Source organism: Meleagris gallopavo, chromosome 5 (assembly GCF_905368555.1).
Source record: "Meleagris gallopavo chromosome 5, MGAL_WU_HG_1.1, whole genome shotgun sequence".
Lineage (NCBI taxonomy): Eukaryota > Metazoa > Chordata > Aves > Galliformes > Phasianidae > Meleagris > Meleagris gallopavo.
In genome coordinates, this window is record NC_139408.1 from 51854826 (window position 1) to 51987872 (window position 133047).

The following is a 133047-nucleotide window of genomic DNA, read 5'->3' on the forward strand; positions in this document are numbered from 1 at the left end:
AGGAGGTGATGTAGAAAAGTGAGGTTGGTTTGCTTTGGTGAACACAGTGATCTGGTGAGATAACAGCGGTGGCCAGATCAGCCATATTGCTAATGAGATTCAGGGAATCCTTTGTGGAGATGAGATGAGATGAGGAACCATTATGTTTATTCTCTCATCAAAAAAACCTTACTGTACCCCACAAATAAGAGGGCAGTCTTAAGTATTTCCCTGCAACACTTTTGCCTGAGCACTTAAATCAGCCCTAAGCTTTCTGTGCCCTCCACTAGGGGCTGCACTGAAATGAGGATGTTCATGCAGCCGGTGTGGGGAAGAAGTCAGTCCTGTTTCTTGGCATTGCACATAAACATACAGTGCACAGAAATTGCATGATGAGGGCAATATTCAGAAGAGAGCTGGATCCAGCAGGAAGCAAGCTCTTCCCAGATCAGATCCATTCTTTGCCCTCCAGATATATCAGTGACACTGGGACTTTGAACCAGACCAGCTTCTAAAGGCAAGTTTAAAAGAGAGGAAAAGATTCCCTTGTAGACATGTCACAGCCTTTGCAGACAAAACCAGAGCTGCAGAACCACCAGGTACATTTTGTTATGTCAGAAATGATAGAGCTGCTCATCCTCATTCCCAGTGCATTCCTGCTCCCACTTCTCCTTAAAAGGCATCACCCACCTGGCCCAGCCATGAACATGAACTGAGCAGCCTCTCACTCACCCTTGCATAGCAACTGTGGGGCAGTGACAGATTTTAAGGGAATTGGAGGTTATCTGATACACAGTTGAGCAGCCATGTTCAAGGCTATAATTGAGCCTTGCTCTTTCTTTTCTTTGCCACAAGCCCACCTGCTGACTGCAGCTCTTTCCATCAGGTTGTCCTCTAAAAAAAAAAAAAAAGAGAAGGAAAAAAAGAAAAGAGGATTAATCTGGCAGTGAAGTTCAAATTACATAGGAGTTATTTGACAGAGTAATATCTGTGCACTGAGCTAAAGAGCCAGCCTGGGAGTAAAAATCACACAGGGCTGCTTTCCTCACATTTAAACACTAGAGGCTGGACTCAGCTGGTGACACGGTGTAACAGATGACACAGAGGGCAGATTCATATTTTTTATTCTCATTTTCAAGGGGCTTTGTCATGCAGTGATGTATGCTCCAGGCTAATGTCAATTTATCTTAAACTTCTCCCTTTGGGTGGATTTAAGGGCTAAAATCTTGCTTGTTATTCCAGCTGTAGGGAAATTGCATTGCACTGTGTCTGAAATTGAAAAATAAAATCACACTAGTGCAAGTAAATGACACCAGAATCACTGATGTAGATTATTTGCAGCTTGAGAAGTACATAAGGATGAAATCATACATCATTTATGAGCAGTTCAGTATGGTGGTGAATGCCTGAAGGAGTGTCATTGGCCATGTCTTAAAGCTGTGTTTGGTAGTATTGCTTAAATTATTCTTTCTACAGAGATAAATCATTGCTTTCTTTTCTCCATTTCCTGGTTTTCTGACCTTAGCATATCTTCATATTCTGCACTTTTGCAGCAGTCCTCATGGGTTTAGGAATGTCTGTGAATTTAGCATGAAGGCACTTTTTGAGACAGAAGCCAGCTTAGAGGTGAGGAAACCAGCTTGATTTATCAGCCTGCAGGCTACAGGTGAGGAAAAGGACCTGGGGCAGATAGCAGAGAGGGAGAAGTTGATTGAATGTGGTTGAGAATCCCAACAAAGTCCGCGAGGATCCGATCCAGCATGCTTTGCCTAATTGCTAACTGGTCTGCTGGCCACCTGCATGTGATCCTCAGCTCTGGAATCAGCACCAAGGGAATCCCTTTGCAGGAGAAAGGACCATGGAAGTATGGCCTGGGAGTCATAATTACTGTTTTATTGCCAGTTCTGGCAAACTCTGATGTCAGAGCAGCACAACCACGGGAAAATCCCCGTTGGCAGACTTTGTCTTGGGTCACTGTCTGGGTTTGGTCATCATGCTGCCACTTTGTGACTCAGTTCCCATCTGCAGAACCCCAGTAACAGAGTTCCTTCTTCCAGGCTAGATCTGAGCATCTCTGTTAATGCTCACAGGGGGTAATGAGCCTGCAATAATCGTGTCCCAGGTGCTTCCCAGGCTAGTGCTTTTAGAAGCCTTTCCATGGTGTTACCAACAAATCACTGACAAAAAGATGATGCTGGAAAAAAAGAGAATTAAAGTTTCAGGAGGAAAAACAATGGGAAGATCACATTTGATCTCCTAATTGAGGCAAAGAGGTGGAAATGAAGAGATGCTAAATGATGGTGTAGGATTGATGGGGAGGTAAAAATAGGGGCACTTTAATCACATGGTGAATTATACAGATTTGCTTTTTTTTGAAAAAGGAAGTCACTGGGACATTCTTCAAGTGTGCATAATTTAAGTTAAATACCTGAACTGGTTTGGTTTTTCTTGTAGCCAGTGCACTGGACTTCTAGATAAAATGTGTTTTGATCCATGTATCATGTTCCCCTCTGTCATTGCAGTCATTGCAGCTTGTGACAGTTTCTACTTTGCTATAGAACATGACTGCTTTGTGGTCTATGATAAATTCAGTCTTAATTGAATTTTATTGAGAGGTTTTTGCACTCATTGGCAGGTTGTTCTTACTTCAAGCTTTTCATAAATCATCCAGCTGCATCTTGAGGAGTTTTAGAAAGAAAATATATAGAATTGTACCAAATCTGATTTATCTTTTTTGCTTAAAATGTGCTTTGTCCCCGAAAATTTTTCAGGGAAAAATCTTGAGTATTTCAAAGTACAGCGTCTCTCAAAAAATCCCTCCTTTTTTGGCAGAAACTTGGTTTCGTTTTTGTTTCTTTGGAATCATGGCATGCTTTTGTTTTATTCTTCCATTTCCCCTTTCAAGTCTAGTCATGGGCTGTTATTCAAAGTCACAGATGACAGCACTCATCACCTTCTTTCTTTTCTGCCTTAGCACTGATGTCTAGTGAAAGCTAAGCTCAGTCTTTTGCTTCTTCCTAGAGAGCATGGGATAAATCGCCAGCTGGGTCTCTCTCTGCCCACTGTAAAATGAGCACAGAGGACTAGAGAGAGTAAGTAGATAACTCTCAGATGGCTGAAATTGCGTCAGAGATTTGCACCCATAGCGACCAGAAGAAAAACGAGTCAGGTGAATGGAGAATTGTAAGAAAGGAAAGAAGAAAGCACAGCTTTGGCTATCATAAAATCTATGTGACATTGAGTGACAGGTGAGGAACAAAGCGACTTGAAGTAATGAGTAAAAGGGAAAAAAAAAGGAAGAAAACAATGTTTCAAATATTTTAATTTCAGTACTATATCTGACATGGTTGGGTTTTTTTACAGTACAAATTCAGTATTTCTCATGCATTTATCTTTATCATATTGAGGTTCATTTTTACTTCTATCATTCTACTAACGTTCTATCATTCTGCAAGAGTCTGACATTTGTTGCCAAAGAAATACAACACCTGTATCCAGCAGAACAGTTTTTGTTAGCACAAATGTCTTCCTCTGCTTTTTCTGCGTCTGTTTTCCAGCTTCAGCTGTTATCGCCTGCCTTCATACACTCCAAGGCCAGATGGCTTGAGAGAAGGCATTCAGCCACCAGTCGGAGGGCACTACAGGACTTCCCCATCAATCCAGAGAAAGACAATCAGTTTTTCCCTTTCTGGTATCATTCAGACTGCTGTGTGATGGGAGGCTCAAGGGTAACTGACCGCTAATCCTTGGAGAGCTGGCAGCTCTGGGCAGTAGTCATAGCTGGAGGGAGGGACACCAAAGACTTCATGGTGAAAACGCCCTCTGATTGCAAAGGGCCAGAGTAGGTAGGGAGAGGTTACTTCTTACTTTTGGGTAGTCCCTTGGGATAGCCCAGACATCCTCCATCATGTCTGGTGGGGTCCATCAAGTGAACAAATAGCCTTTCAAGAGGAGCCTTTGTCCTCCAAGGTAACTTTAACGGGTTTTCACTGTTATATTAGTTCCCAATGGTGGGTTTCCCTATGGTTACTGTAGATCGTCAGAAAGAGTATTGTATCAAGAGTTCAACATGTAGACCCATCTTCAAGCCTGCAAGACTAAGAAATCAGACTCATAGGTACATGTGGCAAACGTGAGATGGATATGATTTAACACTGTGCCGAAGAAAAGGAAAACCTCCTATCAGCATTATGACTTGCCATCTTTCATAATGCAATGAATCTGGAAACTGGAAGATAAATAGGGAACTTGGAAACCTCTAATAGCTTTTAAAGGAGGTGGTATAGCTGCAGTCAAACAAATGTGGCCCGGTTTCAATGTTCTAATGTATTTTGTCATTTTTCTGGAAGAAAAAGAAGAAAGCAATGAAAATTAGGTTTTGTTTTCCATTGTTTGTCCCAGCTCCAGAAGTATCTGCAGAAGATTGAGTACATTGGGGTAGCCCTTGAATAAATGTGTGTTGAGAAGCTATCTCTGTGCCATACAACCAGCACCCAAGGGGGACAAAAGCTGGGCAGAGATTAAGAAGAGCATCCAGTTTGGAGTCAGGCAGTATAAGGAAATGAAAATAAAATGCAGATCTAAATGCACTTGATCAATTTGCCTCTCCTCTCACATTTGTAAATTGCTATAAGCTTGTCTGCCAGAAGGATCTCTATCTACTTCTTCTCTTTGAAATGGATAGAAAACCAAATACCAATGGACCCCTGCAAAGGATCTTATGCCATCTCTGCTGGCTTGGTAATTTCTTCTGACATACCAACAAAAGCATCTCACAACTTATCTGACTTGGTGCTAGCAGTCAGCGTTGCCATGACTCTTCATTTTGCAAACCTTTCTTCTTTTCCTGAAGTCAAATATGGAAAAGCTGTGACAGCAGCATGAGCAAAAGGATATTGGAAATAATCCTCTTCATTCAGCCCGCATGCAAGATTTAGTGGTGCAGTAGCATTGCAAGAATGATTTCCATGCATCTGATAACACTGTGACACCCTATAATAAAACGTATACCTTCTGTTTCATTTTATCCATTTAAGCCCTTTGAGCAACCAGCAGTTGTTGAGTTCCCCTCTGCTGCTATTAATAGCAGGGGCAGACCATGTCTGCCTACATAGATTTATTACATTTTAACTAATCTTGATTGAAGTCTTCCTATGTATAGGCTCCAGAGTGGTCAGTCACCAGGGTTACACACAACACACACCCATACACACACACGCACACGTACACACAATTTTTTATGAAGTTAGCTCAGTAGATCTGAAATAAAAAATATTTAACATGAAGAAAATATATTGATTCTTTATGAAACCTGGAGAACTGAAAACAAGAATGATGTCTTTCCCCATTGATGAAACTTGGAATTTCGCACACACAAAAGTCCTTCTGAAATCCATGGGGAGATTCCCTTGAATACAGAAACTTGTTCAAACCCACACATCTTGTCTTCACTGAGCAGCCATTCTGCAGAAGAGTTCACATGCAGGAAGGCATAGAATTTCTCCCTCATATTAGTATGTTTTAGCTGAATATTTTCAGTAATAGACTTTGTGTTGAGGGACTTATCAGCGGTGTAAAAATCCAGTTGGGGAAAATTCATGATGCAGTTGCTCAGTATGGGCTCTCACATGTCTCATGTACTCATCACACAGGAGTGATGTAAGGGGCAATGCTGTCTTTGTGGCTGAGAGAAGAGGGTTTAGAGGTTGCCATGTGCCTGTGTCCCTGCTGCTTCCCCTAAGAATGCATGAGAACTGGGTGAGCAGCTGAAGCAGGACTTCTGAAAAGCCACAGAGCACTTTGCTTCCAATGCAAAGAATAGACTCATCATTCCAGGAAGAAGGGATGCCATTCTTGAATTCAACCCACCATGAGTGGTTCCAGGGAGTGAATTTGATAGTGGATGATCTATCAGTATACACCCAAACTGCAGACAGCACTCCAGAGAAGCTGTGCAACCTCAGGAGCCTTTCCTTAGGAGAAAAGGCTGTAACCATTAATAATCCTAAAACTACGGTTTCTTGAAGCTGATTTGCCTTGTATGAGCACTAAAACTGTTGCTGGGAATAGGTTAGATGCTGCAGAGAGCAGGGAGACAGTGCCCACACCAATAGAGATACCCCAGAGACACTTCCTATCCCCTAGGCCATGGAAAACTCAATCCAGTAAGGTTTCTGGCTGCAGAGCTTCAAGGTTTCCCAAGGAAAAATTCTCATTTAGGAGCATCATGAAGTGCCCAAGTACAGATGGGCCTCAGCTGCCATCTGAGACACCCTTGCATGAGAGTACACATGAGCTGCAGATCCCTTATTTCTGGAAACTCTGGGAAGAAACCTGGCTATGTCCATAACCCTGCATTCAAGGAGGGGCAGAGAGAGACTTATAAGAACTAGTTTCTTACCAGTTCAGCAAAAATCTCAGGCAGAACGATAACCAGGAAGGGGCAGTTTGAAGTTTGGTAAGGGGATATGGCTCAGCAAGGACATTTCCACTTCTTAATACCTCCTCCTACTGTCTGGGCTCAGGACAGAGGAGACAACTTGTTTCCTCTTCCTTCCTTCCTTCCTCCCTCTTGAGAACAAAGTAAAAAGGAGGTGATGGAGGCAGCACCAGGTTTGGAAAGGTGACGCGGATACTGCTTGGACACTTGCATGGGCGTTTTACAGAGAGCGACTGGCTGGTTCACGATTTCGATCAGGAGTAGCACAGTGATTGGCGTGTGACAATGGCCACATGCAGCTAAAAGACATCTGCAAACCCACTTGAATCGTAAACACATCAGCTGCAAGGGATTTGCATCTAAAGTCTTTCTTGGCACAAGCAAGGAAACTAAGCTGACTGCTCCCTGTCTGCTTCTGCTATAAGGCATAATGCTGGAGATCAACAAATCATCACCATCAAGGAAATCTAAAAAATTCTCTGAGTAATTTCATAAAAAGATATCCTCTTAGCCCACACAGGGCAGAAGCTGAAACTGGAGGTACAACACAGGGGAGTGCTAACCATCACCAGCACCGTAGCTGGGAAATTTCAGGTCTTTTTCTGCCTCAAACATCAATTGCAAAACTTTGTATCTTATCAGTTCTTCAAAACGGAGTCCAGATTTCCTCTGTAAATCATTTTTATTTGCTGCCATAGCTTTGTAAGTGTTAACGACATTATTCACAAGATATCATTACAGTCACCAGCACTTTGATAAATATGTATATATCTCTGTGAAAAAAAATAACTGAGCAGCAAAATGAAGCGTGAAGATTAAAATGCAGTTTTAAGAATATTGAGGCAAAATGGTAGGAAGGAAGAAAGCCTGGCTGAGAGAAAGAGAGAAATCCTCAACAATTGCTTTGGATTGTCCTGTGGCCAGGGAGGTGGTGGAGTCACTGTCCCTGAAGGTGTTCAAGAACTGTGGAGATGAGGCAGTGAGGGATATGGTCAGTGGGCAATATTGATTGTAGGTGGATGGTTGGACTAGATGATCTTAGTGGTCTTTTCCAACCTTAATGATTCTATGATTCTCTGGGTTTGGACATCCAGGAAACCCTCCCCAATTCTTCAAGCATGGATTTTCCTGAAACAACCCTCTCATCCCAACAGCCTGTCTCCAGGAGGTTGCACAGGAGGTGAGAACCCAGATACAGTGGTAGTAAGGACACGGTAGCTCTCCCATCCCCCAAAATGAGCTGCCCAAGATTGAGACCCCCTCGGACTTGTCATTGGCCTTGAGCCTAGAAGTAAGGGCAAGAAGCTTCCATGCAGGTGCATTCCTGGACAATTCTCCTGCAAACACAGGAGAAGAGAGGTGATGTAATCTGGAAGAAAGTGAATCCACAGCTGGCAGAAGGGTTTGCTCAAGCCATGCTTCTGCCACAGCCAAAATAACTAATTGAAAAAAAATATGTCATTTAAAAGAATCATAGAATCATTAAAGTTGCCCTCTCATATATTCCAACCCCACCCCACCCCAACCATGCCCACTGACCACATCGCTCAGTGCCACATCTCCACGGTTCTTGAGCATGTCCAAGGACAGTGACTTTCCCATATCCCTAGGCAGCCCATTCTAATGCATCACCACTCTTTCTGAGAAGCAGTTCTTCCTAATATCCACCTGAACCTCTCCTGGTGCAACTTAACACCATTCCTTCTCATCCTATTGCTCTTACTTGGGAGAAGGGGCTGATCCCCACCTCAGCACAACCTCCTTTCAGGGAGTTGTAGACAGAGATATGGTCTCTCCTGAGCCTCCTCTTCTCCAGACTGAATAATCTCAGTTCCCTCATCTGCCCCTCCATAAGACATGTGCTCCAGACCCTTCACAGTTTCGTTGTCCTTCTCTGGACATGCTCCAGGGCCTTGATGTCTTTCTTGTAGTGACGGGCCCAAAACAGAACACAGTACTTGAGTTGTTACCAAATAATGGTTTTAGCAGCATATATCCATTCATTAATAACAGAGTAAACTCTCCACTCTCTGCTGGCCACCAGTGCTCACATAATTACAAGCAATTATTTAGTGCATTTTGCTTTCCCCAGCAAGAAGCCAACTGGGAGCTGCTTCTTGGAAAAAGCCAATCTGAATGGAAGCAATGACCCTCTCACTAAAACCTCTGCTGAGAGGAAGAGGAGCGTTTCCATCGCCCACCTGCTTCCCGCCTGGGAACCATTTTGGGAGAAGCCTTCATCACAAAGCTGCAGCCTGGGCTCGTTCCTTTCAAACGTCACCCCTCTCCCCAGGCTTTGCAGCAGGATCGGGTGGGCTCAGCCAAGCCTGGAATCTATTGAAAATATGCTGTGCATTCCTGTCTTGAGCCTTCTCACTCTGTTCCCAGAGAGGAGAGGGCTCTGTGAGGCTGCTGTGGTCAAAGCGGCCATGAAGCAGCTCCACGGGCATGATTGATGGGTGCCCTGGTGGTGGGAGTGCCAAAAATAATCCCAACAAATGTTTCCCAGTAGCACCTGGCAGCCAACCAGAGGAGAGCACAAGCATTTCCTAAATACTGAAAAAATGACTGTCACCGCAGATGCCTCACTAAATATAACCCTGGTGAGGTGGCAGCCTCTGAGAGGCTGCAGAGGGGCAGCTACTCACAACATACGTACTGCACCGCTCCCATGGAGCCCTGGCAATCATCCCCAGGCTGTAGGATCTCCGACACTTTGCTACACAGATCTGCAAGTGTCTCTCAAGGAGTAGGAGCCAGTAAAACATTACAAATTGAAAACACAGAGCTATCCAAACAGAACAGATTCTTTCCATCCGTATGGGTATGGTTTTGGATGTCCCTCCATCGCTGGAGCACCCTGGGATGGAGTTTGCCCCGCTTGGGACCATGAGGTGCATGGTTCTCTGGGGTGCAACCTGGTGTCAGTGCAGAGGAACACAGTATTTAATTTTTAAAGGAGATAGGGGTGTTCTTTGCAGAGAGCCCCTCTCCCCTTTGCCCAAGGTCTCACCCTCAGGATTAGTTTTCCAGCAGAGCCTGCCTCAGTGACAGCACTGCAAAGCATCCATCCTAAGAGTAGTGCTGTATTGAGTTACGCTGCCACTGTTTGCTTTAGCAGCTTGCTGGGCCACCATATGCATGCAGATGTGCAGTTTTGAAGCTAATACATGAGTATCATTTTCCCAAGGTGGTTTTTATAGGGCTTGTGTCACTCCTGAAATAAGGACTCCAGTACAAGCACCTATCAAAGTGTCTTATTTTTTTGAGATGCAGATGTATGCAGCCAAAATATTAAGTGAGGTACATAAATTTGCTCTTCTATTTATCCTGTTCAGATTTTCCTGTTTACAGGGGTAGCATTTGCTCTTCAGCCTGCTAACAACTGCCTGCACGGTGTGCAAGATCAGCCCTGCACATGGCTGCTCAGCTGCAGACAAGATTAAAGGAGATGCACTATGAATCCTACCAGGGAGGAGCCAAAAAACAGAAAGTGCAATTTTAGACAATTGGTGTTTTTCTTTGACACTTACACCTGCCATGGGACACACAAGTGACAGGCAAGCAAGAGGCTGGAGGGGAGCTTTACATCCCCACTGGGTTTGTACTCCAGTTTCCTGTGCTTGATAAAGCTCGTGTCATGGCACCCTTGCTGGGGATGCCATTGCAATGTGCTAACATGCAGCAGCCATGCTTCATCCTGCTGCATGGAAAGATTCACAGCTAAGACAAAACACCTTAATTCACTAAAATAACTTTTTCTGATCTGCTAATGCACGAAGTTATGGGAATGTCTCTTCAGTGAGGAATAGGAACAGCCTTGTTAGATATTAAGACACTTTATAGCAAATTTCTCTGCTTGCTGGAGATTGGCTAAGCAGAACTTTCCAGTCTTGGTGCTGCAGCCCAGGTATAGCCAAAGTTACACTAGCATTAGATTCCACTGCTGGAGGATTTTCTTGTGCAGCAATCTTTCATTGACTTCATGATATCTGCCAAAACTTGAACTTCATATTGGATCCCAGCTTCATTTCAGCAATGCAGAAAGAGCATCCAAGTTGGAGATTTGTTTTTGTGGATTTGAACCTGCCCTTTGATTCTGAGTTGTAAGAAGCTGAAAGCAACATTTTCCCAGCTCTTACTCATGAACTGTCAAGAAAATCATAGAATCGTTTGGGTTGGAAGGGGCCTTTAAGATCACCTAGTTCCAACTCCCTGCTATGGGCAGGGACACCTCCCACTAGAGAAGGTTGCTCACAGCCCCATCCAGCCTGGCCTTGAATGATTCCAGGGAGGGGGCATTCACAGCCTCTCCGGGCAACTTGTTCCAGTGTCTCACCACCCTCAGACTAAAGAATTTCTTCCTAGTATCTAATCTAAATCTGCCCTCTTGCAGTTTAAAGCCATTTCCCCTCATCCTGTTGCTACATGCCCTTATAAAATGTAGAATAAAAACTCAGCCTGTGATGTTACTGTAAACCCTGGGCTGCCTCCTGTCTTTTTTGCACAGTACCTGCTGCAGCAAGCCTAGGGGTCCTGCAGATTTCCCATCAGACAGGCAGGTAACAAAGGGAGGCAGCTGCAGACTTTCATTTCAAATCCATTGCCCTGCAAACTTGCAGATGGGAAATTTGGAAATTGCTTTCCATAGCTGCCATCTTCTAGATGCAGCTCCCCATGGACTGCTCTAACTGCTCTCTGGAGGCTCTTGCTTGTCCTTTTTATTTATGAGTCAGGTCTCAGCCCATCAGGATGAACGACTGAGTTCTGAACCCAGGAGCGCAGGGTTTCAGGAGTGCAGGTGTGCTCTCCAACAGGAGCTGTCATAGGAACGGTTCCTACAGCAGAGTAGGTAAACAAACGGATATAGAACAGAGTCCTCCGTGGGACAGCTGGCGAGAAAAGCTGTAAGGGCAGAAGTGTCATTTAAACAAAAATATCTGATTTGGGATCTCCTGTATGGGACAAAAGTCCTTACGAGTTACCAGTGTTTATCCACACCAGAATCAATGGTTAGAGCTGATCTGTTTTTGCCTGCAATATTTCTTTCACAATGCACGGAGCATGTACATGTTTTGATGCAATACTTTATAAGAAAAGAGTTGTACAGCTTCATCAGTGCTGCATGCATTTCTTGGTTTCCTTTTTTGCTGTGTGCTTCCCTCCAGCCTGGCTGTCTGTGTCCACCTGTTGCTCCTGCTCTTATGTTTCAATTGTAAGTGCTGTGGGATAGGAAGGGTTATCTTCACAGGGAGCACTTGTGCAGGGCCCAAGCTGCTGGCCTTAGTGCTGTGATGTAACGTGCAATGGGCTCTTACTATGCTGGTTATCTGGGGCTCAGCTAGGCATCCATCCCTGGGGCACAGCGTGGTGTCCCTGCATAGGATCACAGAGTGTTGGCAGTATGTGGCAACAAAGGGATGTGGTGTCTGAGGTCAGCAAATCCCTGTCCAGTGGGCAGTGGAGGAGTTTCGGGGGCAAAGCACCCAACTGAGACATGATTGATGAAATTCAGTCCCATTCCCAGCACACTGTAGGGTAAGTTACCCACTCAGGAGCTCATTCCTACCTTCCCATTTGTGTCTTCTCATCCTTCATCTCACCTCTTTCAGTGTCCACCCTGCAAAGTTTGGATTTGTTTCACGTTTATGGGATGCAGTGGAACAATGGGGAGAGGAAAGAGTCCTTCAGCCCACTTTCCTGGTTCCTCACCGTGTCAGTGCTGTGAAGATGCACTCAAGTGGTTTTGGAAGACCAAAAGCTCTGGACCTACCCTTCCTGAAGCTCCACATCAGGATGATGGCTTTTGACAGATTTTAGAGGCTTTAGAAGATTTAGAAGTAAAATCAGCTTATTGGAGACTCCCTAAATCCTTACGTTCATCTCCTTTAGGAAGTCCCATTGTGAATCTTCCAGTCCATTCAGGTATTAGCAGAGTGAAGAGGCACCTTAGGAGCCATTAAGATTTTAACATTCATACAGTTTCCTAATTGTTCACTTCCCAGAGATTTTTCTTATTGCCAGGAGACAATAACATTTCTCGCCTGGAGCTAGATTCCTCCAGCTCCCTGACTAATTTTCCTATAAACTTTGCAGCAAAAGCAGTTAGCTGGTAAACCTACCAATTCATCTGAAATTCATCTCCCTAGCTCCAGATACCTCCAACTACCTGGTTGCCATTTAACATGCTGCTGTCTCTTTTGTGCCAGTGGCTTCAAACAGAATTAATCTCATGGATAAATAGATGCCTAAAATCGATTAGATGCATCCTTCTAAAAAATGCACTACACATCTATGAAGCTGTAACACAGCAGCCATGTGAAAGTCTAAAGCATGTTGAGATGAATCCTACTCTTGTGCTCCATTGTTCTCCAGTCTTTAGAAGTGGTTAAAAAGAAGAATGGCACTATGAAAAATTTGCTCCAGAAAGTCATCTAAAAACCTTGACTTCTTTCTAGCTGTTCCAAATGAATAGTTGCTATTAGCAGGATTTTGGCACACACCACAAGGCAGCCACCTGGTGAACTTCCCAGCTGTATAAGGAGATGCTAAACACTAGGGAGGTTTGAAAGGAGCATTGCAATTCTTTCTAGGTCTAGAATAAGGTAATACATGTGGTTGTTCAATGAACTGGAGACCGTGAGTCTGTAGATACACACACGCACGCACTCAACTGGTTTGCAAACTATCAATTACTGCAGTTTAAAAAAGCACAATATCTGCTGATGCACCCAGCTGAAGAGGAAAAAAAGAGTAGTAACAGCAGAGAGCTGGCAAAGGAACTATCCAGAGGTAATAAGTGAAGCTTTTAAGCTCAGTTTGAAGGCTAGCTGCAACTTGCTGCACAGGAAAAAACAGAAGACAAAAGCACTATTATGCTTTCTTAAAAATGTAAGAGTACAGCACACACATTCCCTGACAAGGTCATTAAACATCAGTTCAGAGACCCATGGCAGCAGATGCCCAAGCCCTGGTACAATGGATGTTTACTCTTTGATTCAGCGAGATGCTGGTATGCACTGGGGCTGCTGTCACCTGAGAACAACAATTTTGGTCCTGTGCAGATCGTTACCGCTTGGTTTTGTCGGTGCACAGAAGTGGCTAAACTCACCCCTTCGGATACCTAATTTCTTTGGAATGACAGGCATGTCCTGACTAAAAATTAATTCTGCCAGGTGATACAACTTGTTTGAATTTGCAGGAATTTGCCATTTGGAAAAAGGAAAAAAGAAAAACATTTAATTACAGATGGAACTAAAGCAGATAATTTGATCTTCCAATGGAAAAAAAGAATTACGGGTTGAAAATGAAGATTATACACTCTATGTGAAGAATGCTCCTTCCTTTCAAGTATGCTTTGATGAGGCTTCTTCCTTTGCCTAGCAATGCAGTGCACATTTCTCTTGAAGTATCAGCAACACTAACTTGATCTCACTGTTGTCCTCCTGCCTCTGTCCATGACAACCCAGTCGTGGTGGGGATTCATTGAGGGAGATAAGCTGTGCTGCTAGGCTCTTTGTGCCTTATCCATCACATAGGAAATCCAAACTTGGCTGCTGTGGACAAGTTTTGGAGGGCATCCCTGCGTCTCCAAGGCTTTCCACCCCAAGAAATAGAGCACAGGCAACCTGTCCTCTTCTCTGGAGCAGAGCAATCTTTTTCACCCTCACTGCCTTATCCCACCAAGATCCCATGGCACAGCCCTCACAGCAGGGAGCTGGGGTCTGGGTGGTTATGGTGTCACTGTGCTCCTGACTGGCCAAAACATGGACACAAGAGTGCTGCCCTGGGCTCTGCTGTGCCCCAGAGCAGCCCTGCAGGAGCTACCAACTTTACTGTGTCCCCAGAGCCACCACGGCCCCTGCTCAAATGCTGCCTTGCAAATAGAATCATAAAATCATTGAATCGTACAATCATTTAAGCTTGGAAAAGACCACTAACATCATCTGGTCCAACTGCCAACCCATCCCCATCATGTCCACTAATCATGTCCCTAAAGGTTTGACCTCACATCTTCAAGAAAACAGGGCCAACTTCCCACCACCTCCAGCAGCTCAGGTTCTTCACAGCACCAGGGATGTGCCCCAGTCATGATGGCTTCTGGGCCTCTTCCTCCTGAGGAAGGAGGCCAGGTGGGACATGCTTTGGGATTGCTGCAGGGCTCACGTTGGAGTGTTCTGAAGGTAGACAGATTCAGAATAAGCCTTCCTGCAGCTACAAGCAGATGGTCTAGACCACTGAAACCACACTTTCTGGAAGTAGTCTTCCCAGAGGGAGTCACTTCCTGACAGAGATCTTTGTTTTTATCAGGAGGAGTGTAATCTGAAAAAGGCTAATTATTTACTGGAGGATTGGATTATTATTGAAAAAAAAATCTTTTCCCTTTTCTTATTAGTGTCCTTCCAGTTTATTATTCACTTATGGCTTTTTTACAAGTTGTCTTTCAGGTGAGGCGCAGTGAAGTGGTGTTACATTCCATGCATGTAGGGGCTTAGCTGCAGATTCATTGTGTATTCAACCCTATAATTAAGACTTAGGTGGAAGACTTTATGCCTTTAAAGCAAAGAAATTCTAGGTTTCTTGGCAAAACATTTGGCTGAGTACATAGAGAGCACCTTAAGTACTTAAATGGTCTCTACGTGAGGAAACCTGATGCCAGAAATGATGTACCTTAAAGGCAGGCTGTTAGGAAAAAGCAAATAAACCAAAGCTAAATCACTTGATGTCTCAAGGTGCACTCTTCCTGTGCATTATTTTTTCTCTTGGAAGATGCTCTGTGAGAGGGACTGTATTCTCAAAAATGTTTCGTTGCTGGCACTCGATCATTATTAATGTGAGCCTCATAAGGAGTGGGAGTCAGCAAAAACCACCCGGCTGGTTTTCAATAAATGATGAGCGACTTAGCTGTTCATTTAAGCAGATCAATACAGCTCTGCTGCAGAGAGGAAAATGCAGCGGGAGGAAGGTGGAGTCATTCCTAGGGCTGGAAGAACATCTTCAGAGAGTGGGTCAGCAGAATCTCCCCATGGTCCACGGGGAGCACAGATTGGCCATGCTTTATTTTTTGTCTTGTGCTGGAGCTGGGAATGGCAAATACAATGTGTTCAAATTCCAGCATGGCACAACACGGATCAACAGTGTAAATGGCCACCACAGAAGTAAAAGAAAGCAAAAAGAGTACTAATGCTAGCAATAATGATATATTGTTCAGGCAGCTCTTTTTCCACCTGTCAATCTCAAAACACTCCAAAAGGGGATCAATAACACTTTATATAGATGAAGAACTGTGGCACGGAGCCGTGACCTTGTCACCGCCATCCAGCTGGCTGGCAGTGGAGCCAGCAGCAGAATTAAATTCATGACATGTGTTTTAATCAGCCTAAAATAAACTCAGCTTTGCCATTTTGGCTTTTCACAATTCCATTCTAAAATCTGGCAAAGGAAGGCACATCTATCCTCCACTCACCTCCCCAGGGTTTGGGGCCTATCACATGTAAATGCAACAGCAGAACGAGAGCAATAAAGATTTCTATCAATGGGGGACCTCCCACTACACAAGGAACGTATTTAGTTTGACCTTCAGAAGTAAGCAATTTGCCAAATGTCAGCCCAAGCTTTTTAGGGGTATCTGTGTTACTTTCAAGGTGATGGTCTATGTATCAGATGAGCCAGGATCCTTTGGGATGTGAAAATTACAACAGCGTCTTTTTTTTTTTTTTTTTTTTTTGTTATTAGGCATGAGAGTAAATAAGCATAAGCCCTACATGGAGCATCTTGTTGGGGCACACACTGTGTATGCTCCAGGGCGCAAATATTTTACACACCCTCCCCTTTGATTTTTTTTAATGGAATATGCAAATCGTGCATGTTTCAGCTGGGATCGTCTGCCTTTGATCTGACTGCACTCCAACCTGGAATTTCTCGCAGTGGGGAGACTGAACTCAGGCATGCAGCAAAAGGGAATTTCACCCTGCACTTTCCCTAAACCCACTGGGGGCCCAGCAACCTCCCTGCAAGGGCTTTGGCTGATGGCAGAAGCTTTGGAATAAAGTCTCTAGAAAGGAGGAGTTGGAGAGTGCCTGGCTGGGGCATGCAGAGTATAGACAGGCAAGGATTCACCTATGATGGCATTGATTAGTGAAAGAAAGTGAAGATTTTCATGGTGCCCATTCTCAATGTTGGAGGACCAGTAGCCGCGAGGGATGCACGCTTGCATGCGGCAGGATCCACAGCGTTGCCCAGCACCCTTTGGCTATACAGGGTTTCACAAATCGACTTGAGTACAAACTGGACATGGGGAGCACCTTTGGAGTCCCTTGGCCATCCTGCTAAGGACAGGAGATGCTCCATCCTCAAGTGGAAAATGGTTTTAAAGAAATAAATGCCACACAGGGAGGGTGGCAGTAAGAACCACCAGCAGCCAGGAGGCTGGGGCACGGTACAGGAAGAGGTCAGCTGGAACAACAAGCAGTGCCTAGGCTACGCTGCCAAAACAGCTCACGCCAGGGCTTGAATTACTGCCTTTGTGCAAGCAGCAAGCGTGGCTGCCACGCTCAGCTCCCTGTTCTTGATGAAGCAGATAGGGGCGAGAGGAGGATGGGGAGAGAAGGCAGCATAGGGTGATATGCTTGGGTTTGCAGCATGGAACAGGCTCCTGTTCCCACTGCAGCCCCTGGCTATAGTGACAGCAAAAGCTGTGCACGTAGGACCTGAGGAGCTTTTTGGCAAACAAGGAAATGAGCTGTCTGTCAAGCATGTATCGATGGGCAGGGAACGCAGCCCGTGTGCCAAGCAGTGCTGCAGCAAACCAGGCACGGTCAGGAGTTGGCATATTCAGAGAACTATTTGAGCTTCCTGGAGAAAATCGTACTAATGCTGAGGAAAACGGCGTGCCCTTGATGAGTTTGGAAAGTATTCCCATTTGTTTCTGCTTACGTCTAGGGCAGAGGGCAGCAAAATGAATCATCCCAGCCACACAAAGAGCTCATAAATGCCTCTTGGTTTGTCCTCTTCTGTTTGTGTGCTTCTGCATCTCCAGGAGCTCAAGTAGAAGGAAAGGAAGAACGAGGGCTGACCCTTGGCCCTTTGATCAGTGAAGAAGTCGCTTGCCTTCAGGGATGAACGTGGTCCATCCACCACTGATGAGATCAGATGTACATGGAGCCCTGGCCTGAAGCAGAGCCTATTGTGCTCCCGGGTTCCTCTCCCTGCACATTCACCTCTGGGGCGAGCCCAGGACACTGCCAGGGGTCAGCTGGGGGGGAGCCAAGTGTTTGGCCGGCAGATTCACAGAGCTTATCAATGGGCTCTTGTTCGGCTCAGGATTCCTGAGCTCCTGAGTCACATCTTTACAGGTAACTATAAATCACCCTGCAAAGCCTTCTGCAGAGCCCGGGGTTTTGCAATACTTGGCCCTTTGCAATTTTGCCTCTTCTGCAGATAACAGGAGTGCCCATTTTTGCTCTGCCTGGACCAGGCTTTCAGGTTACAGGCTCTCAGTTCATAAGGAATTTTTTTAGTCCCCACTGGACTGCTTCTTTTTTACCAAAATTATACTACTCTATTAAAATCAGCTGGAAATACATTAAGTTCATCTACACTCTTGTTTCTAAATATGAAGAATAGTTGCTGCTGTGCTGAAAAATTAGCAGAAAGCATCTCTAGATGTGGGGCACAGGGTAGACTGAGCTGATGACTTAGGAATGTTGTGCCTATGGTGAATGGTCCCACCTGGGTAAGGGTTTGGCTCTGCCACACAATGGCAGAGTATTCCTACTCCCTTATCTCTGAGCTAATTAATAGTGTCACAGGATGGTTCAGTTTAGAAGGGACCTCTGGATCCATCTGGTCCAACCCCTGCTCACCAAGAGCAGGGTGCCCAGGACCATGCTCAAATGACTTTGGAAGGTCCCCAAGAGGGATTCAACAACCTCTCTGAGCAATTTGCACCACTGCTCAGCCACTCACACAGCACAGCACTGCTTCCTGATGTTAATGAGGAACCTGCTGTGCTCCAGTTGTGCCTATTGACTCTAGTTCTGGCACTGGGCATCAATGGAAAGAGCCTGGCTCCATCCTTTTTGCATCCTTCCTTCAGGTATTTATAGATATTGTTAAGATTTCCCTTGAGTCTTAGGATTGAAACAAGTGCACTGCAAACTTTAACATTTACCAGCTCATTTTTGGCACAGGATCATTCCCTTTTTAGGAAATTGCTAGAATTATGGAAACTTCCCTCATGCACACATTACTGTACTAAGCCATTAGCATTGCTGTGAAGTCTTTGTCTCCTGTCCGATCAGCTCTGCCTACAAAACCAGCAGCCGAAGCTGCTCAGGGTTGATTTTTGCCTTTTCCATTTTTCGGGCTCACTCTCCTCTCTCTGGTGCCTTTCCCTCTCTCTGAGCTCACTTAATAATGCATGACAAGGAGCACGGCTGCTGGCTCTGCCACCCAGGCTGTAAGGCAGCTTCTTCATGGGCCAGGCTCAGGTTTCTGCCGCCCGGGAATTCGACAGATGGGAGCGCTGGGATTCTTTCCATGGCCCCCTGCCTCCTCGGGCTCTCAGGATAGCAGAAGATTATCGGGGGCACATCCCAGCGCAGCCACCAGCATGGGAGAGCAGGACCTGTAGAGAGGGGGGGGATGGTGGTAGAAGTCAGCATTTTGATGAAACTGTTGGTGATGAGAAGATGGGAAGGCATGGCATTTGTGATCAATTTTGCTTCTTCAAACTGATTTCATTTTCACTCATATAATTATAGAGAAAAGAGCAGTTTCTCATGAAGTATCCTCTGTCCTCTCCAATGCTATTAAGGGAAATGCAGCAAGAATTATCAGAAGTGTGGTCCTCTCATCCCATGTGATGCTGGTGTTTCCTCTCCTTTTTTCTGCATTGAGTTAGAAGCACTCTGCTTTGAGGGCATCAGGAGATGCCCAAACACTTGGGGCAGTCCAGACTCCCGCAATCCAATGGGAACAGGGGAGATTTAGGTTAGATATTAGGAGGAAGTTTTTCACACAGAGGGTGGTGAAGCACTGGAACAGGTTGCCCAAGGAGGTTGTGGATGCCCCATCCCTGGAGGCATTCAAGGCCAGGCTGGATGTGGCCCTGGGCAGCCTGGTCTGGTGGTTGGTGGCCCTGCACATAGCAGGGGGTTGAAAATAAATAATCATTGTGGTCCTTTTCAACCCAGGCCATTCTATGATTGTCTAATTCTATGACAAAGATGTGGGAATGGAGCACCCTCCTCGTGTGCAGCCGGGTCCATGTGCAAACACACAAGCACTTTTTGGAAAGACTGAATGGTGTTCACAGAGGGATGCTTGGGCAGACTGCTGTGCTTGGCTTTCTGTTCCACCCCACTGGGCTTTCTACTTTCCTCCCTGGAAGGGACTGGGACATCTGGCCCTTCTCTACTTCTCAGGGGGACTTTGCTTGCAGGTCAGTTCCATGAGTCTCAGATGCCCAGCAGATGCTCACATGGTGCAGCAGAAAAGCAAAGAGAATTTTGCAAATTGGTCTTACAGGTAAAGGGAAAGTAAGCCAGATGTGTGTGTTAGGTGTATGTCTGAGTTTTCTTTGCTGCTGTCTGTGAGAGCTGACTTCTTCAGATGACAGAAGATGCACTGAAATCCACACTCAGCCCCCTGCCCTGGGGCTACCATATCTCTCATTCAGCAATGTTGTGGTGTGGGGCCAGGCACCACAGGGGACAGAGGGACACGAGGCCCTGGGACAGCCCAACCATGTGGGCATCTTGTAGGGTGCACTAAGCCTCATGCTTTCAAGAACTGGAGCTGTCAGTGGGAGTGCGTGGTAGTTGATGTTCTTTGAGTTTGGCCCCAATAAAGAAGCCGGGGCTTCTTTACTCCCAGGATTTATCTTTTCTTCTAAAAAAAAGAGCATGTCTCTTCCAGATTTCACTCCAGATCAAACAGGTGCTTGTTTCAGCAAAAGCCATCTGTAGCGAAAGCACTCATTTTTCATAATTTCACAGTATGAAGCCTTGCAGAAGTCAAAGCTGGCTACATTTTGCAGTTGTGGTGGAGCAGGTTGGGTGAGTCTTGTAAAAAATGGAATTATTGTCAGAAGTGATTGCCTAGAACATGAAAATGTAGGTCTGGTGGATACCGTGAAGTTTTGGGGACCGGTCTCACATCTCTAAAGTTGCTTCCTATGGAGAAAACATGAAATAGGAACCCATTAGTTAATAACACACTGTATCATCAGGGCCATCGCCACAGGACCAAGCTCTGTGAAGGAGTGGTGCAGTGAAGCTGAGCATTGGGCAGGCGCTGTATGTGACTTCACCCTTTGGTGAGGCTGCTCTGCAGGCTGTGTCAGTGCCAGATGACGAGGTGCAGAGATGGAAGCCAGCATTTGCTCCCTGTCTCAGTTTGCCTGCTCCACGAGAATAGTGAAGGAGACATACTTTGTCCCTGCTTGGCTAATGCAATCCAGGCAAGAGACAAGGGGACTTAGCTCACACAAAAAAATGCCATTAGGCTTGCCTTTAAACCTTGCCTTCAGGCTTTCCAGCTTAAAAATAACACTCACCATTGACCATTTATGTTTAGCTTGCTGGGGACTTTCTTTCCTGCAGGAATGTGAGGATTAGATGGTCTTCTCCGCTTGTGTGGTGACTCCACCAATGCCCTGCGAAGCGATCATGTTCTCCTTTCCTAAAGCCCAGATTGGATTGGCAGCAGTGGTGCAGCAGCAGATGCATGAATGGGATTCCAGTGTGTTGCGTCCTGTCCGGGCGAGAAGGAGGGCACTGCTCTGCAGAGCGAGCCTCACGGGAGCTGAGTAGGACCTTTGAGCCAAGCGAGGACTCCAAGAAAACATGGGTGGCATCCAGCTCTGCTTCACAGGCAGCAAAACACGCTGACTGCAGCACTGTGATTTCTGAAGGTCGGATCCAGCTGCCAGGCTGGAAGGTTTCAATGGAGTAAAGTGGCTGTGAGTGACAGCAGGAAGCAGCTAGCAAGTGGCACAAGTGGCAGAACGAGGTCTTAGATCCCCTTGCTAAGTACCTTGGCCATTGTAAGCAACTTCTGGTCTCTCTGGTGTGCAACTCAGGGTCTGGAGAAATGTCATTGCCCAGGATATTTCAAAGCATTTCCCGAGCTCATTGGTACATCTACTTCTTTTTTTAGAATTAAGCAGCTTTTTGGCCAAGTAAAAATTCAAGGATGGTGGGGAGGACAGAAATAAATCATAGAATCATTAATGTTGTAAAAGACCCCCCAGATCACATAGTCCAACCACCAAACTGAAAGTCTCACTGAAAGAGGCCTGGAATTAGCACCCACAAACAGTTGATAAACCTGAGAGCTGACTTACTGCTGAGAGTAAACCCGAGCTGTAATATTTGCATTGCAGCATAATTTTGGACAGGCAGAAAGCCTCAAGTCTTCATATCTCAGGGAATGGATGTGTGATGGAGCACTGCCTCAGAGCAAGCTTGCTACATCCAGAGACTTTCTTACAGATACAGGGGGACAAATCTTGTTCAGAAGGAATTTCCTTAACAGAGACAGTGATGTTGGACAGAGTGCTGGCTGCTGGCTGGATGCTGCTGAGTGTTTGACACCTATCCTGCTGCAGGAGAATTCAGCCAGCCAGCCGGACAAAGGGATGCAGCCACAGGCACTGCCAGCCTCTGGTCTGCGCACTTCAGGATGTGATTCAGAGGCGCTGGGCTTCCCCAGAGCTGGGGAAGTGGCTCCAGCCCAGATAATGCAACACCTCCCATCCATCACAACACCTCGGGATGTCTGAGAGCTGTGCTGGCCTGCCAGAGGCTGCAGGAATGACCATGACTTTCCTCCTCAGAGAATCTCCAGCTTTCCCTTGCCTTTGGGTCTCATGGAGATAGGTGGTTTCCTCCAAAGCTACTTCAGCCTTCTATGATCTTCAGAGCAATTTGTTAAGTGTAGGGCATAGCACAGCACATGGGGAGCAGTTGTCCTTAAAATATGCTTGTCAGAGAAGGAACACTGGCAAAGGTGAACTTGAGGTAAGAAGAACATTCAGCTCAGATGCGAAATACCTGTTGGAAAAAGTGCTTGGTGGAGAAATAGAAGTTTGCAAATGCTCTTGTGATGGCTGGTTTAAGAGGCTGAACACTGGTCTAGTTGTAAAAATGCAGAGCATCTAGAGATACACTGGGCTGCTGAAAGAGCAAAGTGGGTGATCATTCATACCAACCTAGTAAAAATTTGAACCAAAGTAGCAGAGGAAAAGAAAGTCCAAAAAAGAAATGTAGGAACCAACCTGTAGATCCTTATTGTCTTATATGGGCAAAAATATTTTTTTTTGTGAAAATGGGAATCTGCAGCCAAGTGGGAGTGTGTAATGGAGAAGAAATTGTTGGTTGTCATCACTAGTGATAAAATATTAGCACTGGATGTCCTGATGAGGGCCCTCTGCGGTCAGGTAAACATGTCTGCAAGTCTTAGCTGCAGTGCCTTCGTTTTAGAGAGCACCTGATTACATCTAGACCCACTGCATCTTCACTCGTGGCATGTTACCATTGCTATTCACCTGGTACGAGAGTTGCCCATCTGCTGGGCAGTGGGAAGGATCAGCAGACATGGGAGCTGATTCCCTTGTGAAGCAGAAATCAGTACCAGTTCTGAAGTGTGTCATTAGAGAGTTCACAGGATCACAGAATCGTAGGGGTTGGAAGGGACCTCTGAGCTGGCCAAATGACACACAGTATTCTCCTTCCTTCTGAGCTTCCAGCCCACGGCCACACTGTAGTTCCCAAGGTGCAAAATGCCAGGTGTGTTCTACCACAGCCACTGACTGAAACCTGAGGCAAAAGGAGGAAACTCACCTTCAAAGGACCATGAAAGAGTCTTTGTCCATCCATTGCACCTCAGGATTGTAGAGGAACTGACCAGGGCAATTCCTCTACTGCTGGTAGGGAGAGCATGGATTGCCCTTTGTGTCAGAATTCAGCCTTATAGCATGACCTCCTGGTGATCCCATTTGGTTTATGCAAATTATTTCTTAATTGGATGAAAAAGAACCATCGTTTTCTGGTGACCTCTCTGAGTAGCAGCTACATTCCCAGCCAGCGTTGCCTATTACGTCTCTGGGAGCCGTTGGGCTGGCAATGTTCAGGCAGGCCGAGAAGTGTTTGGAGAAGTGAGCTGGCTCTCTCAATGTAAATGAGCCCTCTGAGATAGCTGGAAAGCTCTTTTTTGTGGGCTTTGCTAAATACCGTGGTCGAACGGGCCGTTATGTGCTCCTTGGTGCTGACTGTACATGCTGCATGCACACCCTGGCATGACGTTATGCTGTTTGTCCAGACTCTAGGGTTAAGCACTAAAATTAAATGAGCACAGGCACACTGAGCTTGTGAAAACAAGAGGTTCAAAAACCACTGTCAGCTTCACACCAAAGCACGCAGGCATGAGCCTCGCTTTTGTTGCACCCTTTTTCCACTGGTGTAGCCCCATGGCAGTATAAACAGAGTAAGAATCATACAGTGTCCATGTAGTAGGACTCGGGTCAGCACATGGCATAAATGGGGCTGTCTGAAACTAAGCAGGCTTCCTAGAGAGGTGGTTGGTGCTCCATAATAGCCAGTATCTGAGGGACATTTGGATAATGCCCTCAAACACATTTAACTTTTGGTTAGCCCCAAAGCAGTCAGGCAGTTGGACTCGATGATTGTAGAAGGTCCTTCCAACTAAACTATAACCAGTTTCCTATGGAAATCTCCCAGCTCGAGTCCTTGAGCCAGCCCCTTGCAGGGGATGAGGGCACACAGAGATGTTTGTTTCCCCAGGGCAGCAGTGCTCGCGGTGTGGTTTGCTCCTGCTTGTCCGTGCATTCCTTCCAGGGATAAGAGTATTGTCTCAAGGAGCGGCTGGCAAGATCAGGAAACTTGTTTGGTCATGCCGTGATCGCAGCCGGAGCTCTTATCTGCCTTTATCATGTAGTGCTGCAGCACAGCTTCCCCACCACAGCTGTACCCCAAGACCAAGCAACAGCAGCTTCCTCAGTGCTCCCAAGTGGCTGGGGTCAGACGCAGCTCTCCTCCAAAGAGTTTTCTTCAATGTGGGGGAGCTGTGAAATGCGCATCCTGAGTCTCATGCCTCTCTGCTGCCCAAGTCTGTTAATCTGGTGACCCCAAAATACAGTGGTGAGGAAGCGGTGGCAAACCTTGGAAGGCTTCAGGTTGAGTCTGGGCATGTGAACCCCGGGCTGTTTCTGCCACAAAAGCAGTGTTCTCCTCCTCACTTCAGTTCCTGGGGTTGATTTGGCCGATAGCATTTTTGCCAATTTCCCCGAAATGTAAGAACAAATAGAGCTTTTCCATTATGCAGAGGTAATGTGATTTATTGCAGAATAATGTACGGATGGGTGGAGGAATGGACGTGGGGGGGGATCACAGTGTGCTGGGACAAGAGAGCATAGAGCTAGGGCAGAGAAACAGAGACAAGGTGTACACTTCAACACAGCTGATGTTGACTTTGGGGAGGTATTTGGGCTGCAGATTTAAACCCATGCAACCAAAATATGTCAGAAAAAGGGACAAAGTCAATCACGGAGAAGACAGCATAACTACTTGCTTGTTCTTCATAGAATCATAGAACTAAGGTTGGAAAAGGCCACTATCACCATCCAATCCAACCCCAGCCCACCCCCACAATGTCCACTGACCACGTCCTTCAGTGCCACATCGACATGCTTCTCGGACACTTCCAGGGATGGTGACTCAGCCACCTCCCTGGGCAGCCTGTGCCACTGCATTCCCACTCTTTTTGCCAGTGCAAGGAGCATTAGCAGCCAAGCAACATCTCACTGGCTTGACCCATTTGTGAAGCAGTGCCAGCAACTACAGGCCCTTCTCGTATATGGTTTTACACATCAAAGTGCATCTCACCCCTATGGAAACACTCTGTTTGTTCTTGGATTCAGAGGGAGGCAAGCCAGGGGCTGGAGGGGCTAAGACTGAATATATTTGCACATTCCCTGCCTATGTGGGATTGAAACCATGTCAGCCCAGTGATGGATGCACTGCTGAGCTAGTGTATCTGATCACTGCAATCATTAACCAAATTGTTTGAGGGTTAAGGGCCAAGGAAGCAAACACCGTTTCTGCTCCCAGTTTTACAAAGTTTCTTTGTCACATGTGTGCAAGCATCAGTCAGTTGTGCAAAGATGGTGACCACAGAGCCCTGCCAGCACAAGCAAGCTGGGAGATGCAGTGAAAAAATGACAAGCATGGGAAGGTGGAGAAAAAGAAATGTGTGAATGTGGGCATTTCCCATGCCGATATCTCAGAGTTAAAAAATAATCAGCTGCAAGCTGGGATGCTCCTGCTCATCATAGAGGGCAAACTGCAGTGGAAAGAAAGGGATGTGTTCCATCCTCTGGCTGTCACTGAGGGTCTGCTACAAGGCTGCGGAACCAGGTTTAGTGCACCACTGATGTTCCTAAGAGGGGATTTAGGGACTTAAAATTTGCCAGGGGGCATTGACACACTTTGTGTACACACAATTTGGGAGTGGCTTTAAAGTAAAAGAGAGGAAAAGAGGGATTAGATGTCATGAAGAAATTCTTCACTCAGAGGGCAGTGAGGCCCTGGCACTGCTGCCCAGAGAGCTGTGGATGCCCCATCCCTGGAGGTGCTCATGGCCAGGCTGGATGGGGCCCTGGGCAGCCTGAGCTGGTGGGGGTAACCAGCCCATGGCAGGGGGTGGAGCTGGGTAGGCTTTAAGGTCCCTTCCAACCCAAACCATTCTGTGATTCTGCTCCAGCTGCAGCAGATGCATCTGAGATGGGGAGCAAAAGCTCCAGGATGAAATTCACAAGCACTGATGTACACTGCCCAGCAGCTTTTGAAAGATGCTGGAAGAAGAGTAGAGGGAAAATGTGTGATAGAAGTACAGTCATTTGAATGACCAAAAATACTTCTGCTCATTCTTCAGTGTCACTAGAAGACATTTTTAACATAGTTTATTTAGACAGCTGCTTGCAAATATTCAGGTTGAGCCCTTTCCTGTTGGAAAATGGACATGAAAATGTGCTAATTCTTAAAAAAAAAAAAAAAAGAAAGAAAGAAAGAAAGAAAAAGAAAAAGAAAAAGAAAAAGAAAAAGAAAAAGAAAAAGAAAAAGAAAAAGAAAAAGAAAAAGAAAAAGAAAAAGAAAAAGAAAAAGAAAGTAACTCTCTATGGGAACATAAAGCTTTCAGCCAAAAAACACTTTGCGGAGGTTACACTGGCATTTTCCTGCCAAGGGCAAGATATTCTCTTGGCCTTTTCCAACAGCCTCTATACCTATACCTTTTTTTTTTTTTTTTTTCTTTTCCAAAATAACTTTTCATTAATTTTTAATGCATATTCTATTACAAAGAGCAGCACAGTTTAGAAGAGACTGAAATGAGGTGCATTGATTTTACTGATGAAGGATATTGTTTTGACTTCTAACCTTCCACTTGTCCCTTTGGAAGATGTCAAACTTTTAAAAATTTCTTTGGAAACAATATTTCAAAATCTGAGAAGTTTCAGAATCCCATAAGCCCCCCATCCAAAGGAAATTCGCATCCTGTGCAGCTTTACTCATTTCTCCTGAAGGCCTCTCAAACTTCTCACCAGCAGCACTGTGCCAGGTGGCAGGGCAAGGGAGCAGCCAAGCTGATGGGCATCCACTCATATGTTGTGGGGAATGAGAAAAAAGCATTGAACAACTCCTATCATGGACTTCCTCGAGTCAAAAATCAGCAGAGTGCAATGGTCCCGTTAGCAACACCAGCTGCACTAAGGACTATTCTGGCCCCAAAATGCCTCACCACAGACTGCCCAGCACAGGAACATGGGGCAGGAGGCTCTCAGAGAGGGCAAAGCAGCCCATGGCTAGTGCAGGCGTGCAGCAGCGATCAGATTGTAAGGAACCCAAATTCCTGAGCTGTGGAGCACAGGCCAAACGGGTTCTCTCAACCTGCACCACCAAAATTTGAGGGCTTCTGTGGATGCTGTGGGTGCTTTTGGAAAGCAACACTGCATGGTCATGTCTCGTGCCAGGGGCTGGTCCACAGGAGATGAGCTCATGGTTGGAGATGGTCTGTGGTCAAAGGTAGATTGGGCATCCCTCCTTGTGGCTGTTTTCAGACAAAAACACGACTCAGGTGCAAGGAGCAAGTTTGGAAGCAACCCAACAGGTGCTCTCAGAAATCTTGTTCATTCTCCAGCTGGTATCTCATCTGGGTGCAGCCCAGAGAAAGAAGCTATGCTACAGAACGGCCCCATACTGTTGATATTTTGTACATTTTCCTTCCTTTCAGGTGGGATCCTGCACAAAGAATCCTTTGGGTTGGTTTAGTTGATAGATTTACAACTGGATGCTGCCCCAATCTCATTGCAGATGTGTCTCAGGCTCCAGACACTCTGCACGCAACTCCCTGTTTGGGAAACTACCTTGAGATCACCTGAGCAATTTGGCATCTAAAGGTTTCAAAATGAGAGCTGACTCAGAGTTGTGCAGAGGCTGCTGCAATGAACTTGGTTTGTAAGGCAACCACACACATCATCTCCGACAGAAGCTGATGAATGCCATCTAGGCCATTACTGGAGCCTTTGCTGAATCACTGCACTTTCTGCCTGGGATGGCTCTTTTTTATTAATTATTAATCCTAAGGAAGACAAGTTTCTCCCATTTGTATGCTGTGGACTGCTCTGTGTTATTCACTTAGCCTTGAAGGAGAAGCCTGCATCACTTTGTCTCCTGTCCAGATCCAGAGCAACAAATACCAAATATTCCTTCTTCTGAGGACTGAATGATTTACAGAAGGGCAGTAGAAAGATATGGATAGGTGAACGAAATGGTAAACTGCTCATCTCTGTGGTCAGCCAGCTGTGGGCAAATGATTCTTAAATTGTCAGTTGCAGAACTGTACACAGGGCAAGAAAACACTCAGTTCCAGCTGAGCTAATAATTCCCAACAAGGAATTTGCTTGGTGAAAGTGAGCAAGGTCTTCATGAGTGGCTTGTGAATTCCTTGGAATTACTGACTATGGTCTTTGGTTTTTTGGTCTTCGGTTTCTCTTAGCAGGTTGTTAATGAGGAGTTTTTCAAGGGTGGGAAGGTTCGTCTTGAGATTGGAATTTCAGGTGAATTTTGATGGGAAATGCAGGATGTGGCACTTGTTTCTGTCCTGTGACAAACAGAATAAACCTCCTCATTTAGAGAGTACTTTCTGGAACAGAATGAATAATTCAGGAAGGATCAGTAATTGTGCCCGGGGGATAGAAATGGGGTAGAAACTGAGCTTCTTGGAGCCCATGCAAAAGAATAAAATGAGAGAAAAATAAGGATATAAATAAAGCAGTGGGCATAACTTCTCAGATATTTCTGCATATTTGTATGGAGTCACTGTAAAGTGCCAAAGCTTTCAAGCAATGAGTTTCATCTAATTCACAGTCTTCTGGCAAAATACAACCATTGCTCAAGTGAGGATTCGGTTCTTACTTCTGGCTCCAGGACATTGGCACATTGTTAGTCTAGGACACTGATGTGTTATTCCACAAGCAGATGAGCATGGCATTGCTCTAGGACATTGGCGTGTCCCCACTACTGCTGACAACCATTCTCAAGTCCAAGGAAACATGGAGTTGTGCCATTGGATTCCTTGGAAATAAAGGAAAAAGCAAACCTAATAAGCACAATATGGTGTTCAAGCAAGAGCCTAAAGAGAACAGAGCCCACCAGGCAAATTTCAAGTAAAGATGGGTCTGAGCATTCTCCACATGCTTTGGAATCAAAAAGCATTGCCAATATGCAGCATGAATATTCCAGATTTCAGATGGTGTCCCATTTTCCCACCAGCATTTGGGTGCTGTGGGTGTTTTTCTCCTTTTCTAAGGACATTTGAAAAGTCCCTGTGCTAATGACCTGAGCCTGCATTCAAGTCAGCACGCTCCTTCAGCATGACACAGTCCAAGTGTCCCTGAAGGCCCCTCAGAGCACTACCATCAGACACGTCCCAGCTGGTTGGGATGCTGGATGGGATGCCAACCCCTCTGTCTGGGGAGGACTGGGTGCTGAAATGTTTCTCTGCCCTCATGCTGTGCTTTCATCACCTTTATCACATCATGCCATCTCTGAACAGCACTCGGATATTTTGTCAGGCTGCATGTCAATAGGAGGCTGTTTGCCCATCTTCTAAATGGGTTCTTATGCTGAGTGCCCAGCAGGATGTAAGAGGCACAGCAGTAACGCAAGGATGGGGAGGACAGTGCACCTCGGAGACAGCCTCTTAAGAAGGTGATTCTCTACTTAATTTCGATAAGGAGGACTGAGACAGCACTTGATTATGCCGTATACATTGTACCAACGGGATCTTAAACATTTACAAAGGCTTAAGTGGTCTGAGTCTTTGAGTCAAGTCTACATGAACCAGAGGGAAAGCATAAATTTGAACAATGGCGGCATCTGATTATCTGGGCAAAAAGAAGCAGCTTCTCGTCTCCCTGTCTGCAAATGCAATTTGAGCCCTAGTAAAAAGTTACTGAGCTCGAGTAATTGAGATGAGTGATCCAATATCTGGGCTAGTCCAGATTTAGTAATTCCTTCTGGCCACAAAAGCTATGACACTCCTGGTTCTCACAGTCTGCCAGTGGGAAAGGGCTGAATTTGGTAAACTCAGACAAGAATGTGGCATGCTATATTTATACGAATCAGCAGAGTTCGCCTTGTAGGGAGCAGCCCTGTCCTGTGGGGCATCATTCACTCACTGAGGGGCAGCAGCAGGTCTGAGACAGGCTGAAAGCCATTGCACAGCCATGCAGGGCAGCACCACATCACTGTGACCTGCTCTGATGATGGTCTTCTTCATCCCACCTTCAAGTAAATGCAGCTTTCTGAATGCCCAGAGAGGTGTAAGCTTTACTAGTCAATCTCACTGAGCTTGGGCACTCGCTTCTCACAGGGCTTGTGACCCAAATCAGTTTGCTATGAAAAAATCCTGAGCACAGCTCCCAACATGGGGAGAACAGCTCTATTACTGTGGCAGTGGGGATAAGAAGCAGCCCTCACACTGCAGCTGATGAGTGAAATGTTTTCTGGTCCTTTCAAAGCCTTGAAGTTTTTTTCTTCTCTTCTTAGCCCAGATTAGAAGTAGTGCAACTTAAAAACAATTAATGTCCCCCTTGGAACAACAATGAAAACCACAGCGATTTTTCCTTCTATTTTTAAGCCTCGCTTCACCACAATAGCTCCAATATTTCACTCCTGACTCAAAGGCGAAGGCAGAGTGAGCAGGATATGCTGAAGGGTATCTCTCTTGCCACACCATTTGTGTTATTCCTCAGTTCCTCTCAGCTGGGTTGATCTTGGCAGCAGATCACAGCATCGGTGCAGCGCAGTGTAAACTGCAGCCATTGTTGCTCCATCTCGCGCTCCTCGTCTCTGCAACAACATTTCCCCAAACGCCTCCCAGTGAATTGTTGCTGTGTCCCTTCCCATTTCCCACCCCCCCAGATGCATTAGGCCACTGCAGTGAAGCTATTCATCGAGGCTCCTCAGAGGCACCAAAATACAGCGGTTTCCCATTGTTGGCTGATATTGCACAGAGTGTTCTGACAAATGGTCTTGGTGACAGCGGTGAGTGACCGTGCTGTGGGGCAGCTGAGTGCTGTGTGTCACATGCACCAAGGAGGCAGAAAGGGCCGGTGGGGAAACGGGGTGATCAGAACGGCTTCAAGCTGCTTTGTCCCCTTTTGTCACCCAGAGGGCACAGCGGCAGGGCTGGTTGAGGCACAGGGAGATAAGGCCATTACTTGTGCTGTCTTATGAGTGCACCCCAGGTTGAAAAAAGTCCAGGGAGGGTTTTGCTATCAGTACTGTTTTAGAAATGGAGCTAGGAGAAGCCTGTTTTCTCCATCAGGGACTATTCGTTGGCATCAGATGCTTTCTGCTCAAGTTTTTGCTTAGAGATTGGTGGCAGACAAAGCCCTGGTATCCATAAATACAATGCATACATATGTATGTGGGCTGACTCCTTCAACAGCACAGAGCACCTCAGTCAGCTCACTTCCCATGGGCAGCTGCCACCTGGTCCAGCAGGGCAATGCTTGGCCATGTGCTGGCACAGACTCACCTGGGCCAGGCTGTGGGCAGAGCCAGCCCCGTGCCCACAGAGGTCCCTGTAACCATGACTACCCATGCTTGTAGAATCACAGAACATCTCAAGTTGGGAGGAATTTATAACGATCATAGAATCTTTAGAGTTGGGAGGGACTTTTAAAGGTCCCCTACTCCACTCTCCTGCAATGAACAGGGATATGCACAGCTAGGTCAGGCTGCCCAGGGCCTGATCTAGTCTTGCCTTGGAAGTCTCCAGGGATGGGGCATCCACCACCTCTCTGGGCAACCTGTACCAGTACCTCACCATCCTCACTGTAAAAGACTTTGCTTATCCAACCTCTATCTACTCTCTTTAAGGTTGAAGCCATTTTCCCTTGTTCTATCACAATAGACCCTACTAAAGAGTCTCCCCTTCTTTCCTTTAGCTCCCCTTTAGGTATTAAAAGGCCACTATCAGGTCACCTTGCAGCCTTCTCTTCTCCTGGCTGAACAGTCCCAGCTCTTTCAGTCTGTCCTCATAGGAAAGGTGTTCCATCTCTTGGATCATTTTTGTGGTCCTCCTCTGGATGTGCTGCGCCAGGTCTACATGTCTCCTGTACTGAGGACTTCAAATCTGGACACAGTACTGCAGGTGAGGCCTCACCAGCACAGAGCAGAGGTGCAGGATCACCTCCCTTGCTCTCCTGGCCACGCTTCTTTTGATGCAGCCTAGGATACAGTTGGCTTTCTGGGCTGCAAGGACACATTGCTGGCTCATATCCAGCTTCCCATCCACCAGAACCTCCAGGTCTTCTTTAGCACATCTATGCTCTGACCTTCCCTCCCCCAACTTGTATTGGTAGTGAGAGTTGTCTCAACCCAGGTGCAAGACCTTCCATTTGGATTTGTTGAACCTCATAAGGTTCACCTGGGCCCAATGCTCAGCCTGTCTAGGACCCTCTGAATGGAATCCCATCCTTCCATTGTACTGACTGCACCCCACAGCTTGGTGGCAAATTTGCTGAGAGTGCACACAATCCCACTGCTGATGTCATTAATGAAGATATGGAAGAGTATTGGTCCCAGCACTGACCCCTGTGGGACACCATCCAGACAGTGAGCTGCTGACCACCACTCTGCACTCACTCCTGCAGCCAGTTCTTCATCCATTGGGCAGTCCACCCATCAAATTCATACCTTTCTAATTTGGAGAGAAGGATGTGGTGGGGTACCATGTCAAAGGCCTTACTGAAGTCCAGACAGATGACATCAGTGGCTCTTCCCTTGTCCATTGATGCAGTGACACTATGCCTGTGAGGAGCTGCAGGTTACCATGAGGCCTCCCCTCAGCCTCCTCTGCTCTGGGCCCAACAAACCCAGGGGCCTCAGCTGCTCCTCACATGTCTTGTCCTCCAGACCCTTCCCCATCTTTGTTGCCTCCCTCTGGACACTTTCTAGTAGTTTTATGTCCTCCTGATATTGCGCTGCTCAGCCAGCCCAGGCCCTGCTGGCAGCAATGGACGCTGCCCAAGATGGGCTGGGAGCAGAGATAAAAGAGACATCTGTAAGAGTTCTCCGCTGACTTCACTGAAATGGGATCGAGCCTTCTGTCACTTGGCAACTTGCTTTATCAGCGTGAACTTGTATCTCTCTCTGGTGCTGTTTTTCCAAGGGCTATTCATGGTTCAAAGCTGTAGACAATGCCATTCCTTTCTTCACTCACCGCCACCTAGTTATCTCTGGCAGAGCGTGACTCAGGAGAGAGGCAATTTGAGAGGAAATACACTGCTGATGGAAAGAGTGTGGAAGATACAACAAGGACTCGACTTTCTTGCTTATATCTCACTCAAGATTACATTTCCTGACTGCATCCCAAACTCATTCAGGTTGTTCTAAAAATTACGAAAGGAACAAAAAAAAAACAACACCTTTTATGCGCGTTGCAGAATATCCTGAATGATTCTGGTGACTTCCAGAGCGTGAAAGAAGGAAACAAGCTCAGTGTTTGGCCCTTGGCTAAACCATGAAATACAGGGAAAGTTATAGAACGGCTTAGGAATGGAACGGCTTTGGAATGGACCTTAAAGATTAGCTACTTCCAACCCCCTGCCATGGGCTTGTTGCCATCCCCCAGTTCTTCCCAGGTTCCCATCCATGGCGTTGGACACCTCCAGGAATGGGGCACCCACAGCTCTCTGGGCAGCAGTGCCAGGGCCTCACTACCCTCTGAGTAAAGAATTTGTTCCTAACATCTAACCTAAATCTCACCTCTTTATTTTAGAGTCATCCCCCCTTGTTCTACCATTCTCAGACCACGTAGATCGCTCCCTGTCCAGCAGCATGGAAGAAAGAATTGCTACCTCCCAAATAGACACCCACATGGGAACACTTCTGTCAGCATTCCAGCTCACAGCCACAAACATCTTAATCTCTGCAAACATTCAATAAAATTCAGCAGATAGACAAAATGGGAAATACTACAAGATAGTGACAGGATGCTCTTAATTAGGAAAAGTAGAGGTGGAGGGCTGCGCTCCTCCTCCCTGAAAGTCTGCCAGGTCAGTTCATCTTCACTGAAAGAAGGTTTGGTCATGGTGGGCTCACCTGACATTTCCTAACTTTAAGTTCCTACCATGGAAAGAAATGAAACAAGTGCACACAAATGCATGACATTTTTAAAGGGAGGATTTTGCAATTTCAGCAAAACTTCTGAAAGGCCAAATTTTGCCTTCCATAGATAAATCTGATCACCCAACTGACTTGATTTTCTGAAAAATGTACACATAGGTAGCAAGTGCTACACTTGTAATGAATAAGCAAAAGAGTATAATGAAGAAAAAGCAGAACAGAAAGAAAGCATCAGGAAAGCGGTGAAAACAGTATCCTTAAGAAACAAAAATACACCAAAAAATAATCAGATTTTTCCCCACTCATCTGAGCATCAGTTCAGGCTGGAAGGTGCCTAGCTCCGGAGGATGGGTTCCCTGGAGTAGAGACTGAAACTTTCTATCTACTTCGATCAACCCCAGCTCTATCGGGGTGCATTTTCCTGTGTTAACTACCAGGAATAAACAGCTACAGTTTAAATAAACACTTGAGGGCCTCTGGTAGAAGAAAAAAAAAAAAAAAAAGAAACCTGACAGCAAACATTAGCAACAGATTTTTAACAGGTGGAGAAATTATTGTATGTATCTAGGAAAGAAACAAAGCAGGTCCTCCTAAGTCACCAGTGCTGACTTAAACACAAGCTTTTAGATACAGTGCGTGAGCAGCAAATGGGCTCTAGTTGATGAAAGCTTGTAACCAAGCAGCATCTTTCATCTGCAGCATCATGTGCAGTATGCATGCTGTGTTGGGGCTGGGACCTGCTGCTGAACATGGGGATGGAGATGAGTGGGAGCTCTTATCTCCTTAACGAACCTCATGGCAGAAGCATCCTGGAGCAAGGAGGGAAAGCAAACATGGATCCACACTTTGGAGGGTCTGTATGAAATATGGGAGACAGGTGCACAAGGACCCCAGGTTTGCTCCATCTTGCCCAGAAAACCAGGCCAACACAGTCTAGAGGCAGCTTTGTAGCAGTCAACCTGTGATGAGAGAGTGGCTTTATCAAACTGCCTCCCAGAGATGCCATCTGCCCTGAAGCATGAAAGCTGAGGGCCCTTCCAGCTCCTGTCTTTGTGTGGGCACATCATCATCCTTGTCACCCTTCATCTCCTGCTCTGGGTGAAGACTTGTCCCAACAGCCAGCACCTGTCGAGCACTATGAAGAGATGTCCATATAGATCACTGCTCAGATAAGTGGGAGTAGCAGAAAGGAGTGCGTGCGGCTGGAAAGAAGCCTCTGAGAGATAGTCAGGGCCACAACTAGGACAGAAAGGTCTGCTGCAGCAAAGCGTGCAGGTTAATGCTCAACCTCTGATGCAAGAGCAGAGGAGATAGAGCATGTCAGGAAATGTCTTAGTGTAGATACCATCAGGCTGAAAACACATAGACCATGCCAAGGAAGTAACCTTGATCATCTGCTGGTATTTTTCTCTGGAAAGCAACAACAGGATATTACAGAGGGGTGGAAATATGGACCTGCTTGCCAGTGCTTACCTAAATTCATAAATTATCTGCCCTGGAAAGGAGCAGAAAAGTGTTTATGCCTTGTCCCAGACTAGGGTCCTTAAATGGCTGTGCCCTGTGGCATAGCCAGCTGGGTGAATGGACTCAGGCCTAGAGCTTGGCAGCTGCAGTGCTTTCCACTGACCCTGAGCATGGCAGGGGCTGGGTCACAAAGTGCATCCCCCTGGCTGCAGTGGCCGAGCTGTGAATGCACCAAACACCTGCAGCTGGCAAGCAGCAGTCCCTCCTCATTTGTTTTTTATTTCCAGAAGTTTATATTGCTCTCCCCCAATAAATAATTAATCATTCAGATGAGTTGAACCAGAAGCTGGCAAATCAAAGCAGCCCAAGTTCTGAAAACATTTTGCCCACAAACCCCTATTCAGCACCATCCCCCTGAGCAGAAGAAATGCAAGCCCAAGCAGAATATAGCTCCTAGGCTGAGTACCCAAATTTAGGCATGTGGATGGAGCAGCTTAGCTCCAAGGATTGCTGGGACCCATATAGACCACCAGAGTCAATGGTAGCAGCAGGTGCTTGGAAACACTGCAAATCAAAGCGCACAATTAGGACACTAAATATAGAGCAAAATTTAAACACCCAGGCTGGAAAATGTTGGCCAAGTCATCCCTCTGCTGCATTTCACCGTGGGACCCGTGCATGCAGGCTGCTCCCACCAGATGCCCCTAGAAGGTGCTGGGTCTCTGCTCCCACCACGGCTGCTTGTTAGCAGGCGACACAGTGCAAAGTAGGTTCTTCTCCTGGCTTTTCTAGAGGATATTGCTGCACTTGAGATAACCTGCTGGTTTATCAGCACTGAAAGCGATGTCAGCGGCTGTCAAAGCACCTCCTGGTGTCCCTGGTGCCTCAGGGCTGCTATGCTTCTCATATGGAAAGTAGGGGTTAGGTAGTGCCACACCACTGAATTACTGCAGCAGGGTCAGCCCTACCCAGGATAGCTTGAGGGTTTCTCAGAGCCAGGAATGCTGACCAGGTCAGGGACATTGCTTTGGCCATGGTACATCTCCTGTGCAGGCTGGTTGGGATTTCAGCACTGACCAGCCCTTCCTCACACCCCTTTACACTCCCTCATTAGCAATATAGAGAGAGTTTTGGAACGTGGTCCAAACTACGGTGCAGCTGACATACATCAGCACAGGGACCACGGAAGGGGGAAGAGCTAGATGGCCCATGTGGCAAAAGGAGGCATAGCCACAAGTTGGACCTCAATTTTCCAATAACTGGAGAGGTCATTTTTGGGACTGTGTCCCATGAAGGTACTAAAGGACGGACAACCCCCTCCCTCTCCAACCCTGTCCACAAGAGATATCAGATACTATTTAAAAACTATAAGATACATAACTATATGAAATGATAGCTGCTAAGTATACAGAACTCTGATTTCAAGCAGTACCGGAACAGAGCATAACATGAATACCAGTGGAAACCAAAAGGTAAATATCCAAATCTTTCTTACAACCACCAGTGGGCTGAAGTGGAGAACAGTGCTGTCTGGGGGGCATGCACACTTCTGGTCCTGTTCAGTGTGGATGAGATCATGTAATAGAGAGCAGGTTCCTTGCAAACCTTCTGGCCTAGGAAACCCATAAACCACTGACTTTGAGAAGCTGGATGAAAAAGATGTTCTCATGTTCTTTTTGTTGCTTTCTCGTGCTTTCCCAATACATCTTCTGCTGGCTACTGCAGAAACAGGTTGCTAGACTGGATGGACCTTTGATCTGAGCCTCCACAGCTGCTCACTGAATAAACTTCCACTCACAGGTAGGGCTCTGTTAACTAGCAGGTAGGGTTACACCCATAGATACGCTCCCAGCCAGGTGGCCCGGCCTTCAAAGGGCCTTGTGTGTGCCGCTACCATAGCAGTTTCCAAACCTGCTCCACCATTGCCTGGCTCAACCTTCTGTAATACGCAGCCTATCAGCATGGCAGATCTGCCACAGGGAAGTCCCCTCCAACCCAAGACTCCTTCAGATAGATGGGAAAAAAGATAGCACAGCAGTGAGACAGACATACAAGTTAAGAAGCCTTTCCCCACCCAACAGTGTGAAAGGATTTGCATTTGGGTTGGTTTTGTGGTTTTGATTTCTTTGGACAGAACATTTGAAAGCAATACTCTTTTAGAAGCCCAGAAAACAGAGTGTGACTCCCTAGCTGTGGTCTTGCATCTCTATAGGATTGTATAGAAATGCTCTGTGCATTAAGAATGAGTGTTATAGAAGACAGAAACATGGAAAGTATTCAGTGTTACCTCATTCTGAAGGGAATCTTTTGTTCCTTTTGCGTTTTACAAGCCCATTCTTTATTCCAAGACTTATTAAATACTAAATACAGGAGGCTAACTAGGAAGGGACTGCTTTTCAAGCACAGAGAAGAACAAGTTTGAGATTCAGTTTTTTTTCCAAAGCAAGATTCTACCAGGAACAACTCCAAAACCTACTTCACAGTTAAGAAACAGCAAAGATAGCCACCAACCCCCTCCCTCCCTCCCAATAAAACTCATGAAGGTCACGACCAACACCAGGCTATCAAATTACCATGTCTGAGAACTCGTTTGGGCTCATATGATCTCCACCGCATCCCAAGGACTACAACAGCCAACCAGCACTGAAAAACAACGAGAGACTGTGTATCTAAATGCACTGAATCAATGTGCAAGTGAACTCCATGCTGCCCCTAATTCCTTATCTAAGCTATCTCACAGCCAGCATTACAATTAGTATTTCTCTGCAGCTGGGTCTCAGGAGTACTAATTAGATTGCCTGCTGGAGAACAAAACAGAAAATGGCCAAAAGGATCAAGCTTACCAAGCGTTTCAGGTTCACATCAGATCTTGATAAGAGCATTGGAGAAGTTGGCCTGGAAATACTAAGTTGTTTAAAAAGAAAAACACTCAGCCCATTCACTTGTTTTACTCATTACTTAGTTCAGGTAACAGTTCTTTCAGAAGTTAAGTGGTGCTTAACACACCTCCCAGTACCTGCACCATCAGCCAGTTGTGATGCACACTTTGAACATTTCCTGTAAAAAGTGAAAAGGAAACAAAGCTACAGAGTGAAATCATGTGAGACAAGGGGAGAAGGCATGCAATTATTCTAAGAGCAGCATAGAAATAAAATCCATATACAAAGCTCCAGTGAACTAGAAGTCATGACTTATTTTTTTTTCCATCCTTTAAAATACTTGAAGTGCTTCAGGCTAAATAGCTTGTGCTTGCAGGTGAACAGCACTACCAAATTCAACACCTGATTTCACAAAGCCACATCGGAGCAGCTTTTTGACAAGGTTGGACATCTTTCTAAGGGCTGGTGCCAGTCATGACACAACACCCAGACCCACGGGTTTGGGCAGCTGGTGATGATCCAACTGCAGGTTCAGACTGCAGGTTTTCACTCACTTTAAGTACTATTTTGGTAATACGAAGAAGTAGATCTAGTCTTCAGGGCCAGCGAGGCAGCTCACTCCTGTGCAACAGCAATAGCCTTACTATATATAAAAATCTATTATTTCTCCTTTTCTTTATAGCAGTAAGAGCTACTACATTTAGCTATACTCACATAAAACCTCCCAAACAAGCAGCATTCTCTCCCTCCACTATATTAAGATATCAGAAACTCCTCTCTGCAGCAGGAACTTGCAAATACTGCAGACTCAGAATAGTTAATCTCACAGAAGACGACAACTTCCCAATCTGGCACTGTCTTGAATTGCTCGTGCTGTTTCCACTATCACTAGGGAGCTATGGGAGCCACCTAGGTTGGTCCTTAGTCCAAGGAACCATGGGAGTTGATTTTAGAGCATTTTAGAAAGTCAAGTGTCAGTTCTTTGTCTCATCCTTGCATTTCCAGTCCTCCATCAGCCCTTCTTCTAGGAAGAGACAGATATCTAAAAGTTGGAAATCAAAGGTAAGAACAGAATTTGAATTTGAGAATTGACTTTAACAGCTCTCTCATTCATCAAGACAGAGACAAGCCAACCCCAACACCCCAAAGAAAATCATGATGGAATAACTGTATGACAAGAATGAACACTAAGAGCTAAGATCTGCTTCAGATATTGACAGCTACTAGAAAAATTAAGCACTTATATCCTGTATTTCCTTATACAAGAGTTCAACCTTCACTGAAGAAATTCCATACATAAGTCATTTAAGTCATCATAAGAAATAAGCACAAACCTACCTATTCAACTGAAACTGGAGCATGACAAGAGTTACAGAATTTTCTTCAAGCCTTTTAAATTTTACTTAGAAGAAAAAAAAAAATCACTTCGGTAAGAGTACTTCAAGCCCTTTCATGTTTGACTGCTCTCTTATTTCCCAAGGAAGCACCACAGTGCTGCTAGACAAGCCTCTGCTCAGCAGCAGGGAGGAAAGCCATTTCAAAAGGCACAGAGTCAGTAACTGTCAGCAGAAAAAGACTTTTTGCCGCAAGGTAATGCAAGAGGCAGCACAGAGAAGTGTCACAATTCAGGCACTGAAAGTGTCTGTGGCTCTAGACAACACGTGGGACACCACCTCCTACGCTGACGGTGCAGTCGTGGGCACAGCACAACACTGCCAAGTAGGCTCAGGAAGTATCGACAGGGAAAGGCTGTGAGCTAAGATTACAGGAAGCACCACATGTTCTATCAGGGCTCTCTCCCCCCGTTCACTATGCATCATCACATCAGAACTTCAGTCACTCAAAGCAAACACAATGTGAAGTATCTTACACACAATGAGGGAATCATTTTATTAGATTATGGAAGACAGCAGCATTACAGTACAAAAAGTTACAAGAGTAGCAGAAAAAAAAAAAGTGTTTTTGGTTTAAATACTTAGGATTATACTGGGGAACATGAGAAGGATAGTACCCTTTTCTAAACTCCTAACCAGGTTATCAAAATAAGTTCTGAATATTCAGCACAAGTAAAAAAGTTACAACAAACATCATTATAAAATGCTTTAATAAATAGTTTCTTTTCTGAAAGGTTTTTTTTTGTTATTTTTTTTTTAAGAACATGTCAAACAAAAACATACTAAAACAGAAGATCCTGCAAAGCAAATCCTGTGTTCCTGTATAAAATAACTGGTTTCAAAACATTGGTGTTTATGTTGTTCATGGGCCAGAGTTGATACTCTCAAGCATCCGCTCCTCTCACTGGCAGGGTAACTAGGGTATGTAGTGTTATGCTTCTTCAGTGACTAAAATAAACGTAGTTTTGCACAGTTAATAGCAATAATAAAGCCTTAAAAAAAAATCCTAAGCCTTCCCTTATGAATAACCATTTCCAATGAGGTACTCCCACCTTCTGAGCTTGCCAGCCTTTTTCCTTTAGAGCGAAAGATGAATAAAGCACAACAGAAACAAGATCGAGGAAAATATTGTTCCCTTCATTAGGCCTGTATTTAAACGCAAAAAAAGTAATACCACATGTAATTAACATATTCACAGAAGAAAAAACAATGCCTCTCTATGTTGGTACTGTACAGTAGATGCACCTGTTAGTGTTCTTGAGATGGGCTGAACATGGGGATAAACAAACATTTCTGGATCTATTTACATGTAAGTGGTTATGCTCCTATGTAAATACAAATGACCAACAGATTCCTAACATTGATTGTATTAACATCATTTTCTAATCTGGACATAATACCAAAAAAAGAGTCTTATAAACTGCCATAAAACCTCCTTTACTGCAACATAAATTAAAAGGAATGACATGTAAAAAAAAGACCAAAATATTTTAAGTTATTAAATCAAATATACAGAGTGATTCATTTAATATGTACATATTTACAAAAAAGCACTTTCACTATTAGAAAATAAACTGTGTCAGTTGGGGAACCTAGAGTTCTCACAATTTTACTATCGATATGGCAGTCTTTGACAGTTGCTATAGAAAAAGTTTCATCTCAAGGCACTTGTCACATGCTTCAATACTGCAATTCTAAAGTAATTGAACAGAAATTAAAAGGCCACTTTTAAACCACAGTTGAAAGATCTCTATAATTTCTTTTTGTTCCTATTACAAAGTGTGTAAGGCAAATTTGGAAAACATCTTACAGAAGCTACTAACGTAACAAGTGCAGTGAGCTGCCATTAATAGAGATTCAAAGTCAAGAAAGCAGTTTAAAGTTCACACAATTTCCTCAACCAGGAGGTTTTAAAGCCACCATTAAATTAGAGCAAGTAATAAAAAGAAATACATTCTGTAAACAGTGTACAGTCTTTTGTAATAAACTTTACACATATTGAAAATACAACCTCTCCTCTGCCACACAGCGAGTGTATTATAAGTAAACTTTACAAAAATAGCAACTATCAAAGATTACTCATTTTTTTTCATCTGACAGTCATTGAATAATTTATACAAGGCTAAAGAAACAAAATAAATTTTATTTATTATTATTTTTATTTTTATTTTTTTTTACGCAAAATAAAGAAACTATGAACATTTGACTCCAGATATTTTTAGTCCTTGATGCAAAGCAGAGATGTCAATTTTTCCCTGCCCTGGTAAGGGTAGGATCAGTCTGCCTACATTCCAAATACAGATTAGTCTCTACTGCCTTCAAAGTTTGATGCATTCACATTTTTTACAGATCTGTTGTCCATTTTGCCTATTTGAAGGGACTTCTTTACTGGACTGCTCTCTGATGCGTCAGATGCCTTTGCGGGCAAAGGCTTTGTGAGTTTGTGAGAGAGGAACTTGTCCATTTCCTCATCTCTTTCCTCCTCTTCATCTTCCTCTTCCTCATACTCTACATACTCCTCTACTGCATCACAAGTTCTTTTTTGAGGAGATATGAAGTTTTTGCATTCGTAACGAATGTCTTTGTTACTGTAAGATCTGTCTATAGGATTTCTGATGGGATTCAAAGGCGCCCACTGGTTATTGGCCCCCTCTTCTCTGGGAGGATGACTTCTTTCTCTCTCTTTTCTTCTCTTCCGAGTCCACCACACACAGATGATTATACAAGTCAGCCATACAACGCTAAATACGGCACAAAGAATTGGAACCAAATAATCTAGAGGGCAAATGAGAAAAAGTCTTGAGTTAATATAGCTGGATAGACAGCACTCGGCAGCTGCAAGAGAAGGTTAGTCTAAGTCTAATAGAGAAGGTCTACTCTAGGTTAGTCCGAGGAAGACTTTTACAATGAAGGAAGATGTCATTACTGCACAATAGTAGATGTTCAAAGGCAACAGTTCATCTAGAAGTGCTCTTTACTGTTTTTTTTTTTTTTTTTAAACTGGGCTCCACCCTGCTTAATAACAAGGGAAAAAACACTACATTTGAAATGCTTATTCCCCCTTCTTAATGGGAAAACTGGTTATATAAGCAGTATCTTCAAGTACAAGTCAGGTTAGCCCAGAATCTCAGTAAATAACTAAAGGAAAACAAATCCATCTTCATAAGAGTGTGAAGAGTATTATCCCTCTAATTTGTTTCAGAAGGAGCACCAGCATTATCATCAGAAATACATGGCCCATTTTTACTACCACACAAGAGTTCCATCAAGTCCACAGACATTTTCCTCCAAGGTTCCTATCACAAATCCCATTAATGTTGTCTAAAACAAAAACCCACATTTCTCTGGGAAAATTTCTGAAGATGCATGTTGGGCATTTTTTTCTTACTCAAGCTTTGCTACCAGGACACCACTTTTTTTTCCATAAGCAAGGATTCACACATTGTAAGGAGTACCAAGACATCACATGCTTTGCTTTTTGTAGACAGAATCAACCAAACTACCACTCCAACCTGAACTCCAACTGTAAATTGTCAGCATTTTTAAAACAACTGCTTGCAGAATAATCTTCAAATAGCTGTACAAAACCAATCAACTCTTCAGCACCACAGTCACACATGCCAACATTATAATGTCTTCTGAACATGTTCTTTTGTGATGATTATGGTATGCAGGATCTGATATTCCCAAACCATGAGTTAACCAGAAAAACTGTTGACCTCAGGAGACCTAGAATCATATTTTATCATGCTGGAAAAAGATTGTACTCTTAGCAGTAACTGGTAGTCTCTGCTAATTTTTCCTACACAATTCAACATTAAACTGTAAGCATGGCAAGATGGAAAGGAATTTAAGGAAAGGAGTTCTTCCTTGCCTCTTAGAAATAAGGTTAAAAAGATTCTTATGCAATGGATAGCCTCCCTAGAGATTCCATGTAAACATTTTCCTTAAACTGATTGTTTAAGTAATCATCTCCATCTAGACATTTCAGCATCCCCCAGAAGTCAGACACAAGGACAGAAGGCTCTGCATCAATGCTTTAGGTAGGTATACCTCTACCACACTTTTTTTTTTAAACCTGAAGGTAGAATACCAAATCAAAAGACCCAAGAGATCAGGTTACAGTCAACCTCTTCACAACTATTCCAGTTAAAAATTAGGGGCAGTTGGTCAATACTGAGCATAAATAGTGAAACTGAGAGTCTTGTTAACTCTCATAGCTAGTGCTTAAGAATGAAGTCACCATCTTTCCACTTTCTCCAAGGATCTTTGAATTTCTTTTATGCTGATGGCAAAGTAATCCCATCTCTTTTTTTCCCCAGGATTTAATGCATAATCAGAAGACTCTGAGATGCTAAAGTATGTCAGAATCACAGCTCCATTCTTTGTTACCTATACTATTTCTGTTCAAGAAAAGATCAAAACTTGGTCACTTATTTAGTGGAGATGAGGAAATAGCACATTTGCCAAGGCTTTAACAAATAAAGGAATTCCCCTAAAGGGGTAACACAAAGAAAATGGAACCAGGCAATTTACTCATTGTTTTGACTACGGATGGAAGATCTTCCAGAAGATTGTGCTGAGGAGATCTAGGAAAGATTTGGGAAGGTCTCCTATTGATCTAAAATTTCCATATGGGGCACCTTAACTGAACTGCTGCCTGCCAGGGGTCCTCTTTGTTTCCTCCAGTCACAGCGAGTATAGGAAGGCATTAGGTGGTACATTTCAGCAGTAGCATCTCCATCCTCATCTTATTTTTAAGACCTCACAGCCCCAGTTTCTATAATGCAGCAGCACTAACAACTAAGGTTTGGTTAACGTTGAGAAATCAGAATGGATATGAACACAAGGGAACTCTTGATCTTGTGAAAAATATGCTTAAACTACAAAAAGGAGTTTGAAGTCAGAGCCTAAACAGTGGCAACAGTAGATAAGGAACATTTTGACAGATTAGATCAAGTTTAGCCTAACACATAAGCACAGAAACTTGCTTAACACCTTCCCCTCACTAGTAATAGCGATTAAAGAAAGAACTTAGTACACCATTTCTCCACACAAAGACAGACTAGATGCTGACAGCAGGGAATAGAAGACATTTTAAAAACACACAGGATGAATGCATTGGGAACCTTACCTGACGATGAATTCCCAACAACTATTGTCTCCACTTTGACTTCAGTTACTGCCAACATAACAGTGCTGTTTTGCCGCTTGGTGATTGCATTCACTATTATATTAGCAGCATTCTGTATGAGACTATTATCTTGTTCATCTCGATGGGGGACAAAAGACTAAAAGGAAGTAGAGGAAAGGTGAAAAATAGAATTACTGCAATTATTTAGGCACAGAATTCTAATTTTTAAATTCAGCTACATCTTAGTTGATATTCTGTGGGCTGAATTTACCTGACAGAAGTTACAAAGAGTAACCTTAAAGCATTCTGTAGCAACAGCATGGATAGTTTGATATCAACTGCAGAGGCAGTACCAGGCTTGACAGGTAACACACTCTGTTGTTAATATCTAGCATCCCTCAAAAGGCAGCTGACTTCCATGTTCCTTACACTGCTCAGCTAAATTTAGTCATAACTCAAAGCACTTCAAGACATGTGGATTATCTAGATAGAAGCCCAGACTAATAACAGTCTGCTCTATTTATACCATACAGTTTACTTCTTGCATCATCACTCAGCATGTTCTTTACAACACTAGTAGAGACACACTCCAGCTTCTGCCTGGATAAGCACTACCATGAAAACTAATTATTTACTTGGAAAATAAGGCATACGCAAGCACTACGAGACTGGGCTAGAAATGCCTCTAAAGCAAGCATTTAGTTCAGTAGGGCAACAATCACTTTCACATATCTAGCTTGCACCTTTTTTTAAACTTAAAACATTTAATGAATATCCTGAAGTACCTATACTTGATGCATAGCTCCAACTTCTTCACATTGGCAAGATCCAATCCAGCTACCTGCAACTGTATCTTCACTGATGTCAGTAACCCAAGATTTGATAGGACAGGTAGAAACCTGTTCACTAACACATGCTGAATTAGTCTAAGACTGTTGCACAGATACCACAGTAGGCTTCTGTCATTCGTGAAGCTTGCACTTCGTCTATCCAGCAGTATAGGACATTCCATGAGATCACAAAGTCACTGTATAGTCAGCCTAAGCCAAAAATTGCAGTATCCTCATTGAGGTGAAAGCAGTAACCTCTTCTGTGGCTCAAACTAACATGAAAACATTTGTGTACACGCACACACATACACACACACACACCTCATACTTACAATAGCAACTTCTACTGCATTCTCTGTGGAGTATGACAGATCACATAATATTATCAGAGTTCTGTCCCTGGAAACAGATCTAGTAACTGGTAAATACCGAATTTCTGAACAGATATTTTCAGTTGTAGTGCCCTGTTAAAAGAAACAGACTGTATGAGTTCAGCTCAAGAGTAGGTAGTACATAAAAGTAAGCATCTTCAGAGTTTTTGCAGTTACTGAGATCTGATGAAAGAAAAGAGGGCAGTAAAGTAAGAAACAGTCCTGGAATGAAGGGTAAGAATATGAGCTTGTAATGACTACTCTAGTAAAGACCAAGACAGGCTCAGACTAAGAAACAATTAACTTCTTTGAAACTTAAAAGACAAACAAAATATTTGGTGTAAATCCTAACTTTTCCTTGCCCTTTAAACAGTTTATATCAACAGAAGAGTCTAAAAATAAAATTTGCAAGTAACTGCAAGGAGTTGCGTTAGAAACGTTAATCTTCTATGTCTTAACATGGAATATATCTCTACATATATTGCCATTCTTCATTAATAATTCTGTTCTCACCTGTGGGACTTTGTTTCCATTAAAAATTAAAGTAATCCTAGCACAGTCATTGTCCAAGTGCCCAGAATTAGGTAGACACTTGATATTAGCAGGCAGAGGTTCAGAGGCACTGCATTCTCCCCATTCATTGCATGGTGGCTGAAAACATTTCATGTACTTCTCCTGGCATTCTTGACCCATGGGACACTGGTAATTTGAATTATCCCAAAGTTTGTGTAACAGACAAGGTTTTGTCCCACACCACACCTGAAAATAAAGAACAAAAGTAGCACTGTCACACTTAATTGCTCTTATGCATCAAATCAAAATAAGCAATTTGCATGAAAAGATCATGACCTACTGCTGATTGTAAAAAAATCACCTTTCTAAAACGTTAGTCTTAGTAGCAGACAGAATTGCTTGAAAATATGAACATCTTGTATTGACTGAAGTGTAAACTGAGCAAAGGTTACCCAAGACACTGATGACAATGAAGGACTTGCAGATTAATCTCATATCACTTTGAACTTGTAATATACTTTTTTTGAACCAAGGAAGTTGCACTCACTACACCACTTCTACTTATTCCTCACAGCTGCACGCTGCCTTCTGGTACATATCTTCAAGACTCCCTCCACATCAGTATGTATTTCTGCAGTTGTAGTTATAGTGATGCACTGTTCTCTTTAGAAGAAAGCTTCAAACTCACAATATCATAAAGAGTCTAAAAATGCACGCTGAAATAATTAAGTGCAAGTTATTTCTTTGCCTACAGGGCATACCTACTTAAACTAATAAAAAGGCAGAGCAGACCTGTGAGAGCTAGAAGTTTTCAAACTAGTGCTTCCAGTGAAACGTGGGAGACATCCAGTTGAGGCAATGACATCAAGTACTATTAGTTCTTATCTTGAGCCACCCACCTACCCTTGCAACTTGTAAAGCAGCACAAGTCATGTCTCTCCCCAGCTGTGATGTAAAGCTGCACAGCAACCACAAATCCACTAAGATACGCTATCAAAGCACAGCTGAAAATCCTTAAGTATACATGCTAACCCATTCTATCTCCATTTAGGCTAACCATATTTCTTCCCACATATCATCCATAATACACAAACATTGCAATTTGTCAATTCATAAAGGCAAATATCATCCACTAAGGAAACTGTCCTTTGGCATTAGCATTTCACAGAATTAGAAACTTTAACACCATTTTCAAATATTTAGCAGAGAAGTTTATCATCTCAAGGATCATTATTCCTTTACAATTCCTAATTTTTTTTCTGTAAGGTGCCTATCTGCTTCTAGAGAGTTTGTTATGGCAGGCAGAGAACAGAATAAAAGCCTGCCATTACAAAGGCAAGCCCATAAGTGTTTCTACAAGAAGTCACTGGACATTCAAAGAAAAGGCTGTTTTGAGGGTGACCCATGCAAGAACCTAGACTGAAAAAAAAAAAAGCTAATTATGTATGAAAAGTATATTTCAGCCAGAATGACTTTAAAAAAATAGGTCAAAGTACCCACCTTGGTGCAGTCAATGCGGCCATCCAAACAGTGGCAGCTGTTGCATTCTTGATCCCACCTGCTGCCATGAGGAAAGGTCATTCCTTTAAGCCAGCAAGGCTTTCCAATTCCAATCACTAAATAAGAAGTATACAGAAACTTCACTTCAGAGTTACTGAAGCTTTACACATTTTAAGAAAACCTATTTTGTTCCTTATACGTCAGACTACTAATATAAACTCTATACTAATTGCACTGTATACAATTGTTTTTTGGGTAAAACTTGATAGTAGATATAGGAATACCTTCTTGACACCTAGGACCAACTCTTCCAGGAGGACAAGTGCATCGGTATCCATTGATTTCATCTATACAAGTGGCACCATATCCACAAGGGGAAGATTGGCATTCATCAATATCTAGATAGAAAATAGGTAAAACTCAATGGCAAGAACGTAGAACATTGTAATTAAATGATTGTAATTAGATGTTTACCGAGATGTAATCTGACAACACTGGGCCTTCCAACATGCAAAAGACAGCCTCGCTGTCCTAATTGGGCAGCACTACCATTTCAGCTGTAACCTCCTAACAGCCTCTAACAGATCTATTTCCATCCTAACTGAAACCCTGTTGAACAAAACAGCAGTCATCCACTGACTTAACTCACAGAGTAGGAGTACTGGACAACTGAAGGTGCAAATGTCTTCTCTATATTCAGCTTGTGTCAGAACAGACTGTGGGACTTAAACCCTAGAGTCTGCTATTTAGACTTCACAGAAAACCACACACTTTTAGCATATACAGAGCAAGAACTGAACAATGAGTTGGCTTGGAAGTGCCCTAATAACTCTAATCCACTGTAAGAAGGAAGGATAATGCAGAGCTTAGTTTGTGATGACATTTCACACAATGTCTCAAGTATGAAATAGTGAACAGACATTTACTTTATTTATTTTTACATATAGACTATCATTCAAAGATTCAGAGGCTTAGACCTGGAAATCTACTGAAAAAGGTGAGAAAAGCATTGTTCTTTCAGAAGCACAACATTGGGGAATTGAGCAAAAAAACTGTTTGTCTACCAACAAATGTAACAAACCTGTCAAGCTCTGTTCCATAAGGCCCAGCTGTTTCATTTCTGATCATTACCAATTCCTCCCAAAGCATCTTCCAAAGGTCCCACAGAATCATTTAGGTTGGAAAAAACCTTAGGATCATCAAATCCAATCATCAACCCAAACAACATTCCTTAGGTGCCAGATCCACATCTCATGTACTTCCAGGGATGAGGATTCCACTTCCTTAGGAAGACTACTCTAATGCCTAACCACACTTTCCAAGAAGAAATTCTTCCTCATATCTAATCTACAGAAGCTTCTCCTCAAGCTATATTGGTTTAGGACCATCTAAACAGCTGTTAATTCTGTAAGTCTTACTAGCACTCTGTAAAAGGCATTTTTGTCTGATCTAATCCTTTCATCTATATACTAAAGAAGGGGAAAAGTCAGTAATTCCATTACAAATACACAGTATTTGTCTTTGAATAGTCCTCTCCATTTCATGTCTGAGGACAGACAGTTCAATATCTCTCAATGGACATCTGGATGTAGATACACATGTGATTATGAGCCATATCTGGTTCTTTATCCAGAGATCAGCAAGTCAAATCTACTGCCACAAGTGCTATAATTATCTACTGACTAGAGGTATCAGCTCATGTACTGTCTGGCAGAATGAGGATGTAATCTCTATCTAAATGCACAACACTGCACTGCTTGAGAAGCAGGACCAAGACAAAGAGCAAAGTTTGATCTTCCAAAGAGGTAAACCTGTGCATATATATGCGTATGACAATCAGGTCAAAATAGTTGCATTCAATTAAAAAACATTTGTCCACAATAGTTAAGTGCAGTCTTTTTTGCTTTTTCCTTTTCAAGTTTCTGTCCTTCAGGTTAATAGCTAATTTCATTTTATAGCTTCAAAAGATCTTTTATCGTATTTCTTGCAAAATGTTGTGCTCTATTAGCTGCATGTTATTCATGAGTCACCCCTACACCCCTCATATTTTCGTTTGTTTGTGATGTCCCAGTGGATTTTAGTTTCTAACATCAAATAGTACACTTAATTCATTATCTTTTAATTAGTTCTTTTGATAAGCAACTTATTAATTATACTTTCTACGAAGCTAGTACCTTAGACCCTTCAGAAATGCACGATAAAAAGCAGCAGCTGAATCTTTAAGTATAATTTAAATCACGTCACATCACTTCTATTCCATTAAATGGAATAAAGAAAGGAACAGAAACTGCCATTGCTTGCAAGGTGAGTACCAGTGCCTGACTGACTCAGCTTCTGCTTCTGTTATTTGGAATTCAGCTGACCAGATGCAAAAAAAAAAAGCCAGTCTTCTTTCTGACTTGTGTGCCAGAATGGTACCACCTTTCAAATCTTTACTTATAGGTGCTCTACTTACTAATTCTGCAGTCAGGACCTGCAAATCCAGGTGCACATTCACATCGAAACCAATTCACACCATCAACACAGATGCCTCCGTTGTAACTGTAAAAATAAAGTCATTGCAGAAGTATTCTCAGAGTTCACTCAACTCTAAAGATGAGCAAAAATCATAGGTTCCTTACACAGCCTGTTCAAACAAATTCTTCCTATTGGCCCAATTTATGGTATTTTCTCACTATTCAACAAAATTAAGTCCTTGCTAATTATAATACTAGCATTAAACTTCATTGAACCGCACTGTTTTGTTGGCATAATTAAAGCTTTGTTAATTAAGCCTTCTGCTACTGTTCAGGGGAACAAACCTATTCCATCAGTAGATGGAGCATACTTTTAGATAAGTTATGTTGCTCGGTAACAGCAGCATCCACAAAAGCATTGTTGGAAGTTCATCAATAGGACTCAGCGACATAAAGCAGCATTACAAATCTAATACAAAGTAAGCCTGAGCTTTTACAATTTACAATACATGAAGAGCAGCTTATTGCAGAAGTGGAAAACAATAATATAGACATCTTGCTTACTCTGCATCAGTATTTTTCCCTTTCAAAAATATATGTAAACTTTTGTATTTAAATACCCTCAATATACCTCCCCAAGAAAGCCTTAAAATTTATAAAGAAGATTCAATTTAACTGGACGTTTCTACATTCCTCTAGAACTATTTATTGTAAACTAACAGGTTTTGATTATTTCTCATTCTGAACTCAATTGTAAATACTTGAAATGTTATCAAGTCTGACTCATTTCATATTATAGTAACTCAGTCACCAGTCAGTTCTGGCATGGAAACTACAACAAAATATTTTCTGTTCATACATGAGTCAACACAGCATCGCTCTGAGGGCTTTGATACTGTCAAGGAATAGAAGAAAATATGACAAAAAATTATTTTTGGACTTGCACAAAGATTGGTTTCAGTTTTTTAGATTAGAAATAGTTCTAATCTGTAGTTGAAATCTGTATTCCTGTATTTAGACTTATTTTCACAATAGGCACAGAAGTGAAATCCTCTACTTACCATGGATGAGGGTTGCAGTCATTGGTATCTATTAAAAAAGAGACCAGTGTAACTTTTCTGGTTTATTTGGAGGGTACAACATTAAGTTTAAGAGAATGAAAGCTAAGAAACTTCCCCCCCTCACACACTTGTAAAGAAAATTTAGTTAGACCTAGAAGGTTGAAGAAATACTTTCAGAGCACTGAAAATAGGGACAAATGGAATGCCTTACAACTTCAGTAATCCTGATATATCAGCAGTACAAACAGACATGCAGCATAATGTCAACATAAAAATAAAATGGGGGTATTGGTTGTATTGACAGTGCCTAAAACAAACGTCTGTAAATGCTTTCTGAAGGATGACTGCAACTTTGGTACTCCATATGTATATGTGCAAAATGCCAGACCTCTTAAGCATATCTTTTACATCATGAAGAATTACAGGTCAGTTGCAGGCCTTACTCCACCTAACCAATTCATTGTGTTGGTACACTGAAATAGTTAACTGCTAGCCTCAGAGAACTAGCTGCAAATTCTGGAATATGCACTACCATCTTATTTTCCCCACATATTTTTCATCATTAAAATTAACATGCAGAACAAAACAGTCCCCTTATATACATATTCCTGAAGATTATTTTTCTGTAAGAGGCTGAAAGACTTTGGCAGAGAGCTGAGACATAAAGAAACATGACAAGTTCTTCATTCATTAGTCAAGGCATCATCTTCCCATCTACTTCCCACCCTGAATGATTCAGATATTTTGGCACTTGAACACTATAAGCTTGCTTTGTTTCAATTAACAGCTCTGTGCTAGACACTCCTAGTAGCTCAGGGGAATAAAGGAGAGAAGCCTTACTCTGTGTGCACGTACGTCCTTCCCATCCTTCTTTGCAGATGCAAGAAAAGGAGTCTCCACTGCCAACACATGTTCCACCATTCATGCAAGGGTTTGGTATACAGCTGCTGTTTTTAGCTTTGAAAACAGAAAAGGTATCTATTCAGCACAAGAGATATAAGATATTGATCATCTGGATATGTCAAGATGCCTGAATAGTATCTGAATCAGCACCAGCAGATTCCAGTGCCACATATCTGTCACCTATCTCCAAGATCAACTGCTTGATTGAAATATCAAGGTTTATGAAATAAAATGTACCATGCAGACCGAATTTTATTCCCATCAAAAATATTGGCAGTAATGCCCTGCAGGATGCAACAACCCTGCGAATCACCTAGAAAGAACTCTTTCCATTTTATTTTTCCTGTACATGTGCTTGTATATAGTTTTCTCTTGTTCACTATCTGCATTATGAACTTCAGACAAAGCTGAGGACTAAGTTTCCTAAAGTTTCTCGACTTTTTATTTAGAGTCTCTAAAGACACGAGGAGTCCAAGTGTTCCAAATCTGCTGAGGATCTACAGAAAAGACCACATAAAGCCATCAAAAGAGATGAGTTTCCAAACTTTAGTATCTCATGTGAAGTGACGTAAACAGCCTGAACAAGACGTGCATGCTGACTGCTGCTTATGACTGGATGTTTTTCTACACAAAAGAAACCCCTCTGAACTCATACACCATCTAACTAAAATACAGGTTTGCCAATTTACTAAACAGGTAAGTGCTATTTCTTCTCTACTACTACTTTTGTCAGAACACAGTTAAAGAGCTTACCAATATTGCAAGTACTTCCAATCCATTCTGGAGGACATGAACAGCGGAATGTATCTCCATCATCATAACACGTTCCACCATTGCTACAAGTATTTGCATCGCATTGGTATTCACCTACACATTGAGTAAAAAGTTAAAATTTAGCAAGTTAAGGCCAGTAGAAATTAAAAGAGTGGGTAGTTTTTAAGTCACAATTTTTTCTTCAGAAACTATTTAAATTTAATAGTACAAGAAACACGTAGTTCCAGTTGATACTGTATTATAAATCAAAAATAGTGGAATCTAAAAGCATCTCCTCAGGCACAATTCCATATGGGTTGTGAAAAATTAAATTATTTAAAAGTTGCTGTGAAACTGGCAGAGGTAATCAAAATGACTGATTTATTTTAAATTTCAGGAACCCCAGACTCGTGCAAAGAAAAAAAATGAAAGACACTTACGTGAATGACAAGTTTTTCCTTTCCAGTCATTTTTACATTCACAATAGAAGTCATTTACCAAATCAATGCATCGGCCACCATTATGACAGGGATTAGGAGAACAATCGTTGAAATCTAGAAAGAGAGTTATTCAAATGAGCCAATCCAGGCTAGCCAAGACCATGAGAAAGAACACAGTATTTCTTTATAAAGTAGGTTCTGTAGCAAAGCAGTGCTTTTGATTATTAAGGAGTTATATTTATACAAAGGAAGTTCTCAATTTTTAGTACTGAGCAACACACATTATGGAAGACTAAGAACTTAACAGAAAAGCTTCAGTAATAATACTGCTGATTGCCACGTAATTAGAGAGAGAAAGTCATTTGCTTTATTCCAGCAAACATCTGTTTTGAACCTTCTGAATTTTCTAGCATGCAATTTACAGGAAGGGACCACAATGTCCCAAAATATGAGCCCAAACTCAGGTCTGCCACATGAGATGAAGCTCTCTCCTGCTTTATGTTGCAAAATACAAAGCATAGCTGTTTTTACCATACACATGTGTGAATACATGCATGCATGGTTTGAGAATTCTTTTCACTCAAAAAAAGTTTCAATAGTTAAAGCAATTATTCTAGGCCAACTTAATTTAGACTACACAAAAAACTCCTGAGAGTGATATATCTACCAAAGGCTTCTCAGCATTTCTTTCACATTTAAGTTGATGTACATCCTGTAATAAGCTTCAGCAACTTCTCTTCACGTTTTAGAGGGGACTTCATTGAGAGTAGATAGCCACATTCAGAATCAATTGCAGTTTGCTCTGAAGTAACTTAACCACAAATTTGATCTAGTATGCTTCTTTCTTAACCAAGGCTCAATGAGTCTCAGCCAAGCTATTAAGAATAAAGGCTTGCTCCTATTGAGTCCAGGATACAGAACATTAACTAGCAATATCCATTCAGTAATCATTCAAACTGCAGCAGTTGTCCTAACAAAGGACTAGAATGTTACATTCCTAATTCCTCCAGTAAAGTAGAAGCACATTATAGCTTGCACAGATCTAAAGTCAAAAAGCTTTTCAAATTTGGAAACAAACCTCAATTAGTAAATCTGGCAAAGGACAGTCACTAAGCATTAAGTACAAAAAGTTACATATGCTTACAGCAATAAAACAATTGAGTTTTTTGAGCAGTCTTTCACTTTTGCCTTTCCTAAGGAGAAGAAAGTCCTCCTCCCATGGTATAGCCCAAAGAACACCAAAGCACCAGATGATAGTCCCATTAAGAGAACAGTCCTTTGACCTGCTGCCCAAAAGTTCTATTAAAAATATTTCAGTAACAGTCTACTTAGTTTATTTGCCAAAGAACAGAGAAACTACTGCACTATTAGCCATACACCATCATGACTTTTATAATAAAAGTTGTAATATTAACATGCAATGCACATTAGTACTTACTTGTGTCACACAATTCTCCTTCCCAGCCACTTGAGCAGAAACATTTAAATGAATCAACTTCATCAATGCATGTTCCACCATTCTTACAAGGTTTCCCAAGACAATCATTGATATCTATGACAAAAAGTCAGCAATTATTGCTCAAGGCTGTCTTCACCTACTATAATCAAGAATCTAGGTGAGTGACTTCCAGGCCTCTAGAAAAAAGCAAAGCCATTCTCCATTTTCAAATACACAAGAACAGCTCAAAACAACTGTTTTGGTAAGCTTGATAAGGGTCCCAAAAGCACTATCACATACCAATACAAACTAGAGCATTAAGTTCAGCTGGTATATAAAAAGCCAGATGTTCAAGAAATTCCCAGAATAGCAATACACATCTTAAGCTATGTTTGTCAGTCTCTCTCCACTACATCCACATCAGAGAAAGCCATGGCTTCATTTATAAGACTGTACAGAAAGTTACTGGGTACAGACATGTCCATTGAAATTGGACTAATTCCAGTTTTCTTTCACAGAGTGAAGGACTACAGCAAGACAACAGGTACCAGAAGAAACTGGACTTCAAGCAGTATGCTTGAAATTCACTATGCTCTAATGCAACTCTTAGAATACCAATACATCGCATGGTAGACCTTAAAAAAAAAGACTTTAAGGGGGTTTAGATTACAGAAGTCATTTAGAATAAACTCCCACTTACTTTCATGACAGTATATTCCAGTAAAGCCTCTGTCACAGGCACAGGTGAAATTCCCTCCTGGCTGACTGATACACCGTCCATGAGGCCCACAAACATTAGATGAAATGAAACGAATTCCTTCTTGGGTAGTATTGCTGAAGACTTCTATTGTGCAGCTGTCTATTACTATGAATGATAAAATAAAGCATCAGACCACAATCTGTATCACCTCTTTTTAGTCACTGAAAGAGCTGTCCAAAAAATCAAGACACTCTACCTCCTCAAAAAGGCTGTCACAAGCACTTATCTCTATTTTGTAAGGTTCTAAGACAATAACATGTTTTATTATACTGTTCTCAGGAAGATACTTTTCTGTACACATCAATACAGTAAGACAAGTATCTGGACAACAGCAGGTACCTTTACAGGAATTGTTCTTGCAATGGTCCTTGAGATGAGAACAATTCTTTCCATCATAGTCATCAGGGCAGGCACAGTAATAATCTCCTCCTAGATCATAGCATTTAGCCCCATTCTGGCAAGGGTTAGGTTCACAGAAATCAATATCCATCTGTAACAGAGATCACAGTTAGCAGCAGCAGCTTCATTTCTGAGGAGTAAATAGCTCTATCTTGCCAGAGACAGAGGAAGCTAATTTACAATAAACCTCATGTTTTAACATTTATGGTTTTTCTACACTGCATTTCATCATGCAGCACAGAGGGAAACTTCAGGTTACTTCAGCCAATCCTGATATAGAGGACTTCTGATACTGTGATACAGATACCTCTTCCTTGCAGGAGGCCGAATAAACACAACAACTTAGCAAAGAATGAGACAAGGTGTATATCATGATCACTGTGGAATACTATCAGTCCCTTTTCTATCCCTTATAACCACAGACTAGAGTGCTATAATAAGCTAAATAGCAGTGCACTTAACTTGCCTCTGCAAGACTCTTAAGAAGCACAGAACCTTACAGAACTTTATTATCTAGAGCATTAGCCTCCAGTCCAGCACTGAATTTTACTTTTTTTTTTAAATAATTATGTAGCTAAAGAGGGGGAAAAAATAAAAGCTAATCAGAACAGAAGGAATCTCAGTAATCTAAGCATTTAATTTACCAGAACATGTACAATTCCAGCTGCAAGAGAGATTTCAGCAAGCTATTCTCATACAAAACATATGAAGTAGACTACAGAAAACAGTTAAAGTCCAAGAAAGACTCCTCAGATCTCTTCTATCAGATGTTCCCATTTGTTTCCTTCCATTAGTTTAAATTTCCCCTTCCCAATGCAAGTTCAGTAGCTGGGACTTTAGCATCTGGAATGAATGGTAGATATTTCCTGCAACACATACGGCAAGCAGCCAATTTTCCCTCTATTATTCAAACAGACTTGCTGAAACTTTAATTACATATTACAGCATGAACCATCCAGCAGCAGAGCACTCAAGATACAATTCTTGAGAATTCTTAAGAACTTAATCCATGAAAACTACTGTATTAATGTAGCCACTGCACTCACCTCACAGAAGACCCCTGAGAAGCCCTGTGCACACAGGCAAGCAAATCCATTCACCAGGTCTTTGCAGCGGCCTCCATTTTGGCATGGATTGCTTTCACACTCATTTATCTCTATCTCACAATTTTTGCCCGTGAAACCACGAGGGCATATGCAATGGTAATCATTCACTTCATCCTTCAAGGAAAGGAGAAGAACAGAACTGTAGGAAGGCTTGTTTATTTGATAAAACTCATACAAAATTCTTCAAGCCATTTTTATACTCTAGCTTTGTGAACAGGAATAGCACCACAAAATCATTTTAAGATTTCACAAACAGAATCTGCACAAGAAAAACTAAGATTTTTTTACATATCTTAGCTTGCAGTCTCATTTAGCCAACTAACAGAACTACAGAACCTGTAACTAGTTAAAACAGTTTATTTTCAACATGGTATAATAACTGACAAGAGTTACCTTACAAGTACCTCCATGTTGACATTGTCCATGACAGTCATTAATATCTATGGATAAAATACACAAAGTATTAGGATTTATAGAAGACTAAGCTCTAGAATACATGTCTAGAACAAAAAGACAGAGCAAAGGACTTCCATTTTCAAGATGTTTGAAAGGGAAGCAAGGCTGCTTGAAATCTTCAGATGTTCTTATTTTAAAGAATTTGGAACTCAACGACAGAAATTAAATAGCATCATCTAATTTCACATTTAAACTTTCAGGTAAAATCATTCAACCAATATATGACAGTCAGAATCAGGGACACAGTCTTGCTCTAGGGAGATATATTAGGAGTTACTTAAGTTGATTTTAAAACACCCATTACATTTCTAAATTTTCAAATGCTGATTTCAACTTACTTTGCTAGAAGTTAAGAAAGTCCTGCAGCAAATTTTTTTTTCTTATAAAAGTATCTACACTATTATTGATTATTAAAGCTTTAAGAAAAGAGTAAAACATCCTGTGGTCAAAATATATACTAAAGAAATACTAACTGATATGACAATTTACTCCTTTCCATCCTGGAATGCAGTCACAGTAATATCCACCAATGAGATTTTTGCAAGAGTAAGCATTAACACAAGGTTTCCCCTCACACTCATTAGCATCTGTGAAAGAAGATAAAAGAAAGAAGAGAATAAAGAACAAACCCAGAAACAGATTACCACAGCACCAAGCGAAGTACCCATGCAATCCAAGCATCAGAAGCTTGTCTTACACAAATTGGTAGGGCAATAAAAACCATTTACATACAACAGGTTTTCAAAGCACGCTGATCTACAATAGCACATGCATGTTATCTTACTTCTCCCATTTGCTAAAATTCAAAAAGGGTAACATGTTAGTTAGGGCAAGCCCCTTTCTTGCCTTCATAGGATAAGTCACTTTCTGCCACCATTAATTAGGAGCTACCATCACCAGTGCTGTATTTTGAGACAGAGCAGTTACTGGGCATTCTAGAAGAACTATTTAAATAAACTTAAGCTGGCACGCTCACAGTCACAAGTTCACTTGAATCATCTATTTAAAAACTGAGCTAAAATACCAATAGCAATACACAGCTTCAGTTCTTATTCAGTACTCATACTTGAGAATCCTTTTCACTGGCTTTCCAAGATAGAGAATGTAATTACTTACCAAGCTGACATGTTGCTCCAATCCACTGCTGTGGACATATACACTCAAATGAGTTAATATGATCAATACAGGTCCCTCCTTGAGCACAAGGGTTAGATGCGCATTCGTCAATATCTGTGAAGTCAGAGTGTGCCTTCCATTACAAGGTTTAAAAACCTGAGTTTTTTTAAGGTTACTTTGCAAGGAGAAGGCAGTGTTGGCATATAACAGCTTACAAAGCAGCTTACCATTCTAACCTATTTTTTTTCTACTTAGATTTCTCTCACATTTTTGAGATTGGGGAAGAGGAACTCTGCAGTTTTATACCCACAAACTGAGAAGAACTGATCCGTCAACTTACACATCGCAATCCTAACACAGGCTGAACCAATATTTTTCAAATACAGCTGCTGTTGGAAAACATAAGTCTTTCAAAATCAGAGAATGTGCAAATCAAACCCAGATATCCACTAGGATGTTACATATCCCTACAAAAGATGTCAACTGCCTCCTCTGCCATCCAAACCAAAGATTTCAATTCTTAACTGAGACATCTATTCTTCCAACTACTTTACGGGAGAATCTTTCATGTTTGTTTCTTAAAGTGATTTCACTTTATTTTTACTTCAGTTTGGCTAAATAGCTTAAAATTCTCCCAGAAACAACCTTTGTTCATAGTTATCGTTAAAAGCTCTGTAGGTAATGTGATCTAGTTTTCTTTTGACTACTTGTAAATCTAAAACTGCATCACATACACATTGATTTTCACACACCACAGGCCACGCAGTACCATTAATCTTCTCAGTTTCCCAAAACGAAGCTGTTATGTAACGCCAGGTAAAGCAAAATGACTACTTCTGAATTCCATATCCGCTGAGCATGATTATTAGTTGTTTTTGCTTTTTTAAAGTCTTCCAGCCCAAGAGGTCAGCCATCAGTAAAAGCATACCCACCAATAGCACATGTTGGTCCACTCCACCCTGATGGGCAGTGACACTTGAAGCTTGATGAAATTTCATGACAAGTCCCACCATTAGCACAGGGATTAGATACACAAGCGTGCTCCGCTGGAAGAAAGAGGGAAACATTCTTGCTAAATACTCTTCCAATATCAAATGAAGAAAACTCACATACTTAGAAAGCATGTTTTGATTAAAAATGACTACAAAAACCGCATCGTGTTTTATAACATTAAAGGCTTAAGGGTAGACAGGCCATCATATCTCTACAAACAGAAGCTGAAGTTTCCCATTAATATACTGCTTCAGCCCCACACTTTCACCTCCAGACTGCTCCAGCTTTTTTTTTTTTTAAACTTCAGTGACACAAAGCAGGTGAGATGTACGCAGACATCTGAAAACCACTAACAGCTTAAGTATCAAAGGTCTGTTTAGCTTCATTCTAATACTGTTCCTTGGAAACAGCAACGAACAGAGCTACTTGCAATTATAGGCAGCACTGCCTGGTGTCATTCCATGTAGGGTTGTAACACTTGCAGGAGCTGCAAAGTAACAATCACTTGAGATACCTCCTCTCTCAGAAGCCAAGGCAGCTCTGAGAAAGAGAAAAGCAATCCCTTTACTAGACAAAGGGAATGCTGCTAGCATTTATATTTTGGGACTTCTCCTTCAGGTAAGTTACCTAGCTTGTAGAATCAATTTGCTTTGTCATGGAAGCTTTGTTTATGATCTGTTCTAGGCACTAATACATATCTTCTGCTAATAATCAGTCTAGAACTGACAAATGTATTTCCTACTTTATGCCACCTCCTCAATCAGAGAACCAAGCTCATAGAATGGTTTGGGTCAGAAGGAACTTTTGAAGACCACCTAGTTCCAATCCCCTGCTACAGGCAGGGACACTTCCCTCTAGACCAGGCTGCTCACAGTCCTATCCAGCCTGGCCTTGAACACCTTCAGGAAGGGGGCACCCACAGCCTCACTGAGCAATCTGTTCCAGAGTCCCACCACCCTCACAGTAAAGAATTTCTTCCTAATATCTAGTCTAAATCTGCTCTTCCAGAGTAATGCCATTTCCCCTTGTTGCTTTACTACAACTTTCAAGGCAAGCTAGGAATTTTCATCCATTTTTCCAAAAATTCACAGTATATTCTGATAATATCATCAACACACAGCAGTTTAAAGAAGTAAAAATAAAACATACATCCTGATAAACATGAAAGCATTCTGATGAAAATACAATTTAATGAACTCAAGGCCCAAAACATGTTAAGAGGGAGAAAAAGTGAGTTCTTCCTATCTACACCTGCAAATAAGGCTAACTAGACTAGAGCACAGCTCTGCTTAAAACCGTTTCAGGTTACACATGCAATATCCAGAAGTACCAATTTCACAGTTCTTTCCAGAGTAGCCATCTGGGCAAGCACAGCGATATTCGTCTGGTTCAGTATTCATACAGGTTCCACCATTCAGGCAGGGATGATGATTTCCACAGTAATTCAAATCTGGACAGAGAAAAATGCTGATCAGTAGGAAATAATTCCAATATTACTATTTTATTCTCTAGTCAGACAAAGATGCATTTCTGGCTGGAACATTTTCATCCATATCATCCCCATATTCCATTAGCTAGACTTTCAGCTCACTGTTACCCACAAAACAGGAAAGGATGAACAAAAGAACTGGACGAGTTAGAGGAGGCAGGATCATTCCAAGACTTTTGTCTTAAGCTTCCTATACTTACAATGTTTAGTTACCACCTGCCATGAAAGGATTAGAGACAGAAATACTCTGTTGTACACTACCAGGAAAAAAAGTTGTTAATGAATTATCAGTTAATCATGCAGCTTTACTTATTTTTCCTGTAAATTAATGTTAAGTACCTTTGTTACAGAGCAGGCCACCCCAGTTGGTTTCACAATTACACTGCCATGGTTCATTACAGCTCCCATGAGCACAGCCTGGGTAGCGGACACACTCATCACAGTATTGTCCTTGCCAACCATAATGACACCTAAGATGTAAGTTCACACGTTAAAAGTTAGCAACATGATGCTTAATGATCAGCATTACAGGTATTTTGTATGCTACACTTACCATTCTCAAGAACAAGGATAGCTGTTCAATGTGCAACAGATAACAGTTTTATTTCTGCCATTTAGAAGGCACACGCTAGTCTTGTTGAACATCTTTCCTGAGCTCACCTTGCTCAACCCCATTACACACAATGGCAACAAGCTAAGCACTGTGTTATGACAGTCATATGCACATAAGGATTCCCATCATCACAAAATCATCTCACACCACAATAAAAGTGATTGATGTATGAAGTGATAATGATACTTTTTGAAAAGCAGAATGCTTTCAGGAAATGAGCTACTTTGTTTTCAGTTTTCTCAAGAGTTAAAGAATTTTTACTTCTATTATATCTTTAACAACATTCACAAAAACGGTACTCTTTGGTAAAAGGAGAACAGAAACAAAAGCCATTAGTAATTCATTTAAGTAGTTTATATTTTATCACAAGATTTCTTCAGAGACAACTGTCTTTAGAATACATCATCTGTAATGTGCCCAAAGTTATGCTAACAAGGTAATATTTATGCTACAGGACAAGTATTAAAGGCATTAGCCTCTGCTTTTGTTTTTTTAAAGTGCATTTAACATACATTCTAATCAAACAATTAGTAAGCTTACTCTGTTAGGCGGAAAACATTTGTCTGTTCTTGACTATTTCTTACAGACCATTTAAGAGCCATATTAGCAACAAAGATGCATAAAATCACATTGAATGGGGTCTAGGCAAAGGCAGGCCAGAGAAGACCTGAGCTCCAACACCTGGGGGGGAGGAGGGAACACAGGAAAACTGCACTTTTTTAAATCTATTACCTGTCTACTACTAGAATGTTTTGAACACCATTACAGAAATCTTAACTCTTCCGGGTGTCAGAAAAGATGAGGAAAAAAACTGGTTCCTTGGGAATCAATTCATTTCCACCATTTAAGTGAGCATTATTGATCCCCAGAGGAATAGACCAGGTTATGTTGGCAGTAGGCATTTTATACTTGTGTACATAGACAGAAAGAATTCTGATGCAGATCTTCACAAGGCAGCTGTTTTCTTACAAAGCTCCAGAACTACTTTGAATTCTCAGCCTCAGCATCCCCTCTCAGTTCAAAGCCTCAGAGCTGCAGGATTCATACGTGTCAGCCTCAGTTGTTTGAGTAGTCCAACAGCCTTCAACAACCTTTTTTTTTTTTAATTAAGGTGAGGCTGTCAGAAGAACATGCCCAGAGAACACGCATACTTCAGAAGCGGTTTGCTTTTGCTGTATTAGCAGTAAGAGGAAACAAATACTGTTCCTGCTAAATTTGATCTTTTCCTTCCTTCTCGGGGACAGAAAAAGCTTTACAGAAGCTGATAATAAACAATAAAAAACACTAACTCACTTTACTGGCCCTGGCCCAAGCCAGCATCCATGCCAAACCTGGCACTGCTGCCAGTGATTCACCATGACTATCCCAGCCCAAGCCAGCTCCCCACCCACATACAACGAGCATTTTCAAGGGCTGTAAGTCTGCATCACAACACAGACACCACAGTAAATCTGTTTTCCATACCTAAATAGAGACCAAGTTTCTTTAACATTGCATTGATAATTAAGTGTGAAAAGAAAAACACTGCCGCCTTCCTAGAACTTGAAAGCATTTTAAGCACCTACCTGAATTTGTAGGTATGCTCAACTCTGCATTAAGACGAGTTTAACAGAAAAGGATTGTTGCTTTTTTATTATATTCAACACAAACTTTACTGTTAAACGAACCGCCAAGCTGGAGGGAAACAACTTCTACAGGCTAAGGGCAGCCCAATCAAAGGAACACAGTGTTTACAAGTCAAAAGGTTACTATGTGGTAAACTGATCAGCCTGCACTTTACAAGGAAGAGTAAATTAGGATTTCCTCTTAAACAGGAAGTCTGGTCGCATCCTACATTAGCAGGTGCTAGGACAGCTTTAATCCCACTTCCTTCTGAAATGATAACGTTTAATAGATCTCAGCTCACTAAGAGCAAGATATGATCGATAAAGCGAAAACAAGTTAGAAATGGGCACATTGCAATTTGAAGATTAAAGAAAATCAAGTCAAATTAAGGGGAAAAAGCTCAAAAGACAGAGGAGCAACATCTGTAAGAACAGAATTCCTTTTCAAATAATGACCGCTTTTGGAAGCAAAGGAAAAGTGTCAGTGCTGCTAGCAGTAGGTTGAAATTTCTTCCTTCCCATCTCCCTACTGAGGATAGCTAGGAAGTTTCTGCAAACCTAAGTTTTTCACATGTGAATAAATAAGAAAGCCAAATTTAGAGAATTAATAAAGACTCCCATTGTTCAATGGACAAAGAAAATTCTTACTGGAATCAAGATTCTACTTCCTTTGTCCTTCCCCTCTGCTGACTTCATATCAGCTCTAACTCCTCTTTACAACCAACCGCAAAACAAAATCAGAGATGGCTTAATCTCAGTCTTTGCTGGGTTATTAGCAGTACAAAAGAAGCTACCATAAATAGATCGTTACAGTTTAGTAACTTCCTGATGGAAGGCTGAAACTCAGGCATCTGCTCCCAGACCAAAGCCTCTCTGCAGTTTAGGATTAAAACAAAGAATGCAAAAGGAATAGAAGAACAATTGCTGGTCGTTTCGAACTGAGAATTTGTAGAAAAGACCCTGATAACTCTACAGACATGCTTCACAGCTTTCATTTTTCTTAAATGAGAGTCTGGGTCAGAGTCAATAGAAAACGAGAATTTAAGTACAAGGCCAGGGCAGAGGAGGTGGCAGGAGTTAACATTAGCAAAACTCTGAGATAACTTCTCAGTTTTGTGACTAAAGGAACTACAACCATACAAGAAAAGAAACTGTTCTCAAAGACAAGCAGATAAAACCACAGTAATTCAACTCAGTGTATACTCAGAATAAGCAAGTGAGTCTTCAAGCAGCTAAATTCCAGGATAAAGATCTTCTACAGTGTATTCAAAGCCACAAATTCATTAAGAAACTCCACAGAAGAACCCACCATCATGAAGAATTTGATGATACAGAAATACTCAGAGAAGGGGAAAGAAATAGCTTTTTTCAATAGTTCCAGCTCTGTGAAGTGGAAGTTGTTCTTAGAGAACTATGCTTTTCCTCTATTCTTCTGGAATAGTTCTAAACAAGAAAAAAAGTTGACAGTAGTCCTTGTTTTCCCTGAGCATGTTTGCAGTAACCATACAATTAAATCTAGATTAAAATGGAGCATTCTTAAATCAGACATCACAGAGGTGTTCAAAAGATTCCATACTGTCACAAGTAAACTACCATGAACTTTATCTGGACCTACTTTGGGTGGATTGCAGGACTAGATGACTATGGAGATCTTTCCATTCCCCATGATTTTATGATAATATTCCAAAAGCAGCAAAAGAAGTGATGTGGAAAGGTGAGGAGATGTACTCAGACCCTAACAGTCTGAAAAAAACATAGTCCCTCAGTAGTTGGTATGATTGATTGAAAAGGAAGAAGTCTGTCATGCACCAGAAGTTACAGCTCTCTATGGACCACTTTATTCATTCAGCTGTTTTATGCCACCTTCTCACATGGTTTACTCTCCCGCTTCAAACACTCCTACTTATTTGCAGATCTTAAACTGTCAGTGCAAAGTTCATTGAGAAGTGGCATATTGCAAGCTTAGAGTTGACTTAAGTATTCTCTCCTGTTCTGCACCTATCCACTGAAGTTTGTGCAACTGATGTGTACAAACATCTAAACAGCAAAAATCAACAGCACTAAGAAAATAAAAACTATGTATGAAGTTTAGGTTAAAGCATGGAGCCCCGAAACAAAGAACCAAGGAGGACATTCCCCAGAGCAATAGGTGTTTCTAATTATCATCTTCCTGCTATCTTGTACATTCTATGAATGTAGGAGGAAAGATCAGTGTGATCAGAGATATACACAACTATTTTTTTTTGAAGCAGGATTTTTGGAGGGAGCTTCTCCCACTCAGATTTCAATTAGAAAGCGTGGCCAAAATACTGAACACAGGAAAGCAAAGCAGTGACATTAAGAACAGAAGCAAAATTCATCATTCAGAGGTTGGGGGGAAACAACCTTCTTAAATAGAAAACCACCGAATTTTCTGATGACGTGAACAGGATGGTGTTACACAGACCAGAACAATGGCTTTATAGTAGCTATTTACTTAAAATAACTATAAGAAAGCCTGTTTAATCCTTCACAAGATTGTTGCATAGCAGGGAGCAATATGGTCTTAATTGATCCTACAATTCTTGGCATTCAAATTCAGAATTATGGGCAGTATGGTATCCACTAAGAACTGCTGAAGTCACAAATGCATTCTCTACCTTCCTGTCTTTGTAACAGGCATGACAGTCAGTTTTGTCAACAAGATGCTCATCAGTGTACTCAAAACCTTCAATTACTCCTCTACTTCTCTCAATCCTACAGCTCTTACTATACCAAACTACACAAAGCTTTCCTACAAACCAGTTTCTCCTACAATAAAGCTACTGAAAGTTAACAACCATGCTCCAGTGCCTTATTTTTGTGAAGATGATAGAGGGGATGGTTCAACACGGTTTACAGAACATAAGGGTTGCTTGTAGTAAGTGGTTCTCAGGGTGCAATTACAGATCAAGAACATGCTTTCTCAGAGAACTGCCTGATCTTTCCTGCTGGTGTGCTGGTTCACATCAGAGCTGTTTTGGAACAAAGGGACTGGATTAGTTTAACCTAAAAAGAAGGTAACATAAGACAAAGATATCAGGAGCACACCTAATGCCTTCCAGCTGCAAACAGACATTCAGGCCACAGGAACAAACCAGAGTTAAAAGCAACACTGAGAACTTGATATCCATGGTAAAAACACTTCAACACTACATCTTTTGATCTAATGTTCTAATCTGTCTGTACTACCTACTAAGGTAGACACGTTAAGATGCTACATTTTTATTTCCTGCACTTCCTCACATTCTCCTGGGAATTACTACTCATTAGGATACATTCCATGCTTTTTTTGTGTGTGTGAAGTAACACCTGCATTTCCCAGGACTTGGCCTATGCTCCACCAAAATTCCACAGAGATGCAGTCAAATACAAGCTGAGCAGCATTAAGAGATTTTGATCCCTTTTTGCTTTGGAATAGAAATTCAAGCAAAGGTAAAAGGAGAGAGACTTCCAAAAGTACTATCATCCTGGCAGAACTACTACTCTGAAAGAGTGGTCAGGCAGTGGAATGGGCTGCCCAGGGAGGTGGAGGAGTCACTAAGCCTGGGGGTGTTCAAGGAACACTTGGATTGTGTTGAAGAATATGGTTGGACTGGATGATCTTGTAGGTCTTTTCCAACCTTGGTGTTTCTGTGATTCTGTAACTATGACAATGTAAACCAGACAAAGCATAACTGAACTTCTGTCAGACCCAAACCACTCCAGATCATAAGGCAGTGAAAGATTAAGCTGTTAAGCAATCTACTGGCAGCTTAAGAATGGTACCAAAGAGTCAGCAGTTTTAATCAAAGAAGGAGATTGTCATTTGTGGCTTCTTTGTGTTCGCCTTGATAACTTCTTAAGGTGACTGAGCCTAACCCGCTTATAAGCCATTAGATAAAACAACTCTTCTCTAGATGGTTTAGTGGTATATAATGAAGCAACTCAAATGATGCAAACAAAAAGCATCCACTGTTCTGGCTCAACAACACTTTCTTTGACAGTCCTTCCTAATACTGTGGTCTGGTAAAGTCAATCCATTACCAAGATCACTTGGTCTACCACTAAGGAGTCCAGCAAACACTGAACGTGGATATGGATAAAAAGAAGAGATATGGACTAAAAAAAAAAAAAAAAAAACAAGAATGCCAACATTTTCCCCATCTTAGCACAATTCAATTAAGTTGCTTTCCTCAAGAGTGTCATTTTGTAATGAATATTGAACATTACTTCTGAACTGTCTTCTAAGAAAAACCTACCACCCAGACTCAGGGATACCATAAAAATAACTTCTTACATCAAGGTGTCTTGAAGTTTGCTATTTATTTTTCATTTCTTTGGAAAAAATGCAAGAAAATAGCAAACTTAACAGAAGAAGCATCTGTATTTGCTCACTGATGAGATTCAGCTTCAGCTAGCAATTTGTAAGTTATGAGCAGCTGAATGACTGCAGACTACAGCAAAGACTTGGTTTTGCAAGAACATTTAATCCAAGAACAGCCCTAAATTACTCTGGAAAGTATCAAAGCACAGGGGATGAATTCAGAGTCACTGTTTAAGTTATCTGCATGTTCATGCAAGTTGAAGATGGAAACTCTTTTCCATCTCTATTTATAAATACCATTGCACACGTTGGCAACGAAGTAGCAACTGGCACCAGTAGATTTCCATGCATCTCACACCCATGTTTTTCTCACATTTTCATTTTCCTTTTGAATTAAAAAAGGACATTGTTTTCACCTGTTAAATGACAGCAGCAACTGTCCAAAGACCAGGAAAAAGGAATCTAGATTATAATTCAATAGCACCAGATTCTTTTTTTTTTTTTTTTTTTAAGTAACAACTTCCTTTGTACTGCTGAAGATAAAGGTCACATCTCCAAGCCTTATTTTTAGTTCAGCACTGTTTTTCTATAGAAAGGATTATTCATTTGGATTAGAAGGTCCACTTCTAACATGCTTGGTAACCATTATGGAACACAAACTAGAGATATCTGCATGACTGAGCTCAAACAAGTCACTTTCAGAGAACTGAGAGCCTTTTGCAATAGTAGAAATAGTGGCCATACACAGAATAGACTACTTTTCGTCAACCTGCTGATCAACTATCACTTGAGTAGACAGGTATGAAGAATTAAGACAAACTGCATTCAATCCATCCAGAACATTAAGCCCCCTATTCCTTCCTCCTGTACACTTTTCAGAAATCCATCTAAAGTAGTGATATTTCTGATCAGAGTCCTTCAGTAGCCTCAGTGTTACTTTGGCAAGGTTTGTTAAGGTGGGCAGAATGGAAGGGGCATCTAGATGCATCTTCATGTCCTTGACACGATGTGCAGGAAGGCTTTGTTCATGACACAAATTACTGACAGACACCTTTAAAAAAAAAAGGTATCCTAAGAACCCGTACCTCATCTTCAGTGGCTCTGTATTCCCTCCTCAAAGTATTCCTCCCACTCTCCAATTTCTGTCCCTCCCAATACAGGGAGAGTTACAGAGAAATGAAAGCTCACAATGAAATTAACTAAACTCCTTTCCTCCCAGGGTTTCATATTTGCCTTAGGCTGATTGCTTTCATCATTATTCAAAGACTCTTGCATTCCAAAAGCAAACATTCACAGGCTCCTAGGGCACTCTCTGGATAGATAAATAGCTCAAGAAACCTTTAGATGAAGCAGAATTCAGCAGAATAGGTCCCAAGGTTCTTGAAAGGCTCAAGAATAGGAATATCTCTTGCTCAGTAAAGATCAACAGCAACAAGAATACACACAAGACACATCACCAGGAAAATTTCTAACAAGATCCTAAAAACCATTAAAAATATTTTCAAAGGAAATCAGGGACTAGATAAACATCTGCCTCAAAAAATCATCTTAGGGAAATTTTTAGTTCTTCAGAAGTAAAACTTCATATGCACAGCACCACACTGTACTTCATATACTGAACTAGTGCAGAATTTTCAGTCAGATTTGAGAACTACAACACAATCTTCTATAAGACAGGAACATCTGAAAAAGTTAAGGCAGCATGAAACTAAGATGCAATTATTTAAGATTTTCTGTTATGTGCTATACTCTACTGTCAAACTTCCAGCTCTCCAGCAGTGGGACTATTCACATATCTGTTCCCAGAGCTCACTCACAGCACTTCAAAGCCAGCAGAGCTAGGCTACTGCATCTTTCTTCTGCCACTTCTGTGATGGCCATTCTATTTGCTAGTAGGATCTGCTGGTAGGAGGATGAAGCAGAATTGCCTTAAACTGTTGGAGCTTGACTCAAATAGTATTTGCTTGCTCCAGTATTTGCTGCCAGTTGTTTCACCCACCCCAAGCAAAAATATTCTATATAGCTTAAAACCAATCACAAATATAGGAAAGAACTTAAAGGATCACATTTGCAAGTAGACGGGTTTCATTTCTTCAACAGTCAGCATACAAGCAGGACCTGTTTCCCCCAACACACCACACTGAATGCATGAACTTGAATAAGAACAATCCACTCTCAAAGTCTGCTTAATCACAAAGTAACAAAAATATTTCAGGCTGCTATTTCATATCTAGGGACCAAGAATATTCACACGTGGTAGAATATTTAGGTTGAGGTTGCTACTGTTATCATCATTACTATCAAAAAAGCTTCTCTGAGGAAAAGCCTTATGTGCTCATGATATATACCCATTCAGTATTCTAGTACAGTGAACATTTCCTATTCCTACCAGTCACTCTTAAGTTTCCCTTCTTATTTAAGGAGAGAAAACAGTACATAGAGATGGAAGCTCCTCAGGACTCGTTTAAAAAAAGAGGATATTTCTTATTTGATAAACGCATAGTTCAGGGTTACATGAGGCAAAAAATATTCCATCCTATACACAAGCACATCGTAGGACTGCAAAAGTCTGCTTACTATCTAATGACATCTATGCATTTGTTCAGATCTTCCTTTTTAAAGTAAGCCCTTGGAAAGTAGTAACATACACAAGAATCACTAGAAATATTAGTACTCAAAATATTCAAGCATGCAGACTTACTTGCATTCCCCAGGTACACTGCAACCCCCATGGAGCAAGTTACATCCTTGTTTACATACAGCTGCAAATAAAAAAAGGGATTAGGCTTCAGTTTGAGCAGCTAGACATCCCCAGTACAGCAGCAATCTCAACTGTTCAGCTACAGGTTTTGCGTTGCAACCTGTTTGTTGCTCGTGCAAAGCTGACCATCTCTGGGCATGTTCTAGTAGTCCTTGCTTCTGGTGAGAGACTCCACAAGACAACACTACTGCAATTGTTTGTGAAAAATAACTCAGTGTAACTCATCAAGAAAGTTGATAGCAAACTAAACAAGTATGCAGTGCCAGTACTGAAATATTTATCAGATAAGCGTACTTGTATTTTTTTTAAACCAATTAGACTGATGTTATACCATAAGATACACAAGCCCTTGACTAAGCCCTGAAAATGGTTTTTCCTCTCATTAATAGCTTTTTACTGAAGAGGAAAACGAACAAAACAAAAACAAAAAGCCTTCAACAGAAAGGGAGTATGTCAAGTTATTTCAGCACTAATTATTCACTGAGAGACTAGAGGCAAAACACGAAGAGATTTGATAGCAGTTTAGCAGTGCATTAAAGAAGATGACTATACTTGAATTTCTGTTCACATTAAGAGCTATCAGAAAGCTTTCAGCTTTGCATACATTAAATTTTAAAGTTCTTAAATCCTGAAAGCGTTACAGGGGATTTTTAAAGGATTAGAAGCCTACAGTATTACTGTTAGATTATTGTTTAATAAAAATCTCGTGTTTATAGACAGTGCATCATATTCCTTTGAAGAAACATTCCCTCTGAATAAGGCCAATACCTCTGAATAAGGCCAATAAGAGAGAATATACTTCATTGCTTTGAATTCTGAATTTCTTGTGCATCCCCTGTAACATGCACCATGAAGAGTGTACCCTGTCCTAGGCTTCACTCTAGAGGAAGAATTTTTTGTTGTTTGAAAACCATTTTTCAAACTTATTTCAAGATGAAACAACAGGCAAGAGTTGTTACACTTTGACAACATTTATGCAAAGGATAAAGCTGTATCAGTTAAAATTAACAGGCTGCAGCACTGAGACTATAGAAATCCCTACAGCAGTTTAGTTCTGTTTGTATAATTGAAAATGAAGTAAACATAGTACCTTGTTTACATTCTTCTCCCATCCAACCTTCCATGCAGGCTTTGTTTCCATTTTGATCACATGTATAGTGACCAACAAAGTCATCTCGAGGGCCACAAAATTTATTGCACAGAGCACTGTAGTAGTTTTCATCACACTTCACCCTTATTTGTACTTCAAAATTGGCAACAGGACCATTGAACTGTAGTGTCTTCCATCGATCTTCTGGGTTGATCATACCTGCATGTGCCACTCGTTCTATTAATAAGTCTTCACCTGTTTTTTAAAAAAAAGCAGTAAATTCAACAGGTGATATTCTGATAGCATATGAACATGTAATCAAATGTATTTAGCTAGTAAGAGAAAACCTAGTGAAGAAATTGTTAAGTGATAAAAATCTACTGTGAATTTTCCTTTGCCTTGCAAACTTCATTACAGGAAGGCCAATTTTAAGAAGTGTCCTAAAGGAAATATTAAAAAAACCCTGGAACATAATCCTTAGGAAATAGCTTATTTTTCAAGGCAGCCAAACATACCACACCCACATGCTGACAACCAGCAGTTATCTTAATCTGAGGCTCTTTTTGCTTCCTTTTTTACTTATAACATCACAAAATATGCCTAATCTAGTAGCCGATGTACTCGTGTAACAGTTCCCTGTATAAAATTGATTTTAAAAATAAAACAAGACAGTACACCCCTATAGTACACAGTACCCCCTTGATACGCTGCAGATTTACTAAGTAATGGTAAATGCTCTGGTAGGCTTTCATGCTACACATCAGTCAGGTTATTTCCATTTCCTCATTTTCTATACAAAGGGCAAAGCATCTAGCAAGAATTTCACAGAATATTCTGTCCAGTTGATATTTAGCTCTTTGAAAAAACACAGACAGGAACAAAGGACCATCAAGAGAGACTGTCAAGAGAGACTGTTCTCTACTCTGCATCCTGCTTATCCTTATCCTTTGTGGAACTACAGATAATTATGACCACTGCTGCAATACACACAAGCATCCTGCACTGCTCTCAGAGAAAGCAGCAGCACTGTCACTTCCAGCCTCAGTTCACTGAGACGAAACGTGCATAAAATACTTAGCAGTCTCACAGGACAGGGGGATTTTATAGTACAAGATTATGGAACTGCAATTCTAATTTAAAAAAAAAGAGTATTTTGAAGGATAAAAAAAGCAAAATAGCTAATTTTGATACAGAGACCTCAGTAGTAGGAGCTGAGGGGCAGTTACAGTGAGCACAATGCAAGCACAGTGAGGGTAAGCACAGGCAGTGAGTGACCTCAGTGATAACAGCTTTTGAATGAGAACTCTCCAGCCTCTATCCCAATCTGATAACATCCACTGCAAGTTTTTCTAGGTAACCCTGCAGGCTGCAGCTGGTACTCCAAGCACTAATTAGGGCAAGGGAAGGGTACACAAGGTCCACTTGTGTACATCAATTTCATACCCACTTACAAAACAGCTGTAATATTGCTAGCTCAGAACTCGCTTTCTTTTTTAAAAAGATTCTTTATAATGCATATAAAAAGAAGTGGAGAACCAAGAGCCTGCACACAAGAAGAGACTGCAACATTACTGAGAAAGTCTAAGCATCATAAAATAAAACAGGCCAAGCCACTTGCAAGCAATATTGAAACCCATTACTTTCAGCAAGTGCACTCTACATACATAACACTCACTAATCTAACAGGCTTAGGAAATAAACCAAGTCCCAAGGAAGTTGCTGACAGCACAGAAGTAGCCTATGCATCTGTTACCAAAGTTGCACTTCCCCCCAGCATGAGAATTCAAGTGACAACTTTTCAGTTACTAAAGGAAAGCTGCAGTAGTAATGGGCACTGCACACACTGTTCCTTAACATTTTTTTCAAGTTTGCTTCTCTAACACAAATCTTTCCTCTTAGAAAGTATATTGAAACAAAAAGTAAAAGCTATGTTTGATTAAGCACTGAATGGTTCTCCAATTAAGTCAAAGCTACCTACAGGCTACTATTCATGCTTGTCAGGACTAGTCTGTATAAAGCATTTCAGTGTGTCTCTGTATAGGGCATGAAATCAGTTGCAGTTCTTTAACTCTAATTCCTACAAGTGAAGTCCTCTGCCATCCAGCAGCATATATGATATCAGCGGTAGAGCAGACAAGAAACCCACAAGCTAGAGGAAGCTGCCCGCCTTCTGTCTGTGCCTGAATCATCCTACTAGCCACTTTTAAAAGCCTGATGATTAGATTCTAGATTCAATATCCTTCCGTAATCTCATTCTCTAATGACTATTGATCTGAAGACCTTGACAAAAAATGCAAAGTCACTTGATGGCCAAGGAACAGGAACAACAAGTATGTATTACAGACCTATGTTCCAGTTAGCAGCAACACAGGCTCATTAAAATGGCTGCAACAGCTCCTGCTATACACTCCAAAAATCACCCTGAACCACAAAGGCACACAGAAAATCAGCTCCAAGCCATCTAGTTTCTAACATTAGATTCATAATTACCACAGTGAGCATGAGAATAAAAGATTCTGCTTTTCTCCAGATTTAATACTCATCCCAAATGAATACATTTCCCAAAGCTATCACATAACCACTGGGAAACATGTTTGTCAAGGTTTCTCCCTCCTCCTCAACAATGCTTAAGCGATTCTGAAGATATTTTATCACAGTTGTGAAATGTAAGGAGACAGGTTTATGAGACAGGTTTGCTCCCTGCATTTGGTTTACCATAAAATTCAGCTTAAGCTACCCACCCCCCTCCACCGCCAACACACACAGCATGTTTAGCCCTTGGTAAAGGTAACAGGCCACATAACTGAATTTGATTACTGGTTAAAGGGCAGCACACAGTACTCTAACCTCCTGATCATACACCTCAGAGGAAATAGGCTTCTTTTCTTTGACTGAAAAAGTTTTCTAGAAGCATCTCTAGAAAAGCAGACAGCAAAACCAAAACTTACATGAAAGGCATTGATGACTCAAAATTCCCTCCAATTACCACTCCCAAAGCACTCAGTTTAAGAGAAATCCTTATCTGAAGCTATATTTAAGAGCCTCACTCTAGCACAATAACTGTTAGCAGCAGCCATACACTCACAAGCCACTTCCAAGGCAACACAAATGCTGCTGGCAGCTGTTTGCAAAGAGACAAACACAGCTACTACAAACTCCATGCCCAAGTGAACAGGCAGCGCCCATCTCAAGACCTTCAGCCTCTTTCAAGCAATCACATTAAAGCTGCAAGGGCAGATCAGTCTTTTATAGACTAAGATGAAAGAGGAAGGCAATCACTGCATCCCCACAGTAGACAAGTACTCAAATGGAAAGTTACTTCACAGTGAAGATGCCAGCCTGCTTCGTAATGGCAGCAGTGGGTGAGGCACTGCCAAGACCTCTGCTATATAACTACAAGTCTGCCAAGTTAAATGACTTACCTGGAAAGTAGCAAGCACCACTGTGACAGATGACAGAGAGCAGGCCCTTCACATTGACTCTGTATCTAGGCCAGTTTCCTCTCCCCCTCCTCCACACTCCCAAAGCAAACAAGCAGTAACACTACACTGCCACAAGCTCCCTCCATGACTCCGTGCAGTTCTGCCAATGCTGCTGCACAGAGGAGGAAAGCACAGGAGCAGTTTGCAAATCCATGTTTTTAAACCCCTTTTAATGGTTTGCACTTTATGATGAATATCAGGAAATAAGTTTACTGATAGACTTTTTCCTTGAGATGGGTATTTCATAGATCTGCTATGAGCAGTCTCAGCTTGCTTTTCATGAGCACAAAAAAAAAAAGAATGAGATGCCAGCACATACAGGGAGGGAAGCGTAACTGTTCTGAAACCTTCAAAGTTGTTCACCAGAACACATTTCTTTGTTAAATACCTATTCAAAAGTCCAAATGCAAGCACTTTAACTGTCAGCCTATGCTAATACCCCCTTATGGGAAAATACAACCTGACTTTGGAACCATTCATCAGTCCTTAGAGAGACTAGCAAACATTTTAAGCCTCCTTACAGAAGACAACATGAACCACAGATCAGCTCAGCATTCAGTATACAATAGGGAGTTCAGCCTTCCATAGATAGTCTCTTCATGGCTCTAGGATGCTACTGTCTCTTCTCTGGTGAAGATGCTCCATTGCTTTTCTACTCCCATGCAAGTGCATTCTGATTCATCTGAACAGTGTTCCGGTAGGTTTTCCCTTGTAAATCTGACCAGGCTGCTTCTTAGAGAGAAAATCTCACAGAATTGGTGAACAGACTAGTGAAACACTCAACCTCACAACACTTACTTAGCTAGACCTCTGTCAAATTACAGACCTACAAAAATTTACATGAGCCTCACTAAGCTCCAGATGCAGCACACGTTAATAGCACTTTTCTGGCAACCTACATAAAAGGCTACTTCACCTTTCATTAGCAGTTTCTCAGAGACCTAAACTGTAATTTGAGATTGACTTATTATTCACAGAAGCCTTTTTTGGAAGGAGAATTTCAACTGAAACTGCAAAGACATCATACATTGTTATTCTGAAGCTGAGGCAAAAAACTGACATCAGCGGAAGGATACAAGGTAAAAAAATAAAATCAACATTAAAGTACATATGCATCTCCTTTTCTGCAGAATAGCCTTTTCATGTTCACCCCCCCTCCATACCATCTGAGTTCATAAACCATCTAGAATTTGGGAATGGATATTCCCATATGCACTGTACTAGCTGCCTTAGGCAAGTTATTCCCAAGTTGGAAGCTTTTGAACCTAATGAACTTCTTGGTTTACTCTGCTCAGCACAAGATCTCATTCTGAATACCAGTCCCAGCTTTGGGAACTGCCACTGAAGTAAGCTATGGATCAATAAAGGGTTGCACCAACATGAATTACCAGATATCTGAAGAAAGCATTTATTAGAAAAGATTGAAGCTAGAGAAGACAAGTTGGTTAATTCTAGCAGAGGGAGGATTGAGGAAGAAACTCATAATCACTTTACTCACCAGACACAGTACATTAGGAAAATCTGTAAGTTTGAGAAGTCTGTCAGGGAAATTGAGGGGGACTGATCCCAGTCTTCAAAGAAGGGGACATTGAAATGCTAACACAGCTTTAAAAAGGGGGCAAAACTAGAATGTTATGCCTGATACATCTTAACAGGGATGATCAGTGAAGCAGTTGAGAACAGAATATAGAAAATGACGTATCTTTGCTATCTCCATGTCCAAACACTCTGCTTCTCCTGTGATAGTCCCAGTCAAGATTAAGTAGTTATTAACAACAGGAAGTCTGAAGCTCACTTGCAGCTACATATTATTTTGAGACAAGTTTAAGCCATTACCAATGAGCAGGTTCAATCTGGAATCCTACTTTAGCAATATTACAGCAACCAACACCTTCAAATTATTTTCAAGCATTTAGGCAGTAATCCTGTTTTTTTCTTCAAAACAATACCCCTGCTCTGACACTGAGGATTAGTATTTACAGACCAGAAAGAAGGTAACTTTCAGTACTCGAGAAGAAATCACACCATAATTTACAACACTTTCAAAAACATCCAGAATATTTTCCTTATGGGAAACAAGAATGCCTATGTTTATCTGATCATCAGTTACAACAGAAGGCAGTGATGGATGAACTAAGGAGAATTTAAAGAGAGGTTCTACAGTACAGATTGCCTCCCTTAAGGAAAAAAGGGCTTACTAGAACTTTTAGACTGTTTTCAAAATTGAAAATAATGTATTATATTCTCCACTTACTAGGGTCCATTCCTTTTCTTATCAGCAGTAACTTTTCAGAGATGCTACTATAAGCTTCTCTGCTGTGATTTGCATATACCCTTTTTACTCAGATTGCATGCTTGCATTCAGATTGATTTGGAATGATGTCTGATGGCAACAACCTACCATTCTCCCCCACTAATCTGTCTACACAGAACACAAAATAAGTGAAAACTGAAAGTTTACATAAATACTCACCAGATTTTGTATCATTATCCCAATCCCATGCTTCTAATATTAGTGTGAACGATCTCTGAAAAGAAATAAGATACCAATTAGATAACAAAAAACACTACTATGTGTCACACACAAAGTGATTTGGAATAAGCAGATATTACTGTAAGAAAGCCAACTGAAAGTAGTTTGAAATTTCACTACTTCTACATCATGTGAAAGTCCTTGAAGGCACCTTCCCAAAAACCTGAAATATAAAGCATTAAAAATTGTGGGGCAAAGCAAGTTAGCAGCAAAACAAAAACATCTTCCCCCACACACCAACAGGCAAGTTATTATTTTTCTCCTCCCACTGCATTTAATTCTTAATTCTCAGCTTTGTTTAGCTACAGAAATCTTTTTAGAAGAATCCCTAAAGGGTTTGAACAAAGTGAAGGGTTCTGAACTTCGGGGAAAAGCTAGGAAATTTAAGACTAACAACTAAGAACCAAAATCAAAGAAATAAAAAGAAAAAAAAAGACACAGTAGTAGACTTTCCCCAGGAAAGAGATGGAAAGTATCACTTCAGACAATTTTAAACCTAAACAGCTTTACCTCACTAAAGCAAGGCTTCAGTAATTCTTCCTCAGTTTTATGACCAACTATGCAGCATAGATGTTGACATTTAGATACTAAGATTATTTAGGAAAAAGTTACCTTACAGATGCAATGTTTATGTGTTTTATGTTTAACAAGAGCAGCTGTGAGGCACTTGAGCTCTGAGAGTTTCCAAATCATCCAAGTTAAAATCAAGTTTCTCACATACATTCAAAACCAGTAACAATAACAGTTACTGCTCCACTGTCCTAAAACCCTCATATGAACCTCTTGGTGATTGGAGGCTAGAGGCAAGCCACACAAAAAAAAACTGAAACTCATTAAATCCAGCAGAGCCAAGGGCTGGCGTGTGGAGAACTTATAGACTAAAAGCAATTTATGAACTCATATGGACCTGGGATCAGCCAGCTGAAAAATAAAGAACACTTTAAGAGCATAAGGTAAGAATTCAGCAGTTTTTCCATAGCTGTTTAGGATTTGCGCTGTTTTATCAAAAGATGCACCATCCTTCTGTAGGGCTCTTTGCTAGAGGCCCTCTGCAACCACAAAGGTGATCCTTTTCATAGTGTCCTGAAATGACTGCCTATTCTATCACTTTAACATATAAATCACAAACTATGCCCTTTAAAAAATGTTTCTTCTGGACTTTTAGCTTCAGGCATTAGGAATCACTGGAATGCAGAATGTAGCAGTGAATAGTCAGTGCACTCAAGGAAGCTCAGCAGCAACTATACTGGACAGAGACATGCTGGAGCTACAGCCACCTTTGGAAGAAGACAGCTGAAAGAAGTTGATCAGAAGGGACAATTCCACTTTTTTTTTTTTTAAAGAAATGGTAGTGTAGCATTTCAGTAGCTGCCTGCTTTCACCCCCCCATGTTATATCCCCAACATAGCATTTAGGGCAGCAGGAAAGGATCCTATTGTAGTCTGAAAATACTACTAATTACCTTCTTCAAAATCACTGCCTGAGAAATAAACGTAAAGTGAATAGTATCAGAAAGTAAGAACTACATAGTATTACCCTAATGTTGTCCTCTGGTAGTTTTCATACCCAAAATAAGCAGACTCAAAACTAAAATGTGTTCCAAGTACAATCCTGCAGAGACTTATGCATGACTCAAAGTCCTATATGCACCTCTCCTGTATTTAGCAGCTGATTTCATAACACACCCCTCAGCCTTCCTATGCTCCACTGATTTTTATTAGAAGTACGAAAGTGCTCAAGTGTTTCCAGATGTCCACTTATTCATCTTACGTAAGGGCTGGTCCTTCCTGCTGCAAATCAGCCATTGCATCCAACTGCCCACACAGGCTAAGGCAGTAAAAACCTATGCTGGACTTGAAGCTTTGACCAACTATGCCTTTCCATCATTTTACCTGAAAACAGACTTCTATCTTCACCTAAAGTATTTGTGGGAAATTGAGTGCCAACCTGCCCAGGAAGGTGTGAATAAAGGGACAGTCCACAGATTCTAAAATGTTCTGCAAGCCATTGGTCCCATGAACCTGAGTTCAAGCACTCCTCTTCCAGCTGGGGATGATCAGGAGTCAGGTGGCCATTTATACAAGGCCTAAAAGGAACATATACAATAAAGACACAGCAATATATCCTTCCACATACTGGCATCCTTGATCTCCCCGTCTCCATCTAGGTCACTTACGCACACTCCATTGTTGAGAAAAGTTGAGCATACAGAGCTTCAACATTGTAGGAGGGCTTTTAATCACACTTCAGAGTGTAGATGTTAGTCAAGTCACAGTAAAGAGTACTTTCAGACTAATGCACATTTACTTGAAAATCAGTTTCAGCCAAGACAGTTCAGCCACCCTCCAAACAGACGTCCCCAAGAGACATAAGAACATATCCAGAAAATCAGCTGATTACAGGGCTATTCTCCCTGCAGAAGAGACAGTAAGGTTACCAACCCAACCTATGATTTGTGGTAGGGCAACAGTTGTTTTGAGGAGCAATTACTGCAACATAACAAGAAAGTGAACCCTGCTTCTCCAGCGCAAAAAAACTTCTCCCCCCCTTTCTCCCCAATGCATTGAATATCACACAAGACCTGGTTTAATTCTTTCAAACTTTCTCTTTAAAACAGCTAAAGTATGAAAAGAAGCACTGAATATGCAGCTGATATGCTGCACTGAGAGCTTTCCAGCTACAGCTCAGCTATCAAAACCATTTACTAAGGGAATCCAATATCCACACACTCACCCAATGTTGTAACCCTACTTGATAACCAGAGTTAAGAGCAATAGGCTTAGTAAAGCTACTAGATATTAAAATATTTAACAGCACATTTAGTTTGAATGGACATTCATTTTGTAAGAGCTCCAGCACTGGCTTGCATTAGCCATATCTGCACACTCCAGTAGAAAGTCCAGCACAGGGTCAGTCAGCATGAGAGGCAAGCAACTCTTTCGTAGTACAAGGCACTGACACAAGCCTATGCTTTTCTTAAGCTGTGCTTACAGAAAGTCACTGAAGAACCCGCATTAATTAAGTAACTGCCCCACAGTTTAAGGTCTACCTGTATATAGAACCTAAACTACTGATGTGATCCCCACTCTTTAGAGTACCAGTAGGGAAAAAAGGCTGTCTTAAAAGTGAAGTCCTCTCCAGGATGTACTGATCTAATTATAAAAGTGTAAAATTCCTACATAAATTCAGCAAAAAATTCTAGTTTTCTAGCAAGTGCCCTAAGAACACTCCAAACTCACAAGTACTTCATACATGATACAGACATTCATTTCTTGTACACTTGTGCACTAATGCTTTGGACTGATTTGACCAGCACCTCACCAGTCAGACCGGAACATTCAAGTTTGTTCCTACACAAAGAAAGCTTTGTGATTGGTATTTGTTGTCCATTTCAACTAGTACAATTTAGAAGACATTTGGCAAACGACCATGGCACAGATTGGAAAGGGATGATGTGGGGTGAGCAGTACTGCACTGAGAGGTTCACCTCCCAGGAAGAATTCAACACTGTGCAGCACTGGTGCTCTCTAAATCGATGCACAGTATGTTGGCGGCTACCAGAGAAGAACATCAGCGCATATCTGCAGAAGAGCATGGATTTACAAAACAACTATTTCACAGGAGTTAGTTAAATAGACAAGCTAACCCCTTTGGAAAGATATAACTTCAGCCTGTTCTACTATCCTGACAGTGCTGCTTTAGTTGTTTTTTTACCTAGGAAAACAACTTCAAAGCATTATTCTACTGCTTACACTAAACAAAACACTCCCCACACTATCCCAATGACCTCTTCTCTGGGGAGGGGAGGAAAAACAAAACCTGTAATATTGGTTTTGCACTGTTTTTCAAAAACTATTGCCTTGGCATTTGCAAATCAACATTCAAAGATGTTCTTTAGATAGACATGTGTCAGACTTCTAATCTGAACAAAAATGACCAATCTTCTGACAGTACTCTCAATTAGGAAGAGAATTTCTATTTTTAAACACAATCTCCCCAAAAGCCACAAAATATTGAGCTGAAAACAACAAGAGTGATACAAAAGTCATCTAACAATTAACGTATTAACTGTATTAACATATTTACTCTAATTTCCTTGATTTCAACTAAAATTTCCAATCAAATACATTTGCCTGTGAGTTTCTATAGACAGACAATACCCCAAGAGATCAGTAACCTGCTACAGATCAGAAAATAAGTACTGCTCCTACACAAATCTGGAGCCCACATTACCTTCCTGTCCAGCAGACTGTTACACTGTAAGCACAGGCTCTCACCACCAATCAGTTCCATTTCCTTTCAAACCTCACTCACAAATAAGCAACTTAACTATTTGAATACTTTAACAGTAAAAATAGATCACAACAGCCTCATACTTAAGTCCTGAGGTTAAAGAAGTTAGGCTAAGCCATCACTAATAGTTCTTCAGATGAAGTTTCTAAACTCTTGATCAGCATGGCCAATTCCCAGATTTTCTTTCTATATAAAGACTTCCTACAGGAGTGAAGCAAGCATAGTAAAAACAAAGGGAAAAAAAATTGGCAGCCCTTTTTTTTCCTCTCTTTAAATTACCCGCCCCCCTCCCCCAAGCAGCCTGCCTGCCACGGAAAAAGCTGACTTAAAAGGTAAGCATATTCCATTTCCTTCCCCAGCAGCTCTGTAAGCCCTTACAACTTCCTCATAAATAAACCAGACTGCAAGGGCAGGGAGAAGAGAAGGATTCAGAGAAGGTCCATCTTCAGCACGGTTTTAAGGGCGGACGTATAGAACAAGTGTGCAAGGTGCTCTTTTCAAAGCAGTTGTGACAAAGACATGACAGACACCTCTGCAGGAGCAAGCATTCCCCACTCCCCAGGTCCCGTTTTCCAGGCAGGGATACAGGGTAAAGACAGAATGAAGCTCATTTTTGAAGCTTCACAGAAATTTCAGACATACTTGTATGCAAGAACTTCTCTGCTGAAAGCAGATCGTTCCAACACAAAATTGTAGAAGGACCTCTCCTATAAACCCTCATTCGAGAAGTACCATGGTGAGACCTAAACAAAAAGCCTTCCCTTAGGAAACCAGGGCCAAACAATCATGTTCTGTCAGGAGTGTTGCGGAAGGCTGGTTTGGAGTACTGCAAACACGGGCAGCAGAGAACAGAAAGATGTTGAGCAACTCTCAGTCATCCATTTGAGAGCAATTACTGAAGTTATACTCCTCTTGGCCAGGTCGCAAAAGCAGGGCAATGTTTGGAGCTTTGGAGCCTTGCTGCTCTTAGAGGGGAGCTGTTTACAGATGAGCCCCACCTGACCCTCTTTTAGGAAGCCTACAAAACCTGGGAGGTGAGGAAAGGAGAGAAGAGGAGGTACTTTTGACACTGTTAGCAGCCAGCAAGCTCAAATCTCCACCTACATGAGCCTGAACACCTCATTCCTCCCCCAAACAAAGCAAGCTCAAAAATAAAGGGGTGTGTATGTGTGCGTATGGGGGTGGCAAGGGAAAAATCAAGATGTCTAGACTATTAGGAGTCATTTCTCTAGAAAAGGAGCACAAATAAAAATAGGTGAATAAGTCAGAATCAGAGATAATACTTAACACCCAGGTAGGGACTCACATTCAGCTAATAAAAATAACCCAGCAACTGGGTGAAGGAATCCTACCAACAACTGGCTGCAGGTATCCAAATGAAAAGTCTCAAGAAGGAACTCAAAGGGGTATTACAGCATCTGACAGCACACAGATCCTTGTGAAAAAGGAGCATAGTGGGCTTCTCATCAAGGTAATCAAACTACTAGATGCAACTGTGTTACTCAATAGGACAGCTGGAGGAAGACCTTTAAGAGAAAACCTGAAGATACTTGCATATCCTACTGATACACTGGAATGCAACCTGAGAGGCCTTCAGATTTCACAGGAAAACTTTCAGCTGTGGAGTTCTAAAGTTATCTGAAATTGTGTATTAGCCTTACCGAATACAGGGCCCATTTTCAGGTAGCTCACAAGAGGATAAAATACAGTCAAGTGTCTATAACAGAGATCTCTAAAGGAAGACACTAATAGTCACTTCACACCATTTACAAAGCAGACAAAGCTCTCATCCATATATAAGATAAACCACCAGAATAACCTACAAGCCTGCAGTTTAGCACCCAAAACAAACCCAGAGCAAACCTAAGCTAATTTAACATTATAACAAATGACAACTCAAAAGTACTATTCCTTCCTAAAAACCTCAGCAGTGGCTGTGAACTTTGACAGCAGCCTCTGCCAGGCAGCTGCTGCAGACCAAGCAGTCGCTTTGCCCAGTAGGCAGGGAGCACATACCTCACCAGGTTTTCCAGCACCAAAAGCAAGTAATTTGCTTCTCATTTAGAAAAGCTGTAGGAAGTCTGCCCGGGCAGTAGTCTTGCCAAGGCTTATCTGAAGAAAAGCTGCTAGCTACTATTCCACTCACAGGAAACTGTAAAGGCTCTAGAAGAGCCCATCCCTATTTTAACAGTTCCTTTCACCACTGCATGCATAGCATTACTGCTAGTCTTGCTGAATATAAGCAACTCCTGCTTTTTATAGCAATCTGCTACTCATCCCCACCCCAGACCACCTTTCCTTCTCCAAATCCAGCATACACACATCTCTGCTGTATTCAGGGAGATTAAGTTCCACCTCTGAAGCCTAAACTGTACAAACCACCCAGGATTAGTTTCCAAACCTCTTTCTTACAGCTCCAGAATTAAAAAAAGAAAAAGCAGAAAATACTTTGTTGCCTCAAGTGCAAAGGGTCCTGCAATACCATTCTATTGCTGGAATTAAAAAAAAGGCAGTGTTTAATATCAACCCAACCTAGCAGCTATTCCACTGATCAGTTTTGTTGAAACACTTCTATTTCACAGCAAGAGCCTTCAGTCTGTGTTACCTCTAGACATCTTCTGTGTACATATCTCAGTAAAACAAGTAGTTCATAAAACTAAGTATATCAAGTGACATGGAAGAAACATATCAAATCTTGTCATTTAAGCTTCCAACATTGCTGAATGTGAACATTCTCAGAGCATGTCAAAATTCTCAGTTAATGACACCTGTGACTGTTCTTCCTTCTGTGAAGATTTGTTTTGATAAGCAAGGCTTCACAAAATACATTGTGAAGTCAATTCCATGACCACCTCTACTCATTCAATCCATTAGAGTCAATTCATTCTATTCAAGCAAGCTGCATTCACAAGCTCAGCACAAGTTTTTTGTGTACAAGAGATCAGGTCCCCAACTCTCATCCATGTCTTGACTACTTAAGACTCTGAGAGCAGCTGGGCACTTTGGCTCTAGCCAAAGAAAGTGGGGGAACACAAAACCACAAACTGTGGGCAATTCTGTAACAGAAGGTGCTGGGAAGCAGCATAGCTTCAGCATGCCATGACCAAGTAGGGAATGACTTTTCTACAGAGAATGAAAACCACAGTCAAAACTCTTCAGCCTAGAAGGGAAAGAGCTGAAGTATGCAGCTTTATAGATTTCTATTACAAAAGGCCAGGGAGATGCTTAAGAAAAGCAATTCCTATCCTTGACAAGAACTCCAGGTCATTCATTAAATTAAGCCAACAGGAGCCTTGCTCAGGGACAAAAAGCCCACACAGAAAACAAACGAGACAAGGAGGCACTTCATGCAAAGCTTGGCAGTCCATGAGCAGACTAACACAAGCATTTGACACCAATCACAACCACATGAAGGTTCTTGTTTGAAAAAAAAAAAAAGTTCTAACACATTCTTGCCTAGTCCTTATCCATGAGGATTTGTTTATGTTCCCTAAACTCCATCTTTAACAAGGCAGGTGATGAAGTATTCCACTTTTCCTGATAGCTAGCATTAAAACAAGAGATCACTAAGAAGCATTCGCTGTGTAGGCTCTTGCAGGCCTGCTCAAATCATCAGTATCTATCTTGGGGTAACCCAAATTATGACCAAGCAATGTTTGAGGGATAAAGGAGAAAACAATTATATAATTATACCTCGGAACTCCTCTTTGAAAGCTGTAACATCTGAGAAAATCTAATTGAAAAAACTGAATTAAGATTGTCCCTTCTGCAGTACTGAAATGTCACCTGAAGTTAGCCAATTCCAAAAGCCACCAAATCATGCATGTAATGTCCATACCAAGCCTTATACTTGTTGCAGCACAAAGTAAGTGCTATTTGAAGAAAAAGACAAGCTGAGCTGGAGCTATTAATCGGGAGATGTTACTAACTAGAATAAAGATTCAGAGGTCTTGAGGCTTTTGAAACTTCTCCTGGGAAAATGGTAGCCTAGGTGGTCTTTAAGAGTGATTAACTCCAGGCTGGGTGGTACAAAGCAGAACATGCTGTCATCCAAGGAAAGGTAAGATAAATGCACAAACAAAACAAGCACTCTTTAGTAACTTGAAGATTGACAAGTGTCAGATAAAATATTAGGTTTACTGATCTCGTAGCAATTTCTTCCCCACACAAAGTTGTCAGCACATTGTATTAAAATCCCTGTTTTAACTATGAAAAACCCACTATGTTTCTTGGTGAAGGCTGAACTGAGAAACAACTTGTATTACTAGGCAACTCATCTTCAGGCTTCAACTACCATATCTATCATGGTCAAAAACAATCTCTCCTGGCTTCTGTGTAACACATAAGACTGGTGCCAGCTCTGGCTACTTACTCCAAAAGAAACTGATTTGATACCATCTGTGTGTGTTGCTGAGTTAAGCAGCACAGTTCTACACAAACAGGAGCAGCACAAGGTATCACTTCCCCCACTAAAAACTGGGCCTCTAGCATTCTATGATTCTCAAGAACCGATCTAGAGAGGTAGCACTGCCTTCAGAACACTGTCTGCATTTATTTGAGGGGAGTTAGGGGCACAATACAAAGGGTGATGTTAGCATGACTGGTAAGATAGTTATGAAGGCAAAAGCACCTGTGTCAGACTGGAAACACCAGCTAACTGGAGAAATGTTAAAACTTGATAGCTAGGAAAGAAGAGTCACAGACTGCTGAAATTCGCCTAATTTGAGGGAACCACCTCAAACATTCAACTACTATCCATAATGCCTACCTTCTAATAATTGAAGGAATTTTCTGTTATTATTCCAGAATACAAACTACAGGACTGGACACCGACTCATGCGACCTGGTGTAGGGAACCTGCTTTGGCAGGAAGGTTGGACTTGATCTCTGGAGGTCCCTTCCAACGCCTACAATTCTGTAATTCTGTGACTATAAATCTCTCCAAAGCAAGCCACATTAAGAGTCTGCATTTCTAAACTTGGATTTTCCTCCATACTTCACATGGTTACTCTGAGCAGCCCCAGTAAAGCTAACCACAAGACAAATCTTGATGGCCCTTCAGATCTGCCCCAGCAGCACCTGAGTCAGCATTAAGCTCAGTTCAGGGCTTGGACAGCACAGCTTCACAATCTGAGCCTGAAGCAGAACCCTCAGCAACCTCAGGAAGCAAACAGTCCAAAAGGAACAGGCATGGGGAAGCACAAGTTAAGATATCACCAGCCTTTCAAAGTTACATCTATAGAGATGTGCCTATTTGAAAAAGTTTGCAAACTCTTACACATTGTCCAGTAAGGAAAAATACCCTGAAAGACAGTATTTACTGAGTACCCACAGAAAGCCCTCCTCTTTTCTGTCTCTGAAGACAACAGAAAAAACTACCAAAAAATAAGTTCCATTCAACAGCTCACTAAAGCTGCCTTTCTTCCACATAAAGGAAACCCACACTTTGCAGTCTGCAACAAAAGGCATGGCAGGTTTTTGCCCATACTCATCTATTACCTTCAAAGGAGCTAGATCCCTAAATCTGCTGACAGATCAGCCCACAAAATGTTTAGGAGGGAGGAAAACAGGTCTCATTAAGAAAAATAGCTTTCACCATCTGCCACATCTCTTCCATACACACTACAACGCATGGGTATAAAATGGCATCAGCACACTTTCCCTCTCTTCCTGAGAAGAAGTCAGACAAAGGAAAGCCAACTACTTGAAATTTAAAGCTATTTAAAATGTAACAGCTACCAAAACAATATAATTTGGCAGTCTGTATTACAGCCATACCAAGAGAAGCAACAACATCCTAACTGGTTTACCTGAGGGTAGTCATACAAGCACACCATTTGCACTGCACCTGCCTCACAGAGATCTCAGTACAAACTCCAAGCATTTGTTGCTCTGTGACAGTTCTAGAGTAGAAGAGAGCAAGAAGGAAAGTTAAAAACTTCAATGGGAATCAACCTTGCAAACCTGCTGGAACCTCAAGTCATAGCCTTCCTTTCTATCCTATTTAGGGAGAACACAGGGTGCTTTTAAATTGAGGTTAGAAACAGATTAAATCAGAAATTACATACAGAAGAGTAACAACTCCAGCAGATGTTTCTCCACCAGTGCCTGATTGCAGTGGACAGCCTTTGGCCTGGCAAAACAACACTTTCAGAAACAGAGTCATGGGATTAAGTTTCAATATATATTTGCCTTTTACATGAAAGCTATTTACATCTTCAATAGTCTCACAACTTCAAGGCTATTAAGATATTCTCTTCTCTACCACATCTGAAGCCAACACTGGGAATTTCCAGAAATCCACTGAGTTAATCCAATAGCAAATAACAGAAGGAAGTATCAATGACATAAGAGAACAGAAAAAAGCCTTTTAGAAAGACACGTACAAATGCAATACACTGCAGTCAGATAGGCATCATCATAATATCATTTTATTAGATTCAAAACAAAGCTTTCAGCCTTGCTACCACCTTTGAAGGTGGCGAAGTTGATACTAACCAAGTATCCATGCCCCACTCTGTTCCTAAAGTTTTGGAAGAAGTCCAAGATAAATTAAGTCCATTATAGGACGCTTTCTTGTTGCATTAATGAAAATGTACCTAGATCATCTCTTTTGATGTCTATGTAACAACCACGAAGACCAATTAAAGGTTGATGCAAGCCTTGTTTTATGCTAACACTTAGAATTCAAAAGATGAACTAGCAATTAATACTGCTCTTCCCTCCCCTCTGCACTCCATGCAGCATGGATATTAGTGTCCTCTGGGCACCTCAAGCCATACATCATTGTAATTTCAACTTGAAGTCAAGAGGGAATTAAAGTAACTATGCAATAACATACTTTAATTATTGTTCTAAACACAGAACACCTGCATGCACTCTTTTGTATTGCAAATACACATACCAAGAAGGTAGGCGAATTTGGAAAAGACAGATATGCCCTTAAGTTCTATACATGTAAAATTCCTCACAATAAAGAGTATTTTAATCGTAACCCTTTTAAATAACATTAGCTGGTGGTAGCACCTCTGTCTTTTCCTTTGTTTCTGAAAAGGCAGGTGCCCACAAAACTAGCTCAACCTAATGAGCGTGGATGTCTTGCCCGAGGAAGCAGAGAGGCCCATTCTCAAACTGCTCCTACAGAAACACTGAGCTAAAGGTAGTGTTTTTCTAAGTCCTTCTCAACTTTCTCATCAATTCTACCCAACTGAGTCCCATTAAAGCTAAAGCTAAGTGAGCAATACCAGACATGTATGAAAAGACACATAAGCAAAATTTGGCTAGCCAAAGCTAAATTGAAAGACCTTAATTTCAATTTCATAGGTAGATGCTCACCTTACCTTACAACCACCTCAGCACCAGGATGCTGCAGACATGACCAACGCTCTGCCTGTATCTCACTGCTCTCATAAACATACAGAAATAGGCTGACCAGAAAAGCTACCACTATAAGAGGACAAGTTCTTTCAGAGATCAACACACACAACAGATTTGAACAAAGGATTTAACAGGTATGCTGCACACAGACAAGCACGTAGTTATGTATACATGGCAGCACCATGTCCAGAAGAGCTCATATAAACATGCTCCCAAAACAAATGCCTGGTTCTTATTTTAGTAGCAACATGGAATCTTCTGAACAGTACTTTGTAGCTACAGTAAATCTTAATCACATTTTCAGCACCAATCACCATGCCGTATTTAATTACTATTAAAAATTAATTGCTTACAGCAGCAAATTGATACAGCATACACCAGTATATGAAGTCTACAACTCCAAGAGTATATCTGAATATATGCTAACCTCAAGTCTGTCGACTCCAGTGTAACAAAGCGACATCAGAACTCTTTGTAACAGGTATAGCAGAGTACATGGACCAAAAAGTGAAAGCAGGTACTTGTGAATTAAGAGTGCTTCTTCATTTTTTCTTCCCTACACTGATAGAGATCTGGAAGCTGTAACAGGGAGGTCTCACAGCAAGTTCTCAAACTGATTTCATTGTTAACTACTAGTTACTTCCCAAAAGTATCAGTGTCACAGTTTTCTTCTTAAGGAAGAATAAAGAAAAAAGAAGCCACATAAAGCCAATTAATATTAAAAAAAACATTCCAAGAATAGTTTTGGTAGCCCAAAATAGGATTCATAATTCAGGAAGACCATAAGTGAATACTTCTCAATCTCTTTAACGCTTCTGCTCCTCTACCTTCTCCAGATTCCTTGGCAAACAGAAGTCTTGCAGACAATCACAATTTTAGAGTCCTAACGACTTAGAAGCATACAAATTAACACTGATATAAGGCTGTCGTAAGTCAGACAAACTCCTCCTGCCAGTTCATTTTATTTACCCTAGATCTGCAGTGATTGAGTAGATATGAAGTTATTGATAGTCAAGAGCTTGTTCTGTAAAAGCCCTGTGACAGTTCATTATGGCAGTCCACAGTAACATGTAGTGATAAAAAAAAGGGGATTTCATTTCTGAAAATTAACCTCTTAAGAATTACCACCAGGTAAATTTCAGCAACCACTTCACATTTTCTCTCTTACAGAGAGATGCAAAGCACCTACAAGCTGCACAACCTCAACATCACCCCAGCTTAATGATGAACATCAGAAAACACTGCAGGAGTGTGAGCATTTGAAGTATTCAATATACAAATCTAAGTTGGTTTCTCTACATCCATTCCCTTCCCACTTTCTAATAGAAGAAAGCATTGGTCTGTATGGATCAACCAGGGAACAATACTCAGTTCTACAAAGGTCTTCAACCAATGAATACAATACTACAGCACTTTGTGCCTATATATAAATACACGGTTTAAAGAGCAGTTTACAAACAATACAGGAGATGCTATCACATCATTGTTGTATAGACAAACAACCATAAACAAGGGCTATACTTGTCCTTCAACATCCCTCATCAAGTAATCATGGTCTGACTTCTAGACTTTGATAGCACGCAGCCAATTACAGTGAAGACTTCATGTTATATTATAAGGAAAGTCATACTGCTTTCAACACCATAGAGAAGTAGAACTATCAAAACCACACAAAAAGAAAGTCTTTATGCATAGTACGAGAGCAAGGAACCACCTCCCAAAGAAAATCTGAGGCAGCAGCACAAGTTACTTGACCTATACTGTTAGAACTGCCTTTAGCCAACAGAAAGAATAACAAATGGAATCCAGAGCTGCACACCCTGCTAAACTACTGCAGTCTTTATTGGAGTAGATCAATAACTAAGCTGCTCATGTATTCCTCAGCTCACTGCCTAAAGCACATGTCAGTCAAGCCTTCCAAGATCAACCAGCTCCCTGAATAGAGCTTAAGTTCTCCAGCTAGAATCCAGGACCTTAAGCTTTAACAATGTAGACTGTTTAACATTAATTTAAAATTTGTTAAATTGAAACACCAGTAATAGAACTACACACCCAGAAAAGACCAAAATATCACACAGTCTTAAGCTAACACTCAGCTCATGCAGTATTTCACTACCATTTACATGTACTGCTCTGTGAGTACTGAAAGTTGCTCAGTCTGACACAGCATCTTCCACTGATTACAAGATACCACATCAGTATCAATACTGTCACCTTATTAAAAGCCTGGAAGTGTAAAGTTCATCCAATTCAAGTATCAGATGCTCAGTTACTTAAGCTGTATGTTCAGAGAACTAGAAAGCATAACAGATTAGAAAACTAGTGGACTATTTAGAAATTGCAGACACTGCAAGAAACATTTAAGTGTAATAATAATAAAATAATAATGTACTGAATAAAAGCCACCAGAACACATCCTGCTGGGAACAAGACATATACAATCAGGACTTCCAAGCCTGAAGCAGGATGTAAACAGATTGCAGTTTATGTACTAATACTCCAGTCTTATCTCAGATTTAAAAAAAACTTTAGAGAATGAGCACCTGTGCATCTGTCCAAGGGGCATATAATTGGTTACTCAAGGACTATTAGGCTGTTTCTTAGCAACCTCTGCAAGCTCTAATCAAGTAAGACTAAGATTGCCATTCAGCCTTGAAATGCCATGCCCCTTCCATCTAACTGCTGCTGAGGAACACACTAATTTCAACCAAAGATAAAATCCACACTTACTGTGTTTCTAGCCAAGTTCCCCAAGTTCCTCTTAGCATTTAGCTACCAGAAGATTTTCACATAAGATATATTTTATGAATTTTTAGTCAGTATCCAAAATGTGAGTCTGTAGAAGTCAGTTTTCCTCCTCTTCATACGCAGTAACAGCTAATTACCATTCTTAAAAATCACCTTGGAGACAGAGTTTAGTAAATAAGCACAAGCTATAGCTCAGCTATTAAACAATGTTTTGTAACGGTAAACCATTCTCTGAAGATAGTCATAAGAAATAAGTTCAGTATCTAAAGCAACAGCAGACATATCAGATTAACAGCAAGATTCCTCTCAGTGCGAGTTTGTATTTAAGTCTTTGGAGATAAGATGCACCTACTGTTTTGCACATCACCAAACAGAACCCAGGCCACCAAATCCAAAGGCATCTGAGTAATTTAAAAAATAGTGACTTAATTGTTCAGTCCTAGACTAACTTGATTGCTTTTCCATATCAATGCACATATGATAGTCACCAATTAAGACTGCTTGCTACGTTTCATACACAGGTTGTTTTTTCTCTTACAGAAGAAAGAAAGGCACCAAAAGCCCAACTTGGCCACTCCTCTGATTTGAAATCATCTAGAAAAGACACCCACACAGCCCTATGTGGTCCTGCAGCTCTGTCCCTGGGCATACAGGAGAGGAAGGCAGTAGCTGCAGGACGGTCCCATCTCCCTCCTGTCTATCTGCTCCCTTCAAGTACTGGAAGGCCACAATGAGGTCTCCCCAAAGCCTTCTCTTCTCCAAGCTAAAGAAGCCCTCAACCTTTCCTCATAGGAGAGGTGCTCCAGCCCTCTGATCATCTCAGTGGCCCTCTTCTGGACCTGCTCCAAGAGCTCCACATCCTTTCCTGTACTGGGGCCCCAGGCCTGGACGCAATACTGCAAGTGGGGCCTCACAAGAGTCGAGTAGAGGAGGACAATCACCTCCCCCTCCCTGCTGGCCACCCCTTTTTTTAACACACCCAGAACACAGCATGATGCTGCACAGGCGATCCCAGCCATCCACTCACTGGCCCGCTTACCCAGCCTCAGTGACACAGCCAGGGCACATGGGAGGTGGCCATATCATGTGTCACCTCCCACTCACAGGATGACTAAACATACCATCCCAAAGCCACCAAGTGGATAACAGCAGCCAGCAGTGGCCAAAGGCTGACCAAATTTAGATACCTACTAACCAGGAGCCAGAGCAGCCTTCTGGCCACAAGCCTGACAAAGACCATCTGAGTGCTGAAGAGGAAGAGAACAGTAGCACTACTGCCAAGGAGCAGCAGCAACCATCCTTTAGTATCTCACTTAGCATTAACGAGCAGAAGCACTACCAATACACCCCTATTCATTCTTTTAGTTTGTCACTCTGCTTTCAAGCCACTACTCGCCGCTTCTTCCAGCTCAGTGGATACCAGCATATGGAACTGGAGCAACCCAAGGGAAAGTCAACTGGTGTGCCAGCAGTAACATGACCCTCCCTTTTCAGTAGGTTGAGCAGCTCTAACTACAGCAAGCAATGCAAATAGGACCCACACAGAGTTGACAAAACATTGGTCTTGTTTTCAGAAAAGGGAGGGAAGCTTTCGGGCATGGAGTAATTTAAAGCTTCTGCAGATGACTAAGTGTATGATGTGATCATAGCTGCTGTATGAACTTAGTTTCTAAAGTATGTTCATGGCATGTATTTCAAAGCCCACGCTTACACAAACCAACACATACAGGAAAAACAAGTGAAGGAGTGAGATTACACAGAACAGGTAAATTCCACCCATCTCACCTGCACGCTCACTCTCATCTACATGGTGTTGCTCAGCAGAGGGGTCAGCCAGACACCAACAAATGAAAGTCATTTTGAAAGGCAAAGAAAAAAAACACCGTTTACCTTGCACACCATCTGCCTTAAATACAGTCTCTCTCATTCAAGAGAAAAACATGTGGCAATTAATGACAAGCAGCTTAAAACTGCACAAAACCATTTTTGGCACTTCCTATATCCACAAAAAGTAATTGTTTCACATCATCTATGGCTTGACAGAAGATTAATTTTTCTGTGCTGGCAGCCCAGAAACTCTTAATAGCAATTGAAGCTCATGATGAGCTGCATTTGTGCAGGGAATACAAAAGCAGTAGCACCAAACTCAGAAGTTAAATTCAACAATACAAGGCTTCTCAACATCTAGACCAACAGATTTCCTTGAACTTCACAGGATCTCTTAGCCTACAGTACAATGGGACCATGGCTCAAATAGGGCAAATATCACAAGCCTGATATAAACACATCCAATTATGATTTTACCCCAACCACTATGTTAAAGATGAACCACATAATTTAAGATGAAAGCTACATGCTCTCATGTCTATCACAGATCTTTCATATGCAGGCTGGTGGGTTGTTTTTGGGCTTGGTTTTTTTTTTTTTCCTTGAGAAAACAGTAGTTGGAACATCTTCAAACAGCCCAAAGCAGTGCTACAAAGCTTCCATCATGTTGTGGTGAATGGAACACGCTTGGTTTCTACCTTACCTTCTTCTCCACCTCACATGCTTTAGCAAAAGGTAATCCCAACTGCTTTAACACCTTTGTTGTTTTCAGAGATGTGATGCCCACATCAGCTGTGTGCCTAAGAGCACACGGTATCAATGAAGCTGGCTGAAGTACCTTCTGGAATAAAGATTAGGAAGTTGGCAAGAGCTGTAAGTGTACCATTCAGTGTCCTGGAGGGAAAGTTACCTGCCTGCAAATTTTAAGATTAGCCTCAGTTTTTCTAATAAGCAAGTGTTTACCTATTGAAGATTTCAAGGAGTATAAATAGAAGTGTTCTTTCCTTTTTGGTCATCTCCATAATGTTCAGACTCCCTCTACCCTCTTTCCCCCCCCCCCCCTTCCATACCCCCTCAAAGGTTAAGGTACAAAAGTTTTAAATAGTTAATAAAATACTGTTCCCAAAGGCACATTTATTCTAAAGACGTAAGAAATTCTAGATTCAATAACAGCAGTGTATAAAGGATTAAGAGTACAACAAATGCTTCAAATTAGAAGATAAGATTTTCTACAGTTACATGAAACTTAAGTCTTTAGGCTATTTCAGGCAAGCTGCAAATAGTTGTTGGCACAGACAGCATGCCAATAATAAATCCCTTTTTCAAAGAGTGGTTCTGAAGTGCCCACCATTAAGGCCTTGATTCTTTTTTAGAGGTGACACCTGCAGCTGCTACTGAAATCAAATGGAGTTGCTTCTACTCAGCACTGCTAAAGCTAGTCTCTAAAACATAACCAGATAATCTTCATTTAAAATGGAACATGGCAAAACCTGTAAGCTACTCGGCATCTGCATAACCCAAAACCGAAAGGATATTTTTATGTAATAAATCATTCCCTCAACATACTTCTTTTCTGATCAAAAAGGTTTTAAAGCAAATAGAATACTAGGCAGGTGAAAGCTTGTGATTCCCTGACTTGCTTCTCCAAGACTGAAGACATATAGATTGAGAAAGCCCACGTTCTCCAATACACTATGTTGCTCGTCCCTGAAGCACACAACAGGCAGGGAATGACTTTGTGTGCAAAGCCCGTGGGTGCTTTTGTAGACACAAGAAACAGTTTGCTGTGCCAGTTAAAGGCAGTCCCACATCTACCAACAAGCCAATCTGGCAATCAATAGCCAACAAGCTCAGGGATAGAAAAGGAGTTGAAAATCAAAGAGAAAGATTAGTGTTTCAGCTCAGACTTCCACGTGGGGAAAAAGGTAGGCTGTTGGCAAAAAAACATCAAACATTTATGCAGTCCATCAAGGCATACTGCCACCTTCTACGTTATTTTTCCAAGCTGACTTCCTCTGCTAACAAGAGGCTATACAGCACGTGAATTGCACACCATATCAGACAGATTTTTACATTTGGTGTAAGGTGATGCTCTTTCTTCTTATTTCCTGCCTCAGGTATTCCTTAAGACTGAGTTCACAGTTGCTGTATTTTTTTTTTTTTTTTTTTAAGTTTCAGTAGAGCAAAGTACAATTATTTAGAGGCACACTGAGTATCACTTGATGCTTCACTTCTGATCTTCATGAAAGTGTCCATTATGTTTCAATGGTACAACTGCATACAAAAACCTTTTTGAATGCTCAGTGGTTTAGCTTTAACCTGCCTGATTTGAGCACATCTGACATGACAGATCACCATCCAAGGCAACAGAATGTACGTTTACCCTACTAGGGAGCAAGCAGTAACCTAATCCAGGATGTTTTCATTACGAAGCCTCAAGATCCTGATTTTAAGAAGCGATGTCTGTGTTAAGACAGAAGGTAGACCAGTTGTAGCTCTACCAGCCAAACAAAAATAGCCTGACCATAGGAAGTGTGTGTCTATCTAGTTCCCTGCAGGCACCAAGGATCAAGAGAACTTACTTCAAGGCTAAATGCCTTTGAGGCCCAGCTGCCTCCACAACATACACAAGTTTGCAAATTGGAACGATGGAGAGAACTTGATGCAGAGGACTATACTGAAGTAGATGCCATCTGAAAATACCAGAGCACTGCACCCATTAGGTAATAAAAGCTCTAAGGTCAAGTATTCCTGCTCAGGTCTTGGCAGGAGAGGGGGTATAGTTGCTTTCTAAGAAACCCAGCATTTACTGCTGCAGCCAAGTTATCCTTTCAACAGCTTTATGTCCTCAATGGTTCATATGCTAGTTTATGTTTTAGCTCAAGGCTGAACACTTCCAGGCATTTGGATGAGACTCACATGTGGTCTGCATGCGGATGAAATTCACACAGGCTGGATATTACATGTACATAATTTCACTTACTTTCAACTACCTGAAAGTTAACAGTACTTCTGAACTTGAGAGATAAGTACTATAACCACACTTTCAAAAGGGCAAGCTTGAGTTCCAAGAATATAAATACAACAAACAAACTGCCTACACTCTAGTGGGGAAGGCATGCTTACAGAGCAACCAGCAAGGACCTCCTGAACACTGAGGAGCCCTTACTCAAAGCCCAAAAGCTAAGCAGCCAATAAGTGGTAAGGAGAACCAAGTGAAATTGATGGCTTTCTTCCTGGTACTTATTTCCAAGTCCCCAAACACTGCAGTTCACTTGCGGAGTTCAGAGCACAGAGTACTTGTGCATACACTGCACTGTCAGTCACACAGCATCAACAGAGGGGCTGAGAGGAGATAATTATGTATGTATGCTGTTATCTGTGATTTCAACAGCCATGACTAGTCGGAACAATTCCTCTATATGACTAATTAACTGAAGTAATGAATGCCATACCAACACTTACAGTGCAGGAAAAGCTGCAAATTCCCTGAGGGAAGGAACAGGGTGGAGAGAAAAACCACACAGACTCTACTTCACGCCATCTTGCAAAGACTATGAAAAATTGTTCTGCATGATACATCCAAGAGAATGTCTTTACCTTTAAAACATCTTCAAAAACAGCATTCCAACTAACCCCTCCCTTACCAAACCAAAAAGCCAAAATCCTGCTGCTATCCTGTTAACTACTGCTCTGTAAGCTTTTCCTGACTCAGATAGGACAAGGCACTTGAAGCCTCAGTGTCTGAACAAACAGCTTTGTGCTATAAAAATACTTAGCAAACCTAAGCTGTGCAAGTGATCAGAATTCACTCCTCAAAGCTACTTGGAACCTTCTTTTCCGTTTTAAAATTCACACAAACTGCAATTGCATCATCTGTTTGTTAACGACCTCAAAAGAGCATTAAGCTGCACGTTTTACAGCAGGAGGCAAAAGAAATGTGAGGTAGGTGGGTGAAGAAGACAGCTGTATTGTTCTAGCTGTTCCTCAGCCTCTCCCACTGCCAGATTTCTGGGGATGATGTATCCCAAGGTAGCAATTTTAAGAACTTTTTGGCAATATCCCAAGCTCCTCTTGCAAATCAGAGATCAGACTAACGATATTAAAGAAGACAGGAAATCAGAATAAGCAGGATAACCTTCTCTATACTAAATAGTAGAAGTCGCTGAAGTCTGGTACTGCAGCTTTGCAGAAGACAACAGTGTTCTTTAAGAGCAAAATTTTTCCTTTAACAGTAAACTTTCACTATGTCAAATTAAAAAAAAAAACAACACAGAACAACGTAACAAAAAGGCAAAAATACCTTTCATGACTATGCTTGCATTACAGCTGCTGTCAACTTGAGGAACTGCAATATCAAGCAGATGTCAAAAAATCCTCCCTCAAGTGATTTATACATTCATATATCAGTATCCTTGGAGCTACCAACCAGATGAGTTTCAATAAGAAATCCATACAGACTAATGCTGGCTTCCTCAGGACTGGATTTCCTAGCCTTACAAATCCAGTCTAGAACTATACCGAGTGCTTCCATACACTAAAGCTAACTTGTTTCAAGTGAAAAGACTGCGTCTGTACTTTTTTTTTTTTTCTTGTTTGGGTACAGAGATAAGAATAATCTTGAAATTGCCTCACAAGTTGAAACTTCACCCAGGAACCGATCCACTTTAAAAAAAAAAGTTGTTAAAAGAGCATTGCCTTAATGCTTATTCTATTTGCACAGTCTACATGGCTTATGTACAGCTGTGACAGATGCTGTGCTCCCCATCCAAGTGAACACCCGTAATTCAAGATGAAACTACAACATGGAAGAGGGACTTCTTTCCCTAAATGCATCTGCAGACAGCAATACACGGACTGTTTTAAGACAACTACTCCACAGCTTATTTTTAGCATCAATAGTGGGCAGGGAAAGGGTTTGGTAAACCTTCCAGAAATCAGCCAGCCACCCACCAGACTGCAGTGGCACTGTTTAAATAAACGACAGGCTGCTCTGCAACAGCCGCAAAGAAGCAGCGGAGCTATAGGCATCAAAGTCTTCAACTCCTGAAGAACGCTGAGGGGGCAATGATACGAGTAGTAACAGCAGACATGGTATCATAGGCTTAGAGACACAGCAGTGATCTAGCTGTGAGATGTGGGGCAAGAACAGGTAGGCACGTGCTCTCAGGACTAGATGAGCACAGAACAACTGTATTCCACAGCTGCAAGGTAGGGATGTGCTTATCCCAACACAGAGCCAAACAAAGGCAGCTGGACTTTAGGACCACAGGGATTACCCAGCCCTGTTTTCACACAGCAGAAACTGGCAAATTAGAAGTGTGACTTAAGCCACCTTTACTGCCTCGTGCAGATAAAGTCTGAGGTACTAATGTTACCAAAATCTCCTACTGAAGTCTATGATTTCACAAAGCCTGTAATAGACGGTCAACAAGAGGAGGAATAATACTCATTTTTCTCTCAATCTTCACTTCAGAGCACGGTTCCAAACGCCCTGTTTGTACACTATTGACTATACCCATTAACAGCACCCTAATTTCAACAGGCATTGAAACAAAGGTGCTCAGAGAGCCCAGCAATCAGAACACGAGCGTCCATGCAGAGGCATTAATCATCCACCCACATTTATTCAGCCTAACTCGAGCAAAGCCCCAGCCTCCAAGCAGGGGCTCCTGAGACGTGTGAACATCGGGACAGCGGGTCTGCAACAGCACGGGAACTTCGGAGGGCCGCTGGGAAGCGTTTCCCTCACCGCAAACGAGCAGCTGTGCCCCTCCGCGATCTCAGCGTTGGAGATGAGGACCCCGCGAGCTGCCCCGTGGGATGCGCGGTGTGTGAGGGCTCCTCAGACGCTGCTCTGCAGGTGACCGCGGCAGCTGCCGCTCCGACCTCATCGCCCTCAGCTGTGCCACTGCACCACCTCCGCAACGGAGAGGAGGGGAGAGGAGGCACACGAGCGGCACCAGCGCCTCACACGCGGCCCCGGTAGCGCGCAGCCGAGCGGCGGGTCAGGTTTCAACGCCGGCCCTCGGATATCCTCCCCTGCTCACGTGCGGGGCGGCAGCTCGGCCTCCGTCCTCACACAGGTGCGGGGCTGGGTGAGGGGCGCCGCCCTCCTCCATCCGCGCACCCAACGGCGGCTCCCCTCCCACCCCCGCTTCAACGGTCGCCGCGGGGGCGCGCGCGCGCGCCGCCGCTGCCGCCACCACCACCACTCCCCTACTCCTCCTCCTCCCCCCCCCGTTTTCCCCCAGGCGGCCCCGCCCGCGCCCCAGGAGGGGCAGCAGCTCGCGCCCTTCGCGAGCCGCGGCACGCGCCCCGCGCCGCGCCCCCACCTGCGCCGCGCGTTATGGCGCCCCCTGCTGGCAGCAGCGCGCGCCGCCGCGCGCCGCGACTTCTCCGCATAATTAAATACGGAGAAATTAAAGCAAGGAGTTCAATTTTTTTTTTTTTTTTTTTTTTTTTTAAAAGCGTTTCCGCGCTTAGGCGGCCCTGAGCTCCGGCAGGCTGTGAGCTCCGGCAAGCGTGCAGCCCCGCGACCGCTCTCCGTGCACCGCGACCTGTTGCGCGGCCCCCGCCCGCCTCACGATTAAAGAAACGCATTAAAAAAAAAAGAAAACGGCAGAATGAAAAATAACGCCGGCGGACAGCAGAGCCAGGCGGGCACCTACCGGCCAGGCGTACTGGAACGGGATGACGATCCGCCCCGTCTCGGGGCTCCTGCCGCGGGGATGGTATTTGTCACCGTTCAGATAGAAAATATTCCCTCCGAGCACCGGGGTGGAGCCGGAGCCGTAGCTGCAGGGTCCCCCCATGGAGATCTTGGCCTGGTACTCCTTGAGGCACACCTTCACGTACGTGTCGCACTCGTCCCGGCCGCAGTCCCGCTCCGGGGGATTCCGCGCGCCGTCGCAGCATTCCCCGTTGAACAGCTCCCCGTTGACATTCCGCACCGAGTTAAGCTGCAGCTCGAAATAGCCCGTGCCGCGGGACACCTAAAAATAAAAGAACCGAGGGGAGAACGGGGCTCGGCAGCGCAGCGCCGGGGCGAAGGCGTGGGGTTACGGGTCGTAGGCTGGGGGGGGAGGTTGGAAAAACGGGGCAGAGCCCCCCTACCTGCACGCGGGCGGCCAAGAGCAGCAGCAGCAGCAGCAGCAGCGCGGGGCCGAGGGGGGCCGGGGGCCGCATGGCTGCAGCTCCGCGCGGCCGCCTCAGAGCAGCCCGCCGAGCCCGCAGCTGGCGGCATGGGCGGCGGGGGGGCCGCAGGGCATGGGCTGCCGGCGGGGCCGCCCGGAGCGCTCCTCCGCCGCCGCTCCCCTCCCGCGGGCTCCGCTCGCCCTCTATGCGCCTCGGCTCCGCGGACGGCCAACAAGTAGGTGCCGGAGTGACAGCTTCATTACCCATTCGCCGCCGCGGCCGCCGCCTTCATATTAATGAGGGGGACGGCCCGGCCCCGCGGCACGGCGGGTGGGGCCAGCGCCGGGCTCGCGGCGGCTCTTAAAGGGAGGGAGACCGGGTGGGGCGGGGGGGGAATGAACGGGACTCCTCCCGTTGTGCGCCGTGATCTGCTTCTGCCCCGCCGGCTGCGTGCGGGGCCGTGGGGCTGCACGCACGATGCGAGTACCCGCTCTCCTGTGCAAGCAGGTGGGGTCTGTGGAGGAGTAGACAGGGTGTTCCACGCTCGTGTGGGGTGAAAGCGTGGCCGTGGAGGAGCGCGCAAGCTGCAACGCTTACACGCACCCCACCTGCCTGCATAGCCCTGGAGAACATGAAGGAGCCCTTTGTGCATCCCGCATGGGATATGTCAGGTCCGTGCTCTGATGTTTGTGTGCAAACAGCTGGGTGGCCCTGCATGGCTGTGAGAGAGCACGAAGGGTGGGTATGCCTTTGGCCATAGGAGAACACGCGGGAAATGTGTGCCCACACTCATGTAGGAGCGCGTAGGGTGCACGCACACGCACTGGTGGTGGAGTGCTTGAGGTGGGTGCACCCGCACAACTGCAGGAGCTTGTGCATAACTGCTGAAGATTGCACAGAGCGGGATCGCCCGCAGCTGTGGAGGTGTACAGATGCTGTGTGCACACGGAATGAGATTGGTGACAGCAGTGGAGCAGCGCATGGGGTGGGAGCACCCTGGCTGTGCTGTAGCACTCACACTCATGTCAAGCCTCCGGGCTGCTGGGAGCCTTGGACTCACTGGGAGCATTGCAACACACGGTGCGGGAGCAGATGGCTGATGCTGGGCTCCTGCCCTCCTCCAGCGGTGGCTGAGGCACTCGGTGAGCATGCAGAGATTTCCCCTCTGCTTTAAGCACCCTGTGACTCTGATCCCTGCTGACAACTATGAAAGCCGTACATCCAGACAACTGCACGCTGCAGATATGCTCTCAAAGCCCAGTTCTACGCTGAAGACCTCACTTTCCCTTCTGCTTCTCTCCCTTCCCCTTCCCCATTTTAACTCTGGAGCACCACTCATACACCAGAGTGGACAATCGCAGAACAAACAGCTCTGAAATCAAAGCGCTGTCGTGTTCCCCTGCTCCCAAACCTTTCACAGACCCCCCTGCCCATTGAGCTCCTGTCCCTTCAGCAGCCAGCCGGCACGCTGCTGCTCCGCTATTCAAGGCCAGCGTGCAGCTGCAGCCCTCGGCCGGGCTGACACAGCAGCAGCTGCTCGCTGCATGCCAGCTGGCGAGCCACGAGCCCCATTCCTCTTGTTCGCCCGCTCCCCTCGCCTTCCTTCTCCCCACCTACAGACCTGATTCTCCTTTCCCACCCACGGCTCAGTGTGCTGCTGCTGGTTGCTCTCACCCCCGTCCTGAGCCCACCCCGCTGCCGCCACGCTCACCTCGCCTGCTCCCCAGCAGCAGCCCCGACTTTCCCTCTTATCCCTCCTGAACTCAAACAGGAGCTCTCTGAAGTGGGGCAGCAAATATTGCTTTTATGTCGTGCGTCCTTTCTTTGAAACTGCGTTCTGGTGAAGATTCCCCCCTGGGATAACCGTCTGTAGAAGGAGGCGGGGAGGTGACATGTAGGTTTGATGGGACGTTTCCAAGTTGCCACCTTTTGCTGATCAGCTCTGCTGGGCCCAAAGCCCTGCCCATAGCACCGCTGCCAAGTGGACAGGCGGATGCCATGTGGCTTTTAATTACTTTGTTCTGGTGAGTGAAGGGAAGGAGCTCCTTAGGCTTGCTTTCTGCCTAATGGTTATTTTGCCATGGATGGCAGCCAAACTATTTTGCAAGACAGGTATTTTGTTTGCGTGTATCATCATAAACAAACGCAAAACCTCATCATCTGCGCTCAGCATTACGCGGTCAACCTGCCTCTGGAGGAAGACATATTTTTATCACCATGCTGAGCAAATGCAATACAGAAGAAAGATGATCCAGGAGTTACAGCAGATGCTTGGGCTCCGCAGACCCAGCTCGGTTACCTGCTGCATCGCACGATTGCTTTGTTACCTCTAGCACACTGCGTGGTCTTTTTGTGCTTTGTTTTTGCCTTTGTAAATATTCTACGGTACTCAAAAACTCCGGTGCCATTTAAAATGCCTTTTCTTGCTGTAAGCTGATTTCACAGGAGCAGGGAGCAGCGAGCAGCTATTTCCAGGCATTCTCTCTTTCTGTTTAGGGAAATGTTCATTCTTTTTGGTGCTGCAGCCCCATTTTCAGCCTGTTCTCTCACAAAGCTTATTAGCATTGCAGAGAATCATAGAAAACCCAAGTTGGAAGGGACCCATGAGGGCTATCGAGTCCAACTCCATTGTTCAAGTGCTGTGGACTTTCACTCTTCTGCAGGCACACAAAGCTGCTTCATTGTAGTTATGCACAGAGATGATTTGAAGAAAAAACAGCAAAAATATTTCTCATTATATGAACTTTGAGCTTTTGGATGAGTCCAGGTGCTGGACCATGAGGTGAATTGAGAAGGAGCTGGGTGATCCATCCCTTGCACCACACCTGGGGCAGCATCCCACCTGTATGCTGCTCTGTGCAGGTCAGCACAATTTCCCCATGTCCAGCACAAGTTCGAGGCACTTTTCTTTCTCCCTTCCCACCAAAACGAGGATTATCAAGCTCAAAAACCTATAGATCCCCTCACATTGCTCTCTTCCTCCTTTAGACTGCAAGTGGGAACTAGTGGGTAGCAACCAGCCCACAGCAGGCAGCTGGAACTCAGTGATCTTTAAGGTCCCTTCCAATGTAAGCCATTCTGTGATTAGGGGCTCTACACAGGGAAAAAGTTGAAGAAGGGCTGAGGAAGCTCATGCCTGACTTCAAGCTTGAGCCTGCAGTTCTGCACCAGGGACATGGCTGGAGAACATTGGTCCCAACGGCCGGGGAGGACCTGCTCACCATGGCCCCAGGCAGGGTGGGATTCCTGCACCCCATACCTCTTCATCCCAGCTCTCTGGGCCAGGATTTTGGCTTTTGTGCTCTGTTAAGTTTATGCCTATATGCAAATCCTTTGCAAGTATGCTCATTAAATAATTTGCATAAAATCTCCCCGGAGGATAGTAGGAGGTAGGAAGGGGCAGGGTTTCTCCACTCGCCTTTGAGACTTCAGAGGTACAGGGAGGTAGTCTGTCAGCATGTGTGTGGATGTGGACATACACCTCATTTATCCAGGCCAGAATGCATCCGCTTGGGAAACGTAAAGGCAAGAAGATAATTTTGGATTTTCTCCATCAGAAACTTGGCAGGGTAGGAGTTAACCCTCCCTTTCTGGCCGGAGAGGCTACAGCTGCCTGTCCTAAGAGCAAAGCATTGCAGGACAGAACCAGCTGTGAAGAATTAATTTCTCTCTTTCCTCCTTTATGTGGAGGGCTGGGGCTAATGGTACAAATGAAGAGAACTTCTGAGGAAGGAAGGTAGAGGGTAACCAAAGGAAGATTTCTCTCTCTTTTTGCGGAACTTGGCTGGAGTGAGGTATTTTGAGCTTTGCTGTGGACTTGGCAGGGCAAAGATGTGTCTTCTCCTTTGACTGAAGAGAGTTCTGCTGGATTTGGGTGGTTTATGTATTGTGTTTAACCTGTGTGTACACGCATATGCATGCTCTTCATGGAAGCAAGCAGGCTTGAACTGCAAGGGCATTGTCATAAGTCACCTTCCAATGGAGACCTGCAAGTATCCTTAGGTTGAGCTGCTTGCACAGTCCAAGAGAAGACGAGCTGGAGAAGGCACAAGGTGTGCTTGCATCTGTCTGCCTTCCAGGCTCCAGCTTCGCAAGCAAAGCTATGCCTGACGGAAGTTGTGCCAGAAAGGAACTGAGGTCTTGGCAGCACCCTTTCGTATCTCCAGCTCTGGGCTGGCACTGGTTTCTGAGGGCTCTGGAGCAGAAGGAAGGTGGCTTCCCAACATCTCAGCCTTGCTGCCTGGCCAGCTTTCTGCTCTGGTGCCTGATCTTCTGCCAGCAGAAGCATATGTGTTATCTGGCCCCTGAAGCTGGTTGGTTTCAGTCTGTAGAGATTGGTTCTGAAGGCCAACAACATTAATGAAATAGGAGAAATGTAGCAAAGGCACAAACTTGCTGAGTTACTCCCAGCTGATCACCTCCCACATTTCAGAGCCCTGCTCAAAGATTTTAAGATGTGGGTGGGCGTGAGCTGTTAACAGGTCGCTGGGGAAAAAGAGCAGAAAGCCAGCTCAGCTGATCTGACTTCTGAGGCTCAGTGTGCTCCTGCTCTTCTAGTCCTTGTCTTTGTGGATTCTCAGGAAAACAGTTCAGTTTGAGACTTCTCAGATGGACTGGGCCGTGCAGTACTCACAGCTGGCCTTCACTCTCAAAGTTCATTGCAGTCATCCTCAAAAAAAGCCAGAAATCTCTACCTATGGCTTTCCTGGTGTGTGAATCACAGAAAATAAGGTCAGAAGGGATATCCAGAGATTATCTAGTTTATCCCATTCCACAGAGCAGAACAAACAGTGCCTGCTTCTTGCATAACAGATGGGTATCCGACCTTTTCTTAAAAGCATCCCCAGACAGAAATTCTCAGCTGACATCACTTGTTCTAGCAGTTAACCATCAGGAAATGCATGGTGCTGTATGTGCTGCTGCTCTTTGATCCCACTTCTTGACCTATTTGCAATGGATGCAGAGCACATCATGTTCCCTTCCTATCTACCACTGCTCCTTATGTAGTTGAAGACCACTACTATGCCTTCTCCTGATGCCTCATGTTTGCACTGAAAAAGATTATTTTTTTGGTCTTATGATGGTAGATCATATTTTCTACACCCTTGATTGTTCCTATGGCCCTGCTTTGGTCTCTTCACAACTGTTCCTCAATTTGCTTAAATCGAATGTGCAGAGTTCCAGTAAGACCTCAGTAGTGCTGAATGAGGTGAAAGAAATATGTCACAGAGCAGGCAGGAATTACTCCTGGCAATGTGAGCGAGCACAATGCTTGCTTCAGTGTATTTTTTTAGAGGAAGGGAGGAACTTGGGTTTGTTTGTTTGTTTGTTTGTTTTGGCATGATATTATTGTAGGATCATAGAATCATTTGAGTTGGGAGGGACCTTAAAAGTTCATCTAGTCCCAATACTGCTGAAGTCCAGTTTTGTTGATTGAAGTCCAGTACTGTTGATCTCAGTTTGGTTTGCCATCCTCTAAAGAGGTTTTTACTCTTGGATCTTCAGATTATATCTTCTAGTTATGATAATAAAATGTGAGTGTCAAAGTCATAGAATCATAGAATGATCCAATAAAAGATGGGTTTATTGCATCTGCAAGTTCTTGCATACCCTGCTGCCCCAGTGGGAAAAAAAAATGCTGTTGAGTTCACAAATCTTTGCTGTTACACACCTCCTTGTTATTTTCCAGACATTTATAAAATATTTATTTTACCAGTTTTCTCTGGGATTTCAAACCAAGCTGTCTTGTGCATCATTCTTCAGCTTCTTCCTTTTTAAAAAGGTTTGCATCTCCCTTTTCTGGTCTTCTGTTACTGTGGTGGTTCTCTGAGGTATCATAGAGCTGCTAACCATCATGAGATTATTTCAACAGGCAGTACAAGAGTATAATATTTAATCCGAATAAATACTCTTCACTTCTTTCTAGACTGAGTTCTTTCCCTGTTATCATTCAGCACTAATTGTGGTAACCATTTTGGCACAAGGGATCTTTGTACTGAAATCTGAAGCAGGTAAATACTTCCACTGTCTTTACATCATTCATTACCACCTCTCCTTCCCTTTTGGGTAGTTCTTCCCACGACCTTCATGTCTTCATGCTAATGTGTTTGAAGTTTTCTTGATGTCCATTGATCTTGCTGGTTGATTCTCTGTTTCTCTCTTGACTTTCCTGATTTGGTCCCCACACCTTCAGGTCGTGCATTACAATTCATTGGCATGTGAATCTAGTTTCTATTTTCCGAAGACATTATTTCATGTGTTAGTGATCAGTGAAGTGGTGATGATTTAAGCACATCATCTTGTGACAGTTGCTTTCCCTCCTCTGCTGGGATTGTTTGAATTGATGTCCTTACCACCATTGTTTCTTTAAGCTGCTGCCAACTTTCCCGAGTTCCCTTTTCTCTGAGACTTGTTTCTCATGATTATCAGTTCTATGAGGTTTTTGAAATATGCTTTCTGGAAGTCCATTGTGTTTATTTTGCTGTTCTCCTTCCTTCCTTTCTGACAACTCGTGAACTCTGTTGTTTCATGGCCGTTCTCACCCAAGCTGCATTCCTCTTGCATGTTATAAGTGGTTCATTCTCTTTGGTTACAGTCAAATTCAATTCTCATTTTGATTATGTATCGAGATTTTAATCTCTTCTACCGAATTCCTTATCCGATGTGTGTTATTTCATCAGGTGATCCACTGTCCTCTTCAGCATCCCTCCAACGATTATCCTATGAGTAATGGTATTTCCCCTAGTTTACATGCCTCTACCCAAGTGTTTGATGCTTGTATTTGCCTGTTTGCATTTGAAACCAGTCCTTGCAGATCCTAACTGCATTAATTTGTATCCCAGAGATGCTCTTACTGCTTTGTGCATTGAAAACTAGCTCTGATCACCAGTCCTTTTTCTTGGGATACTCACCCAAGTCAAAAGCTTCCTGATGATACCATCTGCCCTGCCATGCATTCATTCCCAGGAAAAAAAGTATGAAGTAACTGATGCCACTCGTGACCAAAGTAGCCATTGAAAGTATTTTCCCTTCCTGCTTCCTGTCCAGAACTGGTCTGACTGATGCTAAGAAAACTCACTCTGGGTATCTTGGTTCTAGCCAACGGCCAATACAATGCTAATTCCCAAGGGAAATTCTTAGGGAAATTATCCAAGATGCAGTTAGAAGTTTGCCTTCTTGAAACTCAGTTTGGGTTCAGACTAAGCCACTGACATCGATGTTATCTTGGATAACCTGCTGTCAGAGGACAGAGACCTGGCATCCATCTCCTGAACCAAAACACTTATAACCCTTCCATAATGTGTCTCTATTAATACCTGGATCTTGGTCTTTGGCCTTTCTTTCAGCTGATGCTTCCCAGTGCTGTCTGTTAGGAGGTGCTCAGGAGCTCAGCAGATGTTCTTGCTTGCAGAAGACAGCTCAATTCATTTGAAAGAAATGACTCAGGGCCAGGGCCACGCCATCCATTGTGCTGGATCAGAGTCCACAGTCACAATTCATCTGTTTATACCCTGATTAGCCATTAAAATAAAAATTTTATCACCCCTAGTTAAAAGCAGGCATAAATGAGAGCTTCCTCTTCTGAACAAGGGATAGTGCTCCAAACTAGAATCTTCCTTCCTGGAGCCAGGCAAAACAACTAAGAGGGGTGACAGATGATTCATCTGCCAGTGCTCTCCCATCAAAAACTGTAGCTAAAACAAGATTACCAAGAAGAAGAGTGCTATTAAAGGAGGAAACTGCTCCTGTAATTTTGTTAAGGAACATGAGATTATTTAAAAGCCTTTTAAAAAGTGTGTTTGTTCCAGGAGAGGAGGAATGAGGGAGGATTTTAGAGGGATGGAGGTGATCAGTCTTTCTTTCGTATAAAGATTCATGCTGCTTTTTTTGCCCTAGCTAGCAAGGGTGGCTATTTCAGGGATCATTTTAAGTCATCACTCCAGTCCCAATGAATGGGGCACAACCTGCACCTTAGCTCTGCAGGGTTTGAGAGCAGGGAACAACCACTGCAGGGTGTAAGGAATTTGGTGCACCAAACTGCACATAATTTCAGGTTAAGGCTTTTATAGCCTGCCTTTTTGTTCCTGGCCATGGTGATCCCCCACACATTCACACAACAGCACTCTCACATTGTATAGTATTGCTTTATAAACTCTCAAAGCCACGAATGAGCAAGCCTCAAAGCATGCACCTTGCTTCACTCACAGACAGGCTGCCAGCACCTTCAACAGGCCTGGATATATCTTAATCATGGTGAACTACACTACAAAAAGGTGTTAGTGCAGTGACCCTATGAGGTGCAATGCAGGGACCCTGTAGGAGCAACGCAGAGACTTACAGTGCTTAGTGATTCTACAGAGCAAAGTGTGGGGAACAGAATGGACCCATTAAACCAGGTGCTTCGGTCGTGCAAAAAGCATTTTGTGTACAGTGTCAACTCGCAGCCAGAGCTGTGCATTTTGATCAGATTTTCAAGGTCAGATGGAAACACAGCGGTAATGCAGTGTGACCCTGGCTGCTTGTTATGGAGCAGGGATCCCCAGATTAGTGACAGAGCTGCATTAGGAATGGATGCGGGTTTCTCTGTGCCGTTCCCATAGACAAACAGTGCTCTGGAGAGAGGCAGATACCTGTCGGCAAGGAGCTGAAGCTGTGCAGCCATCTCATAAGGGCTATGTTTAAAACGCAGAATTCTGCAAAGCAGAATGTTATTAAAATTTGAGTTTGTAATGGGGAAGAATGGGGAGTTAATTGAATTGCATGAAGGCGGTTGGAAGTTGAGAGAGGTTCCGAAAATGAACGAATGAATAGAAAGACTAAATTCAAGTTGGAAAAACAGCTCAGGATGTGGGTTGTTTTCTGTAGTTAATCCCTTCTAAATATTTAAGGGGAAAAAACAGAGGGAAGGAAAATGGTGCTTTGTTTAAAAATAGGATCTAAGCTCTACTAAACACATAAAGAAATCCCACAGATTCCTGTGCACTCAAGTCCCTCCCCTCAAACGAGCTTGTTCCACTTGACGAAGCCCATGAGGAGCCAAAAATGAGCACACCAAGGATCTGATAGCCTCCAAGCAAGCTTCATGTTCAGTCCCTGAAGGGCAGTTCAGAGCACAGGTTGTGCACAAGCCATTGCCTACATGTGTGTATGGAGATAGGAATGGGACCTGCTCTTGCCTTGGGTGCAGACTGCATTTTCTGGTCCTACGCAGCCCCCTCACTGCTCCCCATGTGCAGTCTCTCCCTGCAGGCCAGCAGCATTCCCCAGAGTCCCAAATCCTGCAGCCATCCTACATAGACTAGCACCAGTCCACTGCAGGGGTTTGGAACTCCATGATCTTTAAGGTCCTTTCCAACCTACGCCATTCTATGATTCTGTGATTCTTTGACAACCCAGGAGCTGGCTGCACTCTCGCCCATGGGATGTATTGTGTCTTTGCATGTATTTCCAGACAAAGCATGTTACACCTAACTCCTGATGCCAAAGCTTTTCAGTTCTGAAAGAGCAGTAATTCACAATGGAACAAGTATTTCTTCAATTTCCTTCGCTTTGAAACGGAACCGAAAATCTGTTCTGAATGGAGGCAGACGAAAAATGCTCCATGTTAATGCATGCTCTGGGTTAGCTGTCTTTGTTAAATTAGAATGAGTGCTGCTCATTTCCCATCTGGTCCTCTGTGGCATTACTTCCAGAATGCATTCACAGCTCCTATTTGTGCAGTGCAAGTAGCTGGCTGTAGTACCAACTTTACCTTTTATAGGCTGCTAAAACACGGGTGCCAGATCGCAAAATAACGCTCTACTTCTAGGAAGCATCTGTGGACTTCTCCTGCTTCGACAGCTTTCTTTTTTCCCTCCTCTTATTTTCTTTAAATGTAACCATCTATGTGAAATGAGTTTGTTGTCAAACTGAGCTGACGGTTTGACAGCCCCAGAGCCTTCATTGCGCGGTGAGGATGCAGCAAGCAGAGAAAGCGATGTGCTATCAGTCTGCCCTGAGGGCTGCAGGAGCAGATAGGTCCCATCTGCAGCTCCGCTCAGTGCCTTCGCTGCCTGCTGTGCTATGCTGTGCATCCTCCACCCCTGCCCTGCAATGCGTTTTGCTCCTACCTGGGTACATGCAGGCTGGTGAGCTGAGTTGCCCACGTGCTTTGACCACACCGTGAATTCTCACCATAGCAACTGCCCGCCCCAACAGAACGTGGGGCTTATTAAAGAGGCTATTTGTGTACCTCTCAGGCTGTGAGAGTGGCACAGAACCTGCGAGCTGAACAATGCCGCAGGTGTCTTTCCATGTAAAACATGTAATTATTGCCTTCTGTAAGTGAAATGGATATGGGAAGTCTGTGTGGGGTTTGCAGTGAAGATGTGGGGTGGCACACTGCTATTAGTGCTGTTACGAATGGAAGATCAGCAGGCACGCTCCTCAGAAGATGGTAGGCGGTGTTGGTTCACATAGCATCATGTAGAATCATAGAATCATTAAGGTCGGAAAAGACCACTAAGATCACCCAGTCCAACCCCAACCCAATCATGCCCACTGACCACGTCCCTCTGTGCCACATGTCTTCAGTTCTTGAACACCTCCAGGGACAATGACTCCACCACCTCCCTGGGCAGCCTGTGCCAATGCTTCACCAAATGAGGCCCCCAGAAAAAGGGTACATGGAGCCAGAGCATACCCCAGACCAGGAGTACTGAGCATCCCAAACACACAGCTGCACTTTCTGTCCGGTACCCAAATGTGCTGCGTGCTCCTACATGTCCCAGCAGGTATTTCAGCTTGCTGTCGTGATGCTGGCTGCTTTGCCTGCCTGCTGCTTGGAGGCTTAGGGACATCATCAAGGGTGGCCCAATCCAGATCACAGTATGCTGAAGGAGCAAGGAGCTGCATTGCAGCACATACTGGCATCCTCATGAAAAGGAGCCAGGGCTGTATGTCCAGCACTGATGGGATGCTTGGGATTTCATGCAGGCAGGTGCTTGCAGGAAGGCATGGAAAAGATCAGAAATGCCTCTGTGATGAGCATGAGCCTGGGAACTGGAGTTCATCACACTGCTGGCTGCAAAAAGCCAAGGTCTCAAGCAGCTTTTATTAAGGTTTTACCTTGAACTACCCTGAGAGCATCATTTCTGCCATTTGGTGGCAGCCAAGGAGGTTTGGTCTCCATAGCTAAACTCACAGAACAAGGAGATTCCGCACATGCCAGCAGGAATAAATTGCTGCAGAACAATGTTTTCAAATACCAGGACCTTGAGAGGGCCACCACAGCTTTGCTGACATCAGCCAGAGCATGGGGCACCCAGCCCCACGTGTCAGTGCGTGGGGAAGTATTCTGGTCCACTTGGACACCACTGCCCACTGTGACATCAGTGTTCTCCATTTCTGGGCACTTGACTTGAAGTGGCAAGGATTTCGTTTTCTGAGCTGCCAGGTTCGCTTGTTCTTGCTGAAATCAGGACAAAGCACAGCAGAAGCCTGCAGTTTGGTTATAGTGGGGTATCTGCATACCTGGAGGGCAGAGGTGATTGCTCTCCCTTTGAAAGGACAAGGATGGAGGGTCGTGAAGGAATGAAGATTAAGCAAATGCCAGTGGTGAGCATGTAGAGGGTGATCAGATTAGAGGGAGAGCTGCAGGCTGTGACATGTGGGGACAAGCAGAGTTATCCGGGGCAGCTACGGGCTATGGGGCTCTTGCTTTGTGCTGCTCACGTCTGTCAGAGAGGTGCAGCTGGGTTTTGTTCCAGCTTGGTTGTGGCAGGTCAGTTTCTCTTGTTCCACTCCACCCAGTCCTTGTGACCAGGCACATTTCACGGTTCGAAGTATCTGCTGGCCATCATATGAGCAGAAGTATGGCCCAAAACACAGCCTTGAGCACCTTGAGAAAAGATTTTCACAGCTAAAAGTTTTGCAGTATCAGACATTTGGTGGTGAGTGAAGACATGGAGATGCTGAAAGATGCTTTCCTGCCATTCAGCTACATAAGGAGAGTGGCGATGCATGTTGGCCTCCGCCTTCCTCCTAGGGTCATTCACTGCTCACTGAAGGACTTTGGGTCAGCCTTGTGTGGGACTGGCTACATTTGGGAGAAAATCAAGGTCCCTTGGAAAGGCACCAGTTCTCAGGGATGAAAGGACGCTTAGATGGAGGCGGCAGCTATGGGGCTGCCAACACACCACTCACTCTTCACGTGCTCCTCCCAGCTGGAAAGGTGTGCAGCCACAATTTGGAACCTCAGCTGGACCCAAGCCCCAAAATTCACCCTGATTCAATCACCTGGGCAGTGATTGCTGCAGGTCGGACAACGATCCCTTTGTTTCTCATTTCTGAGTCGTCCCCCTTCACTGCCTCATATTTCCAGCAATGAACAAGACCAACTGCCAGTTCGGAGAGTTATTTGTGTGGCAGAGCGTGCCTGATGGGAGAGACACCCATCGCTATCCGTTTGCATTAGCAGCCTGTCAATAGAAATTAAATTACATGAATAAGGCACTATCGGTGCCAACATCACTGCAGGAAAACATTAATTAATCCTCATTTACATTAGTCAGTGCTACGAGCAAATAGGCTCTTCTGTTGCTACAAAAGACGTTTCCACAAATGATTGTTGCTATCTGATAAACAGATTCACAGCACTGCATTGATTCACTTGTTGGTCGTTCGCCATCATATTGGGGTCTGAGCAAAGCAAATGCTTTGTGGGATGCTGCTCAAAGCCCAGGTTGGGCCCCCGCATGCTATTCATCCAACCCAAAAACTGGGACTCCAGGCTGCAATTAGGTTACAACAGTCAAAGTAAATTTATTTACTAAGGACTTTTTGATGTTCCTGTCACCATTATATCTAAATTTAGTGAAAGGTGCAGTGATCTTCAGGGGGTGCTATAAATGGGAGGAAAATAGATGGGGAAGATTATTCCCTTCATGGTCGAGAAGGAATGACATTAACGGCAGGACAAGGGAAAAAGGTTTTAAGTTGAAGGAGGGATGATTTAGGTTGGATATCAGGGGGAAATTCTTTACTGTGAGAGTGGTGAGGTGCTGGAACAGGCTGCCCAGAGAGGTTGTGGATGCCCCATCCCTGGAGGTATTCAAGGCCAGATTGGATGGGGCCCTGGGCAGCCTGGTCTAGTGTTAGATATGGAGGTTGGTGGCCCTGCCTGCAGCATGTGGGCTGGAGATTCATGATCCTTGAGGTCCCTTCCAGCCAAAGCCAAACGATTCTGTGATTCTATGATTCTATGATTCCTTCTGTCCAAGTGGTGCACACTGCTGTGCAGGTATCAGCCTGGGCAAAGATAGCCCGAGAATGTCTAAATCCAAGCAATGTCCTTCTAATCCCTTTTTGCCTTTCAACCCCTGCGCATCTTTACCAGTGCTGCAAATGTTTTATTTTTCTCCTTTGCTGCAGATTGGACTAATGGGAAGTGAGGATGGGTGAAAATGGAGATGGCAATCCCCAGCAGTTTCTACCAAGAGATAAAGAAGGCCATTAGCAGCTCTCCTGGGCAGCAGAGTGCTGTGTCACTGGTGCTACTCTTCCTCCTGGAGCAGGCAGGAGGGCTTTATGTCTGGTCCTTTCTCCTGGTGCCAGAGAGTCACTTGGATGTGCAGGTGTTGGTAGTTTTGGAATACTATTTGATGCCTTGGCTATATAGGGTCTGGCAGGAATCAGTGGTTACTGTAATAAGTCTGTGGATCTATAGGAATTGCCCTTCCATTTTGTTTTTTCCTATCACAGCCCACGTGTGCAGCCACCAGATGACTACACGGGGATCTATAAAGCAATAAACAGCAGAGTCCAGATAACGAGGCTTAGTGGGAATAAAGATATAAGGCAGCATCCACACCATCAGTACACGCATGGGCAAAGACGAGAGCAGGAAGAGCAGGAAGCACCTCACAACCTCTGTGCACGAGAGCAAGATAGACCCCAAGATAGAGTAAGAAAGAGGAGGTGCAACCCATCAACCTCCTTCTGCATCTCTGTGCCCATGGATCTACTGGGAGAGGCGTTCTGGTGCACGCTTCCCTGAAGCTGATGCGTGAAACAGTCTCTGCAGGAGATAATGGTGAGCAGCCCTCAATGAAAGCAGGAGCTAAATCTGATTCACAGTAATCACTTGAAATGTGTTATCCAGTCATCTGCTGCCTTGTACAGCGTGCCAACACTGATATAATGAACCGCTGATCGTTCACTTAATAGCTACACAGTGGCTGAAAAGCTGGGGACTCCTACATCATGTAAATTTGCCTAGATTTCATACGCCTACTGGTGACCTCCAATCCCTTTTACAGTGGTTTAGTTCCTCAGAATATAACAGATTTTCATTTTTTTCATTTTTTTTTTCTTCAGTGAGGTAAATGAAACAAGTTAGGTTGCTGATGTTACGTTAAATTGCCTTGAGTTACCCATGGCAGCAAGTTCCAACAAAGGTGAAATAGCAGGTGTTTTTTTTAGATGCTCGTCACCAAATTTCTTTGTATAAGATTCTTTTTTCTTTTTTTGCCCCCCAGTAAGTCTTCACTTATTTATCCAAATGTTGAACCTTTCTGCCTGAGAGCTGATGGTACTGCTATTCTAGGGGAGTCTCACCATGTGGGACAAGTGAAATTAACAATAATCCGATAAAATTATGTGGCACTATGAGGGAATGATAGTGCTGAAAGAGAACAAGAAACTGTAGACAGTCTTATTTGGGGGTTTTAAAACATGATGATTTAAAGAAGCCAACTGCAATATGTACTAAGATGTCAAAGCCAAAAATAACCTTCAAATTGCTCATCACCTTGAGGTTGTGGATGCCCCATTCCTGGAGGTGTTCAAAGCCAGGTTGGATGGGCCCCTGGGCAGCCTAGTCTAGTGTTAAATGGGGAGGTTGGTGGCCCTGCCTTTGGCAGGGGGGTTGGAGATTCATGATCCTTGAGGTCCCTTCCAACCCTGGCTATTCTGTGATTCTGTATTTGTGTTGCTGTAGTCCTTGGAGGCCTAGTTGTTGTTCAGCACCCCATTTTGCAAAGTTCTTGTTGGTTCTCCTCCTTGTTTTACATTTGCTTTGAGATAACAGGTGATTGCATGGGAAATAGAAGCTGGGAAGGAGACCAGCCCCTAGGCTTTGCTCTCAAAGGCTTCCCAAAAGAAGTAAGGCATTTCCATGGATAAGTACATGCCAGGCATCCCATCAGAGTCGTGTTTAATCAGTCAACAGTGATGACCCTCCTAAAAATTGCCCTTTGCCTTAGATAAGACATATCTGCTCTGATAACCTCAGTATTTGCCTTATACAAGATATTTCCTATAACAAGTACAATGAGCTAGATTCTATTTGTTTAAGCGAAATTATTTTTGTAAGAAATGGCTGGCCCTGATTCAGACAGTTGCAGGTGCTCTTGGGTAACGGACAGCCACAGCAATGTCCTTTTGCAGGCTGTTCCTTGCAGGACTGTGCTGGGCATCCCCCATCCCCTGCTTGTGGGCATGCGAACATGATGCCTTGTAACTCTTTCCACCCATGGACCTCAAAATCCCATGCATATGTTGGTTCCAGTCCAACATGAAGAAGCTGAGCAAAGCTTTGGTGTTCTTAGTGTCTTCTTTTCAAGTGAAGTTTTCCCTGGTTTTCAGGTACTTCAGTGTTATGCCCTGAGAAAATGTGGTAGTAAGGAAAAGGCAGTAGATGAGAATGCAACTGGGTCCTTGGTTTGGGAACAGAGATGGACTATGGAAGTCTGAGAAGGATGAAATCACATCCCCAGACAGGAAGCCGACACTTCTCTTGGTCTTTCTTACCCAGTAAAGCAAGAGGTCATTGTAGGGGAATTGGACTAGATGCCCTGCAGAGGTCCCTTCCAACTCAAACGATTCTGATTCCGTGATGCTGTGGTTTCTATGCTAGCCAAGAGATGGAGAAAATGTTATGGAAGGGAAATGGAGAAGGAAGTCTACTGGCAGCAAGACATGCTTTCACCTTCAAGAAAACTGCCAAAGAGTCAGCAGAGATTTCAACTTTTTCACTGAAGTTTATATATGTCTACTTGGATGTGTGTCTGCCTATGTCAAATCCCCCAGCCCAGGCATAGTATGCTGACCACTCAATTGAATCTGTGAAGAACATTATACAGACCTACAGACCCAGGAATGACAAGGATTTTACAAGAGGCATATACACACAGAGGACCCTGAAGCCTAATAAGGAAACTCTTTACAACTTGTTTAAAGACTACATAATTTATGTTTTTCATCATCTCACAGAGGAGAGAAGGCTGTTTACTTTGATTTGTTGATGCAGCAATTTTAAACACACTATATGGTATGTGGAGCCAATCTGGAGAAAAAAAAACCCCAAAAACCACACCTTTTTGATTGTGGTGCAATCAACCCAAAAGCTACGGCATGTAAGGAAGCAAGCTGCCTGCATGTGATGCATAGCGCACCATTCCTGCTCGTGTTACACACCAGTGCCCACCCAACGCGATAGCTGTGATCAATGCCACCTTGCAGGAAGAATGATGGGAAAAGCAAGAAGAAAGGCTCATAACATCAAGTTTGTGGTGTGTTGTGAGGCAGGAGGAAGGAGAGATTCCTGTTAGGGCTGCAGGGCTGCAGGGCTCCCAAAGCAGCGGGTGCAGGCAGGTAGCTGCGAGGCCAGAGGAACAACAGTGAGGCGACTCCACGGAAAATCCGCAGTGATAAATTGTTTGCTCTTAGTATAAGCAGGTTCATAAACCAATCTGATCCCTGAGGCTTGAGAGAGACCAGATACCAATGAGTACATTTCCAGCTGCAGGGCTGGCAGGAATCATACCTGGGATCCTGACCCAGGTATGGCCTCTCATTGTGTCTCAGTGCCAGGTTGGATTCCTCGCAGTGTCCTCGCTGGGTTATCCAGCACCGTCACACACGGTGAGGGTCTCAGGGCTAAAATAAGCTTTGGATTTGTAATCAGAGGCAGCGCTGTGCTTTGTGTGCTCACCCCATCCATCCACCTCTTATCCTGCTGAAATCCCTCCTTTTGCTCCAGTGTCCTCGCATCTCCTCTTGTTTTCATTTGCAATACACAAGTGTGCTGACGATTTTAAGTGTGGACAGCAGGCCTTCAATTCTTCAAACTTTTTACAAGAAAAGAGTGCACTTTGCCTAATATGGGCTGCTCCCTGGGCTCTTTGCTTACATCTATAATTTTAAACAGAAGGAGTGGGTTTTGCTGGTGGCTTTTATTCCCTCCTTGCTCTCATTTGTTTTACTATAAGGAAAGACGTGGCCACAGTCTTACTTCTTTGTGCAGAGGATTTGCCTCCAGGCAACAGACAAGAAGTAACAATTTAAATTTGATAGTGTGTTTTCATAGACCTGATAAGCAAATGGCAGATACACACTGAAAAAAAAAATTCTGCCTTCAGTTGCTGAGTCAGATTGAAGTAGGTGGGCTACACAAAAGAAAGGTCTAATACAAATATCTTTCTTTGTTTATAGCAATTGATTTTCTTTTTCTTTACATAAATTGTTCCCTTTTGGGGTTTGGGGATTATTTTTCTTTTCTTTTCTTTTCTTTTCTTTTCTTTTCTTTTCTTTTCTTTTCTTTTCTTTTCTTTTCTTTTCTTTTCTTTTCTTTTCTTTTCTTTTCTTTTCTTTTCTTTTCTTTTCTTTTCTTTTCTTTTCTTTTCTTTTCTTTTCTTTTCTTTTCTTTTCTTTTCTTCTCTTTTCTTCTCTTTTCTTTTCGCTTTTCTTTTTTCTTTTATGTTTATATTCTAATGCAGCTGGGAATTTGTCAGCAATATCTCTTATCAAAACTTCTTGCACTGTGCCAAAATGTTTATAGAGACATTCAGTAGAGACAGAAAAGAACTTCATAGTGCAGGGACTATTCCCTGTCTTGCAGCTTATCATTTTCGTAAAGGTCATGAAATCAAGATATCACTTTAGCTAATGGTTAAAGCAGACCAAGAAAATCCTCTCCTTATCTCTTCCACTCCTTTTCCTGCCAAGATATTTTTGTCAAGGTGAAGTTTTAGTGGCATTGAAGCACTTTGACATTTCTCAGGAAAACCTGAATTTCTTTTGGGGAATACAGAAAGGCTTTTATATGTGTTAGGTACTGTTTCTGCTAGCAAAAATGCCTAAGCAGAAAGGTTTCAACCAAATTTACTAATAGCAGTGTGCTTTTTATTCCTTGTTATTAATAGTATATATTCTAGTCAGTACTTGAAATGAAATAGACATCTATAAATACAAGTTTCAGCCTGGATTTTTGTCTTCTGATCATTCTATTTGAATTCTCTTTGCTCGTGGATTTTTTCACTTCAGAGAGGTACTCGGTTTATCCTCAGTGTCCTTTTTGCACTGAAGACCCGATCAGTCACCAGCTGTGAACAGCATTAACATGTCACCGCCTCTCAGCATCTCATCCCTCCGCTCCCTTGGATTGGGTTGCAGCAATACCCAGGTCATTGCTATAGACATCCATCTGACAGTGTGCTGGGGTAAGCAGCAGCAGATAGCGGAGCAGAGAGAAGGAGGAGAGGCCAACAACATGTCGTCTGTTGGTGGCTCTGGCACTAGCAAGGGATGAGGTGAGGACAGGGCTTGCAACGCTCCTGGGCAAAGCACCTCACCCCTGTGCCTAGCACAGAGCAGCTTCTGGTACAGCAGAGCCCAATGGCCTCCAGCACGCTCTCGATTAAGCCATTATGCTTGTGACTAATTACTTAAATATCTGCTTTCCTTCTTATGTTCTCTCGAGAGGCTCCTGCCCTTGGGCTGACTCACAGCGAGCAGGTGCTGCTGGCACACACAGCATGGGCCTGGTCCCGCTCCTGCCAGGCCCACAGTCTCTGTGCATCTCCTTATCCACAGTGTGGGAGCTCACCGCCAGCCTCTGTCTTTGGGTTCTCACAAACACAGCACTCGCATTCAGAAGCTGCTTCCTCCAATTCTAAAGACATCACCGCTTCCAGTGTGGAGCTTTGCGTGTTATCAGGGCAGGGCCTGTGAGAAAGCTGTCAGCTGCGGGACCGGCAGAGAACTGAACTGCACTGCAGCTGTTACAGCTCTGACAGATGAATCTTCCTTCTTCACCAAGTCAGCCTTCCTGAAGGAAGCGAGGCAAGGGGCCAAGCTCACACGGTGCTGCAGTGCAATAGTCACCAGAACACTTGTTCCAAAATTGCAGGTCTTGCATGATCTGAGAGCAGAGAAATTTGGCAGCCTCAGCTCTGTGTATGCAGCTGAGTTCATGTACCAAGACGAGGCATGGGCTCCAGAGCAGAACTTTGCTTTGTATTGAGGGACAGGTCAAGGAGAATACCAAGGATGAGAGTAGCATTTCCTCAGGTATGGAATGGTTAAGGGGTTCTTGGCTGCAGTGCTGTCTCTGGGTGGATCCTCTCCCTTCTGATGAAGCCCTGACATATGGATTGGGTAGCCGTGGGCCGTGGTAGGTGACCATCCTTTTTTCCACCTCCTTCCCTTGGTGGCCCACACGTCACATCCCAATGTGGCAGTTCAGTCCATCTCTGGAGAAGACAAGGATGGACTGTGGAAGCAGCATACATCGCCCAAACAGATTCCTGCTGGCTTTACCTGGATGCTGGGCTTGAGATGCTGGGGTTGAGATGTACCAACCCAGCTGCTTCCCATGGGATGCTGCTGCTCAGAAGCTACAGTTGCTTTGCAACCAATGCCAGCTCTTTGCCAGCTCTGCTGTGCCCTCCCAGTCGTCCTTCCAGCAGCACGAAACATTGATGCAGAGAGCTCTGCAGCTGGAAGAGCAATCATGTGTCTGTGAGGACCTCACACCACGTTATTAACATTTTGTGGCAAGAAAAACATCACTGGGAAAGACTTTCCTCCCCAGAACAGGGGCACGGCTACATTTGCATCAGGGCTGTGCTGAGCCAGCCGACAGATCTATACAATTTCCAGACCCGTGCCTTGCGTGTCCTTAGCCTTGGAGAGCAGATGCAGCACCACTGAGCTCATTCCTGCTTTTCCTTCCATATTAGGCAGACCCCTAAGTGTCGTGCCCTTCGCAGAGCTAACATGATCTCCAGATAGCAGCAGATGGCACTCGACGGCTTGTGTTGTGTCTGTGACGCCTTGTGCATGCATTGCCCTTCTCTAGGCTTCAATTCCTTCACCTAACATCACGCCGCATCACCTCATCCCTTCTGGGTGCCACTGCTAGAACATGCGTTGTCTTGTGTTTGGAGATATCTGGTTGCTTGGGCTCCAAAGGAGCAGGTACTGCTTGGAAAAGCTACTGGTGCTGTAAAGAAATGGTTCCCAACCATCCCCTTGCCTAGCAGCCTCCCTGTGACCAAACTCTAAAACAGGCAGCAGAATGACCAACAAATGACATCTGTCACTTTGGCCTTTGCTGAAGCCTCCTCCTCACTCCCATGCCATTGGGCTGTGCTAGAGTGAAACCATCCTCACCTGGTGCTTGTGGTGCTAAATATGATGAAGGTGAGTGAGAGAGGCACTAAGCAAGCACAACTCATTGTCATGTGGTGGCCTTCTGCAGGACAAGTCTCATGCAAATGTACCATGGTAGTCATGGGAAAGATAGAGCATGCACAGGAAAGCATGTCACCTTACAGACATTCATCTGTAACAAGTGAAATCCATACTCATTCTGGGAGCAGTAGGATTTTGAGCCATTGCAAGAGTTTGAAATATCTACACAACATATTTATCTTAGCCTGCGGCTTCAGCACTTAGCGTGTCCTGCAGTCTGTAAGCACAGAGAGGGGTTTTTGCCTCTTCCTGGCAGAAGTAACAGCCTGGCAATCGCCTTTGTGTGATTAATGCAACCAAGTGTTAAGTGCGGGCAAAAAATGGGACAATTCCTTGCTCGTGCAAACCCATCAACCCAGCGGTCGGTCTGGGTCAGGAGAGATGATTTATTTTCTGGTGTGCAAAATGTGCTTTAATGCACAGAGAAGTGACTTAACTCCAGGTATGCAAAAACAAGGGGTTGATTTCACGTGGCTGATTCCTACAGATGAATCCATCATTTTGGCACTTGGTATAAACCAGAAGATTGGAAACAATGAGTGAGCTTGATAACAAAGAGTAGATTACATGAGTCACCTTCTCGGGCTGAAATACACCCTCTGCCTTTGTGTAGTGCCTTTATTCCCCAAGACCACGCAAAGACCATAAGCATAGCTCCCAGTGCCTCCTTGCACACCTTTCCATCCGTCACCACCCTCTGAATTTGCACTCAGGGCTTTTGCCCTCTGCATCCATTTGTTCAAAAGCCAGGCAGAGTTTTCACCAAAACTCTCTGTCTTCCCCAAATGCTGGGGAATGGTGGTGGCACCCTGAGATCTGACAGCCTGGTGGGAATCACAGAATCACAAAAAAATTAATGTTGGGAAACCCAGTAAGGCCATCTGGTCCAACCATCAACCCATGTCCTTTCACATCTCTGACCACATCACCCTTAATGCTTGCTAGGCCAACTTCAAGGAAGAATAAACTGGAATCTGGGGCAGTGCTGGGACATTTATGCCTTCCCCTCCGGTGGCAGAGCAGCCTTTCCAGCTAAGGGGAGAAGGTGTGCACTTAGCTCATAAAAATAAATAGTGTTCTCTGCTGCATTCCTGGACGTAATGTTTGCAGATCTGATATTCACTTGTGCCGCTCCGGCAAGCATTAGTTGGCTCAAATACTAAATATTTACATAGTGTGTGTCACGTGCAGGCTGTGAGGAGGGAAAGCATCATCGTTCCCACTTACAAGGGAGTTAAGTGACTTGTCCGTGGCTGCTCTGCAAAGACCCAAAGCAGGACCTACGAGTGAGCAGAGCCCTGGGCACGGAGTGATCTCTTCCTTGGGGATTTGGGAGCTGTCGTTTTAGGGAAAGGTACCCCTTGGCAGTGAGAAAGGAGCAGCAGAGAGCTCAACATGGGCAAAGTGCGTGCACTGTGGAGGCCTCACAGAGTTGCATGGCTTAATTTCACGCGGGATGCAGTGCCAGAGCATTTGAAGAAGCAGCAGCTGCCCCTAACTCCAGAAATGACCCGGACTTCTGAGAAAACTCATCTCTTCCCACTGGCGTGGCAAACAAATCATTGCTCTTTCTGTTGACAACAAGCCATAAATTACCCTGTTATATAAAAGGGACCGGCAGCCCGGAGAGCTGCAGCCAGGCCAGTGAGCAGGGGGCTTGCTTCATCCAGGAGGGGCAAAATCCTGTGTTGAAGGGAGGTGCCCTCGGTTTACCCAGCAGCATGCTGGCTTTCTGGCTTTTTTTTTACTGCAGACTTCTGCAGTAAAGGTCGCGTAGATGGCTTGAGAACAGCTCACCCCACTCACTGCATGTCATGCGAATGCAGCCGAAAGTCTCCCAGGACTGGTTGTCTCCTGCATGTTTATTTTATTCAGTGGTATCATGTCAGTGTGTCTGCCTAAATATAGCTTCTGTGAAGAGCATTTCTAAGTTTCCTGTTACAGTTTCACTCGCAGTTACCTTACAGTAAATGGAGGAAAATCAATGTAAGCTCCATTACGCGCCGCGTCTAAATGTGCCTTGCTGGAAATTCTGCCTGGATTGATTCTCTTCCTCTGTAAACTGCATGCCCTGTCTGCCTCCCTCCCTCTCCCTTCTTTTTTTTTTTTTTTTTTTTTGTTGGAATAAACCAGGACTTTATCATTTCAAACCCCTTGCTCTCCTTTATCTGATGTGCTCTGCAGATAAGCCGCTCGGAGGAACTGACAGTGCAGAAACCATGGAGTCCCTGGGCAGAGTTGCCACTGTAAAGCTCAGATTAATTGACTTCATGTAGCATTTGGACATGACCATATCGGCAGCTTAGACAGAGTAAATTGAGCAGAAGGGTCAAATTCAAGGTAATCTCTGAATAGCAAACATTAGCTGAAGAGATTGCTTTTGTCCTTTACGGCCTCAATGATCCCACAAATAGCGAGAAAATGATTGCTTTAAAAATGTATTCCCTTCTCTGTGGTGTTTAAATACAGCTCCTTTACCCGTCCCTTCCAGTGGTACAGATCTACAGCTACGCAACAAAAATACTATTATCATATCCCTGCGGTGTTGGTGTCAGTCAGTCTCCAGTAAACAATCACGGCTATAAAATGATCCAACAGATGTTCTGCTGGAGAGGAGTAGTCTGAAATAGAAAGTCTAAAAATACATTGGCAGGACCAAATCACACCCTCATTTGCTGCCAGGCTCTGCCATTTCAGGCCCACAGTTGGCTCCCCAGTCCCCAAGTGTAGGCAGTGCCGTGGCCATCAGTACGTGCGGGGATGTGGCCAATAGGGCCAGCACTGGCCACCCAAAGGGCTGTCCTGGTCCTAAACCTGTGCCTCTGAGACTGAAGGCTGTTACTATCTGCCCCTATAGTTCTGTAACCCAACACCAAGGGCTCTGCCAGTGCTTACAGACTTTCAGAAACGGTACATATTTGTATATATGTTTAAAAGCTTGGACTTGTAGAATGTAATACTCAGAGGGGTGCTGTTGGTATGTGTGAAAAGCAAAGCAAATTGCTTCAGCTGATGTAGGGAAGCAGGATGGGTTATGGTGGAGGAAGAGCAAGGCTTGGTCTTGAGGAGCAAAGAACAGTACCTGTGTGATGCTTCTGGGGAGCTGGGGCTGGACCTGGGGCTCCTGCCCTCCTGTTGTGGGTGCCCAGCCCCCAGTACAGCAGAGCTACTTCATCAAGATATTTTTTTTTCATCGTCATTTTTTCCACATTTCTACAGCCTGGGGCTGAGCAAGAAAGATAGCACAGAGCCCACAGGGGTTAAGAAGTAGCTCTACATAACCACATCAGTGGAAACCTGGAGACAAATGCAGGGTTATATTGTGCTTCTTTGAAAGGAGAGACTTAAAATGCGTACTGGGGACATCCGCTCTGCAGAGAAGAGGGCTGCAAACAGGAGGGCTCAAAAGAGGGACCCTACTGACTATCACCATCGGGTCCTAGGGGGCTCATTGCAGCAAGTGAGGAGCAGGTGACAGCCCTCCTTTAGGCCTCCGGTTGCACTATCTCAGGCTCTGATCCTATCAGACCTCATGAGCCAAACAAGATGAGGCCACAGCAGCAGCTGGCTGGGAGATTTCCAGGAAAAAGCAATGAGCAGCCAGTGCACTCCTGCCTTACAAACCAGGCACTGCTCAGCATGGTTCAGGGTCAGGGGCTGAACCATGGAGGGTCCTGACCCAGAGGGTCCCGAGGACTCATCCATCTGCACGCTCCATCCAATGCCTTCCCGAGGTGCTGCCTGGGATGCCATCTTCGTCTGTGAAAGAAAACAATACATCCAGAGGATGTTAAAGGATATAAGCTGGTGTGCTTTATCTTCTGAGATGACACAAGCCTCTCTAATTTATCACTGATTAATTCTTGCTTCTTGTGCTGTTGCTTTTTTTTTTTTTTTTTTTTCACTTCAGGCTTCAGGCTGAACTCATAAACTCCAACAAGAATTCATGTTGCTTCAGCTTCCCGACACGGGTTAAAATCAATAACATTAAAGTTTATTTTAAACACTTTGGTTTAGCAAAGCAATTTTCTCAGCATTCCAGAGTGCTGTATTTTTTTTTTTTCCTACTCTTATTTGCAAAGCATTAGGTGCAGTGAAAGTGTTTCACAATCCCATTTGCTTTCCAAACCCTTTCTACCAAACCCTGCAATAAGGATATAATTCATTTGGTGAAAAACAAACATTGGACCCAAGGTATAACATGTGCAAAGGAGCTCAGACACCCACGGGTTTTGCTAAAATAAAGTTGTAGTGTGTCACTGTCCTGCAGAAGCTGCTGGCCTTGTGCAGCTCATATTAAAGCCATAAAATATATCAGTGCTTTTAAATAAACTCTTTCTTGGCCAATTGCTCTGCCCTGAGCTGATGTTTGCAAATGCATTGTGTTGTTATCAGCTGAATAAATGCATGTGCAAATTTGCTAGAGCACAGCACCTGAAAGGGAAGAGCAGACATTTCTGCAGGCGGGAAGGGGTTGCAAGAGGCAAAGGGGAGGCATAGATTTGATGCACCAGTTCTGCAGGTGAGTCCCCTAATGAGGGCAGCTGGGTTGTACATGCATGGCACCCTGCTGTGCTGCAGCCCTGCCCGAGCTGTGCAAAGCAGGATTTGGGAAGCTGATCCACAACTGCTGCAGGCTCACTGCTGCGATGCAGTTTGCAGCCATATAGGCACCAGGTTGTGAATTTTCACTTCTGAAAATCAGGTCAGCTCTCAGGTGCCAAATGTGGCATTAGAAGTCTAATTTTAGGCTCGCGGCTTCTGAAAGCATCCCTGTACATGTTCAGCTTTGCCCAGCTTCTGCAGGCTGGCAGGGAAATTTGCATCGGGGAGGTTTCGCTGTCTGCACGCAGACAGATGCAGAAAGATGATCTGGATAGGGCAGCCTCTGTGAAGGCAACACTAGCAAAAAATCCAGAATCGGTGATTTGCTTCTCAGCACAACTTTGGGGCTGAACCCACAGAGGTCCATGTGCCGGGAACACAGAGACAACCTGAAGCCCCAACCTGCAGGCAGAGGGTCGGGATGAGGTGCACGAGGTGCTGCTGGCCCCAGTGACTGAACCCACTGCTGTGGTCTGGAGGGAGCTCAGGGCTGCAGAACAGGGAGATGGGAGCAGGGATGGAGGGGGGAGGCTGCAATGAAGGAGGGGTGACCACTCACTGTCCTGCGCCCCGACCGTGTCCATAACTGATCCTCTGATGTGACCCCTGGGTTATCTCAGGATGCAGATTAACAAAGTTCTTGTTTGCAAAGGACAGTGGTGTAAGTTATCTGAGATGCTGGCTATATGCATGAAAATACAATACTTGGAGCTCCTCGATGCAAAGGGCTGTGATGTGATAGTGAGATACATATTATAGGGTCTTAAATCATGTCTGCAGCACTGATTACAAATTCCCGTAGTCCTGCCTCAGCATGCACAGGGATCAGGGTCAGACCTGGAAATGATTCCGTGCAGATGGACGATTCAAGTGCTCCAAATTCCTGCATGGACTCCAGGAGAGGACTTTGCTTATGTGCAGCCTTCGTTTTCCCTCTCCCTTTTCCCTTCCAGCCCTAGCAGATGTGTGGGACACAGCAGTTGTATCCAGCCCTTCGCCTCTTTGGTTCTCCTGGGCTGACCTTCAGAGGATGTGTTTTTAATATCATCTCTATACATAAATGGCAGTATATTGCTTTGCCATAAGCTGTGCTCCTGTGTGTTGCATCCAGGCTGAAAGCCATGGGATGTTTGAGGCCACTGCTCTGAGAGCATCCAGGGAGGTGCCATAGAAGTGAAACAACTTCTGTGCCCTCCCATGCAGACACCAACAACATGCACAGGGCTTGTTTTCAGCAGCTCCTTGTCAGCAAAGGGGAACAAAGTGCTATTATCTGAATATAGTGACTTAAGAATAAAAACTCTTCATGTCTCAAAGAAAACCCAAGTGCTTTAGGCTCTGTACTGCTCTTCTTTAAATGACCCTTTCTTAAAGAAGACCCAGTGGGCATGCTGGAGATGACTGCAGATAGGGGAGCTAATTAGTTTGCAACCTGCAGCTGCGAATATGAAACGTGGGGGGAAGCTGGTTGTTTTACCTAATTCTGCAGCTCTAAAGAGGAAATAATGGCCATGCATTGCAACCAGGACCACTGGAGTAGCCCCAGGACTGCTGATAAGCAGCAGGGTTAGGGCAGGAAGACAACATCTCACTGCAGGCGGTCACCAACAGAATTGGAGATGCACTCTTGGACAGAATAAGGGTTCTGGGGGAGAGCAGAGGTGAGTGTGCTCCTGAAGGGAATCATAGAATGGCCTGGGTTAAAAAGAACTTTAAAGATCATTGAGTATCAACATGCCTGCTATGGGCAGGGTTGCCAGCCACTAGACCAGGCTGCCCAGAGCCACATCCAGCCTGGCCTTGAATGCCTCCAGGGATGGGGCATCCACAGGAGAGAAGAGGTTGTCCAAAGGAGGGCTATGAAGATGGGGAAGGGCCAAAAGCCTTGCAGCACAGCTGGGCTTAACTGTGCTCGTTCAGAGTGCAGCCCTGCTGATGGCTGTGAGCAAAATGAGAGCTTTTGCCTCCCATGCCTGTAATTACGCTGCACAGAAGGCAAAATATTCCACGATGACAACTTGAGAGCTGAAAGAAATAGGTCTTAGCAGACGCTGATTTGCAGGATAAACAAATCAGTTCGGCTCAGGTTCGTCCCCTCTGCCGCTGACGTTCTTTGTTCTTTGATTTAAAGTGTCAAATACAGCACTTGCGCTGCACACAAGTGACAAAAGCCAGGACAGACCCATAAATCTGCAAGCAGAGCATACACCCAGTGCCCCCGGAGGTCTGCTGCTTTTGTCTATCATCCTTGGGCCTGGAGGAGCATGGCGCTTATGCAGGGCTGCCGTTCCATAAAGCAGAACTCCATTTTCAAAGCTCTAACAGCTTGCAAGTGAAACGATAGCCTTTGATGCTGAGCTCTCCCAGGATTACTGGGCTGTATTAGGTTATACAAGTAAGCAGATTGAGCTCTGTTAATTTAAACTCTCAGTCTCCAAATTTGAGGGGGGAGCAGGCGGTGATGAGAGGAGGCAGATGCTTGTCCTGCCCCATCCCATCCCGCTGCTCTGGTATTGCCATTCCAGCACAGATGACAGTGCTGCCCCTGGTCCCCATCCCATTTGAAATGATGTCCCTCATAAAGGTTCATTTGTGACATGATGTGGAGATGTGGCATTTGGGGACGTGGTTTAATGGGCACGGTGGTGATGAGTTGATAGTTAAACTTGGTGATTTTAAAGGTCTTTTCCAACCTTAATGATTCTATGATTGCATGATTTTATTATTTTAGGAAAGAGTGGGACCCACAAACCAGGGTTGGGTGCTGGGCCCCTTCCTGCTATTGCCCCATCACTCGGTGCTGGGGCATTCCTTGAGGACTGGAAAGCTCAAGTTCATCAAGTCACTTAAATGGAAGCCCCTCAGAAATGAGTTCAGCTGAAAGCAGACAAGGAAATAAATTACTAAGCGATGTCTCCTGAAGATACATGCTCTTTCTGGGAAGTTGAGCTTGAGTTTGAAAGGACTTTGCCTCCTTTAGAGGTCTGTGGGTCCTCTGAGTTCCAGGTTTAAACCGAGACGTAATTCAGGCCTTTTAATAATTAAAAGGCATTTGAGTCTCCTTAGTCCAGAGGAGCAGATAAGCAGCTTTCTGAGCACTAAAACTCAGGCTGGTTTTATAAGGGGCATTAGTGCAATGGTCTTTCAGTGTTCAGTAATAGGAATATTAATGTACAGACAGACTTAGCGGAATCATCTAATATTCTGTCTTTTGGCATTTACGTTTTTTTAAACATCACTGCCACTCAGTGTGGATGCTGCTGCGTGCCCCCAGGCCAAGGGAAGGGAGGCCAGGAGTTGGACTTGATGATCCTTGTGAGTCCCTTCCAGCTCAGGATATTCTATGGCTCTACGACAATAAATAGTGCTGAGCGTGACGGGGCTGTGCGGTGCGCTCGTATCTCTGCTCGGTGGGACCGGGATCTCCAACAACATCCTTAAGCCCATCCTGGAGCTGCCACCCTGCCCCGACCCTCCGCCGTCCATACGGTGGATGATGGCTGGAGCCCCGTGCTGGGAAGCCGCTTGCATCAGCCCCATTTCTCTGAAAAAGTAGCTAAAAATAGGCAGGGAGCTGTGCCATGGGCTGTGTGCTGCCGGAGCCAGGCTTGTTTCACATTGCAGCAGCGCTGGGACTCCAGCCCACAACATGAGGGCAGCAGGATGGGCACCTTCGTTAGGGCCAGGGCGGTAACAAGGAGGATCGGGGAGGTCTCAGTTTCTTTATCTCCTGTAAGAAGGTTTGTGGCATAAGATGATACCTTGCTGCAAGGCAGTCTGGTCAAGTGGAAATCAACACTGGCTAAGTAAAGGCTGATCATCCTGCTTAAAGACTTGAATTAAAAAGCTTTTCCAATCAGCTTTGGCTGATAGAAAAAGGACGGGGCATTAGGATCAGCCACGGGGCTGCAGGAAGCAAGACTGCCCCCTCCATTTTTTTGCTTCTTTTTGTGCTTGCTGACACCTCCCATTAATCTGGCTGGAAGCTGAGCTATATTAGTAACTGCAGGGTATTTACACATTGCTTTTGCCAGCAAGAAAAAAAATCTGCCCATTAGTGTCCATCCAGGAGCTAAATCCTCTGTTGGAGGAGCTGTCACTGCTCTGACAAATAGAACCGTTAATGTTGCCCAGTGCCTGAAAACCCCTGAAATCAGCCCTTATTCCTTGGTTATATCAGTATTATTTTGTCTGTGCTCAGTGGGGACACCAGGATCAGAGCAGTTGAAGGCACAAAGCCAAGGAAAAGCAGCAGGGCCTCCCTCAGCCCTCATTCCCCCAAACTCACTTTCTTCTCAGATAGAGTGGTGATGCAGTGGCCCAGCTGCCCAGGGAGGTGGTAGAGTCACCATCCCTGGAGGAGTTAAAGAATCATGGAGATGTGGCACTGAGGGACGTGGTCAGTGGGCATGGTGAGGTGAGTTGGGGTTGGACAGGGTGATCTTAGTGGTCTTTTCCAACCTGAATGATTCTAACTGCTTTCACCTGGCTGGGAGCCCATCACAGCCACTCCCTGCTCCTTAGAGGCAGCGTACAGTGCTGTCCCTCACCTGCATGCTGAATAGGAAAGGAGGGTTTGAGATACCTTGTGTTTGGTTTTCCTGATCCCATTGCCAAAGAAACACCCCGAAAGTGCAGGGTGGGATTGGGGAGCCCAAAGGAAGAGAGGTTACGAAAGGAGCTGTGGGTTATCGGAGCGAGTGCATTCCTGCAGGGCAGGGCAGTCAGGGCCGCTTTCAGAAAGCCCAGGAGGTGTTTGCACAGCACCCACTGCTCGTCCCAAGAACATTTCTTAAATTGTTTCTAGCACTTTGGAGTGCTTGGTTGTGCCTTGTCTGTGATTACTGCATGAGCGAAAGCGCTTTGGAGGTGGCCGCCATCATGATTACAGCAACGTTCCTCTCTTGTAAAATGATCTAATCAAGTTGCTGTTAAATGCTCTACTCCTCACACCCCCACCCAGCACTCAACCCCAGGGGACACAAGAGGAGCACAGGCACTTTTAGTGGAGTCAGGGCATGAGGGAAGCTGTTCCTTGCTGTCCCTGCGTCATAAAATCATTAAGGTTGGAAAAGCTCACTGAGATCATCTAATCCAACACCAACACACCCGCAACGTGCCCACCGACTACGTCCCTCAGTGTCACACCTTCACAGCTCTTGAACATCTACAGTGATGGTGACCTTATCACCTCCCTAGGCAGCCTGTGCCAATGCATTACGGCTCTTTCCGAGAAGGAATTTACTAATACGCAACCCGAACCTCCTCTGGAGCAGCTTAAGGCCGTTACCTCTTGTGCTATCTCTGTTACCTGGGAGAAGAGGCCAACCTCCCACGACAGCCCATTTTCTTCATAGCGCAGCGTCCAAAAGGCTTTTCAGAGCACCACTGCTTTTGAATGTTTTATTGGCCAGCACAGGATATTGCATTGTCCAGCAGCAAAGCAATGCAGGGCAAGGTTTATAAGTGCACGGCTGTATTTCCAGGTCTGAGGCAGGCCAGAGAGCTCTGAGCACCACAAATCCGGGCCATTTAGCCATGGACTGACTGCTGCTGCTGCCTCGTAATTTATCTGGAGAGCAGTTAAAGCCCTTGTAAAAATGTGTTCCTGATTACAGAATGAGACAGGCTCTCAAGAATTATACCGTTCCAGGAGTTGAGGAGTAACTTGTGCGGAAGGATTTATATGAACATCGCTTTGGTTTATATCAAGCAAAATCCCACGTAATCCAGCGCGAGGGAAAACTACCATTGGAAACCTGCTGCAAACTCTATGGCAGGCAGCTGCATCCTTCTTTAAACCAAATGCGAGCGGGGGCTGTGCATCCCTGCATGCAGCAGAGTGAGCGCAAATCCTCTTCGGAGAGGCTGAGCGCAGAGATGGGCTGAACTCAGCACGTAGCGGAGGTGAGCCCATCCCACTCCACTTCCCTTCTTGGGAACCACAAGGGCCTTATCCTGATTCTTCCAGAACCACTGCATGCTCCAGGCCCCGGCTCCGAGCGGCTTCAAACAAGCACTAATCTGCAGAGCCTGCAGAGGGGGACCGAAGGAGCGGGCAGCACAGCGGGAGCCGCACACACAGACTTTTATGGCCACAAAGGCCAAGTCGCACCTGCTGACGGTTGTGAATAGACTTGCAGACAGCACCAGGTGTGCCATTTCAACAGATTTCACAACTGGGCGTGCCTTTCATCTATCTATAGAGCTACGGCCAGGGGATGAAGCCTGCTCGGCAATTGTCCTAATTTAGCAAAAATCCCATTCGGCCGGTGGGCCGCCCTGCGCGGTCCGCGCGCGTTTGAGGAGCAATTATATCGGTTGCCCTTGGGCTGGCCCCAGCCCTGCAGGGAGTTGGGGCATGCTGCCTTTGTCCGCGGCGGGGAGGGATGGAAATGAGGCAGTGGGCAAAAAGGCGGGCGGCTGCCAGTGGGGAGCAGCCCTGCAGCCGGGGCACCCGGCCCAGGATTCATCATTCGGGAATCATGCTGGTAGGTGCTATACAAATATGGCAAGGAAGAACAAAAATAAATATCCGCATGCTCGCAAA

General features: G+C 43.5%; 1 protein-coding gene across 2 annotated transcripts; it reads right to left on the minus strand.

The window, feature by feature from the left end:
- Nucleotides 1-40343: 40343 nt before the first annotated feature.
- On the minus strand, nucleotides 40344-101669 carry JAG2 (jagged canonical Notch ligand 2). 2 transcript variants are annotated; one of them, XM_085225763.1, is made up of 26 exons: nucleotides 101358-101669; nucleotides 100913-101236; nucleotides 77937-77991; nucleotides 71982-72236; nucleotides 70832-70892; nucleotides 61929-62059; nucleotides 61431-61550; nucleotides 60040-60153; nucleotides 59108-59221; nucleotides 58465-58578; nucleotides 57929-57975; nucleotides 57476-57649; nucleotides 56370-56520; nucleotides 55971-56135; nucleotides 55271-55384; nucleotides 53833-53946; nucleotides 53393-53506; nucleotides 52577-52693; nucleotides 51737-51764; nucleotides 50675-50760; nucleotides 48504-48617; nucleotides 48220-48335; nucleotides 46720-46965; nucleotides 46168-46299; nucleotides 45006-45162; nucleotides 40344-42646 (listed from the first exon to the last, which is right to left on the minus strand). In XM_085225763.1, the coding sequence occupies exons 1-26, from the start codon at nucleotides 101643-101645 to the stop codon at nucleotides 42174-42176; spliced, it is 3924 nt and encodes a 1307-aa protein (XP_085081889.1). In that variant the 5' UTR covers nucleotides 101646-101669; the 3' UTR covers nucleotides 40344-42173. The 2 variants fall into 2 exon arrangements, with proteins under 2 accessions (XP_085081889.1, XP_085081890.1); XM_085225764.1 differs by lacking the exon at nucleotides 58465-58578.
- Nucleotides 101670-133047: the final 31378 nt, after the last annotated feature.

What these genes read in the sequence shown, in the direction of transcription:
- JAG2 (XM_085225763.1), bottom strand. Translation starts at nt 101,645, where the DNA reads ATGGGTAATGAAGCTGTCACTCCGGCACCTACTTGTTGGCCGTCCGCG. An exon ending in GGATAATGATACAAAATCTG is followed by an intron (nt 72,237 to 77,936) that starts GTGAGTATTTAT and finishes TTTAAAAAACAG; the next exon opens with GTGAAGACTTATTAATAGAA. An exon ending in TGGAATATACTGTCATGAAA is followed by an intron (nt 55,385 to 55,970) that starts GTAAGTGGGAGT and finishes TTTTTGTCATAG; the next exon opens with ATATCAATGATTGTCTTGGG.